Source organism: Oenanthe melanoleuca, chromosome 5 (genome assembly GCF_029582105.1).
Source record: "Oenanthe melanoleuca isolate GR-GAL-2019-014 chromosome 5, OMel1.0, whole genome shotgun sequence".
NCBI lineage: Eukaryota > Metazoa > Chordata > Aves > Passeriformes > Muscicapidae > Oenanthe > Oenanthe melanoleuca.
The window spans coordinates 58,230,174-58,369,119 of record NC_079339.1 but is presented as its reverse complement, the minus strand read 5'-3'; the positions used below and the strand labels follow the sequence as shown (position 1 = coordinate 58,369,119).

Genomic DNA, 138,946 nt, shown 5'->3' with positions numbered 1-138,946 from the left:
CCGCGCTGGCCCGCGGAGGGCACATCTGCCTCTACTTCGGCTTCGCCATGAGCTTCTTCGGCCTCGCCACCATGCTCATCCTCTTCACCATGGCTCTGGAGCGCTGCCTGGCCCTGGGGCGACCCTACTTCTACGAGCGCTTCCTGAGCCCCCGCACGGGGCTGGTGGCCCTGCCGGCCATCTACAGCTTCTCGGCCGCGCTGTGCTCGCTGCCGCTGCTGGGCTTCGGCCGCTTCGTGCAGTACTGCCCCGGCACCTGGTGCTTCATCCAGATGCACCACCAGGGCGGCGTGGACGTGGCGGGGCTGAACGTCGCCTTCTCGCTGCTCTACGCCACCCTGCTGCTCTTCCTCATCGTCGCCGTGCTGCTCTGCAACCTGAGCGTCATCGCCAACCTGGCCCGCATGCACCGGCGGGGACAGAGGACGCGCCGGGTCCCCGGCCCCGAGCAGCCCCGCGCCTCCGGCTGCGGCCGCCGCATCTTCTCCATGGCCGAGGAGATCGACCACCTGCTGCTGCTCTCCATCATGACCATCACCTTCGTCATCTGCTCCCTGCCCTTCACGGTGAGTGTCACTGTCCTCTGTCCTCTCCCCAGCACACGCGTTTCTCTCCTGGTTTGTATAGAGCTTCCCCCAGCTCTGCTGGACAAACCTCGAGGCTTGAGGTGGAAGCTCTGCTGTTCCCAAAGCTTGGGAGAGCCCAGCTCAGCCATGAGTTGGCAATTTGCACATCACCTGGGGAGTGGGGGGAATCACTCCCTGTATCCCCAGTGCCAGGAGGAGGAGGGGGTGGCAGGAGAATGGGGTGGCAGGAAAATGGGAAAATGGGAGAATGGAATGGCAGAAGAATGGGGTGGCAGGAGGATGGAGTGACAGGAGAATGGAATGGCAGAAGAATGGAATGGCAGAAGAATGGGGTGGCAGGAGGATGGAGTGGCAGGAGAATGTGGTGGCAGGAGAATGGAATGGCAGAAGAATGTGGTGGCAGGAGGATGGAGTGGCAGGAGAATGGAATGGCAGAAGAATGGGGTGGCAGGAGGATGGGGTGGCAGGAAAATGGGGTGTCAGGAGCAGAGATGCCCTCCCACCCCACAGGGGCTCCAAGGCCAGGCCATGTGGCTCAGGCAGGGACAGGCTGGGGGGATCAGCATCACTGATTCCCAGGACCCAGGAACTCATGGTGGAGGAGTGAGGGATGGCAAAACAACCAATTACACTTCTAGAGATGGGATGAAGGAGCTGCCCTGGGCTGGAGGCAGTGGATATCCATGCTGGGCAGGATGAGTTATCCCAGATTTCTGTGGCTGGAAAAGCACAGATTCCATCCCTGGAGATGCAGGGAGCTGCACCCTTGCTGTCAGACAGCAATTTCTGCTCCCCTGCAGCAGCACTGAGGCACAGCACAGAGCTGGGAGGTTTCTGGGAACAGAGATCTGGCACAGCAGCCACAGCACGTGTCATCCCCAGGGATCTGCCCACATCCCGTGCCCCATCCATGCACGAGGCTTCCAGCAGAAATCCAGGATCAAAACAACCAAGTGAGGAAGTACAGAGTGTGTGCCCTGGCTCTGTCTGGGCTCTCCCCTCCCAAGGGCCACTTTTCATCCATCCAAGTGCTTTTCCAGCAGGGGCATGGATGGCTCTGGAGCACCTCCAGCCTCTGGCCAGGTGTGGGAGCCCCCCAGGGCAGGAGGTCAGTTGGTCCCATTAGCAGTGACCCCATCAAGGCTGGGAGCACAGCCAGTGCTAATTTCATACTCTTGGTGTTAAATAGACTCTACCTGCCCTTCACACTCCCTTGCTTTTCCTTAGGGAAAAGGAAATAACCACAGGATGCAGCCGAGCCGGGGTTTTAGGACAAAGGAGTAGTGTCCAGATGAGCATCCCAGGAGCCTCAATGCCCTGAGAGACACCCCAGCTGCTGGCCATGAACCCACACATGATGGACAGCTCTTCCCGTGTCCCAAAAAAGCCCCAGTTTGGCTGCCTGTGGCCAGAGGGAAGCGGAACCCCCGGTGGGGCCACGTGGGCAGGGCCCTGTGGGTGTGCTGGGGCAGAGGGGCTGGGAAAGCAGGGCTGGCTGGGATCCCAAGGGCCCTGTGGTGGCAGATAGAGCCTTATCCAGAGCCAGCTGCCCTTTTCCCACCGCCCTGCTCCCATCTGGGGCTGCTCTTGGCAGCGGCTCAAACCCAGCTGCCTCCTTGGGGTGACACTTTCTCTCCTGTCCCCAGCTGCCCACAGCAGCCACCACTCCTCCCAGGACAGTCCAGGCACAGGAGGCCATGAGGGCACAAATTCCATCCCAAAAACCAGCAGAGTTTGGGAACACTGGGTGCAGCCAGTGTGGATGTGCCATGGGTGGTACCCAGCAGACCCCAGGCAGGGGAGGGATGCTCCTGCTGCCCATCCCCATCCAGGCATGTCCCCAGCCCCGAGTGAGGGGGTGGGAGTGACACAAGTGAGTAAGGAGTGCTGAGTCACCCTTCCAGGAAGCCCCAGGGCTGGGATGAGTCGGCAGTCACAGGAAGGAGCGGCAGGTCCAGCACCCCTCATCCTCATCCTCATCCTCATCCTCACCCTCATCCTCACCCTCATCCTCATCTTCATCCTCATCCTCACCCTCACCCTCATCCTCATCCTCATCCTCATCCTCATCCTCATCCTCATCCTCATCCTCACCCTCACCCTCATCCTCATCCTCATCCTCACCCTCACCCTCACCCTCACCCTCACCCTCACCCTCATCCTCATCCTCACCCTCACCCTCACCCTCATCCTCATCCTCACCCTCACCCTCACCCTCACCCTCATCCTCATCCTCATCCTCATCCTCACCCTCATCCTCACCCTCATCCTCATCTTCATCCTCATCCTCACCCTCACCCTCATCCTCATCCTCATCCTCATCCTCATCCTCATCCTCATCCTCACCCTCACCCTCATCCTCATCCTCATCCTCACCCTCACCCTCACCCTCACCCTCACCCTCACCCTCACCCTCATCCTCATCCTCACCCTCACCCTCACCCTCACCCTCATCCTCACCCTCACCCTCACCCTCATCCTCATCCTCATCCTCATCCTCATCCTCACCCTCACCCTCATCCTCACCCTCACCCTCACCCTCACCCTCATCCTCATCCTCATCCTCATCCTCATCCTCACCCTCACCCTCATCCTCACCCTCACCCTCACCCTCACCCTCATCCTCATCCTCATCCTCACCCTCTCCCTCACCCTCATCCTCACCCTCACCCTCACCCTCACCCCATCCTTACCCTCATCCTCACCCTCACCCTCATCCTCATCCTCACCCTCACCCTCACCCTCACCCTCATCCTCACCCTCATCCTCATCTTCATCCTCACCCTCATCTCGCTGCTCCCGTGTGGTCTCAAGGTGACAGACACCACTTCCTCCAGCAGCCACGGGTTTCATGTGGCTCTTAACCCTGGCTGGTTTTCATTTAAAGGTCATTTAAACCCACAGAGTCAGCAAATTTGCTGTGACAGCCCAAATCGCCCCAAAAGAGCTGCCTGGGGGCGGATTTTGGGGAGCCCAGGCTTGGAGTTATTTCTCCCTGTGAGCTGTCCCTGGTTGAGGGAGGTGATTGTGAGACCCCACTGCAGTGCTGTGCCCAGGACCTGGAACTGCTGGAGTGAGTCCAGAGAGGCACCAAGTGGATTAAAGGGATGGAGCAGCTGTGCTGTGAGGAGAGGCTGGGAGATTGGGATTGCTCACCCTGGAGAAGAGAAGGATTTGGGGTCACCTAATTATGACCTCCCAGAACTTGAAAGGAACTATAGGAAAGAGGAAGAGACACTCTTTACAAACACCTGGACTGACAGGACAAGGGAGAAATGGATTCAAACTGACAGAAAAGGGGTTTAACTGGGATACTGGGAAAAAAATTCTTTACTGTGAGGGTGATGAGGCTCTGATACAGGTTGTCCAGAGAAACTGGGGCTGGAGCCACAGGTAGAAGCTTGGATGGGGCTTGGATAAATTTGGGATAGGGGGGTAGGCAGAAGAATTGTATGGCAATTCCACAGAGATTCCTTTATTATCCAGCAGCTCTGTGAAGGGTTCAGGGACAACAGGGAAAACAGGTTCAGGGAGAAGTGGGGGAAAAACTGGAGTTTTTATGGGGGAAAGCAAGGCTGGTACCAAGGGCAAAAGGCTGGTACCAAGGGGGAAAGGCTGGTGCCAAGGGGGAAAGGCTGGTACCAAGGGGAAAGGCTGGTACCAAGGGGGAAAGGCTGGTGCCAAGGGGGAAAGGCTGGTACCAAGGGGGAAAGAGATGGGTTACAAAGGATTACCGTGGCTACTGAGGCATGGTGACATCACTGAAGCCTTTGGCGACAGCTCAGCATGATAAGGGAAGATGTGCCAAGCTAAGGAGCATCCTTCCAGGTGGGATGAGATAATAACACCCCACTCAAGGGCCATCCCACTCGAGGGCCATCCCTCCAGGGCACAGCCGTGCCGGGAGTGGTGGAACAATGATTTCTGAGCCCCTCCCCACCGCCCCCCACCCCTGACCCCGCAGATCCGAGCCTACGTGAACAAGTTCAGCCAGGAGGAGGCGGACCACGAGTGGGACCTGCTGGCGCTGCGTTTCCTGTCCATCAACTCCATCGTGGACCCGTGGGTGTTCGCCATCCTGCGCCCGCCCGTGCTGCGCCTCCTGCGCTCCGTGCTCTGCTGCCAGCTCGGCCCCACCGCCCCCGGCGGCCGCGCCGTGTCCCCTGCTGTCACCAAGCTGGCACGGCCACACCTCTGCGGCCAGTAGGTGTGGGATTCCGGGAGAATCCTGCCTCCTGGGAGCTGCCGAGGGAGCTCTGCCTCAGGGCAGGGAGACCGGGCGGGGCTGGCCCTGGTGTCACCTGGCGGGGGTGGCTCTGGTGTCACCGGGTGGCCTCTCACAGGGATGAGGTTGGAAGGGTTGGAGTCCCTTGGGTGCTGCTGTCCCACCTGGAGAGAGGCTCAGCCCTGAAGCTTGGGGGGTTTTGCTGTAACCCCAAGGCTGGGGGTGTTGGGAAGCAGAGATTCCTGCTGGGGTGTTTCCCAGCGAGGTTTTTTGGAGATGGCTGCAAACACCTGTCTGTGCCCCCAGATCCCTAAGGATTGGGAAGGAGAGGAAGGGACCAGTGTATCCTCAAAAATTTCCCCTTTTTTTGAGGCAGGTTGCCTAAAGAAATGCACTTTTTCAGGGGCAGGTCTGTGTGCTCATGTCTGTCTGTTTGTCTGTCCAACACCCCAGAGATTTTAGGCACTGATGGGTCCCTGAGGGGCACCAAGGTACTAAAAAAGCCAAATTTTGGCACTTCCCTGGCGCTGTGATGGAGCAGAGCAGCCCCTCCTCAGCACCCATTTGGAAATTCCCTTTGCCCCCTGATTTTTTGCAAGAGCCAACAAAGGGAATAAAGAGCCTGAATGGTCATAGCCATGAGCTTCACCCACATCCAGGGTGGTGCTGCTGGTGAGGTTTGGCTTTATCCTTGATTGGGACAAATATTTATTTAAAATTAAATTAAAAAAAAAAATAAATCAATAAAAGCAAAAAACCAACTGCAAAACCATCCAGGTCATCAATCCTGCCCCATTGGGCAGCATCCTTCAACACCACTATTTTATTTTCTGGGATTCCTCTTGCTCTTTGGGACTCCAGGATTGTTCCTACTGGGATGAGGAGCATCCAACTGCACACCCCAAGGCCACCACTGCCATTAGGAATTTTCTTGTGGCTCCCACTTGAGCAGCACCCAGCACACCCAGTGTGCAGTTCTGAGTGTGGAGTCTCATTTGGGAGCTGCAGCTCTGCTCAGGGAGCCCAAAGGTGCCGAGATTTGGGACTTTTCTGTGGTTTGTGAGTCGAGGTGATGTAAAAAAAAAAAAAAAAAAAAAAAAAAGAAATTGTTATTTAAATAATAAATGTCTCTCTCATAAGAGCCTGCTGAATCATGCATGGGTTTGTGCTCCTCAGGGTAGGTCTGGCTCCTGGAGGAAATGTCTTGGATGTGGGATGAAACCATGGGAATGGGGGGAGAGGGCAGCAGGAGAGGCTGGCTGGGGGAAGTGGGTGCCTCCAAATTCCTAAAAAGTGGCAATAAACTGTAGTTTCAGATGCAGAATGACATTTTTTTTACCAGAGCTACAGAAATCTCCCCCCTTCCCATCTCTGAGCTCTTCCCTAAAACCTGCCTGTCCCACAGTCAGGCAAAAAGCTCCCACCTGTTATCAAAACACAACCCCCAAAAATACCCACCCTAAAAAAAGGCAGAGTTGAGGTCACTTCTGTCAGGCAGCCAAAATCCACAGGAAGTTTCCTGGCCTCCCAAATGTGTGTGGGCAGAAGTCAGGCAGGGGCTGCTGTTGCTCAAGTGGGTTTTTGGCAGCACCCTGTGGCTGGGGGGGCTTTGGAGGGGGTGTGGAATTTTAGGGACAGGGTTTCCAGATGTGCCTGCCATGGGGGTGAAGCTGGGACCATGGAATGTCATTAATCCTGGTGCCAACCTGGGAACCCAAATTTGGAGAGCACAGTTTCCTTCCCAAATAATTCCCTCATCCATGCACACAGCAGCAGGAAAAGCACATTCTGGGCTCAGTTTTGGGGCTCCCATCGTGTCTCAGCTGAAAAACCAGCCAAAAACTTTGGGAAGAGCCTTGAGTCCTTGAGCTTTATTTATCTGGATGGTCATGACCTGGTTGCTCAGGCTGGAATTTCAGGACCAGTTGCCTAATTCTCCTCTAAGCTGGAGGGAATGGCTGCCTGGCGTGCAAAAGATAGAAAGAAAAATTTTTAAAAAATGGGAAAAATGTTGGAAATGGCAAAGAGGTCACATCCTGCAGGGACAGAATGTGACAGGGTGGGGAGAGAAGCCAGCAGGATCTGGGGCACAACCCAAAGGCAGGATTCTCCCAGAACCCAAGGATTCTCTCCTGCCAGCCCCCAGCTCCTCTGCTGACCACTAATTACCAGTTGCTTGGTTTTTTTGGGAGGTTTGTGGCTCCTGATCAGGAAATGCAGGGCTGGGAGAGAACCTCCCAGATCCATCCCCTGGGATCTGCTGTTTGCTGCAGGAGAGTCACTCTCCCAACCATCAGGACAGCAATCCTGGCAAGTGGGCTCAGGGAAATGATTTGGATCAATTTAATGCCAAAATAAAAGAGAAATTATGTGTGCAAGGAGAGGAACTCCTTAAACCTGAGTCTCTTTGCCAGGATGTATCCTGAGCTGCTGGGCAGGGATTACCCCCAAGCTCTGGAATAAAAAATCTTCAACTTTCCCTGCTTGGAAAGGAGAAAAGAGCCAGAGCTTTCCCCAGAGCTGTGTGAGGACAAGGACTGAATCTCTGCATGCTGAGCCATCAGCCTGCACAAAATGCTGCTTTTATTAACCTCACACAGGAGCCTTTGGAAAAAGCAAATTAATTTGCCTCTCATCAGCTCCCTCAGCTCAAATCCAAGATGACAAAGTTTCATTTCATTGTCTGTGCTGGCCCTTAATGACTTTTTTATTCCCACACCGGAAACCTGCTGGCACAGGGAAGCTGCAGGCAGGTCTTTAATCCTCAATTTCCATCTGGGAATCTGCTGCTGGAGGAGAGGGAGGCAGGGAAAAGCTGTTCCCAGGAGACAACAGAGGGCATCAGCTGCCCCTCAGACCTCTAAAAATGGTGAGACTTCCACAGAGGGATGTAGGGAGTGGGGATCTTCTCCAAAATCTGCCAGAGAATTGTGGAATGGTTTGGGCTGGAAGGGACCTTAAATCCCATCCAGTGCCACCCCTGCCATGGCAGGGACACCTTCCCCTGTCCCAGGCTGCTCCAAATCCCACCCAACCTGGCCTGGGACATTCCAGGGATCCAGGGGCAGCCACAGCTGCTCTGGGAATTCCATCCCAGCCAGGAATTCCTTCCCAATATCCCACCTAACCTCTGTCAATAGAAATCCCCTTATTCTGGCACTTAGCAATAATCCCTCTCCATCCCCAGTAATGGTGGTGCCACGCCATGGTTGTGGGAAATAGGGATTTTGGCAGAGTAGAGAAGAAAGGAAAAGCATTTCCCTGTTCCTCCCTCCTTTCCTGGCTTGCTTGGAACATCTCCTCCACATCTCTGTGCTGTCAGCAGGGAGGAAATTCTCATTTTTGGCTGTTTTGGCTGTGGTTTTACTGGGGCCACAAAATCCCCTCAACCCCATTCAGGGGGGTCAGGAAATGTGGGTAATGTTTGGGAACACCCTATAAAGGTGGGGTATGGATGGGATAATGGGATAGTGGGATGGGATGGGATGGGATGGGATAATGGGATAGGATTGGATAATGGGATGGGATAATGGGATGGGATGGGATAATAGGATGGGATCAATGGAATTGGATGGGATGGGATAATGGGATGGGATAATAGGATGGGATGGATAATGGGATGGGATAATAGGATGGGATGGATAATGGGATGGGATAATGGGATGGGACGGATCAGTGGTATGGGATGGGATGGGTGCAGTGGTGTGTCCAAGCCTGGCTTTCCTACAGAGCATTTCTGGAATTGCTGCTCCAGTTTGGGATGCTGGAAGCAAAGCAGAGCTGCCTTTCCAGGCACAGGAACCCTCCCTGGGCTCCAGAGGGTGTGATCCATGTAGAATTGGATTACATTAATCAGCCAAGGAAGTGACTTATGGGGACATGGCATGGCTAGGCTTCCCATCTGGCTCTGCTGTGCTTCCAGGGCTTCCCATGACACAGGAAAAAGTCACATTTGGCTTTACCACAGCTGCCTTCTGCTCCTGCAGCTGGTTTTGCACCTCTGCATCCCCTCAGAGTCATGTGAAACCTTTCCTCTGAGTCCTCTGGGGCACCCACAGCAGAATGATCCTATTCTGAAAGAGGAATCAGCCTTTTTTTTTTGGTGGTATTCATAGGCTTAAAATCAGAGCCTAGCACCCAACACTGAGACCTAAAAATCTTCACCATGTGAACACTCTCAGCTCTCCCAGCAGAGCCTTGAATTTTCAAGCTTTTTTTACAGTATAAATAATAATAACAATTTTCATTCTGGCTTTTGGGTTTGTCTTTGCAGGGGGCTGAAGCTCTCATATGACTTTTCCCCAGATTACCATAAACTATCCATTTCTCAAGTCTAACAGGTTGTTTTTTGGTTTTTTTTTTTAGCTGTGGGTGTGACCTCCTCACTTGGAAGGGCTGTGCCCAGACATTTTCTCATGTAATTCTGTTTTTCTCTTACTCTGACACAAAAACAACAATGTGAACATCCTGATTTAGTGCAAGGTGTCCCTGCCCATGGCAGGGGCTGGAATAAGATGGGATTTAATGTCTCTTCCAACCTAAATATTCCATAATTCCATGGAGCTGCAGCCCTCCTGCTGCTCATTTTTCCTCACAGATGGAGTTGGGTGTGCTGGGAGGGTGAGCTGGAGGATCCTGGGATGGGGCTGGATCCTGTATCCCTGCATCCCTCTATCCCTGAATCGCTGTATTCCTGTGTTCCTGTATCCTTGCATCCCTGTATTCCTGTATTCCTGTAGCCCTGTATCCCTGAATCTCTGTGTCCCTGTATCCCTGTATCCCTGTATTTTTGTATTCCTGTATTCCTGTATCCCTGTACTCCTGTATCCCTCTATGCCTGAATCCCTGTATCCCAGAATCCCTGTATTCCTGTATCCTCAAATCCCTGAATTCCTGTATTCCTGTATCCCTGCTATTCTCTGAATTCCTGTATCCTTGAATCCTTGAATCCTTGCATCCCTGTATCCCTGTATTCCTGAATCCCTGCTATTCCCTGTATCCCTGAATCCCTGTACTCCCTCTATTCATGCATCCCTGTATTCCTGTATTCCTTGTATCTCTGTATCCCTGTATCCCTGAATCCCTGCTATTCCCTTTATCCCTGTATCCTTGAATCCTTGCATCCCTGTATCCCTGTATTCCTGTATCCCTGCTATTCCCTGTATCCCTGAATCCCTGCTATTCCCTGATCCATCCTTTATCCAAAATGCACAGGCAGGCAAAGGATGGAACAGAGCCCCCAGAGTCACCCCCTCCATCTGGGAGACATCCAACCAGAAACCCAAACAGAAGGACTGGGAAAAATCCAGCCAGAGCTCCAAGATGATCCACAAGTGACTGAAAACAGAAAGAAGGGAAAGTTTTACAAGCCTGACTGCGACATGGAGCTAAAAATACAGTGGCTGTGACTCGGGGAGGGGCTGGGTGTCCGGGGCCACTGCTTGTTTGTGCCCAGCTCGCCCCCAGAGAAAGTCCTGGCCCTGCAGAGCATCCAAATGAGGTGGGAGGGAATTTATATCCTGACTCCCTGCTCTCCATGCATCCTGCAGGGAGGGTGGCATTGCACTTCTACAGAGCCCACGGGCTTTTCCAGAGGTTTGGGAGGGGCACCTCGTGTCCCAGTTTAACAGCCTGAGGCAGGCAGTGTGTTGGGGACACTCCTGGAAATCTCCAGGGTTTCCCTGCCTGGCTGATTTTGATTTTTATTTTTAACTGGCTTTCCCTAAAATGTGCAAAGATCCACGTCCATCAAATCCATGGGGAAATTCCACCCATCTGCCAGGGCTGGGGCTGTTCCCAAAGCCAGCTAAATCTTCCAAACCAAGAGACTAAACAGTGTCAAACTCACATCCAGCATCTGGGTTTTATAGGGGCCATAAAAGCTTCGAGGCATGGTGGAGCAGGGTGGGTCTCTCACCATCCTGCTCAGTGTGATGAACTGTGACCTCTCCCAAAAAAACCCACACTTATTAGGAAAAGGCAGGACCCCATCAGCAGCCTTGTGAGCTGAGCTCATGTGAGGAGGAGAGCAAAGCTCCTGGGGTTTCCAAGTAAGTCAGGCCATAAATCTTTGTAGGGTTTCACGTCCCAGCACTGTGCCTCTGGTTTCGTTGTGGTTCCCACTGGGCTGCTCCAGATGCAGAAGGTGTCAATTTGTGGCTGAATGGAAAACTCTCTGAAAAACCACCTGAAAATCTTGTTTTTCTGAGCAGTGGGTTGGGAGTGAGCTCCTGCCATAGCCAGAATTCCAGCCCTCAGGTCTGGCACGTCCCATCCCTGGGAGTGTCCAAGGCCAGGCTGGACAGGGATTGGAACAGCCTGGGATTGTGGAAGGTGTCCCTGCCCATGGCAGGGGTGGAATGGGATGGGATTTGATTTCTTCCAACCCAAACCTCCTCCCTCTGCAGCTGGAAGGTGCTGGATAAGCAGCACAGCAGTGCTTGGCAGAACTGGGATGGATAAATCCACTCTGGATGTCATTTATTGGGACCCCACTATCCCAAACACCACAGCAGGGACAAGGTTTTATCAATCTGCTGATGTGGGGGCAGGAGGAAATGGTGAGGGCCAGCACAGATGGGAAACATCAAAGCAGACAGAGTTTTGAACAGAGTTAAAAAGAAAATCTCTGTTTACAAGAAGCCATTCCAGGGCGGTTTGGAGCCTGTTTATCCCTGGACATTCGTGCTACCAGAGCTCTGGCCCTGCAGAGCAGGGGGTTTGTCATGGGGAGTGGATGTGTACACCAGACAACATTTATTTGTCATGAGCAGCTGCTGCTTCCTCTGCTCCAGACCTTTGCCATGCAACTGGGGCTGGGAATTGAGCTGTGAGGTCTCTCTGAGGGCCCTGCAGAGGCTGGATTGAGGCACAGATCCATCAGGATGAGTCCTTGGGATTCACTCCCAGCAAATCAATGCCTGGGGAAGGCAGGAGCAGCCTGTGCCCTGCTGAGGGGCTCTGCCAAGAGCTCCCTGGGGCTGCTGGAGGAAGCTGCTCATCATCTTGGAACGATGACAGCTTTGGAAAGCTGTGGAGTGCTCCTGCTTCCTCCTGCACCCCGGGTCATCACCACCCCAGCATGTTCCTGCAATCCCTCCTGTCTGCTGGGGGACAAGGGGAATAAGGAGGAGCACAGAGCCTCTGCAAAGCTCCTGCAGCTCTGCAAAGAGGGATGGGGACAGGAGAAAGGGGGCAGGAGAAAAGGGAAGGGGGATAAGGGATGGAGAGCAAGGGAAACGGGAAGGGGATGGGGGACAGAAGAGAAAAGGGAAAAGAAAAGATGGCAGGGACAAAGGATAGGGAAGGAGGGTGGGGAAATGGGAGGAGAAAAGGGAAAGAAAAAGGGGACAGGGACAAGGGAAAGGCAAAGAGAAATGGGGAAGAGGAAATGGAGCAAGAGAATGTGGAAAGGGGACAAGGGACAGGGAACAAAATAAAGGGGAAGGGGTTCAGGGGAATGAAAGAGAAAAGGGAAAGGGGCAAAAGAAAAGAGAAAGGAAAAGGGGGCAGGAGACAAGGGAAAGGGAATTGGGATGGGAGAAAGGGAAGAGAAAAGGGAAATGGGAAATGGGGCAAGAGAAGATGGAAAGGGGACAAGGGACAGAGAACAAAAGAAAGTGGAAGGAGGTCAGGGGAGTGAAAGAGAAAAGGGAAAGGGGTCAAGAGAAAAAAGAGAAAGGAAGAGAGGGAGAGGACAAGGGACAGGGGACAAGGAAAAGGAATAATGGGAATGGCAAGGGGCAAAGGGGAAGGGGGAAAGGGGAAAGGGGAAAGAGGACAAGGGAAAAGTTTCCAGGCTCTGTCCTGATGTCTGACCACTGGAATTGCTGTGCCCAGCTGGTTTCTCAGTGTGTGGCATTCTGCCATCATCCCTCCATTCATTACCTTTTGCATTCCCCAGTTTGGCAGCCAGGTCAGCCCTTGAAAACCTCAGCACTCCCTGTAAGATCCAGTGAGAATTGGAGTTTGGGAGCATCCTGGGACAGCAAAATGCAGAACCCCTGAGGTGCCTGAGAGGGTTCAGGGATCTAAACCAAACACCAGGACATCCAGGCAGGACATCTGCTGCTCCAAGCAGCTCTTTCCCCCTCAGAGAGGTCCTTCCCCAAGTGGTTTGCTCAACACTTTCCTCCTTGTTGGGTTTTTGGGTTTTTTGCTCAAGCCAGGCTAGTTCTGCCTCCCTGGGCATTTTCCTGCCAGAGCATCCCACTGCTGCCAGCTCCAACTGCAGCACGGGGAGACTGGGATCAGCTTTGAGTAGCCAGTGTTCCCACGGTGCCAAACACTTCTCCAGAGCTTCACAAGAGCTGTTCCCTTAATTATTCATGACTGGGATTAATGTGCAGCAGTTGTTGGAATAAATCAGGATTTGCAATGTTTATAACCAAAGTCTCCCTTTGAGAGGGGGCTGCAGGGCCCAGGGGTGGCACATCCCTTCTGTTTGGGAGCACTGGAGCAAATATTGAGCATCTGGCAACTTTTGGAGGGGGATCAGCTCTGCCTGGGCACTGCAGAGATGCTCTCAGGGATATCTGCTGCCAATACCCCACACCCCACCCTGCCCACCCTGGAGCACATTCCCCACCCCCTGCCAGCACAAGGATTGAGGTCCAGGCACCAAACACCATCACATTGTTGCTTTTCTCTATTTTTTTCCCTCTGGGGAGAGAAAATGTGTTTTCTCACATTTTTCTGAAGTCATTGTGTGTTTTTAGAAGGACGTGCTAAGCCAGAGAGGATTTCTTCTTGCAGGGTGTTTTCTCTCAGATTTTCCTTCACACAGCAGTGCCCAGTGCATTTGTAAAATTTATTTAATGGCCCTTTCATCCCTGCTTGGATTCACTGGCTCCTCCCTGGGAGGGGAAGGCTGCTGGCTGTCCACAGGGCCATAATGAACAGGGGACACTTTTGGGTCCCCATCCTTGCAGGGAAGATCCTGTCTGTGAGATCCTTGTCCTGGCATCAGGGTCCCTGTTCTTCTCTGGGTGATCCCTGTCCTTGTAGAGAATCATGGTGGGATTCTCATCCTCATAGAGGGTCTAAACCCCTTCTAGAGTGTCCTTGTCCTGCTGTGAGTAGGACATCCCTGCCCTCTTAGGGGATGGCAGCAGCTGAGAGGAGCTGGTGATTCCCACAGGGAGCCACATTCCAGGGGAGACAGCCAGGATGGAAGGGGACAAGGAGTTGGCTGAAAGTCCAGTCTGTGGGACATTCCCAACAGAGACCAACAGCTGCTGTGGTCTGGAAAATCCCACAGAGCCTCATGTTGGGGGTATTGGAGCAGGACAGGGCAGGCAGAGGTCACTGTGAGGGGGCAATGGCCAGGAGAGCAAAGAGCAAGAGCTGAGCTCTGCAGAGAATAAAGTGATCAATCTCAGCACTGCCAGCTGGGAATGAGGGCTGGGAGGGACAAAAAGTCATTTTTCTCCATCTGGGCAAAAAATGGAACTGCCTGTAAGTCAAATAAAAACTATCTCCTGTCACAGAATCATGGAATGGTTTGGGTTGAAAGGGATCTTAAAGTTCATCCCATCCCCTGCCATGGCAGGGACACTTCCACTGTCCCAGGCTGCTCCAAGCCCATCCAGCCTGGCCTTGGGCACTGCCAGGGATTTGGGGCAGCCACAGCTGCTCTGAGCACCCTGTGCCAGGGCCTCACCACCCTCACAGCCAAGAATTCCCAATTCCCACTATCCCATCCATCCCTGCCCTCTGGCAGTGTCCCATTCCCTGTGTCTGTCCCTCCATCCCTTATCCCCAGTCCCTCTCCAGCTCTCCTGGAGCCCCTTCAGGCCCTGGCAGGGGCTCTGAGCTCTCCCTGGATCCTTCTCCTCCCCAGGTGAGCACCCCCAGCTCTCCAGCCTGGCTCCATATCCCAGATATCAAGCAGCAGGGTGTTCCCAGCCCCACTGGAGCACTGAATTCCCTACACAGGAGGGTGCAGAGAGGGGTTTGCACTCTGGGGGATCAGGGGAGATCCATGCAGTGGGAGAGAGCAGAGCAGAGTTACACAGTCCTTGCACCCGGTGACTCAATCCCCAACCATCCCCCGGATCTCAGAGCGAGGTTGCTCAAGAAAAAAAAATCATGGAAAGCTGAGGAGGTCCAAAGGAAATGGACAACAGGAGGCTTGTGATTAAATGGCTTTAACTCATATCCTAAAGACATAGATCTGCTTGGGAACAGGAATGTGTAGGGCTGGTCTCTTTGTAGCTTGTCTCCACCAGCAGACATGAGCTGGGATTTAGGGAATGAGTCCAAGGACAAGGGAAGCCAGAACAACCTCAGCTGGTGCTGGACTGTGGCTCCCAAAAGCCAACCCAGCCCCTTTCTGAAGGGATCCCCACCCCCAAGGCACTTGGGGGGTATCCAGGGATTTGTCCATGGGTGGGGAACACACCTTGTGGGGGCAAGGGGTGTAGGGTGTCCTGGCAGGGGGAAAAGGCAGGAACTGCAGCCAGCTGGCCCCTCTGACACGGCAGGACATGGGGAATTGTTGGAGCTCTGCCATCAGGAGCTGTGCTGGGCTGTGTTGGGAAGCCTTTCCCATTCCCTGGGAACCAGACTGCAGAGTCAAGTCAGATAAAGTAAAATATGTGAGACCTGTCCCAGCTGGAGCAGACTCCTTAAAACAGCTCTGCTGGCTGCGAGAAAGGAAGAGAGAAATCCCTGCTGGGGAAAATTCCAGCTTTCCTCTTACTCAGCCCAGCAGCATTTTGGTGAGCTGTGTGTCATCCCTGGAATGTTCCTGCATCCCCCATGGCCAGGCTGCCCCAGTGGGGTGACACTGGCACTGGCAGTGTCCCATCACCCCTCTGCTGTGGGGTGGCACCGCTGGGTCACCGCGGTCCCAAAAAGCCACAGCACTTCCCAGGCTGTGAATCAAAGAGGGATTTCCTCCAGCCAGGGCAGCCCTGGGGTGACACAGCCTGAATCACATTCCCACCCTCCCATTTCACTCTCCATGGCTTTCTCCTCAGCTGCTTTGCTGCCAGGCAGAGACATCCCTGTTTGCCCACTCCCAGTGGGGACAGTCCCTGCTGGGCATCCCAGCCCTGAGAGAGATACTCAGAGAAGGATTTTCTGCCCCAAGTGCAGAAAGCTGCACACACCGATTCCAAACTGGGAGAAAGGACTGGCTGTCCCCCTGGATGGACAGGAAGGCTGGATGCCACCCTCACCCTGGGGGACTCTGCTGCAGGTGCCACCCAGGATGGCCACCCTGGTGTCTTTGGGGATGGTGGTGCCACACAGGAGGCAATGCTGGGACCTCCAAACCTTTTGGGACCCATTTCCCAACACCCAACAACCCAAGGCTGCAGCATCAGGTCCGAGCTGGAAGCCACAGACATTCCCAGCTCCTGCCTCCAGCACCACTGGAATCATGGAGTGAGGATAAACAGACAGGTTGGGGTTTGGTGGCTGTTTATTTCTGGATTTTGGGTTTTGCTGATGCCCCAGGGACGGGGATGAGTGGGAACATGGAGCACTGCCAGGTGGGACACAGGAATGTCACAGCCAGCCCTATAATTAAGCCAGCACTTAATTAAGCTCCAAAAGCACTTTGAGTGCATCCCTGGAAGGGAAGACTCTGGTGAGGAGCTCAGTGTGGCCTCAGAGAAGAGAAGGAATGAAACAGGATCCTGCCTGCACCTGGAGCCTGTGGAGCCTCAGTGCTGCCTCCTCCCCAGCCCCAGGGGAAGAGCAGGGGGCTGCAGGACAGGCAGAGCCCTGGAGCTGCTGGGATTTGTCCCTCGGGAGCCAGAGTCCCTGAGGATGGTGTGGCAGAGTCCCCAGCTCATCTTTTTCATGCTTTTCTTGAAAGGAGAAGGAAGGATGAGTGTCACCAGGGTGGGACCCAGGAGGGGACAGCGGCCAAGTGACTCAAAGCAGATGTTCCCACTCTGGTTGTGCTCTCAGCTCATCCCCAACACCTGGAGATGGGTTTTGTCACACACCATGTGTCCTTTTGGGGCTGTTCCCCTCCTGGGGAGCGTGTAGGGATTTGGGGAGAGACAGTGGGTTCAGCAGGAGGGAAATGCAGCAGCCCAGGGATGGTTCAGGAAGAGGCAGGATTTGACTCTGGACACATTTGCCTGGCAAGGAATCCCACCCAGATATTCCTGGTGCCTGGCCCTGCTGCCTGCTTGGATTTACACCCAGCTCTGAGGTTTCTGAGCTCTAAGCTGGGGGTCTGGAGTGGGGAATCTGCTCCACCCCTCTGTCACCTTGTGCCCTCCAAAGGCACACAGACCCTTTGAATCCAAAGGTGCTGATTTCTGGGAGCAAATGAGATTATCTGGATGCTGGTACCCACATTTCAGCATCCCTGTATTGACAAGGAGGATGATGCTATTTTCCCCCATTTAGTTTCCAGGTCCATGGGGTGGGATGTCTCCAAAAGCAGCCCCACAGATCTCCCCACTGCCATAGGAAGGGTAATTAATGAACAGATGTTGGTCATTCCCCTTTCCCATCTCTGCCCCCTGTGTCTGAGAGCTGCCCTGGGCTGGGGGACTCTGGCTGCTGCTCACAGACACTGTTCCAGCTTTGCTCCTGAAAGCTTTTCCAGCTATTTTTGGGCAGCAACTGCCTTTCCAAATATTTGCTTTGGTGTTGGTGCCTGCCCCTGCTCACAGCTGGGGCTCCCTGCCTGCTCCCTGCTGTGCTAAGCTGAACTCCCCCAGCTGCAGCATCTCTTGTACTTCCAAATCCAGGATCCCACCTCTCCCCATGGGTCCCTTCTCCCATCTGTGTCCCTACACCAGGATCCAGGGAGTCACCTCAGCCCTGCAAAGCTCCCACTCCCCAACCTGAGTCACTCACAAACCCAACTTAAGGAGACTCCAAGGCTTCAAACTCAGCAGGAGCCTGAGGAGATGCTCCATGCTCTGCACTGAGGCTCTGCTCTGCCCTCTCCTCCAGGCAGGAGTGCTCATGGAGCAAGGCTGGCTTAGGGACACCAGGGATTTCAACCCCAAGAGCCTGCTTCAGCCCTGGGGACAAGAAAAAACAGCCTCAGGCTGCTCCAGAAGAGGTTTAGATTTGCTATCAGGGGAAATTTATTCATGGAAAGGGTTGCCAAGCACTGGGAGAGCTGCCCATGGCAGTGGTGGGGCCACCATCCCTGGAGGGATTTAAAAGCTGTGTGGACACACTTGGGGACAGGATTTGGTGGGACTTTGCAGTGCTGGGGGAATGACTGGACTTGATGATCTTAGAGGACTTTTCCAACTTCAGTGGCTCCAGGATTCCATGATTCCATGGCTTTGCCCTCTCTGAGGCTCCTAGATTTTACTCTTTGTGGATTCTCTTTGCCCCAGCAGAGTGAGCTGGGGCAGTGGCCAATGCAGAGAACACCACTATTTAGCAATAGAACCACTTGTGTTGCCAGCAAGCCAAGAAATCCCATCTGATGGGCTCTTCCCCATCTCCCCTCTTTGTGCTCTCCTTGTTGGCCCTTCCAACTCAGGATATTCTGTTTCTCTGGTGTGTGCCCATCCTTAAGGAATATCACAAAGCCAGGCTGGCAGCAGTGCTCACTACAGGGCAGAGGGAATGTTAAAAGTGTCTGTTCTGTTTTCCATGTTTAAAAGCTTTTAGAAGGAGTGCTCTCAAAACCGTGGGACATTGGAAGCAATCACAGAATTTCTTCCAAGTTTTTCACCCTATGAGCAGAAGCAGAGTGGTTGTCTTGGAATGTTGATTTTCCTAACTGGCTGCGAATTTGCAAATTCCCAGCCCGTCCTGGAGCCCATCCTGGATTCCCATCTCCCCACTGGAGAGCCCAGCTTGCCCTGCAGGGCTGGGCAGAGCTGGGAGCTCTCCCACCACAGCTGGGGAACCGTCCCGTGCGTTACCACGGAGCTGAATCATGGGCTTGCAGCCACTCTTTCAACACACAGGAGGGATTTGGCAATTCCACGGGCTATTAATAGAGGCAGGCTGCTCTCCTGGGCCCCACGCCGTGCTGGAGGGGTGAGGGAGAGCAAAGCAAACTCTCAGGGAGGTGAAGGGCTGAGTTTACCTAAGGAGAGGTCGGGAAATAACCTGTCGGGAGCAGGAACCCAGCGCTGCCCTCTCCCCACTTATCGCTCCCAGCCAGCCAAGAGGGAACAATGGACAATGAGCAACAATGTCCCAAAGGGGACCTGCCACCTCTGCTCCTCCAGGGCCCCACAGAACCCTGGGGGCTCCTGGGAAAGGCACTGGGAAGGGATTATTGTGGGATGGTTCATGGTGGGTGCTTGGACTTCAGCCTGCACAGTGAGGACCCTGCCTGGACCTGGCTGGGGAATGGAACAGGAGAACAGAGCTGTGAGTTCAGTGCCAGGACAGGCTGGAGGTGGAGCACGTCTGTGGGGAGAGAAAATACAGACAGAAGGTGTTCTATGAGGAACTGGTTTGGATTGATCTTCCAGCTCCAAGAGGATGGAGCCAGTGGTGTCCTCCAGACCCAACATCCTGTCCATCCCCCAGAAGGGATGGAGACCCCATCCTGGCCACCCTGCAAGCAACAGCTTGGGGGCTGGGGCTACTTTCCTGGGCCATTTGTATTTTTAGCAATGGAAGTGCCAGATGGAAGAGCCACCATATGTTGTGAGGAGCCCCATCCTGCTCAGCCACCACCCCTGACCTCACCTCCCAGCTCCATCCAGCACTGCACCCCCCTTCCCCAGCACAGCTCTGCTATCATGGCATCAACCTCTTCCCATCCCACCCCTGCACCAACATCTGTCTGTCTGTCCCCAGTCTGTCCCTGTTTGTCAGGCAGCAGGGGCAGTGTGTGGGCTCGGGAGCTGGTTTGGGAGGGGTGGGACACACTGGGGTGGGGACACACTGGGGTGGGACACACTGGCAATGTGTGCACCAGGATGGATTGCATTGGTTGTCACTGTCCCCCAGCCCTGCCAGCCTCCCTGTCCCCACCCAGCCCAGGGACATGAGCCAGCTCACCAGGTCTTGTCCTGCTCCACATCCTGGCAGCGCTGCTGGAATCTGTCCAGGCAGATCTGTCCTTCACGGGGCTCTGCTCCTGCCTGGCAGCATCTCCCTGCTGGGGATCCTGTCCTGTCCTGCCTCTTCTGCCATCCTGCAGCTGTATCCCAGAGCAGAGCCTGGCCATGGAATGAGGAGAGACTGTGGCTACTCATCAGTGGTCCAGGATGGGCTGGGAATTTGGAAATTCACAGCCAATTAGGAAAACTCCAAGACAACCACTCTGCTTCTGCTCATAGGGTGAAAAACTTGGAAGAAATTCTGTGATTGCTTCCAATGTCCCACGGTTTTGAGAGCACTCCTTCTAAAAGCTTTTAAACACTTTTAACATTCCCTCTGCCCTGTAGTGAGCACTGCTGCCAGCCTGGCTTTGTGTCCTTCCTTAAGGGGACACACCAGAGAATCACAGAATATCCTGAGTTGGAAGGGGCCAACAAGGAGTGCACAGAGAATTTCCTGTTGTTTTGGACAATAAATTGTTTTGCTTTCAGGACAAGCACATAACCCTTTTTTGGGTGTGTGTGTGTATCTTTGTTTCATCTTCTGATAATTAAAACACCCCCTGAAAGGCTCCTGAAGCACATCCAAATGTCCACTGAAATGAAGTCCCACCAGGTTTGAAGCCACAGTTGATCCATATCAGCCAGGAAATCTTCAGCTGAGCCTCCACCCCGAGGGAGGCAGAGCTGTGGTTTTGGTTTATCCAGACAAACACGACTTTTATTGTTAAACGGTTGAAGAGGGAGCTGATAACATCATTGGGAGGTGATCTCACATCACTTGAGCAGCAGCATTGACACAGGGAGGTTGAAGATCTTCAGTGTGCAGGACAGGTCCTGCTCCTGCAGCCTCCTGGGTATCACTCTGTCTCTCAGAGCAGCCCCCAGAACACGAGCTCTGCCTCCTCTGCCTCTCTCCTCACCCCAGGCTGTAACTCCAGGCCATGCTGGATGGGAACTGGACTGGCCTTGTCCAGTGGAAGGTGTCCCTGCCCATGGCAGGGCTGGACTGGATGCCTTTAAAGGTCCCTTCCAACCCAAACCACTCCCTGACTGATTCCATAAACACCCCCAGTGTGTTTCTTTCCACCCTGCTCTGCCATCAGAGCTGAAATTGCTGGAAACAGCCAAGTGCTGGAGCATTTCCTCTGGTGGAAGAGGAAACTTTGGGATGCAGATCCCCATTAAACTGCCCTCAGTATCCCTAATATCCCTATATCCCTGTCCATACATAACCTGGCACATTTCTGCCTCCACAGATTTTGGGCTACACAGTGGAAAAGACATTTTGTATTGAAAAATAAACCTCCAATAAACCCAAATCACCTGATGTGGTGCAGGACCATGACCTGCATCCAGAGCAAACCCACAGATGGATTCTGGCAGTGATGAGACATAGAGAACCACATCCCTTCCCAAGTCTCTGCACTGGCACCAGCAAAGTGGACTCAGCCCAAAGCTCTGGGCATCCCAACTCAGCCTGGGAGGCTGGAGCTGATGGATCCCACTGGTGGTGATGGGGATGAAGCCAGCAGGATCCCAGTGGGAAGCTGTTCCTGACCTCCAGCACTCTGCTGGTGACGTTCCAGCCTCAGTCCAGCAGCACTGGGAGAGGCAGGGATTTGTGAAGGCACAACAGAGATGTGGCACTGACCCCTAGTGACAAACTCCTGCCCCAGTCCTGCACAGAAGGACTGTGCCTGGAAAAGGACACGTGGGTAAGAGAGGGGACAGGGGAATGCTGCTTGTCTTCCACAAACCCTGAGGAGGGGAAGGATCCTGCTGATGAGGGGCACCCACCACAGGCCCCCTGCTCCCACCACCCAAAAGAGATGCAGAGGAGTCTACTGGATGCAATGGAAAACCCAATTATTGCACTTCAAACTGCCAGAGGGAATGGGATAATTGGAAGACTTTTGGCTGTGAGGATGGTGAGGCCCTGGCACAGGGTGCCCAGAGAAGCTGTGGCTGCCCCTGGATCCCTGGGAGTGTCCAAGACTAGGCTGGATGGTGGGACAGTGGAAGGTGTCCCTGCCATGGCAGGGATGGGATGAGATGGGATGAGCTTTAAGGTCCCTTGCAAGCCAGCCCATTCTGGGATTTGATGCTGATGATCAGGGACAGGATGGGAAATGAGCAATGTAGAGTTTATGGAATTCAGCAATATAAGGACCTGATGGAGCAATGATGGGAACACATGAAGGATCTGCTCACACCCTTCCCCTGGGAGTAATGCCTTTGATCAGCAGGCTGCACTTTATTCCTTTAAATACATACATTCTGGCTCAAGGCCTTCAGTCCAAAAATGGTCTCTCTCAATTAAGGGCTTCCAGGAGAGCCCAGGAATAATGATCTATTTCTGGATATTTCAGAAGCCTCACAGCCATGTGTGCTGCTTGCAGAATGAGAAATAGAGAGTTTGCAATGCTCTCAGCTGTCCCTTACCACCATTTTTTCCTCTTCTCAGTAATTTCAGAGCCCTAAGGAGCAGGAGGAGGATCTGACACCCAGCAGTGCTGTGGAAGGAAGATGTTCATTGAAGATCATCCACTTTCAATCCCTGGCCATTTCTTGTGCCCAGATGTGCAGAGGTTGGAAATCCACTTCCCCAAGTTTTGCATCTCCCCAGTTAAGTTTTGGATGTGAAGCAGCTCCATCCCACCTGGGAAGGGTTCATCCTTGCCCTTCATCTCCCTCCCTTCTTCCACAGCACTCAGACCTTGCTCCCTGCACCATTCCCAGCTCAGGAGGCACCAACCTCACTGCTGTCACTGAGAGCAAAGACAAATGGAGGCTGCAAATAACCCCCTGGGCTTGTGCCCAAGAAAATGCCAGCAGTGAGGAAAGCCATCTCCCAACCTGCCCACCCTCGGGATTTGCTGGCAGAGTTTTGTCCCAGCTATTCAGGACTGTTGTGTGACCTGAGCTCTGGCCTCTGGAATAAATCTGCTTCCATCAGATCCTCCTCTTGCCCCTGAATTCGGGTCACAAGTCAGGTGTTAACACAACTGGGGGCTGGTTGGAGCAGCCCTGGGGTGGTGGAATGCTGGCTCCAGTGCAGATGGAATTGCAGGATTTTCTGTCACACATCAGCAGAGCTTCTCCTGCAACCAGGGAGGACAGAAATGGGCTTTTCATCTTGGAATCACTCACCCCTTCCTGCTCAGGGGTGCTGAAGTGACTCTTGGGGAATCTACAGAGCAGATCTGTCTTTCCCAGTGTAGCTTGTTGCTGGAGAACAAGCAGCCAGAGCACAGCATGAGGGATGTACAGACACGTTCCTGGCGTCAGAAGCCCCCAGCACTCTGCAGCAGGGAGTGGCCTTTCCCTTCAGCACTCCCTGACAGCTGAAACCACTTCTCTCCTTGCAGAAAAGGCTGGCAAAGTGGGAGGCTGTCCAGGGCAGCCACACATCTCTCAGAGCTCGCTGTGCCTCTTGCCCTGCTTGTCCCTGGCTGCCACCCTCGGGGCTGTCCCCCTCAGGCCCCTCCCAGGGGAGGAAACTTCCTCTGCCGTGCTCTCCTGGGCTGGCTCTTCCCGGCTGGCACTGTCCCCTCCGGGGCTTTTGAGTGGGTGCTGTGCCGGGGTGTCCCCGGGGTGGGGGGACAGCTGAGGCACAGAATGCTCCATCATCTGCAGGAAGTTGTAAGCAGGGAGTGGTGGCTTCCAATCTTCCTCAGACAAGGTACCTGAGCAGCAAAGACAGTCCCAGTTAGCAGGGAAAGAGTTATGCCCCACCTTCATGGATATTTCCCTTTCTGAGGAATTATGGCTTTTTTCCTTCCCATTCTAATGAATACAAAATTAAAAATCTTTTCTGAAAGATCACAGAAGCACAGAACAATCTGGGCTGGAAGGGACCTTAAAGATCATCTCATCCCAACCCCTGCCATGGGTAGGGACACCTTCCACTATCCCAGGGTGCTCCAAGCCCCAATGTCCAGCCTGGCCTGGGACACTTCCAGGGATCCAGGGGCAGCCACAGCTGCTCTGGCCACCCTGTGCCAGGGCATCACCACCCTCACAGTCAGGAATTTCATCCCATCCATCCCTGCCCTCTGGCAGTGTCCCATTCCCTGTGTCTTGTCCCTCCATCCCTTGTCCCCAGTCCCTCTCCAGCTCTCTTGAGGAAGGCAGATCCATGCTGGCTTCCTCCAAAGCCTCATCAGGCTCATCAATACACCAGGAATAAAGTGAAAAGCTCCACAGAACAAGCCAACCCTTTATGTCCTAAAGCCCCGAGTAAAACATCAGCTTCTTCATCCTTTCCAATCCAAAAAGAGATGCAGAAGGTGCCTAAAGAGGAGCTACTTTTTATACTGACAGCTGGGAGGGTTTTTATTAGCAAGCTGTGTTGAGAATGGGAAAACACAGCCAGATTTGGGGATTATCACAGGGAAAAGATGTCAATTCCAAACTATCCACGTTTGGCTCTGAGCATTAAACAGTCTCAAAGCAAACTTGTGAGTGTGGGCATTCTCTCCTGGCTGGACTATTTGTACTTCTGCAGCTCTAACAAGCAGAGCTGGTTTTTCCATCATTAAATTCCAGGGCAGACAATTTATTGCACGTAGTATCTTCTCATAAACAGGCTGGAGCTCACAGTGTGTGCCTGGGAACGTTATAAACCTGTGTCCACTTACTGCTGGGAATCTCCAGTCCTGCTTGGAGCTTCTCCAGCCATGACAAGATGTTCATCTCAGTGATGGACTGCTCTGATGGGAACTTGAATACCTGACCCCCAGCATGGAGGTTCACCCACAGGAGAACAGGCAAGGAAGGTGTGGTGGAAAAATAGGTCCTCAGGATCCCATATCCCACTGGAGTCTTCTTCCTGTTGGGAAGAGGAGATTCAGGTTTGGCAGCACACCAGGTCTGAGAGCCAAAAAACCACCAAAGCCCTTAGGTCACACCCAGCAAAGCACAATTTGGTTGGATTGCAGAAGTATCATCCCTGCAAGTGTTCAAAGCCAGGCTGGATGGAGCTTGGAGTGACCTGGAATTGTGGAAGGTGTCCCTGCCCATGGAAAAACAGGATGGGCTTTAAGGTTCCTTCAACCCAAAGCATTCCAGGATTCTCTAAGCTTGATGCTTAAGGAATCTGTTAGGATCCAATGGAGAGAGAGCAGACAACAGCCTGGATGTGTGAAGAAATCCTTGAGCAGGATAAACTCTGTAGGAAGGTGGGAGATGTTTTCCACCTTCAGCTTCTAGGAACAGGTGGGACAAGAGTGGGACAGGTCCTGCAGCCCCCCAGGGTCAGACCCTGCCTGCAGGGAGAGCTGCCAGCTCCTTCCAGCCAGGCTGCTGCCACTGCCCATGGTGACAGCAATTCCACAGGGATGGAAGGGCAAATTCCTCAAGTGACACAGACAGAGTGAAAACAGGACAGAAGGACAGAGGGACAGCAAGCCCACAAAGGTGCTGAGACATTCCAGCACTGTTTTAAGGCTCCAGGTCTGACCCTGGGAATGGCTTCCCACTGCCAGAGGACAGGGATGGATAGGATATTGGGAATTGGGAATTCCTGGCTGGGAGGGTGGTGAGGCCCTGGCACAGGGTGCCCAGAGAAGCTGTGGCTGCCCCTGGATCCCTGCAGTGTCCAAGGCCAGGCTGGATGGGATATCTGGGACAGTGGAAGGTGTCCCTGCCATGGCAGGGGTGGAAGGAGATGATCTTTAAGGTCCCTCCCACCCCAAACCACTCTGGCATTCTGCCCTGTTTTGTGGCAGTGCCATTTTGCTCTGGCACAGGAAGGCTTTTTGTGTCTCAGGAAGGCAGAGCAAAGGCAGATGTGTAGGTGGGGAAGTTCCAGGGCTCCTGTTCCTGGTGCATTACTGGCAGCCAGTCCCCTTCTCTCTGAGCACATGTGCATTTTCCCCCTCAGTAACTCCAGCCCACGCTGGACAGCCCTTCCCAGACTTCAAACACGTTATGATTAAACCACTGAAGTTTCTCTGGGCTTGGGCAAAACAAACAGAGGCCAAAAATTCAAAATGCAACTAAGAAGAGGAGGGTTTTTAAAAAATCCCCTTTCCCACAATCTGCTATCTTAGGTCTTGAATTAATTTTGCTGCTTGAATATTTTTTAAGTTTAACTTATGGGGCTTCTGGTTGAACCTTCATGTGAAAACTTTCTTTCCCCAGTCAATTCCCTCTAACTGCTGGTGGAAAATCACCATAGGACATTCCAGGAGGGCAAATTTCCATTTTTTTTTCTTCCCACATGCAACAAAAATACAGTAACACCAGACACAGGGTCAAGCTACTACAAGGACTAGAGGACATCTTCCTCTACTGAAGATGATTTCTGCAATCAATTAAATATTTACTGATTTTACTTTGTCAGGCAATTTTTGCAGTTGCCCAGAACACTGAGTGAACCATTGCTCAATAGTTTGACCTCCCAATTCCTGATGATTTCAGACCAAATAATCACATTACCAGCTCGTGTTCTCAGTAATTGCAGCCTCAGGGGTTTTGTTTTTTTTTGCAAGGCTCAGAGTGAGTTAATGGAGAGATTTTCAAACACTCACAGGTTCAACCAGCAAGCCACAAATTCCTGCTGGGGTCTTCCTTTTGCCAGCTTCAGCATTTCCTTGCTTTCCACCTGGCTGATGTCACCAGCACTGAACAGGATGAGGAAGGGCTTTCCAAGCTGCAGGTACTGAGGCAGATTTGGCACAGTGATTTCTGGCTGCAGGAAAAAATAAACAAGAAATTTGGGATATGAGGAGGAGAGAACAGGAGAAAATTCCACTTTCTGCTCTTACATGAGAGTGCAGGGGTTAAGCAAGGCTGCAGTGCCCCTGTGGAATGTGGGAAGCTGGGATTTTGTTGCACTTGGAGATGTGTTTGCCCAACCCAAAGAACAACCCAAGAACCCAAGTGTGGGAGCAGCTGTGAGCTTGGAGATGGGGATGTCAGCAGAGCAGGGAGAGACTCCAAAAAGCACATGGAAAAAGCCCTGGGAATAGGGAATAGACCTTGTGAGGGGCCAAGCCACTGCTGCAGTAGGTGAGTGACTCTCAGTCCCTCAACTCCAGGGTCTCCTGCTGCAAGACCACACAGCAAACAGCAGATTTCTGTCCCCACTCCCTGCTCAGTCATAAAATCGAAAAACAAACTCGGCACGATAAAAATAACGAGCGGCCACCGCCGTTCTGTGGAACTCCACGCTATAATCAGGGCTCTGCAAATGCCTGCAATGGAAAAAAAAAAAGGACATTTTGATTTTATTTTTACTCACAAAAATATCCAGCAGTTGATATCTGATCATCTGCAGCATGTCCTGCAGGCTGTGTTTGGACAGAGCGATGCCTTCCACGCTGTGGCCTCCGCTGCGGGCGAGGAGCAGGGCAGGGGGGGACACCGAGTATTTCTGGGATCTGAAAAGGAGGGATGGGCACAGGGGGGTTGCACACAGAGCTGGCACCCTCCTGGAGACATGTCCCATCTTTGGAAAGCTTCAAGGCCAGGTTGGAGCAAGCTGGGATAGTGGGAAGTGTCCCTGTCCATGGCAGGGGTGGAATGGGATGAGCTTTAAGGTCTCTTCCAACCCAAACCATTCTGGGATTTTATTCCTGCTTCTCCTTCATTTTCCCACCCAGGGCTTCACTCTGCCTCCCCAGCCAAGGCAAACAGAGGTCCCAGATTCCCTCCAAAGGACACAACCCACACAAAACAACCTCCAGGAGATCCAATTCATGTCTCAATGAAAAAGCCCAAAAATGTTGTGAAGTCCAAGCCTCACATCGGAGCAACACACACAGGCTGCACCCAGCCACTCTTGGTGGAGTTTATCCAGATTATCCTTCATTCCACAATGTCCTTCTGGTAAGAGGCTTCAAGGTATTCAAAGAAAAGCTGAGAAAGTGGAAAAAGCAAAAATAGGAGAAGTTTGGGCAATGAAAGGGCAGGGGGGACACCAAGCCAGAACAGCAATTTTCTGGAAGTTTGAGGAACTTCAGCCCTGGAAGCTCCAGATGGCACTGCCCAGAGGAAGGGTGTGACAGGGGAAACCAGCTGCCTCTGCAGTTTTGGGAGGCATGCTTGGTTTGTTTTTCAAAGGCTCCTGGCAATTTTTCAAAGGCTGTGACAACAAAGAATCTCAGAATGATTTGGGGAAGAAGGGACCTTAAAGCTCAGCCAGTTCCACCCCTGCCATGGCAGGGACACCTTCCACTGTCTCAGGCTGCTCCAAACTCTGTCCAGCCTGGTCTTGGACACTCCCAGGGATCCAGGGGCCTTCCCATTCTCACAGGGAAGAGTTTCTTTAGGTCATCAATGACATAGCAAGAAGGAACTGCAGATAATTCATTTCCAACTCTTATGGAGGCCTTTACCAACCTCTATCACAGCATTTATCTCTCTGGGAATAACACACCCACTGCAAACTTCACTGTGAGCTGATGTATTTACAGTTGATAAATCCTAAAAAAATATTTAATTCAGGGATTTGGAACTTATTAAACTTCTATGGGTTTTAAAGAGATTCTTTGGCTTGGTTATGGCTCAGAGGAGTGAGGACTCCTGTTCCCTGTTCTAAAATACATCACCTTGCTCAGCAGCCTTTGACCAGCATCTGTGAGGGTGGTGAGGCACTGGAACAGGATTCCAGAGCAGCTGCCCCTGGATCCCTGGAAGTGTCCAAGGCCAGGCTGGATGAGGCTTGGAGCAACCTGGGATAGTGGAAGGTGTCCCTGCCCATGGCAGGGGGTAGGAGTGGATGGGCTTTAAGATTTCTTCCAATCTAAACCATTCTGGGGTTCTACTCAATGATTCTATCAGGAAATATCTTCTATACTGCCAGAAAATCACCAAATTCCCCAGCTACACTCTATCCTGAAATCCCTTCTCCTCTTCCTGCTATTGAAGGCTGTGTTGTTGCTGACCACAGCTTTCTATTTATCCAGCAGGACCATTGAGTGGGTAACACAAGTCTTGCATTTCTATCAAAACCATCTGCAAACCAATACTTGGCAGGAACCTCTGACATCGATGTGGAAGCAAATAACAACCTCATGCAAAGCATTTCTTCCTCAATGCCCTTTTCCCCTTCATTAGTGACCAGCCCAGCAGGTGCCTGCTGAGCAAACAGCTTTGCTGACAGCAGCCTTTGTGTATCCTGTAGCTTTTGTTCTCTGGAAAAGGTCTACAGGATGCACAAAGGGGGAATCAGCTTGCTGTGACCTGGGAGCCACAAATATTTTCTCCTTGAGCACTGAGCTGAAGAATGGTTTCTCATTTTCTGAACAAGGGAAGTGAGCCTGGCTCTTGCATAAGGAATTCCTGTAAGTGTTTACTTTCTGTTTACAGTTGAGAAGGCCATCAGTAGCTTCACCCACAAATCACAGCCAAAATCCCAATGTGGCAGAAGGAACTATCAATATAAACTGCACTAAATATTCCTGCTAAACAGGAGCAGGCTGCAGAGTCCTGGAGCAGGAGCTGGGAGGTGGATTCTTCCATGTGTCAGCTCTGAGAGAACACAGGCTTCTTCTACTGGTACCTTGAGAGATCACCCTGTCCTTTGCTTTTTTTTTTTCCTTCTATCAGCTGGGCTGAAATCCTCAGGGAAGAAAAGTCTTAACTGAGCCTGGAGCAGTTTGGTTAATAGAGATGTATCCACAAGGTATTTGCATTTTTATTCTCTGTGCTCACCACAAAAATGTCCATGTCTCATCAGGAATGCATCACACCTCTGAGGAACTAATGAAAATAATTCCCTGCTGCACTGCAGCCTGTTAAACCCACACCTGGAAAACAGGTCAAGGACCTCCTGGGATTTTTAACTCTGCCTTGACAGCTAATTCCTGATGGAAATGAGATGCCAGGGCAAGCTGGAGATTCCCCCTGGATCCAGTGGCATTTGTAGGCACTGAAGCACCTCTCACACTCCAGCCTGGAGTCTTAATGACACAGGTAAGATCCCATTAACTCCCATTTGCCTTAAGTCAGGGATGCAATTCCACCAGGAATGCAGCTCCAAGGCAAGACAGCATTTATTTCCCAGCTCCCAAAGCCTTTTGCAGCATCCAGACTCGATGTCCATTCCACTCCTAGCCCAACTAGTCACAAGCAGCTTCTTTTTTTGGCAACTGGGGGCAACCACCAGAGCAAGGGAAGGCACTGCTGTGACTATCCATCATTTTTTTCTCTTGGAAAGAGAAAAACAAGAATTTTTCTCCCTCACACACTGATGGTATAATTTTTCCAGCCTGTCTGTTATTTTCATTATTTGCTCCTGTTTGTGTGAGGAACACAACAACCACATCCCTGGTGGCTGAAGAACTGAAAACACCCAGAGTGAACATGAACAGCAGGAAGGTGACATGGACAGGCTGAGAATCACTGGCACAGCCAAGGTGACAATTCCCTTTGGATGAGTCCTGACCCATCTCCCTGCAGGAAAAAGTCACTTGTAGCTGTCACTCAGCACAGGGACTTGTTCCAGGCACTGCCTTTCACTAAGTGCAGATCAGCTTCAATTCTTCCCAGAGAAAAATAGAAACCACTTACAAAGCCAAGGCATCATCTTCAAAATACATCCCCATCCTTACATGGCCACTTAGGATGTTTCCTGCCTCTTCAAAAGCTTCCCTGGCTGGAAAAAGACAAAGATACAAGAATAAACAACAGAAAGAGAGGTGTTGAGGCTTTTTCCTGGAAACCTGATCAATGCCTTTGCACACATAATATCTTGCCAGAGCAGATTTCAGGATCTAAACCAGGATTAGAGGCTCACAAGAAATTACTACAGCTCAGGGCTGCAGGCCATGGGAGGAGGAGCAGGCAGAGAGCAAGGATCAGGGGGAAATTCCCATTATTCAGCCACCAGCACTGAGCTGCAGGATGTGCAGGACAGAGGCACTGCTGGAAAATGAAATGTGCTTAAGGACTTACAGACTGTAAATGCTCTTGGAAACAGGAGACCAATTATAAGTCTAAACAGAAATCTTATAAATCCCAGTGACCTTTGAGAAATGATGGATGATGGTTTTACTGGAGTAGGGCTAAGAGCCTGGGGATAAACCAGCCTTTCCCTCAAGTGTTCTTGGTTTATCCAGCTCCTCCCAGCAGACTGGGGTTGTTGCAGGATAGGGAAAAAAACAGCCTGGGCTCTCTTGATCACAGCTGAGAGTGAGAGCACAGCTCCAAAACTGCAGAGCTGGGTTACTCCTTTATAAAAAACCTCCAATTTCACACAATTCCAGAATGATTTAGGTTGAAAAGGAGCTTAAGCTCATCTTGTTCCACCCCCTGCCATGGGTAGGGACACCTTCCACCAGACCAGGCTGCCCCAAGCCCTGTCCAGCCTGGCTGTGGTTCCAGGCAGTGGATCCATGGGACAGCCAAGCTTTGAGGGGAGCTTGTGAAATGGAGAGATCAGAGCTCCAAACAGCTGCTGCCAGAGGTGGGGTGAGAACAGGGAGGATTTCAACACCACCACCCCCCTCCTCCTCTGCATTGAGCTATTCAAAGCAACAAAAATGGCTCTTCTGTCCCAAGGAGAGGCAGAAATGTCACTTTTTGGAGAAGCCAGGTTTTTCCTGAGAACAAAGGGGGTGTCTCAGGTACAGCCACAATATAAACTGTTGTCACAGTGACTGCTCCTCAGACCATTCACTGTCACAGCACAGCTGGCCAGCCCAAGCTCCTGGGACCAGTGACTCAGAGCTCAATGGATGGAGCTGCCTCACAGCTGGTCACTCTTTGGTTCTCTGATTCCTGTTTTGCAGCTACACTCAAAGCTGTATTTTCCACTGTTTCCCATGTGGCCCATAAACTTTCATTTAAACTGCTTTCCTTTTTTAATGGAAGGGAAGGAGTGGCTCATTGAGGGCTCAGTCATTATCATAGAATCTCTGAATGGTCTGGGTTGGAAAGGATATTAAAAATCATCCAGTTCCACTCCCTGCCATGTGCAGGGACACTTCCACTGTCCCAGGCTGCTCCAACCCTGTCCAGCCTTGGATATTTCCAGGGATCCAGAGACAACCACAGCTTCTCTGGGCACCCTGTGCCAGGGTCTCACCACCCTCACAGCCAGGAATTCCCAATTCCCACTATCCCATCCATTCCTGCCCTCTGGCAGTGGAAAGTCATTCCCTGTGTCCTGTCCCTCCATCCCTTGTCCAAAGTCCCTCTCCAGCTGCTACAGAGAAACCATTCTTGGATGTTGCTCTCCAGCTCTTCTGAAAGAAAAATTCCCATCCCAAATTCCTCCACCAAGCTTTAAACCCTCACTTGAGGTATGAGCTTGTTTTGAAGTGCTGCCCTGGGTCAGCCCTGGCTGCAGGAATTCCCTCCTAAGTCAGGACAACCTCCAGCAATGCCAGGCTTATTCCTTGACCTGATGAGATCCTCCCTCCCCATCACATTTTCAAATTTTTCCCTATTTCTGCAGTACTAGACCCAGAGCCCCACACCAGCCCATATTTCTCCAGTGACAGGTTCTTTGCATCATACCCAAAACCCCCCAAATTCACACAGCTCTGCTGCAGACAGGAAGCACTTCAAAAAATATATTTAAATATTTCCTAGGAAATTAGTCCCCCCATGAAAGCACAATTTTAATTCCCTGAGGGGGCTGATCATGCTCTGCAGCACATTCCTGGAGCTGGGATCCCAGATGTCCTGAATTGCACAACTTCACTGATTTGGGAACAAGAAAGAATCAAGGGTCTAAAATCCCTGCAGAGTTTTGGGAAGCAGGATCTGAGCCCCACATTTTATCCCTCTGGCATCTTCTGATTGTGCTCTCCAGCACAGCAGCTCCTGCAGCATCTCTTGTGCCTTCCTCACTTGGCTTCCACTGATGCTGCCAAACCCTGTGAGGCACCAGGGGTCAGGGATATTTGAGGGTTTAGGACAGTTTTACTTCCTAAAGTCTCCCAGTTTCTGCATCTAAACCAAATTTCTGTCCTAAAAATTCTTCGGGTTTCCAGGAAAACGCTCGTTCATTGCCCTCATAATACATCCTAGTAAATTTTATTTAGGATTTTTTTCCACCAAGCTGCTTTTAGCTCAGACCCCCCAAATGGCTTCTGAACATAGTCCTGATGCTAAGGGTTGGAAAACATCCAGGATTTTTTTAGCAGGACATCTCATTGCTCTGTTTCAGTTCACTAGAAATGGCAATGACACAGTTCACTGCTGCTTGGGGTTAGAGCAGAAATTCTGCCATGAGAAAATGACTGGGAATTCTGGATAAATCTGCAGGTTAATAAAAGAACAAAGTGGTTCTCCTGACTCCAGCATGGTTTGATGTCAGAACAGCTGGAGGTTCCTGCTCCCTCAGGCTGTTCTGCACCACTCCAGCACCCTCAGGAAAGGGGTGGAGAAGAAATCCCAAATTTCCCAAATTTCATCTGCCTGTGGCTGAGGATGCCATTCTGGATTGCAGGTGAATGTGCTCTGAGGGAAGAGGAAATCCTACAGGATCCACAAAGAGCTGCCTGGAAACCTCCAAGACTCTTGTTTGCAGGGAAGGAAATGAAAACTTCTCTGTAGAATCCCAGAGTGGTTTGGTTTGGAAGGGACCCCAAAGCCCATCCAATTCCAAACCTCTGCCATGGGCAGGGACACCTTCCACTACCCCAGACTGTTCCAAGCCCCATCCAGCCTGGCCTTGGACACTTCCAGGCATCCAGGGGCAGCCACAGCTTCTCTGAGCTGGATTAAAGGTTTTTTGGGTCAGTAGGATTTCCTGCTGTATTTACCAGATTAAATCTCCAGAGGAAGGCAGAGAATTGACTGTGAGCTGGCTCAGGGAACACAGTCCAAGAGTTTTCTAGTTGGTTCCAGGCATCCTGTCTTGTTCTTACCTCTTCCCTCTGGACCCTCTCACATGAGAAAGTAGCTTGGTTTGCACTAAATCAAAGTTTAGAAGCACAAGGGAGCTTTAAAATGGAAAACAGTCTGAAAGTTTGATCTTAAGCAAGATCAGGAAGTTCTCCTATTTTAAAGGCAGCATTTCCCAGGGGAAGTTGGCAACTGAGATTCTGTGGGGTTGGAAGATCTCAGCTCTCAACTGTGAGACCCTGGCAGTGTCTAAGGGCAGGCTGGACATTGGGAGGTGTCCCTGCTATGGGCAGGGGGGGAATGGGATGGGCTTTAAGGTCCTTTCCTACCCAAACCATTCCAGGATTCTGTGATTTTCCTGATGTTCTCTCTCCCTCACCTCTCCTGATGTTCTTATTCCCTCACCTTTGGTAATTCATTGCATTTCTGTGTCCACCTATTCCAAAATCCACAAATACATATCATTGAGTCATTCACACTTCATTCCTCCTGATGCAGGAAACTTCTATTTGACATTATTGCTGCTCTGTTTTTAAAAAAATAAAGGTTTTGGATTTTTTTACAAGAATTGGGGCTACCACTTCTTCAGAAGCCAGCAAGATCCAAGAGTGGATCTTTTCCTTTTTTAAGGAAGAATATTCTGGGACATGTTGTACATGGATCTGGGCTAAACCAGAGGCTTAAAGGGAATTTAATGCCAGCTACAACTCCTTTGAAGGGACTCATAAAGAGGACAGAGCCAAACTTTTGGGGGAAGGGGCAGGAGATACAACAGGGACAACAGGCTTGGGAAGTTTCTACTCCCACAGTGGGTGTAGCAAACACACCTCTGAGCCAGGGTATGGCTCTGAAATCCCACTCCTGGCATCCTCTCACTGTGAAACTGAAAAAGGCAGTGCCAGGCAGGGTGCTGTGAACTTCCAACAGCTGGGAGCATCCCTGTCCCAGCAGGAATGGAGCTGGAGAGTGCTTAACCCACCAATCCCAACAAACCTGCACTGGTGGCTGTGCTAAAAACTCCCAGTAGTGAGGTGTGCTGCTGGGATGAGAGCTCAGATGGAAACTCCCCTCTTAAATATCCTTCTGCTTCATCCATGGTGGCCAACTTCAGTGGGCAGGAAACTTGGCTCCTGTGGAAAGGCAGAGAAACAACTTGGGCTGATGTCTTCTCTGCTTTTGGGATGGAGAGACAACAGGGCAACATCAATCACTATGGGACAAGTGTGAGACTCATTAGGGACAACAATTATCATCTGAGAAGTCTCAGAGAGGAGCTGGGGCTGGTTACAGAGAACTGAGAGCCTTGGGATCCCCACTAAAACAAAGAAGGAATTCCAGCCATCACACAGGGATGGTGACAGAAGATGTGGCACATGTCCCACTGGGGATTTGTCACTCACAGCAGGATGAAGCTGCTCAGCTCTTCAGCTCCCCACATGCCACCATATGTCACTGACTGCTGTCCCTCCTTGTAAATCCTCATGGTGGGGAACTGGGTGATATTTTCCTGGGAGCAAAGGCCAGGCCAGTCCCAGCAGTTCACCTGGGACAGCAAAACCCCTGGGGTTCCTAGAGTGGAAAAGAAATACTCATGAATGACACAAAAAATAAATAAAAAACAACAAATAATAAATACAATTATAAAATTGTTTATAATAAATAAATAACAACAATAAATTTGTTTGAAAATAGAGCTTTTTTCTTAGCTATTTTTTGTCTGTATTTGTATTAACATTGACAAAAATCTACCAAAATCCAGCCCCAAATACACAATCCCTTTGAGTACAGCCCATCTCCCTCTTGAAATCAGTTATTCCCAGAAATGCTCACATCTGACTGGTAACTCCAAGCAACATCACAAAATCCTGAGGCAAATGTCCAGGAGCTTAAAAGGCAGTAGGGAAAGGTGTTGGAAGTAGCTTAGGAATAAGGCCAAGAAAGAGAAATAATGCAGGCACTCACAGGAAAGAGGGAAGATAAAGCTTGGCATGATGGAGGAGGAGGATGCAGCCAAGATTTTTGCATTTATTAAGTTGTTCAATATTGAAAAAAATCTCTGTTCTACCTCAAGCATGAAGCCAAATGCACATGGACCAGTTAAATGGGATGGCAGAGAAATGTTGCCATCCACTGCCCTCAGGCACAGGGTGGGATTCTGTCCTGAGAGCCAGGAGTTGGCCTTGATGATCCTTGTGGGTTCCTTCCAACTCAGAATTTTCTGTGATCTCACCCAAGCCATCAGCAGACACCTGTAGGAGCTTAAGGGTCTCACAAGTAAGAAAGTGGGAAAGGAAGAGCACTTGGGAATTATAGAGCAGTCAGCCCAACTGTGGGTCCTGGGAAATGTCCTGAAAAGGTTTTTATGGGTCACAAGAAACTCAAAAGGTTGGTAAGAAATGAAGCAAATGAAAAGTTGGTTCTACAAGCCCAAGATTTGTGCAACTCCAGCATTTCCTTCACAAAGAATGAATCATGGAGTCACAGGATGGTTTGGGTTGGAAGGGACCTTAAAAATCATCTCACTCCACCCCCTGCCAGGGCAGGGACACCTTCCACTGTCCCAGGTTGTTCCAAGCCCTGTCCAGCCTGGCCTGGGACAATTCCAGGGACCTTCTCAGCCTTTCTTTCATCTCTGGGCTGGGTAAGTTGCTGCTGTTGGTCCATGGCTAAGCCTGGCCTAAATCCTGAGCAGCTTCACTCCCTCCCTTCCCTTGGCTTCCAGCCTCACCTGAGCTGCCCCAGGGCTTGACCAAGGGCAGTGTGCAGCTGTCCATGCCCACAGCAGGAATGCTCTATCTCAGAAATCTTCATCCCTTCCCTAAATTTCTTTGAACAGGACTCAAAAGCTGCATGGGAAAGATGGGATAAAACCTGAAGACAAGTACACACATGGAGGCAAAGAGTCCTCCAGAAACCAGAGCTGGGGCAGATGATAAGGATTTCTCAAGAGAAACCAGCCAAGCTTTCTTCTCTCCCTGTCCTGGGTCTGATTCTAATCACTATTTTCATGAGAGGCCTGGCTGATGGAATAAAACACATCCAATCTAGTTTTGATCTCAAGCCTAGAGGGGCAGAAAGCAATTTGAGGGACAAAGTGTAAGGACAGCAGCATTCCATGAGGAGAAGGATGCAAAGGTACCACCAGTGCTGCAGGACAGGGATGGGAGGACACTCAACAGCATCTGCAGCCCATGGGAAGAAAATTATTTTTCTTCTGTTCTGGAGAAACCTCTGTAGAGCCAGCCTGGGAAACGTGTTTTTGGAAAGATTTAAGCAAATGAGAATCTGGAGCAGTTTAGAAGACTTCCCTCCTGAGGAAAAAACTCAACCAAGTTTTGCTTGGAAATCACCAGTGAGAGAGAAACAATAAAATCTAAAACCACATCAAGGGTGCTGTGGAGGGGACAGTGACATCACTGGGCAGGGTCAAGGAGAAACCCATGCCAGGCTGGGAGGGCATGACCAAGCTTTAAACCAAGTTCCTGAGAACTGAGCACAGCTGAGTGTTGCACAAATCCTTGTCACCCAGAGGAGTTATGGGTGCCCCCAACCCCTGGGAGGGTTCCAGGCCAGGTTGGACAAGGCTTGGAGCAACATGGGATGGTGGAAGGGGATGGAGATGAGCTTTAAGGTCCCTTCCAAGCCAAACTTTCTGTGTGACTCCATGATTCTTTGCTCAAAGAAAATGCTGGAGTTAAACAGATCTTGGGTTTGCAGAGGAAATCTCATCTCTCTCTGCCCATGGAATGAGATGGAGCTTTAAGGTCCCTCCCAACCCAAACCCTTCATGAGATTCCATGAGGGTTTTTGTAGCTGGGGGTGAAGGTGAGGTGACCTCAGCATCACTTCCTACTCCTTATCCTTGGCCTCCCACAGGACCATTTTCTGCAGCCTTCATTTGAGGTTCTGCACTGCTGTTCACATGAAGAGTTTGCTGCTGTTCTGCCTTGTGTCAAACCCTTGTGCAGAAAAAGCAGGAAGCAGCATCAAGTGAAGGGCCTGCAAATCCACTCAGGCAGGCAGGAATTGTTAAAACACTCCACAAGAGCAGAAATGGTTTGTGTGACTGCCAGACTCTGTAAGAAGATGTCAAACTGAAAGCCTGACCTCAGATTTACTTCACACCTCTGATCCAGTATAGCTGGTTCTCATCATCTCTTACCACATCATCTTGTGTCTTGCCCAACTCTGGAAAACAATTCCATGGAAATGGGGCTTTGATGTCCTGTTAAAATCGAGTTGTGAGGCTGCTTCAAGCTCTTTCAAAGATGAGCTTTAATATTTGGATATTAGCTCAGGGAATTATCTACCATGTGCTCTGAAGGAGCCCCTTCTGGTCTGAAACACCTGGTTCAGGATGGTTCCTCTCCCATCCCAACCTGCACCATTTCATTCATGACTGAACCAGCAGAACTTTCAGGAACTGAGGAACTCAGCAGAGGACTGTCCAGCCCTGTGGTCACTGCTGAGTGGGAAGTGCTGAGTAATGTACAAAGTGCTGCACTTCAGGAGGAAGAATCCAATACAGAATGGGAACAACTACCTAGAAAACATCACACAGTGAACCCTGAAATCCTGACCTCAGTTACACTCCATGGATGTCCATTGCTAAATCATGCAGCTGATTTTCCTGCCTTTGAGCTACAACTTCACCCCTGTCTTTGCAAGTCCCTAGTCAAGAAGAGCCCATGAGCACAGAGGAGGGAGGCAGAACCATCATCACTATATATTGCTCTCCTTAGATACTGATTTCCTCTCTTCTTTGCTCAAAAGGCCAATGACCCACCCAAGAAATGCTCAGCACTGTCTCACCTTCACATCCTCTGCTCTTAACTCTGCTGCTTCCAAAAATTCCCATCTTGAAAAAGCAAACAGAGGTGCAGCAGTGAGCCCCAGTGGGACTGGGAAATTCCTTGCTCCAAGGGTAGGAAACGTGCTCAGTTCAGCAAGGTCTTCTGCTAAACTGGATCTCTCACCAAATGGAAAACAGTTGAGGGCTGGAAACTTCACTTGGTGAGGATCTGCTGAGCATCTGTTTTGGGATGACTCACGGGGTCATTGCAGTCTGGAGCCTCCCCCATTCCCGTGTGTTTGATCACACGTGGCCTGTTCTCCTATTCTCAGTGCCATTTTGCACAAAGAATTGGCATGGGGAGCAGGACCTGATTCTGCAACTCAAAATATGCCTCCAGCATGGGTGATTCACTCCTCAGACAGCTGCCTGTGGATTGCCAGCCCTTGGGAAGGAAGCTCCACCCCGAGCAGGCAGGAGTATCAGTGCTCCTGGGGAACTGGGAGTGCCCCAAGCCATAGTTAATGTTTTATTCTCAGTCCTGCACAGCTTGAGGTCTTCCTGATGCAGCATCTTCTGAGGTTGTCCAGCTCCTCTGGGTCTCCCAGCTCCCTGAGGCTCCTTTAGCAGCAGGGAAAAGGATCTCCAGACCCACCAATGCAGCTGCTCTGTGTCTGCTCCAAGGTCATGGCAGAGAAATCAGACTGGAATCATTCCATAGGGTCATGTCTAGCCTGGGAGTCTTTGGAGAGACCTCAGTGCTCACAGAGGAAAGGCCCTGACCCCTGAAGTTCATGATCTCTGCTGAGAGTCTGTCTGTGGCTGCTTCCCTGCCCTGAGATTGTTATCAAGTGATTCAGAACACACATGGTGAAGTCCTGGCCATGCAGAACCCACCAAGGGCTGGCGACTGGCTTGGGAAGAGGCTGGGTTTTACCCACAGACTCTCCTGTGCTTCTCCTTTAGCTGGTCTGGCTGCTGGGAAGTCCAAAAGAAACCCCAAAACCAACCCCAACATCTCTAACAACATCAACAACCACCTCTCCTGTCCCTTCCTGTTTATTCCTGGGATTTCAGTCCAGACCAAAGCTGCTGGTGACTTTCCCTTCATGCAAACCACCAATGCAGAGCTGCTTTCCTCCAGCCCCCATCTGTCTGCAGCATTCCCAGGAGAGCTTTCTTGCAGAAATCTGTAGGGTTCTCTGCACCCTCCATTCATGTCCCCACAGCTAAATCCTGCAGGACACAGTGCCCAGTCCCAGGGGGCTGCCAGCACCAGGAAAAATGAGCCTTGATGGAGAAAAAAACCCAGGAGAAGGCACCAGCCACCTCCAGGGGTGCTGGAATAGCTCTTGCCCAGATCCATGTGACTTCCCCACTCTGCCACACTAGGGTGGAGCCACCTCAGTGTCCCCTGCAGCCAAGGGGAGAAAAAAAGGCACCACTGGAAGAGATTCAGCCCATGCAAGAACACACCTCTCTCCACAAACCAGACTGGGATGGGGTTGAAGGCCTGAACGTGGGGTTTACACTGCACAGACCCTCCTGAAGGATCCCTCCCTCCTGCCTTTGCTCCCAGATTCTCTGGTGTGCTGGCTCTAAGTGCTGCTGGTTCTTCACCATCCCTGTGTTATTCATGGAGTTCTGTGGCCACCTGTGAGAATTCCCACATACCTGAGCCAGCCTGCAAGCCCTGGAGGCACCATCACTGTAAATTCTCCCTCTGACCTTGTCCTGTCCAGTGGATCTGGGCCTGCCCCCACCTGTCTGTCCCACTTTCCTCCAAAGCCAGGAATAATCACAGCTCCTTTTTTCATCAGAGCTGAGGTGCCACCCTCATTGATGTAAGGGCATCTCCAGGGCAGGACAGGGCCCTGAAGGGCACAAACAGGACCCTGCCTCCATGTTCCAGGCCACAGTTGCTGCTGTTTGCTGCTCTGTGTCCCCCACTGGCACTGGGGCTGTGCCCTGGCCCTCCCCAAATTCTCCCTCATGCACTCACTGTGCCCACCAAGCTCACAGAGATTGGATTGGAAGGGGCAGGGACATTTTCCATTATCCCAGGCTGCTTCAAGCCCATCCAACCTGGCCTTGAATGTTTCCAGGATAATAAAATCATGGAATTGTTTAGCTTGGAAAAGCCCTCCAAGATCATCAAGCCCAACTGTTTCCCCAGCACTGCCAAGGCCATCAGTGCCCCATGTCCCACATCCTCACAGCTTTTAAATCCCTCCAGGGATGGAGACTCCACCACTGTCCTGGGCAGCTGTGCCAGAGCTGGACAACCCTTTCCATGAAGAAGTTTTCCCTAATATCCAGCCTAAAGCCATTTCCTCCTGTCCTGTGTTTTTTTCCCTGAGAGCAGAGACTCTGCAAAGATCCCTAAATGAGACACAAAGGAGTGTTCCTAAAAACCTGGTGTGGATATGACTTTCCTGAGGAGTCTGAGGGGGAAAAATGAGTGTACTCCAGGGGAGGGAATGAGGTGCCATCAGTGATTTGGCTCCTAGTGCTGAGCCCTGGGGTTCCTTACCCTTCAGGTGAGCAGCCACCTCACAGTAAGAGCGCAGCACTGCCAGGGACACAGCTTCCCCTGAAACACAGAGAGGGGAAACACAGCCCTGAGGGACAGCCAGGGGACAGCCAGCCACACCCTGCTCCCTGACAATGTCACACTGTGGATTTCTGCATCCTGAGGTGCTTCAAGCTCTGTAAGATTTGAAATAAATAAGGAAATTGTAACTTTATGCTTCAGCAGACACCAGGCTGTCTAGGCCAGCCCATGAATCCATGCTACATAAATTTCCCCTCTTGTCCCAAATTTTTTCCTATAAAATAAAGGTTAAAAATCTCTAAATATGAGATTGATATCTATTATCAGCCAAAAAGAACTGATTAAATCTACTTATTATTAGTGCCCATGGCACAGGATGTGGCACAGATTAATGGTCAAAACTTGTCTCTAGGATCATGGGAAGCACAGAGAGCATCCCATAGTTAGAGAAGGGGCAGCCAGATCACATTTCATACTCACAGCTGGCATAAAACAGCACCACTGTCCTGGCAGCCTCTGAGAGGGAAGAGTGGAAGTTCTCCTCTGTCAGGACAAGGATCTGCTCCAGGGGCAGCTCTCTCTTCTTGTCCCTGGCAACTGCTTCCACCACCTGGTCATCCTGAATATCTGCAAGGAACACACAGGTGTGTCCAGGGCAGGGGGAACTGCAGCCCCCTGGGCCACCCCAGTGCTTGATTTTGTAATCCAGAACCTCTCAGCAGAGATGTGGGGTGAGTGAAATCTTGTATGGGGAGAGGAGGCACAGGCACCCAGACAAACCCCCCAAATGCCCTAATCCCATCTCACACCAGCTCTGCCCTTGATTGGGACAATATTCTTTAAGCTCCTCTAGGATCCTGTCCCTCCTTTTTAAAAGAAAACACCCTCAGTTTTGCACAGAGAACAAATGAATTTTCAATTATGCATTGCAGGGACCAGAAGTTTCTCCCTGGAGGAAACAAGTCTGGATCTGCTCTTACAAAAACGTGTCTCAAACCCTTCCAAAGGGATGGATCATTTTCAGATGCTTGTAGATGACACAGTGCTGGGTGCACTTTAACTCCCCCATGCCTCTGGAGCTGGTGCCTCACACAGCAGCTGCTCCTCTGATTTTCCTCCCTGGTGTTTCCACTAAAATTCAAACCTGTCTGTCACATTCCAGTCACCTCAGAGAATGAAAGAGCCACTTTGTGGCCACCATGGAGTGACTGTGATGGTTTGCAAGTGTTCTCTTGTGCTTTGCCATGTCTGATGCTGATTGCACCTTCTGTCTGATCACAATCAGCTTTTCACTGATTAACTGCACACCTTGATTGTTATTCTCTTTCTCATCCTCATCTTCTTCCTCCTCCTCCTGCTCATCCTCCTGGATTTGTTTGACCTTGTTCTTATTTTCCACCAGGGTTATAACTTCATCAGTGTCTTCCAAGACCAGGTATTGGATTGGCATTCCCTGAGGAAAACAATAAATCTGCTTATTTTATCTGCAGACCAAACTCAAGGCTGATGAGGAACAATGTCCCAACTCCTGATTTTTGGGATATGCCACAGATCCCTGAAGTTACCAAAGAGGGGAATGTCTGGGTTATGTTTCTTTGACCCAATTTCTCCTGTGCATGAGTTTTTCTCACTCCAGGCTGATGTTTCCTTGTGAGGAAGTAAATGTGGTTATGAGGGAGCCTGTGGTGAAAGTGAACACCAGCCCCATCTCCCAGATTCAGCACTGCAGGAAAAATCCCAGTGGCCAAGAAGGGAAGAAGAGCAGGGAAGTACAGGGGACACTTGGATGTCTCCTAATTAGAGGGTCAGGCTGGGTCCAAGGAGCCCATCACAGCCTGGGAAACCAGCACAAAAAATCCTTTATCTCATGGAGCTCAGCCAGGAGAAATGTTCCCAAGTGCACAGGGGCTGCCAACCCATGGAAAGAAGCAAAAAATCAACATGAATTTCTCAGAAATGAGACCTTGTCAGCTTAAAAACAGTGCTGGCAGCAGCTCAGACAAAGGCACTGGAGAGAAAATGGAAAGTTCATCAGGAGCTGAGAGAAATGACAAAGTGCTGGCACCTCCCACGGGCTCCCAGAGCCACCCAAGTGCACATCTCTCAGCAGGCCATGGGAAGCCCTCAGGGGATGCTCAGGTCTGATCCTGCACCTGAAATCACAAGTGTGACAGTTCAGGTAATCTGGGGCATGCTGTGTTCCCTGGCATCTGCCAGCACCCAATTCCAGCCTGCCTCACAAGCTGGGTCAGGTCCCTCCAGAGTTTAACTCATCTTGATCAACCTCATTTAACCCACACCCTGCCCTTTCCCCAGCTCCCTGCCAGAGGCACTGGGTTACATCAGCTCAGCACAGACCTTTGGTTGTTTGCTCTGTTCCATACTCACTCCCTCTCCCATCTTTTGACACCTTTCCTAAGTCCTTCAGAAATCCAAATCTTTGGGGAATTTGCACTTGGATGTAATTCACAACCTTGTGTTGCCTTAAGGTGTAGTGGAGATGTCACTCTATGTTTTGAACCCAAAATAAACTATTTTCTCTTTCCCAGCAGGCACAGTGGCTCTGCAGCACCCAAATCATAGAATCATGGAAGGACATTAAAGATCACCCAGTGCCACCCCCTGTCATGAGCAGGGACACCTTCCACTGTCCCAGGCTGCTCCAATCCCTGTCCAGCCTGGCCTGGAACACTTCCAGGGATGGGAAATCACAGATTCACGTGTGCAGCTTGGGAAAGACACTTCCCCTTGAGCTTCAGGGAATGCTGTCAAATCCATCCCATCCCACCACCCTCTCCAGAGCCAAGAGCTGTCCAATAAAGAAATCCAGCCTCCAACCTCATCTGGTGTCTTGAGGGCGACGTTTGATCGGTGCAGAACGTTCAGATGGACGAGATCCCTTCCAAAACAGAGTGAACATTAGATGGTGTGGCATGGGAGGTCAGCCCTCCTCCTTCTGCTCTAATTCCATCACTGCTTTCCTCTCTTAGGCTGAATCTCTCTAAATCTCTCTTAGGCTGAATATTTTTCCACCCCTAAACCAGCAACTTCCAAATTAATACAATTCTTTGTCACAGGATATAGCCTGGTTTTACTGCCTCTCATCCAGGTGTGATTGAGTCCACTCACAAAAAGCAAGGAGAACCCCAAACACCTGAAAGAAATACCTGGATAAAAGGGCAACTCCTGCTTTCCCCAGGAGCTGCCAGGCCACAAACTCTGCTGTCCTCCTGTCAGCCTCATAGGTCTCTTTCTGGCTCAGGATGAACACCAGGGGCAGCCCCAGCTGCAAGTGAACAGTGGAGATCTTCTCTGGGTCCTCAGCAATCTCTGTCTGGAGAACAGCCAGGGTTATGCTGCAGCACAGCTCCACACTTTAAAGATACCTCAGCTCTTCCCCAGCCATAGAAATTCTCAGGGAAAAGCTCCCAAGCCCAAATCTAAAACATCCATGGAAGCAGAACCCAAACAACTCCAGTTAAACTGTTCCAACATGTCACAACCTTCTCTGTTAAAAACCTGGGCTTTATTTTCTGTGGGGCTTTTTGTGGTTTAGCAATTCCAGATGTCAAATCTCCACTCATTTTTTTTTACCTGGGGCAGTTTGAAAATCCCAGCCACAACATGCACGAGCTGGAATCCTTCCCTTCCTGCCTTGGGCGTGCTGCTTCATGACAGCACAGAGGTGCTTGATGGAGTGCACTCCCTCCATGGGCCAAATCCAGGAAAATGGCTGAAGGAGCATTCCCAGCTCATCCTCTCCTTTTGGATGGGCAGGGATGACCACTGGGAACAGGAGGCTGCTGAAGTTCTCTGCCCCATGAAGGAGGAAGAAGGAGGGAACCCTCCTGTTCCTTGTGGTCACCAAAGCATGAAGGATTGATATCAAATTGCAGAAACTCCTGCAGGGAGCCTACAGGAGCAGCTGAGGACTTTGGGGTTGTCTGTTTTGGAGAAAAGGAGGCTGAGGGATGACCCCAGTGCTCTCCACAGCTTCCTGAGGGGATGTGGAGAGGGAAACACTGATATCTCCAGAGTATCCAGGGATAGAACATGTGGAAATGGTTCAAAGCTGCATCAGGGGAAGTTCAGACAGAACATAAGGGAGGTTTCTTTACCAAGAGCACTGAAACAAGCTTCATATTGAGTTAGGCAGTGCTTAAGAGTCATTTGGAAAATGTTCTCAATAATTTATTTATGTTTGGCCAGCCCTGGATTGGTGAGGCAGCTGCACCAAGAGATTCTCACTCAGCTTTTCTCTCTGCTCTCACCTCCCTCATCCTCACATCCCTCCCTGCCCTCCCACCCAGGGCCCAGCAGCTCCTCCTTCCCACTCCTACCACCAAGGGAGCCCCCATGAGCTTGAGGTGCCTGTGGATGTTGAGCAGGGTCAGGGGCTGTGCCAGGGCTGTCCTCCTGCAGGGCTGGCCTGGCTCTGTGGCTTGCTGGCAGTGGCAGAACAAGAGCCAGGCAGAAGAGACATCAGGGTCATCAAGGCTGTGAGAGAGGAAACAAACCCACCCTGAGCAGGGGATCAAAGTGCCCTGACAGAAGGACCAGGTCTGCTGAAGTGTTTCACAGATTATCCTCAAGCCCAGGGCTTGGCAGGGCTGTGGAACAGGCTGGGAGAGCTGGGGGGGCTCACCTGGAGAGGAGAAGGATCCAGGGAGAGCTCAGAGCCCCTTCCAGGGCCTGAAGGGGCTCCAGGAGAGCTGGAGAGGGACTGGGGACAAGGGATGGAGGGACAGGACATAGGGAATGGCTTTAAGCTGGAAAAGGATAGATTTAGATGGGATATTGGGAAGGATTTTTTGGCTGTGAGGGTGGTGAGGTCCTGGCACAGGACCTGGCACAGAGAAGCTGTGGCTGCCCCTGGATCCCTGGTTAGCTGTGACACCATCACTGCTCTTGACCTTTGGGAAGTCACCTTCCTTTTCCAATGCCCCCAGTCTCTACCCCTAAAACAGGGATCACCTTCTTTGGACAAGGATTTAAGAGCTCTCCGTGGAAGAGCAAAGTGCAGCACTAAGACCTCAAATCCTGCTGTCCCAGCTGGCTGGGAGCTGCTCCTGTTGAGAAGCTCCCACCATTCCAGCAGCCCGGGAGGGGGCAGTGCTGCTTTAAGGAGAATGAGGGCGATTCCTGTGCAATGACAACTGTGCCATCTAGTGGGAGCCACAGCACAATCCCCAAATCCTGCAAGGATGGAAGGCACCTCGGGGAAGGGCCACCATGGTGCCTGCCCTGCTGCCACCTGTGACAAAATCCCAGGTAAATCGTTATGGAGCTACTAATGTTGGAAAAACCCTCCAAGATCATCGGGTCCAACCCAGCACTGCCAAGGCCATCACTGAGCCATGTCCCCAAGTGCCACATCCACAGGGCTTTTAAATCCCTCCAGGGATGGGCACTCCACCATTGCCTTGGGCAGCCTGTTGTGACATGACAACCATTTCCAGGAAGAAATTTTCCCTAATATCCAATCTAAACCTCCTCTGGAACAACTTGAAGCCATTTCCCCTTGTCCTGTCCCTGTTCCCTGGGAGCAGATCCCAAATCTCCCTCAGCTGTCACCTCCTTTCAGGGAGTTGTGTAGAGCCACAAGGGCCCCCCTGAGCCTCCTTTTCTCCAGGCTGAACCCCTTGTCAGTTCCCTGAGGAATTCTCCAGCCCCTTTCCAGTTCCTTCAGCCTCTCCTGGTGCTCCAGACCCTTCCCTAGCTCCAGTCCCTTCCCTGTCATGAGTGGCCCAGCACTGACCCCAGGACCTGAGGTGTGGCCTCAGCACAGGGGACAATCCCTGCCCTGGGCCTGTAGCCACAGGCTGGTACAAACTTCTTGGCCAGCTGGGCACACTGTGGGCTGAGGAAGCAACACCCCATGTGATGTTCCCATCTCCTCCCTCACACTCCTGACTGCAGGAGGTCACATCAGCAGGGACATGGAAGATCTGCCACTCTACAGCAGCTCCTCCTGTGTGGGAAGTGAGGCCATGGGTTAGGAATTCCCAAATCCATGAGCAGTGCTACAGTTCTTGCTCTTGGATATCACAGCACAGGGTGGGAGTGCTTGAGGATTTCAGCAAGGCCAGGAACACAACCAGCAGCTTTTGGAAACAGATCAGACTGTCCACCCTTGGCACAACACCCTAATGCCATCCCAGAGTTGATTTGGGAATCTGAGACACCAGGGATGAGGCAAACAGTGCATGGAAGCAGCTCTCCATGGTGAGGGTGTGTCTGGGTGTACCTGGTGGCTTTCAGCAGTGCTGCCTCAGTTGTCAGGACAAACTGGTGGATGGTCCCATAGACAAAAGCTGCCTCCATCACAGCTCTGTGCTCTGGAAAGGGAAAGGCAAGGTGAACTCAGCTCTGCTCCCTCCACATCCCCTGTTTCATCCTTCCCAGGTGTAAATATCAATTTCCATGCTTTCAGAAACTCTTACAATGTCACAGAGTCTGCCTGAAAACACACTGTGAAGGGAAGTGAGAACTGGAGCTGGATCCCATTCCTGATCCCCAGCCAACAGGTGCTGTGTGAGAATCCATTCCACTGCAGAGCCAGGGATCTGCCCAGGGATTTATTATTTTTAAGACAGCAACTACGGGCTTACTTTCCCTCACCAAGCCCATCTCTCAGGGCTAATGCTCCCAGCAAAACTTTCCTGGTGCAACTCTGGAAACAAAGCAAGACATACAGAAGTAGAGATCTTGTGGCTGGGTGGCCCTTTCAGGTTTTCATTTGCAGAATTTTGGATCAGAAACTCAGCTCCTGGATATTCTACCAAAAAAAGGCTGGAGGAAGAGAGGAAGGATGGAAAGCTGAGTGTCCATACCTGCTGTCCCAGTAGCTGGCACGTAGGCAAAGACCATGTTGGACTTCCCTTTCAACACATTCTCAATGTTCTCAAGATCTGCCAGTGTTTCAACATATTTAACTTCATTAAAGAGCAGGGCACTGAGGGGGCAGAAAAAACCTCATTAGCAACTGGCTGAAGAGTAAATTTGCAGCCACACAACTGTGATGGGAAAAAGAGGGTAAAATTCCAGCTTCTTGCTGGCAGATTAAGGATTCACAAGTGGAGGTGCCCAGGTGTGAGCTGGTGAGCTGTCTCAAGGGAAAACAGGGTCAAACCATAATGGAGAGAAGCTTGAGAGCAGTCTCTGGAATACCTGGGGCTGGCATTTAGTGGGAATAGAAAGGAAGAGGATTTCAGGGAGTGGGATGTGGGCTGGACTTACAACAGAACGTTGGCCACGATGGAGTCCGGGTCGAACAGGGCGTCGGTGGGGAACTCCCGGATCAGCCGCTGTCCCCTGAGGGAAGAGACAATCACCAAAGGAACTGAAACACTGCATGGATCACAAGGGAACAGGCACAGGAGGATGAGGGAGAAATGGCAGAGCACACTTGAGATGTCTGATCTGAGTTGGGAATTGTTCAGGCCTGGCTGAGCAGGTCCCTGCAGCACTAAAGTCCTTATTTTAAAAAAATGTATTTGCATGTACAGTAATGAATATCATCTATTATTATAGATTAAATGAAATGTTGTTTTAAGAAAGATGTTAGGAATGTTAAGACTTATGACTAAGCACCTGGGGACATGGTGGCCTTGGCAGTGCTGGGGGAAGGGTTGGACTCAATGATTTTAGAGGTCTTTGGAATGGTTGGAATTGATGACCCTAAAGGTCTTTTCCAACCTTAATTATTCCATGATTATCAGTACAACAGTCAATGAGAACTGAGCTGACACATGGAAAAGCTTCCAAGTGACAACCCTTGGAGAGATCAGGAGCTGAACCTTCCCACCCAGGGCAGAAGCGTTAACCCCACCAACAAGGAGAGCACCAAAATGTGTTTCTTTCTTGGACTAAACCCAAAATCCTGTGGCCTGAGTATAGCTCTGGGGGTGGGAGGCAGAGGAACAGGAGAACACTGATGGAGGGTTTCTCCTGTGGTTTCATTCCACAGCTCATCCCTCTGCGGCTGCAAGGAACTTGGGGCAGAATGGGAGAATTCACTGAGGCAAAGCATCTCCTCTGCCTGTGTTGGAATTTTGGGGGAACCTTTAGCTAAACTATGCAGGTCACTGCTGTCCTCATGCTCCTCTCATTCCTCCACAGACACCTCTGATTGCTGGAAGTGTTTTCTTCAAACATTAGCACTTGAAAACAATCCCAGTGCAGTGGCCAGAGATGCCCCTCACCTGAACAGGAAGGCTTTCCTCAATGCATTTTCTTTCCCACAATATCTTGAGACATCCTCTTTGGGACAATTCACCTAAACAGCAAATGTGTGTAATTACAGATTCAGCCCCACAATGACCACACACACCCCCTACAGCTTTCTTCCATTCAAGAGTATAAATCCAGCCTTTCCAAACCTTCTGGGAGGGAAAATCCACCAAAATGGAGAATGGAGTTTGTACTTCACTTTTCTAGCTCAGCCTGCTGATTTGGGTCAGATGGATCAAAAGACCCCTTGATCTACCCAACATATTCAAAGTGACAGATCAGTGCTTCCTTACTGAACTTGGTTTGTAGCTGGAGGAATCGAAATAAATCCAAATATAAATATATAAGCACTTTTTAGAACTTCTTCTTAGCTAATTACACTTGCCTGAATTTGTAAGCCCCTCATGTGAAGCTGCATAAAATTTCAGCTAAAAACTCCTTTGTATGAAATATTTATTGCACTGAGCTGAAAAGAAGTTAACCAACCTCATCCATCATGGAACATGGACACTGCAACAGGCTGCCCAGAGAATTTGTGGATTTTCCATCCCTGGGAATGTTCCAGGCCAGGCTGGACAGGGCTTGGAGCAACTAAGGATAGTGGAAGGTGTCCCTGCCCATGGAAGGTGAGGTGGAAAGAGATGAGCTTTAAGGCTCCCTGAAAGCCAAAGCTGTTCTGAGAGTCCATAATTCCATGAAAAATCTGTGCTCATCCCTTCCCTGCTCATCTCCCACTCACTCCATCCCACCCAGCAGCTTCCCTGAGCCCCATTTACCTTCACCACAGAAATGCCATAGTCCTGGAGGGCCTCAGCTGAGCTCTCAATCTGCTCCAAGAAGGGCTGGGCACCAGGAGAAACTGAAACACACAAAAAACATCCTCAGGGTGAACAGCATCCTCCTTCCACACACTGAGATGTGGGAGATGTTCCTCAGTCCACTTTTGGGAAAGCACAGCCAGGGATCATGAAGAACAAAAGAAGGACAAGGATCTTCTCCTAATCCATGACAGCCTTTAGTTCTTCCTCATGAAAGGGATTCCCCTTTTTCTAGCAGGTATTATGGAAAATTCCTTAAAAAACTGAATTTCTCCTCCACAGTACCTCCAGAAAATAATCCAGAAAATGAATGGAGATGTTTGAAGGACTGTGCCTGAGGACACAGCCAGGAAAGAGCCCATCCCAAGAGGTCTCTGCCTGTCAGGAGCACTTGGAGCACAGTGCTCAGCCAGCTCTTCAAAACCCCTCTGGGTTTAAAATCTCAAGAACTGCTTCTTCATTGAAGGGGCCAAGAGCTGATTAGAGGGATGGAGCAGCTGTGCTAGAGGAAAGGCTGAGAGCTGGAAAACAGAAGGTTCTGGGGTGAATTAATTGCAGCTTTCCAGTGCCTGAAGGAGCCAGCAAGAAAGATGAAGAGAGATTCTTTACAGGACACAGGGAATGGCTTCCCAGTGCCAGAGGGCAGGGATGGGTGGGATACTGGGAAGGAATCCCTGGCAGTGAGGGTGCTGAGGGGCTGAGACAGAATCCCCAGAGCAGCTCTGGCTGCCCCTGGATCCCTGGCAGTGCCCAAGGCCAGGCTGGAGCAGCCTGGGACAGTGGAAGGTGTCCCTGCCATGGAAAGGGGGTGGGACTGGATGGCTTTAATGTCCCCCCAGCTCAAACCCTTCCATGATTGTGTGATTGTTCCTCTCTCACCCAAGCCTTGCTGAGCCCCCAGGCTGATGGAAACTCACATTAAACACCTACCACTGGGGGTGAAAAAAGCCAGGGATGCTTTCCCAGCTTCCAAACCACTGAAATAGTGCTGGGGGCTTGGCTCCTGCTGCAGGCTGGCACTTCCACTACTTGGGATGGAGCAGGCACAGAAGAGAAGGAAAACCAAGGAAGAAACCCATCTGTCCTTTTGGGCTGACATGGCTGTTCCCAGCTACAGGCACAGGAGAGCCACAACTGGAGGAAAAAATTTAAAAAAAAAATTATGATACATAAACACACACAAACACATACATGACTGTTTTTCTGTTTTAGTCTCTGTTACATGACTGTAATTTCCAACTGTGGAAATCACTATTAATATGACACATCTTGAGGATATTATGAATTAGTCACTCAATCCACAGGTGACTCAGACAACTCAGGACAGCAGAAGCCACTCTCTTGCCTCTGAGTGGCATCTTCAAGTGCAAAGATCCCCAGTGCTTTCAGCTCAGGGCTGGATTTCCTCCCTCCTCTTTATTTCTTTTGAGTTAAACAAAAAAAATTCCATGCACAAGCAGCAAAGCAGTGACAGCATCATCCACAAACCCCCACCCAAACTGTCTCAATTCCTGCTCAAAAGCTTCAAGGATGCCAATAGAATTTATGTGGCCCTGAAAGGTGTTTGCAAAGGGATGGGACATGCTGTGCTTGCCAAAAACCAAATGGCCATTTGAGATTCAAACAGGAGAGCTCCTGTTGCAGTGCAAAATAGAAATGTGCATCTTCTGGCACCTGTTTCTGGTCAGGGTGAGGAGGAATTTTGCAGGTATATTTATAAAGATTTTCTAGCTGAAGTCCTTAGCATGAGGATGTTCTGCTGGTGCTTCAGGAACACATGTTCTAAATTATTTTTTTATAGAATAACTGATTTCTCTCATATATTTATAAGGATTTATGTAACTTATATAGGTGCTATTTTTATATACACTGCTGGGTTTTTTCTTTACTCTGTGATCAGATATTCTACACAATTTAACCTTTAAAGGATTAATTTAAAAATCAGATTACCCTTGACCTAAAATATGCATAGCAATAAGTCAGACAAGAATTCTGTAAAATTTTTTCTGCTCCTGGCTACTGATTTTGCCACTTCTTTGCAGCCACCTTGACTTTCCCAGAGAATACATTTATTAAGTGTGAGTTTGATTTTGGTGGGAAGTGCCCCTGGGATGGAATAAGATGATCTTTAAGGTTCCTCCCAACCAAAACCAATCTGGGATTTTGGGATTTTGGGATTCTGCTCATTTCAGGCTGTGGCAGATGATGTGAGGAGGTTAAAGGATGAGAAGCCACTTTCTTCCCACTCCATTCCTTCCCAGCCAGCTCCTCAGGGGTTGCTCTGTGCTGCTGGAGTGTGGCTGCTCCCTGCTCAACAAAGGGACAAAGCTGGGACTGAATCCATGCAGAATTTGCATCATGAGCTGCAGCTGCTTCCCTCAACAAACACCCCTGTGTCCATGGGCTGTCACTCCCTCCAACACCCTGGCAGAGGCTTTGGGATCAGCCCAAGCTCAAACACTCCAAAAACAAGCAGAGAAAGATCCTCTGCCATGCTCCAGGAGTCAGGAGTTACTGACAGGCACACTCAGCCTTCACTCCTCCTCTCCAGGAGCTCAGGGGTTTGGATCAGGCCTGAAGGCACAACAGAGCTGGAAATAAATTAATTTTTTTTCTTTTCATCTCAAAATCTCTAGTTGTCTCCTTTCCAGCTTTGGGCAGTGTCAGGCATTTCTGGTCCTGTGCCCTCCCATCTGTTGCCCTGGCTGGCAGAGGGGACAGGGATCAGGCTGGGGGGGTGATGTTTATTAAATGACAAACTTGGCTACAGCAGGATGGAAAAATAAACACAACCCTGGCACATGGGAACAAGCCCAGGTCAAATGGAAGAGCTTACTGTCAAGGAAGGAAGAGGAGCAACCTCCAAGGACTCAAAGATGTCAAAGGATTACACCTGGAAGAGAAGATCAGCAGTTAAAAACATAATTCCAGCCCCAAAGAGAGCTCAGAGCCCCTTGCAGAGCCTAAAGGGGCTCCAGGAGAGCTGGAGAGGGATTTTGGACAAGGGATGTAGGGACAGGACACAGGGAATGGCTTCACTGCCAGAGGGCAGGGATGGATGGGATAGTGGGAATAATTGGAATTCCTGGCTGAGAGGATGGTGAGGTTCTGGAACAGAATTCCCAGAGAAGTTGTGGCTGCTCCTGGATCCCTGAAAGTGTCCTGGGCCAGGTTGCACAGGGCTTGGAGCATCCTGGGACAGTGGAAGGTATTTGAATGAGATGGGTTTTAAGGTCCCTTCCAACCCAAACCACTCTGGGGTCCAGTGAAAAATGTGTGCTCACCCCTTCCCTGCTCAAGTCCTCTCACCTCATCACTCCATCCTGCCCAGCAGCTTCCCTCTGCTCCCCACCAACCCAGAGCTGAATATTCAGCTTTTAGGCCATTTCCTCTGTCACCTCTTTCCAATCAATGGAAAATTAACAGCCAAGGGCTGGAAACAGCCAGAACCCTGCACCACTGACACTTGCAGGATTGTCAGAGATGTGTGAAAATACCATGGATGTGTGAAGCAGCTCTGTGTCACTGCTGGGAAACCTTAAGCCCATGGACAAGGGACAGCCCAGCCCAGCACTGACAGAATGCCAGGCCTGCTTCATGTTTCCACTGTCATAATTCCAAGGCAGAGCCAGGCAAGGTGCTTAAGGTCACTGTAGGTGACCTGAAGTGAAACCAAACCCACCAAAAATATCCAGCTCAAACTCTTGTGGGGACATAAATTGTGTCACATCAGTTTTGCTTGGGAATCCTGCAGTGGCATCCATGGGCTGGGATCACCTCTGATCCCAGCTGCTTTCCCTGACACATTCCCTCACATAGATCTCAGCTGCCAAAATTCACCACTGAGGAAGCTGAGCTTCCCCAAGGGAGGGTGTTGTGGGGTGGGATTTAAGAGCCACAAGACAAGGATGAGCTGCTGTCCTACTGGAATTCTGGACTGCCATCATCCATGGGCTTCCTTGGACTCAGGACAAACACCACCAGCCTGGACTTTAATGCCAGTGATGTAAAATCCACACTTTGTCTTGTCCAATATCATCACAGAATCTCAGAATGGTTTGGGTTAGAAGAGACCTTAAAAACCAAAATTCCAAACTTGCCATGGGCAGGGACACCTTCCACTGTCCCTGGCTGCTCCAAGCTCCACTCAACCTGGCCTTGGACACTTCCAGGGGTAACAACAGCTTCTCTGGGAATCTTGTGCCAGTATTTCCCCAGAAATACACTACCCTGCTGCTCCCTGGTCATTTTATCCCATTCCATCCTCTCCCAGCCTGCAGAGCCCTCAGCAGGTAAATTTTAACTCCCTAGGTAGATGTTCCTAAACCAGAAGCATTTAGGATGCTCCTAATGGAGTCACTTCAAGCTCTCCTGTGCTGATGGACCCAAATCAGGCCTCTCTTTGCAGCAGGACATTCACCCCACACTCTGCTGGCACAGATTTTTGGCAGGATTCTCACCTGCCTTCTATGCCCTTCTGGCAGCACTTAAACAGTGAGCTGCTCTCCCAAATTTCCTGGCAGGGAGGACACAAACCAGACCCCAAATCCATGTGGAGCTGACTCAATCCCTTAGCTACAGCAGGATGGACAGGCTGAAGGTCTCTCTGCAGCTCACCTGGATGTCCCAGAACAAATATCCCTTCTGCTGCTCCTCCAAAATGCAAGGCAGAGAGGAACACTGATGGCTCTTTCCCCATTTTTGTCCATGCAAACAAGTTTCCTTTAGGTGATCCAGAAAAATGACAGAATCCTAAAGGTTGGAAAAGCTCTCTAATATTATTGAGTCAAACCATTCCCCAAGGATCACTGCCAGAGGGCAGGGTTAGATGGGATATTGGGAAGGAATTGGCTGTGAGGGTGGTGAGGCTCTGGCACAGGGTGCCCAGAGAAGCTGTGGCTGCCCCTGGATCCCTGGAATTGTTCCAGGCCAGGCTGGACAGGATTTGGAGCAGCCTGGGACAGTGGAAGGTGTCCCTGACATGGCAGGAGTGGAACTGGATGAGTTTTAAGGTCCCTTCCAATCCAACCTATGACTCCTTGCCTGGAATTGTATTAACTTTTCATATATTTCACTACACACTTCCCTTCCCTGCTCCAGACTTTTCCTACACAGCCAACAAGTTAATCATCACAAATTTATTGTAATTACCACAAGTTCATTATCATTACCCAATTTGTTGGCACAGAGCTCAACCCAACTCCTTTCAGATTTTCCAAAGGCAAGTCCTTGGACACAAGTGATTTGAGTAGGATGGTAGAGCTACAATTCCCCAGGATCTGGAGCTGGAATAACCATGAAATGCTTCTCCAGAGCTTTGGGATTAGCCTGCAATTATGGGACTGAAATAACCACTGGCCCTTTGCATCTCTCCATCTCCCTACTGCCTACAGGGGCAGCTGTGGGAGCATCTTGAAACACAGGGAAGGATCCAAGTGCATCCCAGTTTCTGCTTTGCTGGATTTTTGCAGGATTTTTTGCCTGGATTTTTAATCCTGCCACTTCCAGTAGAGTTTCACTTCCATTTTCACTTCCAGGTCCAACTTCCCAGCAGCCAGGTCTCACTTGCTATCCAAGGCTGCAGGAGGGGCAGGCTGCAGCCTTTCCCTCTGCCCACACCAGCAGAGGAGGGCTTTAATTGTCATGCACAGCAGCCAGCCTGCAGCATGGAATCACACAGGTTGGAAAAAAACCCTAAGACCAACGAGTCCAACCATTCCCCCAGCACTGCCAAGCCCACCATGTCCCCAAGTGCCACATGCACACGGTTTGTGAACAGTTCCAAGGATGATAAATTCACCACTTCCCTGACAGCATCACACATGCTGGAATCACCCCCTGCTGAATTCCACCACTCAGCATCACCCACTGCTGCTGCTGCTGCCCCATTCAGCCTGTCCTTGGGAACAGCCCCCGAATTCCCTGGAGAGCACATCACTGACCAAGCTCAGGCTGTCACCTACCTGTGTCCGCAGCGTTCAGGCCGATGTCCCCCTCCCTCCTCTGTGCTGCTGGGACAGCATCCCGCTGGAAAAAGCCGGAATGCCCCAAGCAGCCACGGGAAGCGATCCCTGAGCCGAGCGAGGCCTCTCGGGATCCCTGAGCCGGAGCCGAGAGCTCGCAGGGCGGTGCGGGTCCCTGAGCTGCCCGTGCATGCACAGGCACGGCGACCTGCATGGAACACACGGTCCGTGAGCGACATTCGGGCATCCCACAGCCCCAGCGAGGCCGGGAATGACACCCGGACAGCCCCACAGCCCCAGCGGGACCGGGAGCGACATTCGGGCATCCCACAGCCCCAGCGAGGCCGGGAACGACACCTGGACAGCCCCACAGCCCCAGCGGGACCGGTAGCGACATTCGGGCATCCCACAGCCCCAGCGGGACCGGGAATGACACCCGGACATCACCACAGCCCCAGCGGGACCGGGAATGACACCCGGACAGCCCCACAGCCCCAGCGGGACCGGGAATGACACCCGGACATCCCACAGCCCCAGCGGGACCGGGAATGACACCCGGACATCGCCACAGTCCCAGACGGTCCGCGAGCGACACTCAGGCATCCTCACAGCCGTAAGGGTCCGGGAACGATACTCGGACATCGCCACATCCCCACAGCCGCAGCGGGGTCTGGCAGCGACACCCGGACACCCCCACAGCCCCAGCTTGCACCCACGGCCTTGGAGAAGCACCCGGACATCGCCACAGCGGCACATCCCCAGCCTGCACCCATGGCCTGGGAGAAGCACCCGGACATCGCCACAGCCCCAGCCTGCAGCGGGGATGTTCCCGCACCCCGACTCAGCCTGTGGGGATGCCCAGATCAACCCGGCTCCTCCTCCCTCAGCGCTCCCCTCTCTCATCCTTCCCATCCCTCTCTCTCACCCCTCGCCGCCTCTCAGGGAAGGATGGAAGGATGGAAGGATGGAAGGATGGAAGAAGGGATGGCGGGCGGGCGGCGTCGCCAACCCAAGAAGCAAAGCGGCGGCCCGGCGGGGGCGTCGCGCGGGTGATTGACAGGCAGCGCCGGCCAATGGGCGCGGCGGGTGGGCGCGGCGGGGGGCGTGGCCGGCGGGCGGCCAATGGGGAGCGCGCGCCGCCGCCCCTCAAATCAGCGGGCTCAGCCGGCTGTCCCCGGCACCGAGTTGTTTGGCGGCGGGCGGGCGGGCGGTGCAGCCGGGCGGGCGGGAGGCGGAGGAGAAGGAGAAGGGGAAAAGAAGGGGGGGCTCCCCTTTGTTGCATGGGGGTGTCCAGCCGGGGCTGAGGGAAGGCAGGGAGGGGGTCGCTGCCTCCCGCTGCCCCATGGCCCTCGCTGAGGGGGCGGCCGTGCCCTACGCCGTGGAGCTGGGGCTCACCGTGCTCCACACGGCGCTCTACGCCGCGCTCTTCCTCTTCGCCTACCTGCAGCTCTGGCTGCTGCTCTACTACCGCGAGCGGCGGCTGAGTTACCACACGCTCTGCCTCTTCCTCTGCCTGCTCTGGGCAGCCCTCAGGACCACCCTGTTCTCCTTCTACCTGCAGAATTCCCTGCAGGCCCTCCGCCTCCAGCAGCCCTTCGCCCACTGGCTCCTCTACTGCCTGCCCGGCTGCCTCCTCTTCTCCAGCCTCTGCCTCCTCAACCTCTATTTCGCTGAGGTAAGTTTTGCCCTTTTGGGCAAAACCCCTCCAAAATTCCCTTGCCCAGACCTCCACCCTGCGGGACAGCGGGGCTGGAAGCTCCTCTTCAGCCGCCTCTCCAAACTTGGAGCCTGGATGGGGATGTGAGGGTGCAGGTGAGGCAGGGAGGCGATGCCGGGGCTCTGCCCTCGGTGCAGGCTTTGGGACAGGGCTGTGCCCTGAATCCCGGCTGGAAGGAGGCACAGGGATTGTGCCCTGAATCCATTCCTCGCTACAGACTTTGGGATAGGCTGGGGGGATGCAGGGGTTGTGCCCTGAATCCTGGCTTGGGGAGAAACACGGGAATTGTGCTCTGAATCCAAGCTTGGGGAGAAACACGGGGATTGTGCCCTGAATCCAAGCTTGGGGAGAAACACAGGGATTGTGCTCTGAATCCAAGCTTGGGGGGTGGGGTGGGATTTTGGGGGGGATGGTGTGAGCTAAAAGTGTGCCCAAAATCCCAGCATCAGCGGTTTTTGGGGTGCAGGGCTGTACCCTGACTGCAGACCCTGGTATGGGGGTGGGTCACAGGCACATGCCCTGAATTTGGGATTTGGGGGATGCAGGCTGCTCCCAGGTGGGGTTTTCCTCTTTGCAACCCAGACCCACGGCGGGGTGTTCATGTGGGGGGGGGAGTCACTTGAGGGACTGTTTTGCATCTTTTTTTAATTGATTCCCCTTCTGCACAGAGGACCAGAAAGTGGCAGCAGCAGGGGCTGCTCTGGCCTGGAGTGATGCCAACCATTACGTCACCAGCCAGAGCCTCTTCTGCTATTGTTGCTGCGCTCCCTCCTTCCCTCCATCGCTCCGCTTCGAGCCGGGCTTGTTGTTCCGCAGCTTGTCAGACAAAAAAAACCCCGAGATCCCTCACAAAACAAGCCGGGGCAGCCCAGGGGGGGCCCCTTCCCATCACCAGCATCGCTGCTGGGACAGTGCAGAGCCGCTTGTTATTGTCACCGAGCTGTGTCCCTGCTTTTCTGGGTTTCCCATCACTCGTGCCGTGGTTTTTAGCCTCCTTTCTTTAGTCCTTCCACTTGCCTTTATCTCCTAAAGCCCTGGCTCTCCCCTCCCCATCCTCCTCCTGAATATTTTGTTTCTGCTCCAGTTTCTCGTGAGCAGCCCTCTGCTCGCCTGCCTCCCGGTTCACTGCCTATTTATGAACCAAGTCACCACTTTTTCCTTCCAGCTTTGTTGTTGTTGTTGGGATTCTTTGCTCTGCAGCTCTCAGCTGTTCCCCAGCCTCACAAAGGAATCGCTAGCACACAGCAAAATCACTCTGATGTGTCACCCACGGGAGTTATGATTTCATTTTCCCCAGGACATCGAGGCTCACATGATCCTTGGAGCAGTGGGGTTGTTCCTCTGTTTTGGTTCTTTTCCCCCAAAAAGACACCTGGAGGCTTTGGGGGTGAGCTGCCTGTTGCAAAAGCTGTTGGAGGGGTTGTTGATGGAATAACAAATGGTGCATAGAGAGCACAAATCCATCTTGTCTGCTCAAGGCAGCCTGACCTCCCAGTTGTTCCAGCCAGGAGGGGTTTGTGTCCCTTGAAAGGCAGGGATTCTGTGCTCTGCTCCACAGAGTGGCTGGATTTCTGTTCTCCTCTAGGTCACTGGATTTGACAGCAGATTTGCCTCTCTGCAGGCTTGTTTAAAGGTCCTATTAAAGTAAATCCAAATAGATTCCCAGGCTTCTCCTCCTCCCACGGTATCTGTTTGTCAGTGAACTCTGCATGTATCCCACTTCTTTCTCCTTGAAGACCTAGAGCCAAGGGAAATCCTGTCTGAGGAAATAAGAGCTCTGAATCTGGAGTGGGGAAGGATAAAGTGACTTATGAAAATGGGTCTGCTTGCTCAGCTCCAGGGAACACTTTCCTGGAACAACCAGGAGGGGTGTCCATCACTCCGTGGGGTTTTTGGGACATCTCAGTGGGGAAGCTCCAGAGGTTTGGAGAAAAAAATGGAAAACCTCTGGAGCTTTTCTGGCTCCCATGATCTAGAGGGGACTGGTGTGTTTACTGGTGTGACTCCAGCAGAATCCCAGTTTTTAAGGGCCACTTGGCAGCAGCCTGTGGAAGGACTCTGAGCTTCTGCTGCATCCTGCTCTGAGATGTCCAGGATGAGAGCAGGGGCTGCTGCTGTGCTGAGGGCCTGGCTCATTGTCCCTGTGCACAGAGCCTCCTTTGTGGAGATGCTGGAGAAATGGCATCTGGGGAAGAAAATGGCCTGTGCTGTTATTTGAGCTGATCTTGCTTGATTTACAGAGCTCCTCAGGCTGTGTAGATGCTGAGGATGGAATGGTGCTGAGGAAGAAGCTCCAGGAAACAGATCCCCGTGGGGAACTGGTGTTACTTAACACTCCAGGCTGTTTTGGGGCTGAAATTCAAATTTGCTACACTGCCTGGTGTTCCCCTGTCCTCTTCCTATCCCATCTTGGCCCCTGAGATTGCTGAGGGGATGCAGAGAGCTGACAAAATGAGTGTGGGATGAGCATTTCTTTTTCATAGAGTCCCAGAATGGTTTGGGTTGGAAGGGACCTTAAAGCTCATCCTATTCCACCCCCTGCCATGGGCAGGGACACCTTCTGCTGTCCCAGGATGCTCCAGCCTGGCCGTGGCCACTTCCAGGGATCCAGGGGCATCCACAGCTGCTCTGGGCACCCTGTGCCAGGGCCTCCCCACCCTCATAGCCAGGAATTCCCAATATCCCATCTAACCCTGCCCTCTGGCAGTGGGAAGCCATTCCCTGTGTCCTTTCATTCCTCTCCAGCTCTCTTGTAGGCTCCCTTGGGATACTTTTTCCACCTGAAACATCACTTTAGCTCTTTCTTTGGAGCTCTTCCTTTCTACTTCAGCTTGTACCAGAAGGAATCCTTTCCTGGGAGTCTGGAGCTCACAGTCCATCAGGTCAGAATTCCTCAGACCCACTCCCAGTCTTGCCTCAATAGCTCTGATATCCAACCTAGGATGCTCCTTTGCCTGTGGAATAGCTCCTGTGTTGCCAGCTGTTTGAATAATGCCACCTTTCCCAAGAGTCTGCCACTTCTGCTTTTCCCCAGGTTTTTGTCAGGAGCATGGTACATGGAAATGGAAATAGATGGAGGCAGCTCAGGATGTTTAGCCTGGAGAAAAGGAGGCTCAGGGGGGCCCTTGTGGCTCTGCACAACTCCCTGACAGGAGGGGCAGTGAGGGGGGGATCAGGCTGTGCTCCCAGGGAACAGGGACAGGAAGAAATGGCCTCAGGCTGTGCCAGGGGAGGTTTAATTTTGATATTGGGGGAAATTTCTCCATAGAAAGGATTGTCAGGCATTGGAAGCAGCTGCCCAGGGAGGTTTGGAGTCCCCATCCCTGGAGGTGTCCAAGGAACCCCTGCAGGTGGCACTCAGTGCTCTGGTCTGGGAACAAGGTGGGAATTGAGCTTGGACCTGAAGGCCTTGGAGATCTTCTCCATCCCAAATGATTCTGTGAAATGCAGCCACATCTTAAAGACCTTCCTGAGCCCTTGGCACCCCTGGTTGTCCTGGGGATCAGCAGCAGGACAGGGATGAGTAAGGAATGCTGGCCTGGTGGGGCTGATGGTGTGGCCAGAGCCTTTCACCTGCCTGGGTTTCTCTGAGTGCTCATCTGAGGAGATGACATCAGCCCTGCAATCCCTTCCTGCTCTGATTGCCCTGGAGACAGGCATGGAGAGAGCCTCCAGCCTGGGAGATGTTTGTCTTTGCAGTCCTGGATCTTCCTGCCTTCTCAGATGGAAAACTGGAAAAATCTCCATCCTTCCTTTCCCTCTTTCACCTTCCCTGTGTAGCAGACACCTGGCAGTGCCCTGTGCCTCAGAGGGACAGCTGGTGAGGGATCACTGAAACCCCAGCCTGCTCCATCCCATAGCTGATGATTCCCATGTTTCCCAGATGAACAGGTGGCCCTGCTGGGGACCAGCTATTCTAGGAAAGCAGGGAACATGCAAAACTGCAGCCTGTGCTCAGGGTGGTGTGGAATGATCTCCATGTTAATATGAGGATGGTGAGAGATCCTCAGGGGTGCTTCCAGCTTCTCCTCTGTGGGTTGAGGTGGGGTTTGCACACTTGGTACAAGGTGTGATCCCAAAATAGTCTGTGCTGTGCTCCCATTATCTCCTGTGGTGAGAGGAGGGATGTGTCTGATCTGAGGGGATGCTGTGTTGGGGCAGGGCATGGTTGTGCCCTGTACATGCAGAGGCCAAATTCATTTGTATTTATGAAGCAAAAAAGAATTTGATTCCAGTGGACAACAACAAGTTCCTGGATCTTTCAGATCTGCTGAGACCAGCTTGGTTTTGCTCCAGCCTAAGTGTCTCACTGTTAAGGTGAAAATCCTGCCTTGTGCAGGTACTGGGAGTGGTCCTTGGGTTCATCTGTGAGTCTGGGATGTGTCACTTACCTTCCCTTAGCAGCTGTGACACCTCCAGTGCACCTCCTAAGGGTGAGTGTGTCTCTGGAACACACCTTAGGGACTATCTAGGTGTGATGTGAAATCACTTTTATGGGATAAATCCACTCATCACAAGCCCAAAAGCTTCTGGTATCACAGAGGGCTTTGGGGTGTGGAGCTCATTTCAGCCTCACCTTCTGGCTGGTGTGGAGTGCTCAAGGGATCCATGGCTCTGGAAAGCACCTGAGTAATCCAGACTGCTGCAAAAGATTTGTTGTGGAGTAAATGCTGCCAGTCCTGCTGAGACCTCTGTTCCCTGTTTTCCTGCTTCTGGAGCTGGGCTCAGCTCAGCTTTGAAGGAACTGTTCAGTTTGCAAGGATTGCTGCTCCCAGCTTGGCCTAATGCACCTGCTGAAGCACAGGGGTCTATTTTCCCTGTTTTTCTGAAGAACAGGTTTGCTCCTGAGTTCTCTGTGCTGAATTTCTCCCAGCAGAACCCTCAGCCTGAGCTGTCCTTGGGCTCTGAGAGCAACAGAGCCCTGTGCAGAGGCTCAGAGCTCATCTCAAGGATAAGAACCCAGAGACACCCTGTGCACTCTGCTGGTGCCACCTCCTGACCCAGTCCCTGGGAAGGAAAAGCAACCTTCAGATAACTTATCAGCCTTAATAACCAAACCCACCAAAGCTGTGGTGTCTGTTCCCTTCCTGAAGTTATAGGAATAACTATCCAGGGGCTAATAAAAGTGTAAGGCTGGAGCTGTGGTCTCCCTTTGCTTTCCATGGCAGTGAGCCAAGCATGAGGCTCAAATTGCTGTTGCACTCTTAACCCTGACTCAGCTTTGTGTGCCTTAATCCCTGGGGCTGCAGGGGAGGGTTTGGGAAGAGTGAACTGCCCAAAATCTTCCTGTGAGCCAGGGGCACTTCCCTGCTCAGCTGAGGGGCTGTTCTCAGCTGGAAACACAACATTCCCAGCTGGAATACAGGCCAGGGATTCTGCAGGGCTGTTCAGAGGCTGAGGTTCCAGCAGGAGTGCAGATTCCTCAGTGGATTTCCCTGCTGCTGGAATGGGTGCTGAACCAGGAGTTTCCCAGCTGGATGTCACCAATGCCTGTTTTGAAAAGACAAGAGGAAACTGCCTCAAGTTGTGCCAGGGAATATTTAGATCTTAACAGCATGTTAGGAAAAAATTCTTCACTGAAAGGGTGGTGAGGAGTTGGAACAGGCTGCTCAGGGCATTGGTGGAGTCTTCATCCCTGGAAGTGTTCAAAAAACTCATGGATGTGGCACTTCAGGGCATGGCTTAGTGGTGAATGTGGTGGTGCTGGATTAATGGTTGGGCTTGCTGACCTTGGAGGGCTTTCCCAGCCTCAGTGATTCCATGACACTCCCAAAGTGCCTGAATGTCTCCCACAGGCAAACCAGGGAGAATTCAGGGATATTTCTCTTTTGGAGTCACCATGTGGCCTTTCCAAGACCCAGTTTCTTGTAACTGGGGTGAGTTTTAGGGCTCAGGGTGGATTGTGCCACACTGCTGCAGTTCTGTGGGCCAGAGAACATTCCTGAGGCTGGATACCTCCCTCTGCTGAGGAATCATATCTCATTCCCCACCAAGTTGAGCTCATCCTCCCTCAGCCTTGGGAAGAGGAGCCAGGCAGTGGAAGTGGCTCTTGGAAGAGAATCACTGAAGCTGTCCAATGTCCTTTGAAATGCTTGGAACCACTGCAGTGGCTCAGACAAGCCTCAGATCCTGGAATGTCTCTGGAAATCCCGTTGGCAGCATCCTGATTCCTGAAGCTCATGTGCCATTTCTGCCTCAGTGCTGCCTTGGAAGCAGGAGCCAAGGAATCCCACCAGGATAAAAGCTGCCTGAGGATGCCTGGGAGCAGATGAGTGATCCTTCAGTGCTCACAGGGAAGGCTCCTTGTGGGAGAGGAGAGACTGAACCTCCACACCTGGGCAGTGATCCCACAAGTGCAGGTGGGATCACTCTGGATGTGTCTGTGCCTCCCCCCAAATTCCTTCAAAGTCTCTAATCAGGACATGAGCTTTGCCTGTGGCTGAATGGGATCTCTGGGATCCTTCCTGGACACAACCCAGTTCCTGACCAATGTGAGCACTGGTTCCCTGTGCCTTTGCAGCAGGAATTCACATCTGAGCTGTGATTTGGGAGCATCTGCACCTTCCTAAACTGTCCTTACTCCTCTAACATGGAAATCAAGCATGGATGAGGTCCTAAAATAGCCCAAAATATTTGGAAAAGGAGATGTATTTTTGAAGGACTTTTAAGTGCTAAACTCCCTTCTTTTCTTGAAGTCTTTAAGGTGTGGTGTTAAAGTGCTTGTCACATATGGGGTGTTAAATATGTTTATGGTTGTTGGGAACCTGTATTTGGGCTGGGCTTGTGCAAGGAAAAAGCATCATTCTTTTGGGTCCAGAGCAAGACTTGGTGCTAATAAATAATTCAGAGTCCTTGAAGATGTCCAGCTGGATTCTGGTTTCCCTGTTTATCTCTTGACAAAGTTGAACGGAAACTGTAAGCCATGTAAAGTAACCCTGTGCAAATCTCTCCTCCAGGTCATATTCAAAGTGAAATGTGCAGCTGAATTCAACAAGTACAAGTAAGTGCTGCTGTCCTGATGTTCCCTTCAAAGCTGGTCCCAGGGGAGCTGGCTGGGAATGGGAGGGTCAGGCCCCAGCAGCTGAACAGAGCTCTGATTCCATACCTGTGCTCTGAGAAGTTGGACCTGGAGCAGGACTGGGAGCTTCAGGGGTGCCAGGGGAGCTGAAACATCCCAGTTCCCCTGGATGAACTCTTAGGGTCACTCTGAGCTGTCCCAGCCCAGGAAAGATCTGCAGAACAAGGCTGGGGCAGTGGGTGAGTCCCAGGTTTGTGCAGCCCAGGTGCTTCCCAGGGAAACCCAGGGTGCAAAATGCAAGCTCCAGTGGCTCTCAAGAAAGGAGTTGCAGTGGTTGTGATGACTCATGGCTTATTGACTGGAGTTAATGCAGAGCTGGAGCAACACTTCAAATCTGCAAGATAAGAACCTGACTGTCAGAAGATGAGTCTTGTAACTCATGACTGCTTACGCTGCTCATGTGTTCTGAGAGAGGCTCCAACAAATCCTCTGCAGCCTTGGGCTGCCAGTGCAACCCCTGAAACTTGCTGGAGTGCCTGAGCTTCCCAGTGCAACCCCTGAAATTGGCTGGAGTGCCTGAGCTTCCCAGTACAACTCCTGAAATTGGCTGGAGTGCCTGAGCTTCCCAGTACAACTCCTGAAATTGGCTAGAATGCCTGAGCTTCCCAGTGCAACCCCTGAAATTGGCTGGAGTGCCTGAGCTTCCCAGTAAATCCATGAAATTGCCTGGAATGCCTGATTTTCCCAGCAAGCAGAGCACTGGGAGGGTCTGCTGACACAGGAGGGAGGTGCAGGATTGTCTCACTGACCATCTCTCCCCTCACCCTCTCTGCAGGGTCCTGCTGTACCTGGGCTCCATCCTCACCAGCCTCCTGTTCCTGGTGGTGAATTTAACCTGTGCAATGCTGATCCATGGGGAGGTCCCAGAGAAGCAGCTGAGGTGGACAGTCCTGGCCCGGGCTCTGGTCAATGACAGCCTCTTCATCCTCTGTGCCATCTCCCTGGCCTGCTGCATGTGCAAACTGGGAAAGATGTCTTCAGCCAATGTCTACCTCGAGTCCAAGGTGGGGAGATGCCTTGGGAATTCCCACTGGGACTGCTCAGCTGGATCTGGGGGTGTTTACTCTGGTGGTACCTGAGCTGCTCTTGCCCAAATTCTCCTTCCAGTGGGGAGGTGGCAGCTCTTGGATTCCTCCCTTTCACAAAGTGCACACTGCTGCTGTGGGAGTGATGTTTCCTGCATGCTTTAGGGGAATACTTTGTCTGCAGCTTTGGCATAACAGATTTATGAGCTGCTGCTGCTTTTCAGGCCTAGAAAAATCCCAGATTTGCCTTTAAGAGAGGGTTCTTTAAGAGCAGCAGGTGCAGTTTGTGCTGTGTGTTTTACCTGTGGCAGATGCCATGATTCTCTGCAAAGGGGATCCCCCAGAAATCCAGCTTTAGCTGGACACTGCTTGGGTAGGATGAGATGTCCTGAATGAGATGAGCATTTTGGAATGGGACAAGAAGTTGCTGTAGGTCCTGTCCCAAAGCAGGACAGGTGAGGCTCTGATCATACACACCTCTTTTCCACCAGATAGAAAAGTGGAAAAGTCACCAGCAGTGTGTGGCAGGAGGCTGCAATCAGCATCCAGAGGGAAAACCAGAGCACCTGAGCATTGCCAGTTGAAGCTGAGGCTTTCTGTAGGAGATGTCTGGCTCCTTAAGCAGCAGAGGCATTGGTGACTTCCTGGAATCCAGGATGTGTGGGCTGGACCTGGTGTCCTGCCTGGCTGCTGTGACAGCTGTCCAGAGGCTGCAGGTTGCACCCAGGTCTGCAATGAGGCAGGAACAGAGAAGCTGCTCCCATCCCTGCTGGCCTGGGCCTGGTATCCAGCTCTGACTGGCTCTGGACACTCATTAACTCACCAGTTCTCCCAGTGCAGGAGCTTCCTCTCCTCACATGCCCCAGGCTGCCCCTGGGCTGTGTACAGCCTGCTCCAGGGAAGCCTCTGCTCTGTACTTGGATACTCACTCTGCTGCCTGCTAAAGCTCTCTGCCTCCCTCCCCTGCCCTGGGGGCACCCCCTGCTGCAGAAACAGGCTGGGGATGAGCAGAAATGTTACACACATGCCTCAGAACTGCCCCTGAACTCAAAGCCACGCAGCAGGGCTGGAGGCTGCTGCCTCCACACTGCAGGTGGGAATGTTGGAGCTGTGGGAAGGAGGCTGGACTGCAGCCAGCCCCTGTCCTTGTGAGCTGGAGATGTGCTTCAGCAGCCTTTGTACCTCATGGTGCTGGCCTGAGCCCCGCAGGCTCAGCTTCCAGTGGCAGCAGGATGTGTGCTGGGCTTCAGTGCTGTCACTTGTCTGTTGACACCTCTCTCCTGCTGACACTCTGAAGACACTGTCCTAAGCTCCAAATCTGGGAAAACACAGCTGGGATGTAGAGCAGGCCAGTGGGGTGAGCTTAAACACAAAGGCAGCTCAGGTGCTGAGGGGTGTTTGCCCCCTCACTGTGACTTTGGGTCATTAAAAGGATTCATGGATGGATTTAACAAAACCTGGCTTGTCCCACCATTCCTGAATGGTTTGAGTTGGAAGAGATCTTAAATCCTATCCAGTTCCAGCACCCTGCCATGAACTACCTTTATCCCAGGTTGTTCCAAGCCCCATCCAGCCTGGCCCTGGACACTTCCAGGGATCCAAGGGCAGCCACAGCTTCTCTGGGCACCCTGTGCCAGGGCCTCAGCTCCCTCACAGCCAGGAATTTACTCCCAATATCCCATCTAACCCTGCCCTCTATCTGTTTGAAGCCATTCCCTTGTCCTGTCTCTCCAGGCCATTGTAAATCCTCTCCAGCTTTCCTGTGAGCTCCCTTCAGGTACTGGGGTTCAAGCTCTGGGTCTCCCTGCCCACCCCAAATATTTGAACTGCTTTCCTAGACAGACACTGTGCATGAATGAGGTGCTGAGTGGCTGCAAGTGAAAGGGCTGGGTGAACACCTCTGCAGGGTCTGGGCTGTAAAGCAGAAGTTGATTTTTCTGCTGGTGGCTTGTTGGCCTTGTGGAGATTGCCAGAGGAAGGCAGGGGGTGGAACAGCATCTCTGGGCCCCCATTTGGAGCTGACTGACAAAGTCCTGCCAGGGACACTCCAGTGCCTCAGATCCTTCCCTGTTCCCTGGCAGCTCTGGCTGTGTGGCTCCTGCAATGAACTCATCACATGAGAAAGCTCTTACCCAGCTCTGAATATTTTAGCAACAACATACAAATGTTCTGGGTCATTCTTGCCTGCACAGCTGCTCATGCATTTAAGGGAATGGAGAAGAACATCACAGCTCTGTATTAAAACTCTTTTCATTTCTTCCTGTCCTAGGGAACATCTGTCTGCCAGGCTATTCTGGTGGGATCTGTAGTGGCCCTCCTGTATTCCTCAAGGGCTTGCTATAACCTGGTAGCTGTGGCCATATCTCCAGACAATGTTCCTGGTCCTTTTAACTATGGCTGGGACAACCTTTCAGACAAGGTGAGTGTGTGACCCCCAGCCCAGAGCCAGGGAGGTGAAATGCAGTCACTCCTCATGCTGTGAGGGTGAGAAAGGGGCTCTGGGGGTGTCTGGGTACCTGAACCCCCAAAGGAGCTGCTTGTTCTCTCCACCCAGCAAACCTGAGTCCTCTCTCCAGCCAACTTCTTCAGGAAGGATTCCCTGTTGTGCTCTTCCCTTTCAGCCTGCCAACTCTTCTTTTGAGGGAGAGGAGGGACAACTCAACTAGAGCAGAACAGCAATGCTTAATCAGGCATGGCTGTGTGTGAGGGAGAGTCCCTGGTGTGGGCAGTGAGCTCCCAGTGCCCTGGCAGCACACTGAGCAGAACCAGCTCACCCAAACCAGCAGCAGCAGCCAGGTGAAGGTCACTGTGCTGCTTTAGGGACTCCTGATTCTGGAAAGGTTTCTCTGCATTTTGGGAGCTCTGTGGGTGGCTGGCATGACAGAGCCCCTTGTGTCTTGTCCCACAGGTGCACGTGGAGGTGAGCAGTGAGGAGTACGTGGTGTTTGGAGTGGTCCTGTTCCTCTGGGAGCTGGTGCCAACCACCTTCGTGGTGCTGTTCTTCCGCGCTCAGAGACTCAGCCAGAACCTGGTAGGCCTGAGCAAGTCCCCCTGTGCTGGGAGGGTGCCTGGAGTGACTTGGGAATATTTTGCTTCTGGCCTAACTCCTTTCTCCTTGGCAGACTCCAGCAGGGATGGTCAACAGCCACAGCTACAGCTCCAGGGCCTATTTCTTTGACAATCCCCGGCGCTACGACAGCGACGATGACTTGTCACGGCTCGGGGCCAGGGAAGGAGGGTAAGGAAGGGTTCTGCTGCTGCTCTGCTGCCCTCTGGGGAAGCAACAGAGCTCCTGGCTTCTGCTCCTAGGAAAAACTTCAGTGGAAGAGGCAGCTTGGGCAAGGTAGATGCCTCTGACAGAGCTTTTGTTCCCTTGCGTATCTCACAAGGAGCTCAGAGAGGTGGATGTAGTTGGTGCTCACAAGTGGTGATTGCAGACAGGACACCTCATCCAGGAGGGCTGGGATCCATTTCAGAGGGCTCTGAAATGATCTCCAGAGGCGTTTCTCCACTGGGAAGTGGGAGCTGGGACAAAGCTCTGCAGGAAGTACTGGTGTGGGGGAGAATGTTCAGGTATCCCCAGCAAAACATGGGGCATCCTGGCAGCCCTGTCACCATGGAATGGTTTGGGCTGGAAGGGACCTTAAAGACCATCTTGTTCCACCCCCTGCCATGGGCAGGGACACCTTCCACTGCTCCAGGTTGCTCCAAGCCCTGTCCAGCCTGGCCTGGAACAATTTACTTCCTTTCCACTTCACTTCCAAGTCCTTCACTTGCTGCCCAGAGGTGTAGTGAGCAGTTCAGAGGCTCTGGCTGTGAGAGCTGGTGCTCTTCTCCTTGTCACTGTCTCATCCAACCAAGTTCATTGGAGATATTTTACCTTCAAACTTCAACACCCTGACCAGTGCTGGGAGCAGAAATCTGGACGAACCAAATCATCCCTAGAAAGTCCGTGTCTATTTTTTTTCTGTCTCCTGCAGCTTGACCACCCCTCAGTGTGTTTTCTCTGTGTCTCCTTCACCTTGGCCACCCCTCAGTGTGTTTTCTCTGTGTCTCCTGCAGCTTGGCCACCCCTCAGTGTGTTTTTTCTGTGTCTCCTGCAGCTTGGCCACCCCTCAGTGCTCGGGCTGCTACGGCTCCCTGGCTGGCACGGAGAGCGGCGGCGCTGCGGACAGCGCGCCCTTGCTCTGCGCCGCTGGCGGCTCGGAGATCAACCACCACCAGCACAGCTCCCACCCTGCCCCACACAACTGAGGAGGCTCCCTCTCTTCCCAGAGTGGCACTCATGTATAGGATTGTAACCTGGTTTTCCTCTTTTCCTCCTCCTCTCCCCCTGAAGCATCTAACTCATGACACAAACATTCCACTAGCTGCCGCAGCGGCGCGCGGGACTGAGCCCAGGGCTGCAGGCAGTTCAGTCAGAGAACTCTGACTTTAAGGTACCATGTAGCAAAGTGAAGCTGAACTCTCTGGAAGCTTTTTTTTTTTTCCTTGGTCTGGTCTTCAAGATGTTGGCAGCTAAATGCACCAGAGCTTCCTCACTAGAAAAGAAACATCAAATGCATATTTGCACTTTTATCTGCACACTTGGAAGGAACGAATCTTGCTCGGGCTGTGCTTGGCCTGAGACTGTTCTAGTTACTCTTTTAATTGCACATCCAGAGCTGGGAGAGGCACTGTCTTCCTGCAAAGACGTGTTCCCTGAAGGACTCTGCATCCTGCCTCCCTGGGAGTGGGGGGACTCTGTCTGGGCTGGATGCTCGAGTTTACTGTGCCATATTCCCACCTGGCAGGGCTGGGTGAGGCCTCGGGGCTTGGGGGGCTCTTGCTCTGCCTGCTGGTCCCACCTGGCTGCTGCCCTGTCCTAGCTGGGCCTGTGGCTCAGAGCTGAGTGAGGTCAGTGTTGCTGCTGGCCTTGTGACCACCCTGCTGGCCCGTGGCACAGGGACAGGGCTGGCTTTTCCCTGCAGGCTCAGCAGGAGTGTGTGTGCAGGAATGTGTGTGACTCCAGGGCTGCTGCACCCCCTGGGTGCTGGGAGTGGCCCTGCTCCCGTTCCCCCTTGCCCACAGTGGGGCTCCCCTCGTCCCCCTCAGTATTAAATTGCATTTAGCAGATAACCAAGAGTTTTAACCTGAAGTGAATGTGAACTGCTGGGTCCCCACTGAGGTGCAGGGGTGTGTGGCTGCCTGTGGAACGTTGCTGTTGCAGAGGGAAGGGGCAGAAATCACAGGGATCTGATCCTTGGGCTCCTTGCTGGGGCCTCCCAGAGCTGTGGGTGCACAGGGTGGGAGTGCTGGGTCAGGCTGGGACAGGTCCCTCTGTCCTTCCTTAACCAAAATAGCCAAGTTTGACCTGGCCTGGGCTCTTTGGAGATGAGGCTTGGTGTTATTCCTGGCTTGTCCCTGAGCCAGCTGTGGGGATGAGCAGAGCAGCTCTGGATAAAGGCACTGGTGCAGGGAGGAGCTGCTCTGACTGTGGGGCAAATCCACCCTGGGACTGCTTTGAGCCTGCCTTGAGCTGCTGCAGGCCTGCTGTGACACTGGGGCCAGGGGCTGCTGTGCTGGGCCAGCAGCTGAAGGAGCCTTCAGTGGTGAGAGCTGGGAGAGGAAAACCCACCCCTGGGGCTGTGCTGAGCTCGGTGTCACTTGTGCCACTGTCCCTGAGCGTGGCCTGGGCTCTCCCTGCTCATTCCTGCACTTGTGCTGGCCCAAAAAAAGCAGCAAGTCCTGCTTTTTTTTTTTTTTTCTTTCCTTTTTTTTGGAGAAGGCAAAGATGGCAACTCTCAGCACAGCCCTTGCTCGAGTCCCTGGCCCAGAGCTCCACCCTGGCTGCTCCCAGGTTGCTCCATCTCAGTCCCTGCCTGGCTCATGGTGAAGCTGCTGAAGGGCCAGGCACTGCCACCCTTCCTTCTGCTCCCAAAAGTCTCCAAAGACAGCAAGTGACACTCGTGGCCCCTGTTCTTGCTTAAATTCCAAAGCACTAGGAGCACTTTAAGTTTTACTTTGGAGGGAAAGGAGTGTAGTGCAAAAACAGATTAAAATAAAAAAGAATAATTAAAAAAACCTACAAAATCCAAGGGCTACGGGCTCATTGTTCCTCTTGCACTGAAGCACACACCCACACTATGATCTTCCTGGATGATTTGGGATGGCAGGCAGGGCAGTGAGCTGGTTGCTATGGACCCCTGAGTGTTTGGGTTTCCCTCCTCTGTCCCCTGGATCCAAACTGAGGCTCCTCCTGGGGCAATCCCCTCTTTTACTGAAGTAATTTATAGCTGACAAGTTACAAGGACTTTTTTAATGCATAGTTGCCTTTCATTAAACTTTCTTTTTTTTTTTTTTTTTTTTTTTTTTTTTTAGTTTTTTTTTTCCTTTTTTTAATTTTATTTTTGGGATGGTTTAACAGTGTTCTGGCTTTGCAGGGGGGCAGCAGCTGCTGCCCTGAGAGCTGTGGCCAATGAATGTACCTATTTGTTCTTCACTAAACTGTAACCAAGCACTACTCTGTTGAAATAAAATTTAAAAAAAAAAAAAAAAGTACTTTCTGTGCTGGGATGGCTCCCAGGGTGACCCAGCCAGCTCCAGGTGTGGCCCTGTGGTCCCCTGTGCACATCCCATTGCTCTGCAGCTGCTGTAGGGCTGGGAGCCCTGGGCTGGGGTGGCACAGGGGGTTTGTCCTCTGATGTTTCTCTGGTTACAGCCCTGAGGGAAGGGCTGAAGCTGAGCCAGGGGCATTTCAGTGACTGCCTTCAAACTGGACTTTTGCTGTTAAAAAAATGCTGGTGGACTTTTTAAGCCCTTCACATCAGGATGGGCTGGGACAGGGAGCTCTCAGGGATCTCCTTTTCACTCTGCTGACCAGGGACAGGACCCAGGGAACAGCTGGAGCTGTGCCAGGGGAATTTGGGCTGGATTTCAGGAAAGGTTTTTCCCCCAGAGGTGCTGGCACTGCCCAGGCTCCCAGGGAATGGTGACATTCCCCAGGCTGCCAGAGCTCCAGGAGAGTTTGGGATTGTTGGGGTGTCTGTGCAGTTGCCCTCCCTGGTCCCTCCCAGCTCAGGAGGCTGTGCCAGGATTCTGAGTCTCCACATTTGTACAATGTGCTCCAACCAGGCACTTCTGGCCAGGGGCTGCTTTCTCCTTTCCCAGGACTGGCTCCCCCCAGCTCTACCTCCAGTCCCTTGAATTGTTTTTTTCTGCAGCTGGAAGTTGGTGTAGGCACACTGAATGGTTGGAATGATGGAGCAGACAAGGAATTTCCCCCAAATTTATTCAATGGCACAGTTCTTGCCCTACCTCCTCCTTCCAAAGGCAAGGCCGTGGGTCTGATCCATCCAAATATTTCAAATAGTTATTCCAAATAATCTTCCAATATATAAAATAAAATTTACATATAGCCCCCACTTTTATTAAAAAAAATAGCTTTTTTTTTTCCCCTTGTAAAAAATATCTTCTCAGCAGGTTACAGACAATCATGGGCAGGAGGCCCAGCAAGTGGTTTCCATGGTTTAAGTCAGAGTGGTGGAATGAAGATTTGTCCTCAAGTCTCCCTTTCCTCCACTGAATTCACCTCATGTTTTGTAAGATATTCCTGAAGTTTTCCAGCTCTTTCACACTGGTTGAAACCCTGTGTGCAAGGAAAGCAAAAGGGAAAGATTCCAGCAGCGTTCATGTGGTGAATTATTTAAAATCTGGGAGAAAGGGGCTGGATCAAGCAAAGCTTCAAGCAGCTCTTGGGAAGAGAAGATTTGGAATTCCAGCTAAATTAGGTTGAGGTTACAACCAGGCCCTTCACTAATTCCCCTGTTTATTTTCAAGCAAACACTGGGAATCACAGTGGAATAGGATGTTAAGGAACTCATCCTTGGAAAAACCTGTTTGCCAGAAACTCCTGGTCTCTCAACATCACAAAGATGTTTTTATTTAAAAAAAATAGCTTTTTTTTTCTTTTTCTCATATATAACCAGAGTGTCCTGAATTCCCCTCCTAAAGGCCTCTTTATCCTCTTTTTCTGACAAAAACTCCTCATCCAGGGAGGCTGGACTGATGGATTCCTGTTAAATGCAATCATGATCTGGGAATGAACTGGTGCAAAGGCCAAATCAAAGCAGCCCTTGCCTGGGACAATGTGCTCCAAGGACAGAGTCACACAGTCCCTTAAAAATGATGGAATTCTTTGTATCTCAGCATAAATGCTTCCTTGAATTCCTCACAGAAATGCAGAGTGTAAAGAATACTTGAAATAATTCCAACTACTGTACTCCATACCAACACCTGGTATCAGACCATGACAAGAGCAAGAGTCCCCACCAAAACTGCTGAGGACTGACTGAAATTGGAGCTGGAACTGGATGCAACACAGCAGCTTATGCAGAAGGGAAAGTCTCAAACTCACCTTCCAAAGGCATTAAACAAGGCCACAATTTCTTGTCTGGTCAGCTGGAACCCATAGGAAGGGCCACTCTCAGGAATCTTTTCAATGAGCTTCTCTGAGAAGAGGATCTTCAGTGCTGTGCCCAAGCCCTGAGTCTGTGCAGGGATCAAAAAGGATCCTTGAACAGCAGAATTCAAACCTCCCTCCACCTGGGCAACACCACCTCAGCAGGGCAGGAGGATTTCACTTAGCCCAGCCTCCCCTCTCTCGGGTTATCCCAGTTTTTGGGCTGAGCAAGCTGGAATCAGCTGCTTCCAGCTGCCTGCACAGGTAAGGAATGAGCAGCCCTGAGCTGAGTCCAGGAGCTGATTGGTATCCAGAGCTCCCAGGCACTGCTGACAAATCTCACCTGCAGCTTCCCCCACAGCCGACACTTGAAGCAGCCAACACAGTCCATGATCTTGGAAATATTCTTAAAGTGCAGCCTGAATTCTTCCTGGGGGAAAAGACATTCATGTTGGTCATGGTTATGCCCTAATTAGGGCTCCTTGCAGGTATTAATCTGAATTAATCCTCCTGCAGTGGCAGAAATTACCTTTAGTTTAGCAGCTTCCTTTTTGTTCCCTGCAAAGAAGGAGTTTTCATCAAAATGCAGAGGGAAGGACCTGGAAGGGAAGGATCAGAGTTTGATTTCTGCCCTGGTTGGTTGTATGGCTGCAGTCAGGGGTGGGGACAAACAGGGCTGGGAGCCACTGCACATCTCCAGAGGTGTTTTAATCTGACATCCAATCCCAAGGAATGGATTGAGATGATTTAAAGTCCCTTTCAACCCAAACCAGCCTGGGATTTTATTCTCTCTTCCAATCTGAGCAGGCATTTCATCTTGGAGACATTTTCAGCAACTGCTTGATGGTTTTCAAGCAATTTCAGTGTTTTCTGACAGACAGAAACACAGGAGGGTGACAAGATAAATCCAACATGGATCACTTTAGGAGACACCCATTTCTGTCTGGTTCCAGTACCTCCCATTCCTTTTACTCCAAACTCCATCCAACAGCCCAAACCTCTGTTACCAAGATATTTAGGATGTTTTTCTAGTTGCAAACACGAAGCCAGGCCTGGTATCCCACAGATGAGTCACACAGGTAGCCAATTTTAGGGCTGACACGTAGGCAGTTATTAAATTCAATTCTGCTAAACCCAAAAGGCAGCTGAGGCTATTAAACCATGGGACTAATTAAACTGTGGGACTAATTACCCAAATTCTGCAATTTGCACACAGATATGAATGTGTTCCCAGCAAAACTTCACTACTGGTACCACATCCCTGCTCAAGGGGGCTGGACTAGATGACCTTTAAAAATATCTTTTTCCAACCCAAACCATTCCCTATTCCTCCAGGAAAGAACCAGAACCTGCCTTTCTAGGAGCTTTATGTGACAGGTTAAGCACACTCAGGATGGTGCCAGAGCCACTGTCCCCAGGTACTGAGTGCAATTACTTGGCCAGATGGAGGATTTCCAGCAGCAGGTGTTTCATTTCTGCATCCTGGCTCTTGTTCCCGGTGTACAGCTGGAAAGTCGGGCGCTCAAAGAAGGGCAGCACTTTGGAGAGAGCCCTCAGCTCAATCAGGTACAGAAAATAAAGGTTCTTGAGTCTTCTGGGCCCTTCCCCTCTGGTGAGGACTTCATCAAACCTCTGCTGGAACTCTGTGATGTTGGGGCCCCATTTCTTCTCTGACCACGTATCTGAGACAGGAAAAAACCCCAAAGACATGAGGGGGATGGGTTTAGTTCTGTTCGTCTCCTCCCTCCAGGGAATGTGGAATTGGATTCCAGCCAGGGAGATCCCAGCTTTTCCAAGTCACTGACCCAAAACCACACAATCATTAAGGCTGGAAAAGACCTCCAAGATCAACCTTTGACTGAGTCCAACCTTTCAGTGCCACATCCAGTCATTTCCTGCACCCCCAGGGAAGGTGATTCCCTGGAAAACCCCTTCCAATGCTTAACAACCCTTCCAGTGAAGGAACTGTGCCTGAAAGTTGTTCAAGGGAGGCATGACTTTAACTCAATTCAAACCCCAGCAAACACAAAACTCCTGCAGACTTTTTTCAGGTAATTCCTGAAACTTCCTAATGAACAGGGGCAAATTAGGAGAATTCCTGAAGATATGAAAAAACAAGAACAGAGGAAACTGGCCTCTATTTTAAATTTTCAATCCCACAAAGAATATTTCTGTTGCTCTCTTTACCATGTAAGATTATTCTATAAAATATACAGTGGAAGATATAAAAGTCATACCAAGCTGATGCTGCAGCCCCAACTCATCTCTTGCCTCTGATGTTTCTCACATTATCCCATCTCCCAACTCCAACCTGGACTCACACTGAGGTGACATCCAAGTGGGGTGGCAGAGACTTAAATACAATTATTTTGTTAAATCTAAAAGACTTGCCCAAATTCCAGCTGCTATCACCTTGATTTTCAAGCCAGGGTTGAAACTGGGATTCCTCAGTATTCCTTAGGTATTTATGGACCAAAGCATGGGAAGGAAATGGAAATGGAAGTGGAAATGGATCAATGGCCTTGGGAAAGCTCAGCCAAGCATTTCCCAGTCCAGGTGAGGTTACTGCTGAACTGACCACCATAAAACCAGGCTGGGAAGGAACAGCCTCGATCCACAGCTAGAAACCCACTCCAAAATAACCCTGCAGGAAGAACAGAGGGAATCTGTGCTGAAGTCCTGGTACAGAGCCTGGCCCAGCCCTGTCAGAGCTGGAGGCACGTGGGAACTGCATCCCCAACCCTGTTACACAAGAGCACAAACAGGCCTGAATCCTGCTGGAACAGGCTCCATGGAAGCCATGGAAGTGCCAGCCTTAGCTGGGGCAGGAGACAGGATTTACCTTGCAGGAGGTACCTGGCACTCAGGTGGATGTTGATGCTGGCATGGAGACCAGAGATGAGCCTGTAGAAAGCTCTTTTCTCCACACAGACCCCTGCAAAGCAAAAGGGAAGTTGAAGACACTGAAAGCACCCACTGGATTTTCAGTCCTCTTGGCTGTGAGGCAGGAATCTAATCCCACTGAGAGTGGCCACTGATCCCACAAACTCCCTGGCCAATCCCTGGCCATCCCATGCTCAGACCAAGGATTACCTTTGAGCCACTTGTAAAACGTGTGCCCTGGAAAGAAAGGAAAACACATCAGTGAGGCTGCAGCCCAAGCCTGATGCCCTGAATCCACCTCCCAGGCTGGCCCAGAGGAGCCTGTGCCCACTGCAGTTTGCAGGAATGGGGAAAGGAGCATTACAAGAGCAGGAGAAGATTTTCCTGCCCACCCTGGTGACTGATGCTTCTCTAACATGGCATGGCAGCAGCTCCAAGCAGCACGTGGGCTTTCCCCAGGGGGCTGGGGGGGAAACAGCCCAGTGCTGGGAAAAACAAGGATCAGGGATTGCTTTCCTCTTCTGGGCAGGGTAGGGAGAAGGATATTTTTATAAAACAAACAAACCAACCAAGCAAAAAACCACAGAGTGCAAGCAAGCGTGTAGAATCCAACAAGTCAGGGTTTCACCAGCCCTGCTCTGTGCATGGGAGTGATCTGGAGATCAGGATTTGGGATGGTTAGGATACAAAAAGGTGCTGTGGAGAATGGAGACCTCCAGGGAACAGCCCTTCCCAGGGCCTGAGGGAGTTGGGCACCAGCTCCTACAGCTCCAGAGGCTGATTGGGATTTTTTGATAAGCACTGAAAAAACCCAGGACAGTTCCTGTTCCCAGAGCTGCTCACATTTCAGTGACTGCCTTCAAACTGGACTTTTGCTGTTATAAAAATGCTGGTGGACCTTTTTAAGCCCTTCACATCAGGATGGGCTGGGATGGGGAGCCCATAGGGATCTCCTTTTCACTCTGCTGACCAGGGACAGGACACAGGGAACAGCTGGAGCTGTGCCAGGGGAATTTGGGTTGGATTTCAGGAAAGGTTTTTCCCCCAGAGGTGCTGGCTCATGGTGACATTCCCCAGGCTGCCAGAGCTCCAGGAGAGTTTGGACACTGCTCCCAGGGATGGATTGTTGGGGTGTCTGCAGAAATTGGACTCCATGATCTCTGTGATCCCACTCAGGATTTTCTATGATGCCATGACTCTAATTTCTGGTCTGCCTGATTAATAATTTTGCTAAGCAGGTGCATTATCTAATGGCACAGCCTGTGACAGCAGGATAAAGACACCCCATTTGTCTGTGTTATCAGCAAAAACAAACAGTGCCACTCACCTCCATCATCTCCTGGTGGAAAAAAGCACAAATGGTGGAGGCAGAGAGAGAAAAAGAGGATAAAAACATTACACATGACCAAAATTAAGCTCCAAAGCACAAGCACTGCTCTGTTCATCTCCTCTGCAGGGAGGTTTGGAAATGTTCTGAACACAGAAAACTCCAAGTGCAGCAGTGAGGACACAGGATGAGCAACAGTGCTGAGTAACCTGAGCAATGCAGGAGGGATCAATACTTGCAAAGGAAGTAAAACCTGATATTTCCAGGGACATTGTACATCTCCTTCACACCAGGGTCACAGGAGGGGGGAAACACCTCTGGAATGTAGGGGGAAATGAGGAGATCATGGCAGAGGGAGCTGATGGTGTTCTCATGTTTCCAAACCCCTTCCCTACTTTCATTCCCACTGCCTGGCCTTGGCTCTGGGGCAGAGCTGCTCCTCCTGGTGGTTCCCACACAGGATCCCAGCCAGGTTCTCATTTCAGTCTGTCACAGATGGTCTGGCACTGCCAAGGACAGACCCCAGGGACCCAGGGAGAGCTCAGGGGTCAGCTCTGCTCCCAGTCCCTCCAAAACTCATGTTTTTTCCAGGACTGGAAGATTTACATTCCTTTTCCACAATGGATGCTAAAAAAACAAAACACTTCCAGGTGTGCCATAAAATCTACACTTGGTCAAGAGCTACAAGGTATTTCTCATCCAGCAGGAGAAGGAACCCAGAGAACATTTACTGCTCCTGGAGCTGGGATCAGTTCACTACTAACCCACTGAGATAAATAAATGACTCACCTCTGCCAGATGCCAAAGGTCTTTTTACATTCTGAGGCCTAGGAGGGGGAAAAAATATAATTTAAATAAGAGATGTAAATAAGTTACTGTGTCTTGTGTGCACAGACAGAGCAGAGCAGAAGTAGCTACAGCCTGAGGGGATCTAAAACCCTTCCATGCTTCAGCTTTGCTCAGGGAGGGAAAGGATAGAGCAAAATGTGGGTTTCTGTGGGGTTTTGGTGGTGCTTTCTTCTTTTTTAGGAAAAAAAAGACAGCAAAACTCAAGTGTCTTCTTTTGGGACAGGCACATGACCTGTCCCTGGTGTATCCACCCTGCACAGGCACTGGAGCACTGACAGGAAGATGAGGATTCACTTCTGCACCTCTGCACAAACCAGCACCCCCAGGCTGGTGGAACTGGTCCCCCAAAAAACCTACTTGAAGCAGTTTTCTTCATAAATACTGTTCCAGATTTTCCAGGCATCTGGCCCCTTGTAGCCAGTGTAACGTTCTGGATTGAGGAGCAAATCCACATACTCAGCTTCAGGAGAATGGATATCTGTGGAGCAGAGTGCTGGGTCAGGGACAATCATTTCCTGAGGGAAAATGACATTTTCCAAGGCTGATCCAGCCACCTCTTCCCCACCTTGCTAAACACAGCAAGGCCCTGAGCAGCAATATTTGTGTATTATTTTCAAAACACTGAGGTCAGAGGGGTGGAAAGGAGCAGAAATGCTGTTTTGCTGAAATATTTCACTTTGGCCTGGAATTGGGGCTGCTCAGCCTGCAGGAGGTTGGGTTGAGACCTCAGTAACATTCCAGGATCTGAAGAGGCTCCATGAAGTGGGAGAGGAGCTCTGCCTCAGGAACTGTAGGGATAGGACACAGGGAATGGCTTTAAGCTGGAAAAGGTGACATTTAGATGGGATTTTGGGAAGGAATTCCTGATATGAAGGTGGGGATGCCCTGAGGGTGCCCAGGGAAGCTGTGGCTGCCCCTGGATCCAGTGCCCAAGGCCAGGCTGGACATGGCTTGGGACAACCTGGGGTAGTGAAATAGTGGGATGGGCTTTAAGGTTCCTCCCAACCCAAACTATTCCATGATTTCAAGTTCTCCAGAAGTGCTTAAATCCCACTGCCAGCTCTCCCATAATGTGTTGGGCTGATGTGACAGAAATGTGAATTCTGTCCCATCTGTTACCCCAGCTGGGGCAGTGACCCTGATCTCCTGGCACACATTATCTGCTCATGGGCCATCTTTAACCCAGCTGGGCAATCATCTTTATCTTCCCACAGCCCATCCTCCCTCCAGGAGATATCTCCTGTTCATGGCCACTGAGTCCCAGGGCATGACTGATAAAATTCCATCATCCCATGGGAGATGCTCCAGCCAGGGGAGGAGCCAAGCCTTTCCTACCCAGATAAAAACTGACATTTTGGACACCAAGGCACCTTCTTTCCACTGGATTCCAGAGGAAAGCCAGACCTTTGCACATCATCCCTGGAGCTTCAGAGGAAACTGCACCTTCTCCAGGAGCACTGCTCCAGCTGAACCACATCTGCCCCTGCAGGAGGATGCAGCCACCATTGAATGGGACTGTGCCAACACCCTGACTGACTGACGGGTGTCAGCTTGGATTCTGACTCTGGCAGGGCTGGGATTGTTCTGTGTAATACTGCATTTCTATTTTAATTTTCCTAGTAAAGAACTGTTATTCCTAATTCCCATATCTTTGCCTGAGAGCCCCTTAATTTCAAAATTATAATAATTTGGAGGGAGAGGGTTTACATTCTCCATTTCAAAGAGAAGCTCCTGCCTTTCCTGGCAGACACCTGTCCTTCACACCAGACACATACCATCAGCCTCACAGAAGCTGTCTGAGGAGTCATCATGCTGTGCCCACTGCAGCACTGCCTGCCTTGTCTCCTTGCTGCAAAAAAAATGGGGAAAAGCTCTCAGAGACACAGCTCTGATCCCAGCTCTCCTTCAAGACAAGCAAGGATTGTGGCAGAAGAAGTCAAACCTCAAAGAGTCATCAACAGCTCCCAGTCTCTTGGCTTCTTCACACTCCTCAGCGAGGTTATTGGCTTCCTCTGAATACTGGGATGGAAACAGAGAGGTGGGGAGGGATGAGGATTAAAAAGGAAAATTTTTGCTGTTTAATTTAGTCTTCAGTGCACTATCCAGGTTCAACCCTTTCCTGATTCACCCCAGGCAGTGTTTGCACAGGAAGCTGCAGATATGCCAAGGCTTGTGCAATGGACTCGGGGCAGCCTCAGGCACTGCTGCAGGAGCTTTGGGTGCCTGGTGACACCTCACAGGCTCTCTGGCATCCCAAGCACTTGAAGAGAGTAAAAATTTAGGCATAATGAACATCCTGACAAATATTGACCCATGCTCAAATAAATCCTGGGGGCAGTTTTGGGCCCCTCACAACAAAACAGACTTTGAGGAGATGGAGAGTGACCAGAGAAGGGAATGGAGCTGGGAAGGGTTTGAAACACCAGGAGAGGCTGAGGGAGCTGGGAAGGGGCTCAGCCTGGAGAAAAGGAGGCTCAGGGGCCCTTGTGGCTCTGCACAACTCCCTGACAGGAGGGGACAGCCAGGGGGGATTTGGGATCTGCTCCAGGAACAGGGACAGAAGAAGAGGGAACAGGCTGGGCCAGGGGAGGTTTAGGTTGGATATTAGGGAAAATTTCTTCACCAAAAGGGTTGCCAGGCATTAGAAGGAGCTGTCCAGGGCAGTGGTGGAGTCCCCATCCCTGGCAGTGATCAGAAGCCAGGTGGGTGTGGTACTTGAACACAGGGGTGCTGGGGTGACAGGTGGCTCCATGATCCTGCAGGTCCTTTCCAACCTCATCAGTTCTGGGGCACAAAACAAACCTCATCCTCCTGCACACCCACCTTGTAACCTGCAGATCTGATTCCATCAGGGACTTCATCCTGAAAGACAAAACAAAGGCTGTGCCACAGGTGGGGCTGGTGAGACCTCCCAGCCCTGTCTTTGGGAAAGGTCTGGGATGTCACCACAGCTGAGAGGTGACAAGGTGACCAAAACACATCCAGCTCCTCACTCCTCCACAGACCAAGGAGAAGCAGCATTCCTAGTGTTTTTTTTTTTTTTTTTTTTTTCAAGATTCCTCTTCTCCAAAGCTCTGCCTTGCACAGCTGCTACATCAGGTTCTGCTTTGCTTATCCAAGCAGGAATTTGGAGAAGCCAAAACAAACTGCAGAGGAGCTGGAGCTGCCTCTGGTCAGTCCTTCCTGGCAGGAGCCCAGGGCTTCCTCAGATACTGAACCTACCAACCCCTGATACAAGAAATTCCAAATTCCCTCTGACCATTCCATCATGGAATGTCAGCCCTGCCAGCCCCACACAGCCAGACCCAAAATTCTCCTCAACTTCCATTTCCTCCAGGAGTAGGAAGGCAATAGAATCACTTCTACAAGAGCAAATAGTGTGATGGCAAGGAGAAAAATTAAGCAATAAGAGTTATTTTTATTGATTTTCAAATCAAAATAATTAAGAGCAGCAGGGAGAATCAGTTCTTAAAATAAGAACAACTTTCAGCTAAAACTTAGGTAATTGTAACATAACTTCATCACATTAGTCATAATCACTACCAAAAATAGATTTTTTTTTAAGGAAGAAAAAGTATTTTAACAACATTTAAGGTTATTTTGGGGTGAAAAAAAAAAATCATCATTCCATTTTAGAATCCAAGAGTGAGGGAGTAAGACAGTCTGTGCTGGCTGTCAACACCAAAACATGAAATGTCCCCAGAGGGACCAGCAGCCACCAAGCTGTGATTCCCTCACCTTCTCACCCCCTTCTTTTCAGGATGGAGAGAACAAAACCCTTTTGTCCAGGACACAGGGACAAGAGTGCCCTTGGAATGCTGAAAGAGCCATTTCTCCTACAAGAAGAGGGCTGGAAAGCTAAAACTAAATCACAGTGCAGCTCATGGGCAACAGGGTAAAATTCTGTCAATTAACACAAAAACCAGAATGGATTTGCCCTAAAAACTACTTACTAATGGGAACAATTCAAAAAGGATCAGAATTTGGCTGTTTGCAGAGGGTCAGCTGTTAAAATCCCAGCCTGCCTTGAAACTTTCAGAATTTAGTATTTCTTATGGCCACCAGTGTTGCTGCACCCATGAAAGAACCAGAGCCCCAGTTTTGCTGTATTTTAACTAAAATAACAAGACTCAGCCACTTGTCTGCTGTTTCCTCTTGGTCTGCAAAGGTCAAATTAAAAACAAAAAAAGTAAAAGAATGGATTTGGTACTTACAGAGGGGCAGGGCTGTACAGCACAGTCTCTCATTCCACAGTGACTGTTGTCATCCCAAAAGGGACAAGGTTTCTGTAGGTTTACCTGCAAATAACACATCACCCTACTTAATAACACATCTCAAAGTGCAGCCAAGCCAACCTTCCACTCCCCAGTTTTCCAAGAGAAGTCCATGTTCTGCCCTTGCTTGTTCCCACAGCAGCAATGCTTGGTGACCCAGATTGATAACATCACTCAGAACCTGGTTATCAGTGCAGGTTATTCCTTTAATCCCTGCTTGCATCTTTCTGCTGATGCTGATGCTTTCCCACACAGACATTTCCATAATTCCAAAATGTTCTGAGAGCCAGAGCTCCCTCTGCTCTGGAGACAGGCTGGGAGAGGTGGGAATATTCACCTGGAGAAGGATCCAGGGGGAGCTCAGAGCCCCTTGCAGAGCCTAAAGGGGCTCCAGGAGAGCTGGAGAGGGACTGGGGACAAGGACACAGGACAGAGGGCAGGGATGGGTGGGAGATTGGGAATTGGGAATTCCCAGAGCAGCTGTGGCTGCCCCTGGATCCCCAAGGCCAGGCTGGACAGGTGGGACTGGATGAAACCATTCTGGAATTCCAGAATTCTGTGCTTCATTCAGACCAATCTCAGTATTTCTGTTACAAACCCCAACTCTGGAAAGGAGCTTCTTTAACAAATCCCAATTTTTCTCCTCTCTCTTGAGCTGGTATCAAGTATCATTCTTCCAAAATAATTAACATTTACCAAGATTTGGTGAGTTTGGAAGAGAGGGGGATAAAGGGAATCTGGCTGAATGGGAGCAGATCCAATCCATGGAATGTGTGGCAGGAACAGCCATTAATGAACCTGAGTGTCTGTAACTAATGCAGGTTTTCTGTGTCAGTGAGGAGTCATTGTGAATCCTCTCATTATGGATCACTGCTCATCAACATCTTTAAACATCATTTAAACATCAACATCTTTAAATCACAGCTCACCAAAGGAAGTCCTCTCATTAATGTGTTGCTTAAGAGGGGAAAATGGATAAGAAAATATCTTTGAAATCCTCTTAAAAGTACATTACATCTTATTAAGATTGTCCTCAAAGCAGAAGGGTCCAACTTACTGAGTGCACCCTTAAAAGATCAGGGTTAAAATGCAGGTGTCTGATTTTAAAACAATCAGCAGCAAGTACATGGGAGATAAAAAAAATTAAAAAAAAAAAGGCAGCAGCACACAAATAAATACAATTGTTGTAAAAGGGAATGACCTTGTAGTATCTAAAATAGTCACTTTCCAGGAGTTCATTCAGTCTAGGAAAAAGTTTGTAGTTGTTGAAGGCATCGATGGTTTCTACATCACAGGTGCAGTCATCTAAATAACCAGTAACCTGGGGGAGAAAAAAACAGTAAAATCAAAATCATCAAAGTTAATAAATCAAATATAAACAATAGGGCCAGGACTTTTTAACACTGCAGACAATAAAAGAATTCATCATTTTCTTTCCTTTTCCCTGAGTCAAGTTAAATTTAAGCAGAGTGGATTGGATCAGAACCACAACAACTGATGAGAGGGATGGAGCAGGGAGGAAGGGCTGGGGGAGGTGGGATTGTTCAGCCTGGAAAACACAAAGCTCCAGGCTGACCTAACTGCAGCCTCCTGAAGGAGCTGCCAGGGAAGATGGGGAGAGGGGATTTACAAGGGATGGAGGGACAGACACAGGGAATGGCTTCACTGCCAGAGGGCAGGGATGGATGGGATAGTGGGAACTGGGAATTCCTGGCTGGGAGGGTGGGGAGGCCCTGGCACAGCTGTGGCTGCCCCTGGATCCCTGAAGTGTCCCAGGCCAGGCTGGAAAGGACTCAGAGCAGCCTGGGACAGTGGGAGGTGTCCCTGCCCATATGGGATGAGCTTTAAGATCCCTTCTAACCCAGAGCATCCCATGATTCTGTGATTAACTGCAACAGTCCCTCTGCTTGCCTCAGAGAGGCTTTTGGCACAAAAACATCTGTTCTAAGTCTGATGGATCCTTCTTGCATCATCCTGAACAACTCAACAGGCTTTGTGCAAGTCCTGAAAAAAAAAAAAAAAAAAAAAAAAAAAACAAAGAAAGAAGTAGTACAAATTCAGCTGTGGTTTCCTGACACATCCATTACTGGCTGATGACAAAGTTGCTCAACACAGAAGGAGTTTTGCTTCCCCCACGCCCCCAGTGAGTCCTTGGGGAAATCACAGAATCCTGGAATGATCCAGGTTGGAAAAGATCCCTGAGTTCAACCATTCCCCCAGCACTGACCATGTCCCCAAGTGCCACATCCACAGGGCTTTTAAATCCCTCCAGGGATGGGGACTCCACCCCTGCCCTGGGCAGCTGTGCCAGGGCTGGACAAACCTTTCCAGGAAGGAATTTTCCATAATAATCCAATTTAAACCTCCTCTGTTACAGCTTGAGGCTGCTCCCTCTCCTCCTGTCTCTGTTCCCTGGAGCAGATCCCAAATCCCCCCTGGCTGTCCCCTCCTTGTGCAGAGCCATAGGGTTCCCCCTGAACCTCCTTTTCTCCAGGCTGAGCCCCTTCTCAGCTCCCTCAGCCTCTCCTCAAAATTCAGCAAGAGCTCCACAACAACTTAAATAAAACCATTATATTTACCACCACGGAAATGGAGCTGAGAGGAGGATGGCAGAAATGGAGCAGAGAGTCACATGAAATGGGGAGGTGGGGGAAAAAATAGCCAGAATTCCCTACCCCACTGGAACAACTCTGTTTTGTTGAGGCAGCATGATTTGGAGGCTCACTCATATTTTAAGTGTTTACACTGAAGCTCAGTGTGTCACCCTCACACATTTACTGAATTCTGTCCTGCATTTTGCATGGTAATGAAGATTAACAGTGATTTAAGATTTCCACTAACCTGAATCACCCTTATAAAAATAAACAGTAGCAATTTGCTAATCCAGTTACCCAATTTAAAGCTGTTTCAAAATTATATATACATTAAAAAAAAAAAAAAAACACATCAAAACAACAAACCACAGCAAGCCACCAACCAACCACATTTTTATTTCCTGGAATCTTGGCATCCTTCAAGGCAGGAAGCTTAAAGGTTGGGCCTAAAATGACCTACAAAAAGATTTGGGGATAATCTTCACACTCCAAAGGAATGACATCTCTGTAAATGGGAACACTGGAGCTCCCACCAATCCCCCACTGCAAGCATCACTTGGGCCAGGTCTGGTTTTGTTGTCTGGTGACCAATCCAAGCCAGAACCGACCTCATCCTGAATATAACCCAGACTGGAGCACTGCAGATGTTCTCAAAATCCTTAGTGCTGGATGGGGGCTGTGCTCTGGAGCTCTCCAAATACCAGTTTATTGGTGGGATCAGCCTCAGGCTCACCCTGAACACACCTGTGGGGGCAAGGGGCAAAGGGAAAGGTGCTGGGAAAACTCCACCTCTGCTCCATCCTTCCTCCTCCAAGGATTTCAGTCAGACTGGGCAGAAATGGGCAATTTCCCAGCCTGTGTGTGCCCAACCTAGCAAAGCTCACAGCCAAAGGAGCACAGAAGAGAAGCAGCACCAGGAACACCCAGAGCCCTGCTGAAAGCCCCAGTGATGCCCCAGCAAACAGCTTTAGGCTGAGCCACTTTAAGACTCAGGGAAGTGGCAGTGTCAGATCATTTGGCAGGACTTGCTCTTCATTCCAGAGGTTCCCTCTTGCTCCAGACCACCCCAGAACTCATTTTTCAGCCCTGGATGCAGCCAGACTCACTCAGTTTGGGACTTTACTTCCTGCTGCCAGAGCAGTTGAGCTCTGGCACGTGTCAAACGTGGGTGGTACCTTAAAACACTTCCTCCCACCCCACAAATAAAATATTTACCTACATCCCCAGCCTGTGCCCAGGAGAGCAGCAGTTTGAGATAAACCAGGGCTGGATCCAGCCCCCAGCACATGCCATGTGCCTGCTGAATCACTGAGCTGAGGGGTTTTGCTCCAGCTGCCCTGGGTGTGAGAAGCTGGCAGGAGCTGAGGGCAGGGCTGGGCTTTCCCAGATGCAAGGAGCCGCCGGGACAGGTCTGAGTAAGCTCCAGGGCGACGTGCTCACATCCCAGCTCCACCAGACCCACCTCGTGTGCTGGGAACACCAGCTCCAGGCTCTGTGCAATCCCTGGCCTTGGCTTCTCCTTCCTCTCCATCCCAGCCTCCTATCAGGCTGCTCTTTCCATCCCTTTCAGCTCCCCTGAGTGTCACAGAATATCCTCTGAGCTGTGGATTTCGGGATTTTTGGGATATGTCCCACGCCACAGCCAGGCAGGAAAGAAGGAAAACTTTTTCCTGCATCTCCCACCACAAGGGCACAGGGAAGGGAATGCCACAGAGGCTGAGGGGTTGGGTTTAGCCTGTACCAGCTTCCTGGCACTGCCTGCTCTTCTGGACAAGCTGATGGTGAGGGTTAGGGTTCCTTCCCTACTCCCTCAGCAGAAGTTTCCTGGCACAAAGGAGCTGGATTTCAGTGATCCTTGTGGGTCTCTTCCAACTCAGGATATTTATGACTCTACGGAATTATTTCCCTTTCATCCTTGCCAGTGCACTTGGAGCAAGTTGCTGGCAGCCAGCTGAGGCCAGTCATTCCTGCACCTGCCCTGGAAGCATTATCTGCCATTCTAGGTGCTTTATCCCTACCTTTCGCCCAGAAAACAAGGACTAGATTTTCCAGAACTCACACAGAAGCAAATCTCACATGGGAGCCTCAGGATGGGGTCAAACCACAGGGCCTGAAGGGCTGTCACAGCATCCCAGAATGGTTTGGGTTGGAAAGGAGCTTAAAGACCTTTTAGTTCACCATGGGCAGAGACACCTCCACCATCCCAGGGTGCTCCAAGCCCTGTCCAGCCTGGCCTGGAACACTCTCAGGGATCCAGGGGCAGCCACAGCTTCTTTGGGCAGCCTTTGCCAGGGCCTCCCCACCCTCACAGGGAAGAATTCCTTCCCAATATCCCATCCATCCCTGCCCTCTGGCAGTAGGAAGCCATTCCCTGTGTCCTGACACTCCATCCCTTGTAAACTGTCTCTCTCCATCTTTCCTGCCATCTCCCTTCAGGTACAGAAGGTCACAATTAGGCCACCCTGAAGTCTTGTCTTTTCCAGGCTGAACAATCCCAGCTCTCCCAAGCTTTTCCTCACAGGAGAGCTGCTCTGACCATCCTGGTGCCTCCTCTGGACTTGCTCCAACAGCTCCATGTCCCTCTGCTCTGGAAGGGCCACAGAGCAGGACACAGGATTCCTGGAGGGATATCACCAGAGAAGAGCCAGAAAGTACCTCAAAAAATCTGCTCCTCTCCACCTGGAAACTCCTCCTGAAGCTACCCCAGAGAAGCTGGGACCTGTGCTAGCAATGAATTCCTGCCCTGGAGCTGCCCAGTGAACACCAATTCAGCAGGAATGCAAGGACAGCTCTAAAACCTGCCCAGGTACCAGGGGGGAAACTCCATGGGCAGACTCAGCCCTAATGAGCATCCTGCCCACAGAAACATTCCCAAAGGGAACCTGCCCCCTGCCAGACCGGAAACCTCACAAAATCCCTGTGTGCCAAACACCTGCAGCACATCCCCAATGCAGCTGCATCAGCCTGGAAACAGCACATGAACACTAATTACCAGCAATATCCAGGAGACATCCATGGCTGACTAAAGCTGTGATGCAAACAGGAATATCTGGAGGGGGGGATGAGCTGCCTGTGAAGTTGGAGGGGATTTTGATACTGGAATGTTAATCAGAGCTTGCAAAGCAGAAAACAATACTTGAAGCACAAGTGCTTGTAGCAACAGATGGATGGTTCTAATAAAAGTTTCAGGTTGGTCTCTAAGGAAAGGAGATAAAATAACAGTGACAGAAAGCAGGTGAGGCATTGCCCTGGGTGCAGACAGACAGGAGTGCAACACCCATTCCAGAATCAGCCTGCTGAAGTCAGCACTTGGAATATTGCTGGAGCAGCACTCCCAAAAGTCCCTGTCCTTGTCAACTGCACCAGCACAGGCTGACAGACGAGTCACAGCTCTTCCAGTCACCCCACATCTTCACCTGAGAAGCTCATGAGACACCATGAGATGGTTCACAGGAGGAAACCAAGGGCTGTACCAGCCCTTCAAGGAGCTAAACAGAGGAGGGCAACCCAGATCATGTAAGGCTGGCCTTGTATTTTCTTTGGTGGCAAATAAAAACCACCAGACCAGTTCTGCACAAGAGGATCAGCAGATTACTTTTAACCAAAAGATGAGGCAGCCCTCAGGTGTGATTTAAAAGGTTTGGTGGTTAGAAAGGGTGAGAAATGCTGCCCTACATGACACCTTTGCCTAAAGGTAATAAAAAATCCTAACCTAAACATTTGCAGGGAAAACCAAGCTGCTCCAAGAATGAAGAGAGTGCTGCAACAACCCAACAGTGGACAAAGCACCAAGGCAGCTCCTCCAGCCCAAGGAAAAGAGCCTGGCAGTCACTGCCATGCCAGAATGCCAGTTCAGTTAGTGGTTATGGCTCCTTCTCCCATTCCACACTCCTGACTCAACTTCAGTCCTTAGGAGACAAACTCCTCTGCTTACAGGAAGCTGCAAGGAAAACCCCTGCAGAGATCCAGAATCTAAATGCATGTTTTTCAATTGGTTATCAGCAAAGCTTTTATTTACCATTTCCACAGGAAGCTGAAAGTGTCAGGAGTCACCCCAGAAGACAAAGCCAAGAATGTAATTCCATTTGTTTTCTTTCTCACTCTCAATTCCTGACCCACATTTAAGGACTAGAAATTTAATACAGCAAGAGTAGCCTTTATAAAAATTTCCTGTTTTTAAAAGCAACAAAATAAAGTACTAAAGGCATTGTGACATCTTCAGTCCTTGATCTTGTAAAAACAGGAATCATTCAGGTTGCAAGGGACCTCAAAAACCATCATATGTCAGCCCCTGCCATGGGCAAGGACACTTTCCACTATCTCAGGGTGCTCCAACCTGTCCTTGGACACTTCCAGGCATCCAGGGGCAGCCACTTTGCTTGGGCAAAGTGGTTTTAGAAGGAAATGCAGAGTGATCTCTTCCTTAAATGCAGATGCTTGGTCGACTGTACCCCGTTCTGTCATTACTGTACCTGCATAGAAGCTGCACTGAGTGCACAGTGACACATCTGGCACAGCAACAAAGGGAATTAACCCTGGAAGAGCTTTAAGGAGCAGAGCAGGGTGGCTCCTGGGCAGCAGAGCTGGGAGAACAGCAAGGCAGGAGAGGGGATGAAGCAGCAGCTCCCAGGGATAGGAATGATATCCCTGAAACATCCCAGGGGAGGCACCGGGGTAGCTGGGGAAGAAATGCTCAACAAGTTAGAGCAGTCCTCTCTTCTGATGAGAGCAGGGAGAGAATACAGTTAAGATGGCATGGAAAAGAATCACAGAATCCTGGAATGGTTTAGGTTAGAAGGGACTTTAAAGCTTATCCAGTCCCACCTGATGTAATGGCAGGGACACCTTTCACTATCCCGAGCTGCTCCCAATGTCCAGCCTGGCCTTGGACACTTCCAGGGATCCAGAGGCAGCCACAGCTTCTCTGGGAAACCTTCAACCCTCACAGGGAACAATTCCTTCCCAATATCCCTGTGGCAGTGGGAAGCCATTCCCTGTGTGATGTCTCAGTCCCTCTCCAGCTCTCTGGAGCCCCTCCAAACCCTGGAAGGGACTGTAAGGTCTCCCCGGAGCAGGCCGAACACAGCAAAGCTCCTGCAGCCCTCGGAGCCTCTCGGTGCCCCAGCAGAGAAGAGTCTGTCTCTCTCTTTTTGGGCAGCGAACCCCCCAAGCCCCCAGTGCGCACCTGGCAGAAGCAGCGCGGCTGTGCTCCGGGGGGCAGCAGCGCCAGCAGCGCCAGCGCCAGGCGCGGCACGACCATCCCCGCCGCCATCTCCGCCTGCAGCTGGGGCCCGGCAGCAGCGCTGGGGCCGTCCCATCATCGCACCGCCCCATCATCGCATCGCACCGCCCCATCATCGCATCGCACCGCCCCGTCATCGCCCCGCACCGCCCCATCATCGCCCCGCACCGCCCCATCATCGCCCCGCACCGCCCCATCATCGCATCGCACCGCCCCATCATCGCATCGCACCGCCCCGTCATCGCCCCGCACCGCCCCATCATCGCCCCGCACCGCCCCATCATCGCCCCGCACCGCCCCATCATCGCATCGCACCGCCCCATCATCGCATCGCACCGCCCCATCATCGCCCCGCACCGCCCCATCATCGCCCCGCACCGCCCCATCATCGCATCGCACCGCCCCATCATCGCATCGCACCGCCCCATCATCGCCCCGCACCGCCCCATCATCGCCCCGCACCGCCCCATCATCGCCCCGCACCGCCCCATCATCGCATCGCACCGCCCCATCATCGCCCCGCACCGCCCCATCATCGCCCCGCACCGCCCCATCATCGCATCGCACCGCCCCATCATCGCATCGCACCGCCCCATCATCGCATCGCACCGCCCCATCATCGCCCCGCACCGCCCCATCATCGCATCGCACCGCCCCATCATGGCATCGCACCGCCCCATCATCGCCCCGCACCGCCCCATCATCGCCCCGCCCGGAGCGCGGCCGCCGCCGGCTGCGAGCGGGCCCGCACGGAGCGGGGCACGGCGGGGACACGGGGCGGGCAGCACACACACCGGGCAGCACACACACACACACCGGGCAGCACACACACACACCGGACAGCACACACACACCGGGCAGCACACACACACACCGGACAGCACACACACACCGGGCAGCACACACACACCGGACAGCACACACACACACACCGGACAGGACACACACACCGGGCAGCACACACACACACACCGGGCAGCACACACACACACACCGGACAGGACACACACACCGGGCAGCACACACACACACACCGGACAGCACACACACACACACCGGACAGCACACACACACACCGGGCAGCACACACACACCGGACAGCACACACACACACCAGACAGCACACACACACACACACCGGGCAGCACACACACACCGGACAGCACACACACACACCGGACAGCACACACACACACACCGGGCAGCACACACACACACACCGGGCAGTACACACACCGGACAGCACACACACACACCGGACAGCACACACACACACACCGGACAGCACACACACACACCGGGCAGCACACACACACACACCGGGCAGCACACACACACCGGGCAGCACACACACACACCGGAGAGCACACACACACACCGGGCAGCACACACACACCGGACAGCACACACACACCGGGCAGCACACACACACCGGACAGCACACACACACACACCGGACAGGACACACACACCGGGCAGCACACACACACACACCGGGCAGCACACACACACACACCGGACAGGACACACACACCGGGCAGCACACACACACACACCGGACAGCACACACACACACACCGGGCAGCACACACACACACCGGACAGCACACACACACACCGGGCAGCACACACACACCGGACAGCACACACACACCAGACAGCACACACACACACACACCGGGCAGCACACACACACACACCGGACAGCACACACACACACACACACACACACACACACCGGGCAGCACACACACACCGGACAGCACACACACACACCGGACAGCACACACACACACACCGGGCAGCACACACACACACACCGGGCAGCACACACACACCGGACAGCACACACACACACCGGGCAGCACACACACACACCGGACAACACACACACACCGGGCAGCACACACACACACACCGGGCAGCACACACACACCGGGCAGCACAGACACACACCGCAGCACACACACACACACCGGGCAGCACACACACACACCGGACAGCACACACACACACCGGGCAGCACACACACGCACACCGGACAGCACACACACACACCGGGCAGCACACACACACCGGACAGCACACACACACACACCGGGCAGCACACACACACCGGACAGCACACACACACACCGGGCAGCACACACACACACCGGACAACACACACACACCGGGCAGCACACACACACACACGGCAGCACACACACACCGGGCAGCACAGACACACACCGGACAGGACACACACACACCGGGCAGCACACACACACACCGGACAGCACACACACACACACACCGGGCAGCACACACACACACCGGGCAGCACACACACGGGACAGCACACACACACACCGGGCAGCACACACACACCGGGCAGCACACACACACCGGACAGCACACACACACACACCGGGCAGCACACACACACCGGACAGCACACACACACACACCGGACAGCACACACACACACCGGACAGCACACACACACACCGGGCAGCACACACACACACCGGGCAGCACACACACACACACCGGGCAGCACACACACACACACCGGGCAGCACACACACACACCGGAGAGCACACACACACACCGGGCAGCACACACACACCGGGCAGCACACACACACACCGGACAGCACACACACACACCGGGCAGCACACACACACACACACCGGGCAGCACACACACACCGGGCAGCACAGACACACACCGGACAGCACACACACACACCGGACAGCACACACACACACCGGGCAGCACACACACACACCGGGCAGCACACACACACCGGGCAGCACACACACACCGGACAGCACACACACACACACCGGACAGCACACACACACACCGGACAGCACACACACACACACCGGGCAGCACACACACACCGGACAGCACACACACACCGGACAGCACACACACACACACCGGACAGCACACACACACACACCGGGCAGGACACACACACACCGGACAGCACACACACACACACCGGGCAGCACACACACACACCGGGCAGCACACACAGACACCGGACAGCACACACACACACACACCGGGCAGCACACACACACACCGGGCAGCACACACACACCGGACAGCACACACACACACCGGACAGCACACACACACACACCGGACAGCACACACACACACCGGGCAGCACACACACACACACCGGGCAGCACACACACACCGGACAGCACACACACACACCGGACAGCACACACACACCGGGCAGCACACACACACACCGGGCAGCACACACACCGGGCAGCACACCGTGACACTCGCCGGTGTGAGTCACGCCGCGGCACCGCATTGTGATAATTGCTAAAAGATTCATGTTAATTATAAAAGTATTAGGGTTTGTATAAACCAGAATACTTAAGTCTGAAATGAAGTATGACACTAAAGAAAAGAAAATATATGATTAAATCATTTTGGTTTAAATCCCCTGTTATGAATATTGCATTTTCTAAATAAGTTGTATCTACTGACAGCTTGCAAAATAAGGCTTTCACACAGCCTAACAGATTCTGCAAAATCAAATTTCCTGCCTTTGTGTAATCAATTGCAGCCTATCCCTAAGACCAGACTTCCCAACTTCTGCCATTCCTTATCTACCAAGAGGGGATGGTTATCTGTGGGACTTGACAAATTGTCTGGAGACTCACATTGTCCAGCGATCCACCGACCACCACTGCTTACCTGGCAGAATTATGACAACAAAACAATAACAATTATTGATGACTACAAGGAAATCATCCTATAAAAAGGAGCTGCAAACCAAAGTTGGGTGGAGCATGGAGTGGGCAGTGGCCCCCATGTATCTCCAGCGCTGCTTGCTCTGGCTGTATAAAATAAAGCAATCTAAATTTTGCTGAATATCGAGACTTTGTTTCTCATGTATAACAGCAGGGATGCGCGGCTGGCAGAACCATTGCTCCAAAACTCGGGGTGCAGCCCCCCCAAGCCTGCCCCCAGGGTCTGACAGATCAAGATCAGGTCAAAAATTATTTTTATTATTGAGAGAAATGACTTTACAATGACTTGAGAGGATTTACAAACAAGCTGTGGGTCTGTTTCTTTTAGTGTTGAGAGAGTAAAGAAACAGTGGGAAGGATTCCACTGACTGATGAATGGAAAAATATATTTGCCTTTACTAACAAGCTGTAGGTTTGCTGATTAATGAAATTGGATATTGGAAGATGAAATTGGATATTGAAAGGTGAAAGAAGCAATGGGGGAAAAAACATGAGTTCCATAATAATTAAAAATTAAAAGGGAGGGTGGTACATTAGAGGGGAATCTCAGGTATCAGGTGTTTCAGGAAGTCTGTGCCTCTCAAGTGCCTCAGCCAGTGGGGTTGGGAAATTGGGATAAAAAGGGAGGCTGAGTCCTCCCAAAATTCAACAGATCCCAGGGGAATACCCCATGGCCTCTCCCTTTATTCAAATAAAGTAAAAGGATTCCTCTGTCTCCTTTTTGGATATAAACCTCTGGTGTTTGTGGATTAATTTTCCTGACATTATCAAAAGTAATAAAACATGTGCAAGGTGCTGAGCATGTTGTGGGTTGTTTTGTGTCCATCAGGAAGTTGCACCACTGCCACCTACAAAGGGAAAGAGGAGCAGGTACCAATGTAAAACAGTGATGTGCACATTACAGAAGAAAAAAACACCCCACTAAGGTCCCAGAGGATGAAAAGCAATGCTAATATTCCACACCAAAGCAAATTTTAATGAATATTCACACATATTAATTACCTGACAGCAACAGCCAACCATTTGGTCCATTTGTATCATGGCTCATTTTTTTCCTGGAAAATGACTGGAGAGAGAAAATTAGAGAAAAAAAAATTTACTTCATTTACCCTCTGAGTTTTTGAGTTGTGGTTCAGAACTATCCAATGTGTCTTTCTGCCAACCATCTGATCACCAGTACTTTAATTCTTGGTTCCTCAAAGTCATTAAGCAGATTTAAATTCCACAAGTTTGTTATTTTGTGGGTGTCCCATCCTGGAAGTTTTCAAGGCCAGGTTTGGAGCAAGGTGGGATAATGGAAGGTGTTCCTGCCTATGGCAGGGGCTTGGAATGAGATGGGATCTCAAGTCCCTTCCAGCCCAAATCAGTCTGGGTTCTAGGACATCAAACCTTCCAGGTTTCTCCCAGAGCACATCCACTCTGAGGCAGAGCATGAGGAGAAGGTGTGTGATCCCTGCCTGGCAGTGCCAGCAGCCAAAAGCATTTCCCAGGGCACCGGCCTGCCCTGGCACTCTGGGCTGAGTCCTGGCTAAAGCAGGATTTGGGGGAGCAGCTGGAATTTGACTTAGGTCCTTTGCAGAGCCACAGAGACACGCCATGGGACAGGAGTGAAACCCCAATATTTTTTCTTGGCTTCCCACTGCCAGAGGGCAGGGATGGATGGGAGACTGGGGAGGAATTGTTCCCTGTGAGGGGGGGCAGGCCCTGGCACAGGGCCCAGAGAAGCTGTGGCTGCCCCTGGATCCCTGGCAGTGTCCAAGGTCATTGTCCATTGGGGTTTGGAGTACCCTGGGACAGTGGAAGGGATGGAATGGGATGGGATGGGATTAATGTCCCTTCCAGCCCAAACCATCCCACGATTCCTTGACCTCCATGATGTCTCCCCGCACCTCCTCACCCTTCCGCCTTTACCCACACTCCGCGGCCGCTATTTAACCCTCGCTGCGGCCTCTGCGCGCTGACACAGCCTGTGCCCATCGCAGCCGATGTTCGTGACCCTCGCAGCCCCTCGCGACCCCTCACGACAGCAGCAGCCTGTCGCGACAGCCGCGATCCTCCGCGCCGGCAGGGGGCGCCGCGCGGCGCTGCGGGCGGGGCGGGAGCGCCCCCCGCCGCCATGGCCCTTCCCGGCATTCCCTACGAGCGGCGGCTGCTCATCATGGCGGACCCCAGGGACAAGGCGCTGCAGGATTACCGCAAGAAGCTGCTGGAGCACAAGGAGATCGATGGCCGCCTCAAGGAGTGTGAGCGCGGGCACGGCGGGCCCTGAGGGGATGGGGGGTGGGCGCCGCTCAGCGCCCCGCGGAGCCCCGGCAGGGAGCGCGGCGCTGCCCGCGCTTCGTCATGGGCCTGGCCGGGCCCGGGAGCGGGAGCGGGGCTGGACGCGGGTGGACGGGGCTGGACGGGGCTGGGTGCCGCTCCCCTCGGGAGGGCTCCGGACGGGCACACAAACACGGAATCATTTCGGTTTGAAAAGAGCTCTGCGATCAGCGACACCAACCTGTGACTGTGAGCAGCTTGTCAATAGACCAGAGCACTGAGTGCAGCCTCCAGGAGTTCCTTGGACACCTCCAGGGATGGAGACTCCACTGTCTTCGTCTTCAGCCTTTTCCTAATGAGTGACCACCCTTTCCGTGAAGAAATTTTCCCTAATAACCAATTTAAACTTACCTTGGACCAATTTGTGGCCATTTCCTCTTGTCCTGTCCCTGTTCCCTGAGAGCAGATCCCAAATCCCCCCCGGCTGTCCCCTCCTGTCAGGGAGTTGTGCAGAGCCAGAAATTCCCCCTGAGCCTCCTTTTCTCCAGGCTGAGCCCCTTCCCAGCTCCCTCAGCCTCTCCTGGTGCTCCAGACCCTTCCCCAGCTCTGTTCCCTTCTCCACATCAGCTCAAGGCTCCTTACTGCTCTCCCAGTCTCACTCTACCTGCAGCTTTGCTCCCATGCTCTTGTGGTGTTAGAGATTACCAAAATCCTGTGTTTCTTTCCTCTTCTAGTAAGGGAACAGCTGAAAGAACTCACCAAGCAGTATGAGAAATCAGAAAATGATCTCAAGGCTTTGCAGAGTGTTGGGCAGGTATGTGAAGGGAACAGGTGTTGGCATCCTGTGCTGCCTTTTGACAGTGAATCTGCCTGGATGTAATCTTCACATCCATTTTTAGCATCAAGAAAGAGAAAGTGGGAACAGTCCAGGTAGAGCAAACAGGGGCTTTGACATCAGGAACTGATGGGTTAGGGGTGGGTTACAGTGTGTCTGGGTCCTGCAATGATAATTTTTCATGAGGTTAATGCTGTATTTACTTTTTTACAGATTGTTGGTGAGGTTCTTAAACAGCTGACAGAGGAGAAGTGTAAGTACACTGAGCTGTTACATTTTCTGAGATTATAAAAGCCATGGAATTGGGTTGAAAAAGACCTTAAAGACCATCTGATTCCACCCCCTGCCATGGGCAGGGACACCTTTCACTCTCCCAGGCTGCTCCAAGCCCTGTCCAGCCTGGCATGCAACAATTGCAGGGATGGAGCAGCCACAAAATAAAAAGTTTTTGCAGTTTAAATCTTGTTAGAGTTATGAAGAAGTAAAGAATTGAATTATTGGTGATCAGATTATTGGCAGAAAAACATTCTGGATAATTCAGAAACACAACTCAGATGGTGAATTGAGTGAATTTGGGTTTTTTCTCTAATTTTCTTTCTGCAGTCATTGTGAAGGCTACAAATGGACCAAGATACGTGGTTGGCTGTCGCCGTCAGGTAATTGATTTGTGTGAATATTCATTAAAATTGGCTTTGCTGTGGAATATTGGCATTGCAGTTCATCCACTGAGTCCTTAGTGGGGTGATTTTTTTCTCCTGTAATGTGCACATCACATATATACTGGTTTTTATACCAGTTTTTTATACTGGTTCTTGCTCCCCTCTCCCTTTGTTGTTTCCTGGTGGAGACAAAATAATCCACAGCATTCCCAAGACCTTGCAGGTGTTTTATTATTTTTGTTGAGTCAAACCTCTGTCCTTGTGCTTGATTTTGAACTCTCTGAAAATGAATTATTACGAAAATTGATAATTGTGTAATGTCACTGTTGCTGTGCTGTGATTGTTGCTGTCATACTGCTGAGTTTTAGATTTAATGTTATTTCATCGTGTATCTTAATTAGGGAATAGTTTGGGTTGGAAGGGACCTTAAAGTCCATCAATCCCACCTCCTGCCATGGCAGGGACACCTTCCACTATCCCAGGCTGCTCCAAGTCCCATCCAGCCTGGCCTTGGACACTCCCAGGGATCCAGGGGCAGCCACAGCTTCTCTGGGCACCCTGTGCCAGGGTCTCACCACCCTCACAGCCAGGAATTTCTTCTCAACATCCCATCTAAACTTACTCTATGTCTGTTTAAAGCCATTATCTTTATCTATATATATATATATATTTTTTTTTTTTTTTTCTTTTCTCCTTCTGGAAAGAAACTGATGTTCATTGCAGAATTTTGGGACAGAAGTAAAATTAATTTCACTCTGGGGCATGTGAGGTAATCTTGATGTTCTGTGTTAAAACAAAGGTGAATCCTAAGGAACAGGCTGTCCTTAGATGAACCAGCACTTTGGAGTTTATTCTTCACTAAAAACCCTCTTTTATCTTAAAAGATCCTTGATTTTCTCCCAGAGGCCAAAAAAAAAAACCAAACCCAAAAAACCCCTGATTGTTTTCAAAATGTCAAAATATCACAGACAAACAATTTCTCCTGGACTAGAAGGACAAGTTTTTGATCAAAGCCCTCGTGGCTGAGCTGCTGCTGCTGCTCAGGAGGGAGGAGAGCAAGGCTGTTCAAGTGGGAGCAAAATTACTTCCCTATCTCAAGTGCATTAGCTAAGAAGGTCAAGTGGTTTCTCTGTTTTTTACTCACTGAAAAATAACTTCACTCTGTTGGGTAGAGTTGAATCTGAGAGAATTCCAAGCTGTTACAAAGTTCTTTGGATAAGGAAGCTGGAAAGTGACCCTAGGGAGGGAGGGGGGACAGCTTGATCCTAAATCCTTCCAGAGGGTCAAGAGATCCTATAAATCCCCCAGGAGATACAATGGGAAACTTGCAACTCTCCTGGAAAAGGGTTGTCAAAATCCTCTTTTAATTCCAGCAAAATTTAGTAGGGTGTACTGCAGTGTGTTTAAAAATCCCATAAAAATGGAATAAGCAGATAAAAGCTGCTGAGGCAAGTGAGGAGACATCTGAGGTGAAAGAAGACTTCAAAGAGGGGAAGAAATTACACAAAAAAATGAATGTTCAACTTTTTGTGAGGGTTCTTTGGTTAGTCTGAAACAGCTGTCCCTGTGTGGAGCAGAGGGGAGGATTAGATCCCACTGGTGCAGTCAGATTGGCAGCAGCAAAATTAAAAATTAATGATGGACTAGAAAAGAGTCTTTGTTTTAAAAGTGATGGAGGTAAGTTAATGACTGATTTGTGTGTCACTCTGAAGCCTTGGTTTTTCTTGTGTGTGATGGAGCAAGGAGTGTAAACTCCAGGTTATCTTGGCTAAAATCAGGGATTGTGTTGGAGTGGGCTTCTAACAGAATTCCTTTTTTTGGGACTAGCTTGACAAGAGTAAGCTGAAGCCAGGGACAAGAGTTGCTCTGGACATGACCACTCTGACTATTATGAGGTAGGATTGTGCTCTTCTCATCATAAAATAGGGGAAAAAGCATTACACAAAGACTTGAATAATCACTTCTGCAATATTTTGTAAACTTTTTCTGCAAAGCAAATGCTTAAGGAAGGACAGTTACTTTGAGGGAAGATTTATGTGTCTGTTTTATATGGTTTAAAAAGAATTTAGTTGTTCTTTAGAAAAATAGTTATACTATTTTCAGCTGTGTTTTAAAACTTTAAGAAAGTTGCTATGTTCGGGGATTTTTCTGTTTTTTCAGCAGGTAAGGTGGGAAGAGAAGAAATAATGTTCATATTATTGTAAAATTTATGGGAATAACTTTATAAATGGGTCTGCACAATAAAAATATCTACTCTTAACTTCTGTTTTGCAGATACTTGCCCAGGGAAGTGGATCCACTGGTTTATAACATGTCTCATGAGGACCCAGGAGATGTTTCCTACTCCGAGATCGGAGGCTTGTCGGAACAAATCCGAGAGTTACGGGAGGTACCCAGTGCCTCACACCCCCCAGACACTGATCACTGCTCTCAGTGCAGCTTTTCAGGGCAAAACCACCTTTCTGATGTTTGATTGCTTGTTCAAGGGTCCTCTCAGATCAGATCAGTGCTTTCCATGATTCATTTAAAGTGCTTGGATTTGGATTAAAATGAAGATAATCCTTTAGAGAGGAGAGTTTAAAGGATCCAAGACCCTTTAGGCTGTGGAGTGCCTTGAAGTCAAGTGGGAGGGCCAGGAAGCAGACTGGAATTTTGCTCAAATACTGCCAGGATTGCTCTGGGGAATGGAATTAGGACAGCAGGGATGTGATTTGAGCAAAGAACATTGAGAGGAATCAGCAATTGCAGAGCCAGGGCAGGGGAGTGGATAGATCCATAGGATCTCTGCCATTTTCTTGTTAAACTGTTTCTCACACAGAAATGCTGCCAATAAATAAGAATGCAGATACATGAGAAACAGGCAGGTGCATCATTACCTGGTTTAAACCTCAGAGACTCAGTTTGTTCTCTGTCCCTTCACAGGTCATTGAACTGCCACTTACAAACCCAGAGTTATTCCAGCGTGTGGGAATTATCCCTCCCAAAGGCTGCCTGCTGTACGGCCCCCCTGGTGAGTCCCAGCAGAGGCCAAACTAGTGTTTGGTTGCAGCTTTCAGGCTGGCAAGAGCCTTCTTTGTTTCTCCTTCTTTCCCTTTTTTTTATTTTTTCCTTTCCTTTTTTCTTTTTCATTTTTCTATTTTCTTTCTTCTCTTTTTCATTTTTCCTTTCCTCCCTCTGTCCTCTCCCTCTCTCCTCCCTCCCTCCTCTCTCTCTCCTCTCTTCTCTTTTTCCTTTATCTCATCTTTGTTTTTTCCTTTCTCTTTTTTATTTCCCATTTTTCCTTTACTTTTCCTTTCCCTATTTTATTTTACTTTCTCCTTTTTCTCCCTCTTCCTTTCCCTTTCCCCTTTTATCTCCTCTCCTCCCTAAGTCACTGGCAGGCAGTGTTGAGTTAGTAATTAAACAGCTTCAATCTCTTGTCTGTCCAGGTACAGGAAAAACCCTTTTGGCCAGAGCAGTTGCCAGCCAGCTGGATTGCAACTTCCTCAAGGTGTGTAATGGCTCTGCCCCCACACACTGGGTGTGTTTGCTCTCCAGTCTCCTCATCCACACCCCCTGTCCCTCCCTAGGTGGTGTCCAGCTCCATAGTGGACAAATACATCGGTGAGAGCGCTCGGCTGATCCGAGAGATGTTCAACTACGCCCGGGATCACCAGCCCTGCATCATTTTCATGGATGAGATCGATGCTATTGGTGAGGCTCGTGGCCTGGGGGTGCCTGGGCTCTCCTTTTAAGGCTGGAGTCAGCTCTAAAGCCAATCCCCCCTGTTTAAAAGGCAAAAATCAAGTAGCAGAACTGATGGGTTTGTGTGCTGCAGGTGGGCGCCGCTTTTCCGAAGGCACATCAGCTGACAGAGAAATACAGAGGACTCTGATGGAGGTGAGTGTCCAATTCCTGCCTGGCCTGAACAGCCACATTAAATAATAATACAGCTGTCAATTGTTACCTGGGATCTGGCTTTGCAGAACCTTTTCTGGGTTAGTAATCTTAAACTAGAACTGAGTAAGTGCTGCTTTTACAAATGGCAGCTGCACATCCTGGTAACTCAGCCATGAGTTCAGTGGAGACTAATTGAATCTTCTAAATTGCTGAGATGATTTGGGATATTTTCCTTTGCTGACTGCTGGTCCCTGCATCTTTGAAAGTTTGGAGAACCCCCCCTTTCTGTCTCTTAGTCCCAAAGACACCCAGTCTATAACATCTTTGGGCTGTTGTAATTGGATTTTCAAAGCTAGGAGGAGCACTTGTATTTCTTTGTTTCTGTAGTAATTGCTTTGATAAACTGGGTTGTGTGAAGAGAATATTAAAACCACTGGTGACAATTAGGAATTCTGAAGCTAATGGGAGCCCTCCTTGGCTTGTGTTTGCAAACAGTTTGCCTGATTCAAAAGAATGTGTCTGCCTTCCATAGAGAATGAAATTACTGTGATCAAAGAGCAAGTACTTTGAGTGTTCACAATGAAATGCCTTCCTGTGTGTGGATTAGTATTCCAGAAGCTGTTCTTCAAGTCTAATTGGAATGTCCTGGCCTTGGTGCACTACAATCCAAATGTGTGAGGCAGCCATTGGCTCCTTTAGTCCTTGCAATATTTTCTTTGCCTCATTGTTTTAGTCAAGTGTTTCATGTTTGAGCTCAGCTTTGCTCATTGTCTTTTTCTCTGGGCAAAGCATTTTCAGTGTCTCTCTTCAGCCCTTCGTTGCTTGGGATGGAATATTCAGAGAGCTCAAGGACTTGTAGGTTTTAGTTTTTTTTTTTTACATGAGAGCTTTTCATCTTGCTGAAGAATACTTAGGCAGGAAAACAAATCAGACTGGGAATGTTTGGGGTTATTTCAAACCAAACTTCTGTTCCCTGTTAGCTGTTGAATCAGATGGATGGATTTGACACTCTGCACAGAGTTAAAATGATCATGGCTACCAACAGACCTGACACCCTGGATCCTGCCCTGCTGCGGCCTGGAAGGCTGGACAGAAAAATCCGTGAGTTTCTGCTTCCCTGAGGCTGGAAGGAGGATGGAATCCATGGGAGCTGTGGGTTTCTGCTTTGATTGAAGCTGTCATTCTTTCTAGATATCGATCTACCAAATGAACAAGCCAGATTAGATATTTTGAAGATTCATGCAGGTCCTATCACCAAACATGGTGAGATAGGTGAGTAGAAGTTGCCTGGATGTCATTCTTACTGCTGGTTGTAGAGAAGGGAAGAGGGTGAGTTGTTACAGTGATTCTGACTGCCCACACAACTTCCCCTCTTGGAATTCTACTTGTTTTATTTTTTAATGCATCCTGATTGAACTGTTATTAAGTCTTTGCAAAGGAAAACTGAATATAAACCCTTGGAGCCCTGCTGGAAACTGGAAAATCAGTGTGGTTCTCATCAGGCAGTTTCCTGTTTCTAATGCAATGGCTTAGTGCAAGTATAGAGTGTTTTCATTCATCCCTCAATGAAAGAAATATTGTTCATGAAGAAGTCTGAAAACAACAATCTTTAAAAGTCAGGGAGAAACCTTGGAGTTTGCAGATGGCATAAGCAAAATTGTGTGTGTGGTGGTGAGATTGTTCTCTCAGGCGTGTAAGAGAAGAATAGGATAAAACGAGGAGGGTTTATTTAAGGACTGTGTTACTCTGAGCTGCCCAGAGTCCTGCTTTCACAGTGACTCCTCCCAGCTTTCCTGGAGGAAACTGGGGCTGGGATTTGCCTTTTAAGCAGCACTGGCTGCCTGGGAGTGCAGCAGTGCCCCAGGGCCCCGTGCCACCCCCACCCCCTCCGTGCTGACAGCAGCGATTCCTGCATCCCCTGGAGCTGATCCCAGGCACCATCTGGCTGCATCAACAGCTGCAGCTCAGCTCAGGGACAGCAGGAGTCAGCTGGGGGAGGGCCAGGGGTGGGCATTGCTTTTCTTAGCAGCAGGGTTGGCTTAAACCTGCACGTGACTGCAGGCTGTGAGAGAGGAGGAGCTCCAGACAAATCATGAACCTGAGGTAGAGTTCTTTGAGAGAAACTTTCTACAAGGCATGGAATGACAGCACAAGGGGGAATGGCTTCCCACTGCCAGAGGACAGGGACATATGGGATATTGGGAAGAAACTCTTCTCTGTGAGGACAGTGAGGCCCTGGCTCAGTTTTCCCAGAGCAGCTGTGGCTGCCCCTGGATCCCTGGAAGTGTCCCAGGCCAGGTTGGATGAGGCTTGGAGCAAGTGGAAGGTGTTCCTGGCCAGGGCAGGGCTTAGAAGGAGATGAACTTTAAGGTCTCTTCCAACCCAAACCACTGTGGGATTCTGGAATTCTACTTCATCCTGTTCTCCTGTCTTTGGCACTGGAGTGGAGCAGGGTGGGATCATCCCTCTGCCATTCAGCAAGGTGAGAGGTCAGGTCCTTGTTAAATTCCTGCATGTGATGTGGAAAAACTGTGATGCTGAGCTTTGATACCCCAAAAGGAAGGCCTGAGCTTAGCAGCAGGGTGAGGTGGAAATTGGATTAAAATCCAAAGATAAGGATTTGCTCATGAGATTCTCCTGCTTCAATCCAGGTGTCTAAAAAAACCCTAAAATCTCAAACCTTGCACTGTTCAACCATGTTCATTCCCCTCACTTATGTTTTTTAACTTCCCAATTATGAAAAGAATTTTTTATATTACGTTGTACTATGTGGAATTAAAATACAGCTGAAGAACTTCTCATGTTTAGGAGCTTTTGGATTCTTGAGATGAAAACATTCAATTCAAATGTTTTGAATTTTATACAGATGGGAAAGTGAAAAGTTTTCCAAGGAGTTGATAATTTTAATAAACAGCCTTGCAAAAATCAGAACTTGCTGGAGGCTCAGCAGTGGTTTAGAAATTGATTTACTGAATTATAACCATGGCCACTCTTTTAGTAAATATATGTGCATAAAATATCAGGCTTAATATGTTAAGACACTAAGTGCCTTTATTAGATGGAGTGTTGGAAGTGGAAAGGGACTGAGTTATGACCACTTGGAGATAAGTTTTCTGGGTTTTTACAGCATTTAAATGATAAGAACATTGCTTTGATGGAGCTTTTGCACTTCACGTTGATTCTTGTAACCACAAGTTGGTAACTTTGGGATTTAATTATATAACATGAGCTTTTGGCTGCCACACACTTGTGTTTTAATGGAAGGGCTGATACAGCTGCTGATTCCAGCTAATTTATCAGCCCAGTGGGCAGCTCTCTGCTTGCACTGAAATCCAAGTTTGGGAGCTGGATCTGTACTTTATTGGCATCCCTAGCTGGAAGGGTGATTTATTGCAGTTTTATGAACATTGGTGTTTTATGAACAGATTATGAAGCAATTGTGAAGCTCTCAGATGGCTTCAACGGAGCAGACTTGAGAAACGTCTGTACTGAAGCAGGTAATTCCTTAACTCTTCCTTTGGATGTGCTAAATCTTGGATAATGCTGAATCTTGGAGCTGTTCCTCAGTGGATTAAACCCAGGAGCTCAAAAATGTTCTGCTGGAACATTTCAGTCGAGCTGATCTGAGCCAGCCACTTGCTGGCTGATCATGATGTGTCCCATTAGAAGCAGATCCATTGCAGAAACAGGGATTGTACCCATTTTTCTTTTTTGGAGAGAATTCAGGGCTCTTGGTACCTTTTTGCCTGCAGAGTTGATGCTGTTTTATGCTTTTTTCACACAAAAATTTGTGCACTCAGGGTTTGCCTGCATGGACAGGCTGAGTAACACAGCAAATGCACATTCAGAGTTTAAACAAGTTTTGGTTTTACTAATCCCCTAGTTCAGAAAGGTAAATTCCCTCTTGCCAACATCCAAGACATGGGAAAGTCATGTAGATAGTGTAAGCTAGATCAGTTTTCATTTGAATTTGAGTGAAATTTTGTGTTCTGTCTTTACACTGTTAAATCCTCCCTCCCAGGGATGTTTGCTATCCGTGCTGATCATGACTTCGTAGTTCAGGAAGATTTCATGAAAGCTGTCAGGAAAGTGGCTGATTCCAAGAAGCTGGAGTCCAAGCTTGACTACAAACCTGTGTAAATTAACCATAGAATTTGTGATTGATTGTACACATCCTACTGGGTTAATGCATAAAAAAAACAAAAAAGGAGAGAAATAATGTACCTCTTGATTATCATTGTAAGGTGTTTGTGTAGCATGTAGCTAGTAATTTTGGGAATGCTAGTTGCAAGTTGGCTACAGGAGTGTGTTTTCTGTACAATTCTGAAATGCAATGTTTATTACAGCCCAGGCTCAGTAAAAATGGGTGGAGATGTGTTGTTCTCTTAGCAATTATGGTGGGAATTTATAAACATGCCTGAAGGGATTCACAAACAGAAGAAAAGTCAGTTTATTTCTTGGCTTTTTGTATATCAGTAAATCTCCTTTCCCCAAACAGTTTATGAATAAAACCTGTTTAAATCTGTTTATCCTGGTGGACTTTGTGTGTAGCTCTCCCAGAGAGGTGAATTTTGTGAAGTCTTCTGATTTACCTTATTTCCAGAATTCAGCAGCAAATGACTGTGTCAAGAGGCCAAAGGCACCAGGCTTGTAGCAGCCACAGAGTGGCCACAGGAGCAGGGCACCTCCAGCCCTGGGGTCATCTCTGGGCCCTTCATGGAAAGATTTACCTGAGCTGGTGTTTATTTATTACAAGAAGTCAACAAGGTGGTGGTGGTTTTAAGGGCATCTGCTTCATTTTTATTTTCCAAGCAGTTCCACCCCAAGGGGTGCACACAGATCCACTGCACTGTGCAGCTCACCTGAATGTTGAACTGGAACAGCAATGCTCTAAATTGCACTTCTGGCTACTTCTAATTATCCTAATTGGATTACTCTGGGCCTGCTTAGCTGACAGGCAAGTACATTAGATTAGCTCTTGACTTCCCAGGAAACACACAGCATCTCCCTGGCAATTCTAACAGCTGCAGTTTTATTTCCTTTCCCATCACAGATAAAACAGATGGTATAAGGTGGAGAACAGTTCAAACAGGACAGGCAACAATATTTCCCTGTTTATATGGCTGTTACAGACCTTTCTCCCTGTTGAGGCTGTGTTAGAAATGTAAAGATGCAAATCTCAGGTTTAGTTTTAACACCCTTTTGAGTGCAGCTTGTAAAACCATGTGCCTGGAACAATGAGAACATGAAATAAAATCCATTTCTGAGCAGAACAGTGATGTAAACAGCGAGCTGAGCCTCTGGCTGAGGGAATGGTTTCTGGAGGTTGATTGGAGGTTTCTCAAAGTTTTATTTAGTAAAAATAGCAGAAAGGTGAAAAAATAAAAATTGAAATTCTAAAGTTCCAGGGCTAGTGTTTCCAAAAGGACACTTCCAATTTTATTTAAGCAACCAACCCATTTTGGTTGACTTTGCTGGCTTTGACTAAGCTTCCCTCAGAAATTCCAGTGACACCAGTGTAGAATTTTGGTTCACCAAAAAGCAGAGGAATGAAAAACTGCAGCTTAAAGTGGAACCTCATAGAATCTAAAATAGTTTGGGTTGGAAGGGAGCTTAAGGACCATCCCATTCCAACCTCCTGCCATGGCAGGGACACCTTCCACTGTCCCAGGCTGTTCCAAACCCCAAAATCCAGCTTGGCCTTGGACACTTCCAGGGATCTAGGGGCAGCCACAGCTTCTCTGGGAATTCTATTCCAGGGCCTCACCATCTTTAAAGCCAGGAATTCCAGTTATTCCCACTATCCCATTCAGTGAAGCCATTCCCTGTGTCCTGTCCCCCCATCCCTTGTCCTCAGGCCCTCTCCAGCTCTCCCGGACTTCTCAAAAAGCAGAAAAACAGGTTCTTGCCCCAACACTGAAGTGTTTGAGGGCATCACTCACACAAAGAGGAGCCGACTGCAGATCCCAGAGTCATTTAGGCTGGAAAAGACCTCTGGGATCATCGAGTCCAACCTGTGACTGATTCCCCGCCCAGAGCACCGAGCGGACTCCCGCACCTCCCTGGGCAGTGCAGACATGACCCGCTGGGCGTTTTCAGCTCCAAGGGGAGGCAGCAGCGCATTCCCATGGGCGGCAGAGCCAAGATGGAAGCGGCCGTGTGAGGAGAAGGAGCCCTCGGGAATGTCAAGGGACGGCGATAGGGAGCGTTAATGGCCGCGCCGTGGCGTGAGGGCTCCGAGCAGGCCCTGCTCACCGTTACCCGAAACTTCGGGCTGCAGCAGCTCCGCACTGCGAGCTGCGAGCGGCCGCATTAACCGAACCGCGGCCGCAGCCGGCCGTGAGGGGAGGGCACAGCGCTGAGGGCGGAGCGGGGCGGGGGCCGGGGGAGCGGGACCCGGGGGCGGGCGGGAGGCTGGGAGGAGGAGGAGGAAGAGGAGGGGGCGGAGGAAGAGGTGGGAAGAGGAGGAGGAGGAGGGAAGAAGAGGCGGCAGCAGCAGCAGCAGCATGGCGGCCGGGCGCGAGCGGCTGAGCGCGCCGCCGCCGCCTCCTCCTCCGCCGCCTCCATCTCCTGCCGCTCCCGAGCCGGAGCCCGCGGCCCCGCTGCCCAAATAGCCGCCCTGCCCCGGGTCCTGCCCCGCCCGGACAGCGCCCGGCCATGGAGCTCGCCAAGCCGGCCTTCCCCGCGCTGCCGCAGGCCAAAGAGGACTCTGAGGTGAGCGGCAGCTCCGGTCCCGGCCCCCGCACACGCGCGGCCCCGCCGGGCTTCCCCTCACAGCCCTGCTCGCCCTGCGGCGCCTCCCGCGGCATTCCCGCCGGGATCCATCGCAGGCCGCGGGTCCGTGTCCGGCCCTGCGACCTCCGACCGCATCCTTCCTCCCCTGGTCGCTGCCGGGCGCTTCCTCCATCCCCTCGCAGCCCCCCGGCCCTTCGGCATCTCCCTCTCCGCTGCCTGCGGCCTCAAGTCTCCCACTATCCCAGGCTGCTCGGAGCCCTGTCCAGCCCGGCCTTGGGCACTTGCAGGGATGGGGCAGCACAGCTTCTCTGGGCAATCTCGCCACCCTCACGTGCAGGGAACGGAGCGCCCTCGCTTCATCTCCTTTGCCTTTTGCCCACCCTCAGCGGCCCCCACGCTTTTCTGTGCCCTCTTTGCTGCGCTCCGTGTGTCTCAGCCGGTCTATCACCGCCCTGTGGTGTCCCTGTGGGAGCAGCCCCGGCCGGCAGCACAGTACCTGCGTGTCCCTTCCGAGCTCTGCTGAGTCCATCGGGGAGGAATTTCCACCGTGTTCCAGAGGCAGGGCTCGTGTGCGGCCGAGGACAGGTGGCACTGTGCGCTCAGCCGGCGGCACAGGCCGGGCCAGCGCGGTGTCTGATTTCTGAACTTGGCTGAACTCCCCGCCGCTGACCCTGGCCGCTGCTGATCTGGTTTTTGTGTGGCACAAACATCCCCGACTGTTTCCCCCCCCTCCCCCTTTGGTGGCCTCAGATATTTAATGCGAAATGTCACAGCCTGCGTGAGGGAAGCCGAGAGTGTCTGAGCCCTTCAGACGTCTGTAGATTGTCATGTATTTCCAAACATCAGCATTTATTTCTGTTTGAACAGCGTTGCTCAATGCTGTTATGGTGTTAAATTACCTGAAATATGGGAGTGACTCTTTTTGTTCTGTTTTTGTTGTCAGGAGTTAATACTCGCATCACTCCAGAGCTCTGGAGGTGTTACAAGTAATTTAGTTGTTCTCACAAAGTTGTAATTACTTTGTATCTCAACACAAATCATCTACCACCCTCTGAGCGTTATAATTTGTTTGTTTTAAAATATCTTTTCTTTCTGGAGAAACTAGTGGTGTTACCCACAGTTTTGTCTGAGGATGGTTAACTAAATTAGCTTGGGTGGCTTTTCATCTAAAATGGCTAAAGAGGAATGTGGGGTTAAAATAAAAATGAAACCAGAGCTCACTGCCAGTCTAACAACTCTTAACTGATGAAAACTGAGATTTTAATAGTGTCTTTCAGAGTAGCTTTTATTTTTTGCTTTTGTGGGCTATCTGTAAATAATATAATGTGTAGTGTGTTAGAAGTTCACATAGAGTGGATTTTCAAGAACTGATTCTAAAAACTGTAATAATTTCTTTTCAATATGCTACATTTGTGTCTGACTCAATCGAAATGCAACATCATAAAGAAATTCCAAGCTCTGAATACAAGATAATAAATAGTTGGAGTCTGTGGAGGAAACAGGAAAGTGTTCTTGTGGAGGTAACCTGTTAAAAGCAAAGTGAAAGAAATTTAAGCCCAGTTCTTAAGACAGTGCTTTGGGAAAGCAAACTGAGGAAACTAAAATCATTCTGCCCACAAAATGTAGATTTTCCTGGAAAGCAGAAGATCCTCTCATGCATTGCAGTTAGGAGGCTCTTTAATGAGGAGTAATCCCTAATATTTCAGGAAGTTGGTGGTGGATGGTTTAGTGCTGGCTTGGCAGATCTGTTTTCAAGATACTGGGAAGGGGAGGAGGGAGAACTTGGGGAATCCCTGGCTGACTTCCTGCTGCTCAAAAGTGCAGCTTTGGCACTTCTTTAACTCAATCCAAGTGCCACCCCCAGCTCCCTTCTCCATGTCACAGCTTCAATAATAATAACAATAATTAAAAATGAAGCCAAATCACAGCTTGGCTGCACAGCATCCCATTCCTTTCTGGCCCATGGAGAGAGAGCAGCCTGGACTGACTGGAGGCTGCAGGGATGTGCTCTGGATAAATAGGTCACTTTTCCAGCCTGGATGTTGTTTGTCCTGTCCCTAATCCATAGTGTGGTGTTTGAGATTGCTGGATTTTTAAACCTCTGGGCTGTTGGTGCTTTTGGGAGCTTGGGAAATGCTGGAAAACCCGGAGCTCATCATTCTGGCAAAGCTTTTCTGGTTTATACTGGGAATGTCTGTGAACTGTGTGTTCTTTACAGTCTGGTGATGGTGAATATCTCAGTTTTATGAGTAATAGTGATTATATGTGATGTGGAACCATTTCTAAGCTTTTTTTTTTTTTTCCTAAAATCAGCACATTTTCCAAGGTCAGGTCTCAAACTTTCTTAAATTTGAGAAGTTCTATGTTACTGGGAGGAAAAAAAATACAGCTAAAAATCCATTGAAAATAGTCAGATTAATAACAATTAGTACATGTTGGCTTATTAGTTCTGAAACATCTTAGTACTTCTGGAAAGAAGGTCAGTGAGGACTGGAATAATTGAAGGAATTTAATATAAATTATTTTCCCATTAAATTTTAAACAAAAAAAAAAAAATTATTAGGGTATGTATAATGAGAACACAGCAACAATTACCAGTTTATTTCTTTGTTAAAACATATTTGCTGGCACTCAGGATGAGCAAACCAAGTATTCATGATGTACTTAGAATTTTTTTAGGACTCTCCATGGGTTTTGTAATTAAATTAGCAGCCTATTGACTGAGCAGACATATTTGCCTTTTTATTATGCATAAAAGCAGAGTTCTTTTTAGCACATGGGGTTTTTCTAAAGAAGAAATTTACATTTTTGACAGCTATATTTAGTCTGAAATGCTAATGTATTTCTGATGCTTTTTTAATTATGAAGTGATGCAGCCCATCTAAAGGTGGAACAAATCTATTAAACTCTTTTTCCTCTGACTTTTGATAGGCAACACAAATAAACCCCTTAAAACACAGATTTTTCCCTCCTCTGCAGACTCTTTAAAATAAGTAGGAAGCCTGTATCATTAGAATTATTTTACCTGCCCACATAATAGAGCCCAAAAAAATGGAGAACAAATGCTGTGTTGTGCTGGGAAATGTAAATCAGGTGACAGATTTTGATCACAACTCTGTGGGATACTATCAGACTGCTTTGCATAAATCAGAAAAGTGCTCTGTGGCAGATGAAGTTGAGCAGTCTCTCAGTCCTGATTAATTTGTGCCTGGTGAGATCCACACAGGAGCAGTTTGTAGAATTTGGGAATTGAGGCATGTTTGGGGTTTTTTAGGTAAATGAGGATTGTCTCAGTACAGCCCAAACTCATGAATTAAAAAAAGGAGGGGCATGAAAAAGGCAATTCCTGCACCATTATAAACAATTCTGATAATCTGTGTGAGGATGGCTCTCCAGGCACTTGGCTTTGTGCTGCCTGTAAGCTGAAGGATTCTGCCTGCACTCCTTTATTTCCAATTTTACTGGGGAAAAAACAAATTATATGATGAAAGTTTTTCAGTGCTGCTGTTCCTGTGTGCTGGCGGTATTTAATGAGGTGTCTTTAGGACCAGTGTTAAGGAATGGGACAAATAGGAACTGTTTTGTTTCTACTTTCCATTTCTATTTAGAAATAGTTTCTATTAGTTCTGCCTTTGTGTTTCTCTTTGCTAAAATAACCTTTTTATCCCTGTTGTCCTTCATTCCTTCCTTCCTCTGTATGCTCTGTCATTCCCACCTGCCATTATTCCTCTTCTCCACCTTCCTGCTTTTGTATTCCTTTGTATTTTCGATAGCAAAAATGTCTCTGGTGGTGCCTTCCCATTGTCTGAGTGCTCTTGACAAACACACAAATTCCCTGTAAAACTGCTTTCATTCCTGCATCTTTTCCATGGGATGGGACAAGGGTGGCAGTGTCACCTCTCTCTGTCTCCTGCCCTCAGCCACTTTTGGGATAGCAGCTCTGTACAAACATTCCTTGAGTTCTGTTCATGGTAGTGCCATGCTCACACCTTCAGGGAATTAAAGGCTTTCGTTTAATTTTGTGTATTTTATAGACTTGCACCAGGATTTCTACCTGAGGAAAAAAATACATATTTGAGCCTGCACTGGTAGTTGCACTAAATGACTGTTGTACTTCCCTTCCAACTGAAATAATTCTATTTATATAATAACCCCATATTTTTAATCTAACTGTCCAAGAGCACAAAGCATGACTGAAACTGAAGACACAACCTTTCACTTCATTCCTGTTTGTAGCTCATTTTGAGGCTCTTAACTACCACCTTTCACGGTGATAGACGTGACAGGTTTTGGTGATACTCAAATATTTTCCTTGAATGTTCTTTCAGTGCCTCGTTTAGTTTGTCTGCTTTCTTATTAAAACATGGCAAGTGAGTGTGCTCTGCTAGTGCTTTTCTATTACAAGTTGTTCCATTATACAAATACAGATTTAGATTTTTGATGATAACATCCCTCTCTTCCACTTTGTTGGGTAAAATGTGTAAAATGCTTTCCAGCCCAAGGTGTGATCTCATTTCACCGTGTGAATGACACTTCGAGCTGCCTGGGAATTGCAGCCTTTGTGTGGAGGTCATTGTTGTGGGATCAGGAGCCAGCCCCAGTCCCAGCCGGGGGGATGCTGGTGCTGCTGGCAGCTGATGTAATCCTGCCCTCTGAGTGCTCTGGGCGCTGCCATTTGAATTTCCTGTGCGGTGGTTAAAGGCAGGAGCTGGAGCAGGTCAGAGCCCCTGGCTGGCGCTGGGTAACAGTTTCTGCTGCTCCAACTTGTGGGAGAACCTTGTAGCAGGTTTGGAGTGTTCCAGGCAAAGGATGCTGACAGCCCCGGAGTTTTGAGGAGCACAATCCATCATGCAGGAGTCCTGCTGGGAAGAGAAATGTGTGTGGAGAGGGAAGTGATGCTATAAATCACCAAGAAAACAGCTGTCTGGGAGTTGGGAAAGGGTTGGACACCTGGAGTGGTGAGGAAGGTTTTACTGGGAGCTGTGTGCAGCTTTTCCAGAGGGTTTGAGGGATGGTCTGAGAAGCAGGAGGATGGGTGGTGCTGAGCAGCTGAAAAGCAGCAGTGAAAATCTAGAAGAGACTTCCTGATGTCATCTCCTCTAACTACTGATTTGATTTCTTTTCCTGGGGGTTTTTGCAGCATCTCTGGGAGCTTCTCCCTTCACCTGGGCCAGCCTGTGGTTTGCAGGAGCTGAACCATCCTAACTGGGCTTGCTTTTCAGCCAGAGCTGAGCTTAGACAAAGACTGGGGCTGTACCTTTTGTGTGTGAAAATCAGATGGGTCTGCAGACTTCAGCTGTCAGTGAGGGACCAGTTAAGCTGTGTCACGTGCATCCATTTCACTGCATTCCTTCTGGAGAGGCATCTGCAGCTTGGCTGTTGTGTTTAAAAACCACACTCTGCTTTGGTACAGGCTCAATGTCAGGGCTGGTAAACTAATTTAAAAAAATCAAAATATACATTTTTTAGATTAAGTCCTAGCCAAGGTCACTCTTTGAAAAAGTCGCTTTTTGCCATTAAACTATTCTAAGGAAGAACAGCTATAGCTGTGGCAAAATATGGACAAAATAACCCAAACTGCTGGCAGAGCTGCTTGTGATGTAGTTTGGATATTGGATACCAAGAAGCTTTTTGTAGTGTGGACAAGTCTTAATTCATTAATTCATAGCTTGCATTTATTTCAGCTGGAGATTGGCTGTGGATGGGGAAGGGAGAGCTTTGGAATGTGCTTTATTCTCTTTCTCCTGCATGTTTGAGGAGATCTGTCAGAGGAGAGGAGCTTATCTTTAAAACTTTGGAGTTCTGGGGGTTCTTCTTGCCCTCCATCTCTTTGGTGTCTTGCAAATATTGATGTTGGAGTCTTCTCTGAGAGCCTCCCAAATCTCTGGCAGCAAGGAATGCTGTTCTTCCCTCCACCTCTGGCATCACCCTTTGTTTTCTTAGCAAAATTCTTGCATTTGATCTGATCAAAAGAGAAGTTTTCAGTTGTTATTTGTCTGCTGGGTGCTCCAGACTGTGGAAAACCTGGCTGATGGATGAATTCCTTAAAATGGAACCTGTGCTTGGCTTCAGTCTCCATTAATAGATTGGGTTTTTTACATAACTTTGCATAACATTTGAATAATCTGGCATTGTTGGTTTTGACAGCCTTGAAGGGCTGTCAACAGTCACCAAAATCACTCTTTCAGTAGTTGGTGTACTTGTCTCAGATTAAATGTTTTCCTTAAACACTGTCTTTCAGAGTTATTTTGCAAACTAAATCCCATTGGAAACTGTATTTTTTTTGCTTCTTGGAGGGCACTGAAGACCTGTGTCTGGGGCCTGGAGTGATATTTTTTTCTTGTTCAGAACATCTGTGCTGTCTTTTGGGATTTGCTTCCCTTTGGACTTGCATTGCTCAATTCTTATCTATTTATTTTGCACAGTTTACAGCTGTTGGAGCTAAAAAAATTCCTGCCTCTGGTGCAGTGGAAAGAAATATTTGCAATGTGTTATTAAGCCAAAATAGTGAATTAGTGTTTTCATTGTGCTCCAGATTAAGATTTCTAAATTTTACAAACAGAGTAGTAAACCCACTAAAGTGTTTTTATATTCCTGGAGTGCAGCTTAAGCTTTTCAGAGCTGATTGCTGTTAGGCTTGGTTTTAAACTTGGGCAAACCTGGGCTTTTCTGGCCTTTTGAGGGGTGAATGATGCTTTTGTGTGCAGAGTAATCCACCAGGGCTGTGCTGGACCCTCTGAGGGATACAGTTCTGTAAATATCATCTTTTTGTTCACAGCATTTCTCCTTTCTACTTCCAGGAATTTGTTATTCCAGCTGGAATATGCAGAAGTAATGTAGCTACTCCTGTGTCTTCAGCAAAGCCCATTTTCAGTGCATTTTATTTCCCTGGTTTTGCTGTCACTTTAGGTGCTATCCAAAGGATTGCCTGGAGTGGCTTAATGTTTGTTTGCTTTCTTTTCCAGAATAACTTTACTGATACTAAAATCCTTCTTAATTCCACTACCAAGAGCTGGAAAATCCTCCCTGTGCACTGTGGGGGTGTCTGAGGGAAGCACAGGATTTTTATTGTGCTGGTAAAAGGAGCTTTAATGTGAAATTAATGCTGCTGGGACAAGTGTAGGTGCTCAGGTGAACAGTGCTGCAATTTAAAGGATCCTTCCTGCTGTAATCCAGAGCTCCCATCCCAGCTGGAATATTTGGAGTTTAACTTCCTCATACTTTTGAGGACATCAGAACATAGGGCAAGTTTTTTCTTAGCTGTTGGTGTGTGTGTGAATCAAACAACAGAGTTATGTAAATAAGTGTATGCAGTCTATTTGATATATTTGTCTATCCTTTTTTTTTTTTTTTTACCTCCAGATGGTAACTGGGATCTCAGCTCCAACTCCTTCATGTGTGAGGGTCAAGGAATGAGTAAGAGCCTGTTAATAGAGGCCAGTGGGAGTTGGAGGGAAGGAAAGACAGGAATAGTCTCTGCCTGAGCAGTTTTCTGTTCAGCTGTGGCAGAGCTGCAGAATGGAGCAGAGCATGGAAATGCTGATTTCCAGACCCCCAGGACTGGAAATGCCCAACAGGACCATGGGCAGAGTGTTTTATTTGCTGTGTGAGGAGCCTTCCCAGTTTCCTGAGGAATGGGAATAGTGGAGATCATTAATGGCTGCTGTGGTCATGCAGAGCACACATTTCTGGAATTGTTCAGGCTGAATCCTGAATATTCAGTCAGAGTGGATTAGGTGAGGCAGTGTGGATTTTAAGGGAGGTACCTGCTCCACTTGTTGCCTTCTGTTCTTTCAGTGGCTGCAGGAATGCATCAGCCAGTACAGAATGTTCTCAAGCTTTTTCCCTTTCTTTTTCCCCTCCTCACTTCAGAGGGAAGTTTCTCAGCAGAAAGCTGAGGTGTGGATGTACAGCTGATAAGGATCTTTTCCAGCCTTAAAGATTCTTTGTAGAATACTTGAGATTTCTTCACATTAACTCTCCAAACAGTATTCCTTGCACTTGCTTGGTGCTGGCATCCATATGGAAAAGTAGCAGAGAGCTACAGAACTTGTGATTATTTTGTATAAAATGCATGTACACTTCTCTGCCTGAATGTTTTTTCTCTATTGTATTATTTGGGAAGTTATATATAATTTTTTTTTTTTTTTTTTTTTTTTAAGGATTGGACCTATCCCATGAGGAGAGAGATGCAGGTAGGACACTTTTATTTACTGTTTGAGGCAAAACCCATGGAACATTTAATGAGGAGAAAAAAGATCTGGTGTTAAAATCAGTCTTTACCTGTAAAGTTTCAGGCAGCACCATGGGAAACAGAATTAATTAGTTAATTAAGGTGAGGATTTGCCAGCTTGGAATACAGGTGTGTTTGCATCTCTGCTGTGCAGATACTAAAACAGAAATCCCCCAAATTTTACATTTTTATAATTTCTCAATGTTTTTAGATAATCACTAAAAGTGTATTGTCCTAGTTTGGACAGACATGTATCAGAGCTTTTCTTTCTACCTTAAAGTTTAAAATGTTCTGGGTGGACAAATAAAATTTTCCTACCATGGTGTCAGTCAAACCTTGCTCAAGATAAGAGCCACACACCTGCACATCTCCATTGGTAGGGAGATAAATGGTTCAAAACTGATATTTTCCCACTGCTAGGCCAAAGCTTGAAGAATTTCTGTGTGCATATATCTCTTTTCATGAGAGCAATTTGGAATTAATTACAAGACAGAATTCTAAACCAAGTTAAGAGTTCTTTCACTTGATCTGGGGCTGGGTGAGATGCAGGAATCAAACTGGAGCTCAGTCCACATCAAGGACTTTGTTGCTGGTCCAAAACAAGATTCCAGCACCAAGATCATGTTTCTTTTATCCTGCCAAACCATTTTTTTTTCTCCTTGTCCTGCTATAAATGACACTGATTACACATTTCAGGAATATGTAAATTATTTGTGTCCATGGCCATGTTCTGAGGTAAGTGAAATGTGTTCTTTCAAATCATTTGGAGTTGATATTAAATGTCTGCTCTTCTCCTGCCTCTAGGAAATCTTACCTGGGTTATTTTTAGGCCCATATTCTTCAGCTATGAAAAGCAAGGTATGATTTTCAGAATATTCTCTCACAGGGAAGCTTTGCTGTGGTGATTTGATTTGTTACTGTGGAGATCTGCTCAAGTGTATCTGTAGAGGTGTAAATTTGGTTGCAGTTCTGAACTGGAACATGAAAAGTGCCAGAGTGGAAGGAATATGTGGTGCATTTATGGGATGGTCTGAGCTGTTTGTATTAAAATTGAGTCTTAAATAAAATTTTTCTTAGAGAATTGAAACCATTTGAGACACTTTACCAATTCCTATTTCCTTTGCTAAAGTATTGCAAAAGTAATCAGAACTGGGAACTCAGACATGGACATTAAAAATTAAATTTACAGTAGAGTCAAGCACTGCTCAGGCACAGTTTGCCTCATGGTTTAAATGATCTTATTTTCATGATCTGATTCCAGCAAGAATCCAGTGCTGGCTGCAAATTCTTCCCTCATGTGGAGACTTGAAATTTCAGGCAAAGTGAAAAGTGGGGAGAGACAAACAAAAACAAGTTCATTGAATACCTTCCTTTTTTTGTAATTTTTTCCTTTTGGAAAAACAACATTTGCACACTCTGAATTCTGGAAAACCAGCTCAGATTTTCCTTGATATAACCCTATTTTGTATCTAAGTACAGCTTGTATAATAGATAAATCTGTAATTTAAAAAAAGATACTTTTTTTTTTCTCCACAGCTACCTATACTCCAGAAACATGGAATAACCCATGTAATATGCATACGGCAAAACATTGAAGCAAATTTTATTAAACCAAACTTCCAGCAGTTATTTAGGTGAGAAATGATCAAGATTCCTTTGTGTGTGTGTTCTTTCCAAATATTTTCACTTTGTCAGAATTATTTGAAAAATGTGCTGAGGTGCAGAAAGGCTTTAAATCCAAACCATGTTCATCCTGAACAAGTCTGCAAATTAGAATTATCCATAATTTGTAGGAAGTGTTTTCAGCTTTCTGAGAAGGGAAATCTCTCTCAGGGAGTGTGGAGGAGATTCCTCACAAAGTTGTGTACTCACCATTATGAAATAATGAAATAAATAATGAAAGTCAATTTTCCTTGCAGGTATTTAGTCTTGGATATTGCAGATAATCCAGTGGAGAATATAATCCGATTTTTCCCTATGGTGAGTAGATGGATTGGGAAGGGAATTGTCCAGGGGTTTTCTGAACTAACAAATTCCACTTTCACATTTGGGATATTCAGCCTGAGGCACCTGGAATGCTGCCAGCTCCTGACTTTGTTATTGACACTTTAATAAGTGTAATTAACTCCTTTTTACAAGCATGGAAACAGGTGGAGTTGTGAGAGCTGCTTCTTGTTATGGTATTAAAAAAAAAAAAAAAAAAAAAAAAAAAAATTAAAAAAGACTGGCCCCAGATGGGGGAATTCTGGGGGCCTTGACCTGAGGAAACTTCTCTTTGAGCCCAAGAGTATTTACATTTCTTATATCAAATTCCAAATATTTACAAAGTTTTACAGTGTCTTAAAACATGTTTGCTGCAGAGGAATTAAAAAGGAACTTGTAAATTAAACAATGCCCATTATTGGAACAAACCCCTGGTTTTGAGCTGTGGGTTTCTATGTTTTACTTTAGTTCAGTTTGCAACTGAACAAAAGGATTTTTTTCCTTCTTCCCCCAAAAAACCCAACAGTGCCTTCACTGGTTTTGCACTGACAATTTTAGGGATAGTTTAAGTACAAAAGAAATACAATGTCCAGTTGAAGTGAGGTTTAAGTCTGCATAAAGGTGCATTATTGTCACTGTAAATAAAGATATATAAAAACTGTACCAAATTTAGGTGTTGCTGCTACTTGCACTTGAAATAATCTGAAAGTTTATTAAGAAGAGTCTTGTATTTTCTTTTCAGACTAAAGAATTTATTGATGGAAGTTTACAAAGTGGAGGTAAAATGATACTAACTTTTCCCTTATTTATTAAGGTGTTGTTAAAGCTTTAATTTAGGGGTGTGTATTTTCTTAAATTTGGGGATTTATTATGCTTGGTTTGAACTGTTAGACAAATCAGAGCAAAGTGTTTTTCCTTTTGCCTCTATCTGGAAAACCAACCTCTGGGTTTTGGGGGTTTTTTTCACTTGAAACACAGCTGAGTTCTGTGCATGAAGTTTTCCTGTCCCCTCTAATGCAGGACCTGAAATCTGCATTGTGGCCACTCTGGCACTCAGAATCCTCCCAGGAGCAGGAATCCCAGTTCCTGTATCCCAGAGGACAGAGTGTAGTTAGAAATTCAGGGTGATGTGTCTTGATGCTGCCTGGTTCTCCATAACAAAACCACATTTTAAAGAATTTTATTCATTTTATACAAATATGTTTAATTTTGTTTTTTTCCCATCTCAGGAAAAGTTCTTGTCCATGGGAACGCAGGGATTTCTAGAAGGTAGGAAATGATCCATCCTGATATTCATATTTTTAAACAATTGAAATTCATTTTACTAATTTTTGTTTTTTTTTTTTGGTTTTTTTCCCAGTGCTGCCTTAGTTATTGCATATATAATGGAAACATTTGGGGTGAAGTACAGGTAAGAAGAGCTGTTCAGTTTTTAATTCAGGTGCTGTGAGTGAATAATGATTTTGGATGGAACAGAAGCTGTTGTGTTTTCACTCAGTCTCTCAGTGCCTTACCTAAGACTTTACCAGGGGCTGATTATTCCATTTTACTTCACTGCAGTTCTGTTTATACCTTTTTTTTTTGTTGTTTTTTTTAAGAATCAGGCTCCTGCTGCTCAGGGAATCAGGGCACCACTTCCATTTGTGGATAAAACCTTGGGAGATGCCACAGGGGCTGTTCCTGTGGGGAGAGTTTAGAGGTTCTGCAGTTCTGAAAAACTGATAGTGAAGACCCAAACTGACACAGAGACTTTTATATATTTTTCACTGAAGTGTTTTCTCCTCTTTTTAAGGGATGCATTTACTTATGTCCAAGAAAGAAGATTCTGTATTAATCCTAATGCTGGATTTGTCCATCAACTTCAGGTGACTTTTTAATTCCTGATCATAACTGAAAAGTCATTTAATGAATCATCTTCCTGCCAAACAGACATTTACACAAAAATGCTTCAAAGAAATGTCAGGAGCTGGAGTAAAGCTTGGGAGGAAGATGAGTGGGCACCTCAGTTCCTTAGAGTTAAGCTTTGGACAAAGCAAATCCAGGAATGGAGGAGAAATAACAATCCTGGTTTGTGCAGTGATTAAGAGGCTCTGAAATGTCTTGGTTGATGCTGAAGGAGCTGCAAAGGAAATGTTGTTTGTTTTTAAAGCCATTTCTTTAGTCACCCTTGAACTTCTCTGACTTCCTGATGGTTTTTGTCATTCATATCAAAGTAACACAGAATTCTCCTCCTTCCAAATCTGTGCCTGAATATGAGATACTCTGAATTAGCTTTACAAAGCTTTATGCCAGAGTAATTCCAATCAATGTTTTTGGACCTTTGCAGGAATATGAAGCCATCTATCTAGCAAAATTAACCATCCAGATGATGTCACCTCTGCAGCTGGAGAGATCCCTCTCAGTCCCACCTGGCAGCACAGGTGAGAAGCTGCTGCTGGGGGTGGGAGGTGATTTTTAAACAAACCTTTAGCAGCAGAATCCCAAACTCTTGGGAAGGGCTTTTTGTGTGCAAGCTGAGTTTAAACTTCAGTGTAAAGTGTTTAAATATCCTGGTCTGAAGTTGCCTCTTGCCTCCTGCAGGGAGTTTGAAGAGGATGCACGAGGAGGATGAAGATCTTGGCACCATGCAGGTGGCAGCAGCACAGAATGGGTGATGGCTGAGGACAAGCACTGGTTGTAGAGAGAATTCCTGCCAAGAAAGGTGAAGAAAACTAGGGGAAAAAAACAAAAAAGCAAAAGAATTAATGCAAAACAATGAACACACATAGCTTCTTTTCAATTACATGTTGCTTTCAGATGTAAATCTGCCTCTGCAACACACTAAGCATCATTTTTAAGATGTTGGACTTCTTGAATGAATAGATGGCACTGATTGTTTTACTCCTTTTTTACACTTTACAGTTTTAATCTAAACCAAGATTTTTGGACTTGCAAAGAGGTATTATTGCAATAATGCACTTTTCATACTTGAAATTTCTTTATTTGTATGATATAAAGTTATTACTTTAAACAAAATGCAAGCGGGGGGGATTTGTTTATAAAGTTATTTGTGTAATTTATAACAAGAGACTTTAGTAAAGAAAAAGTTTGCTAAAATTCACCTTGTTCTCAGTATGTGTTATGGTAGAAATGGAACATAAACATAGAGGTTAATTCAAGTTGAACTGTCTGGAACATCCTCAAACTGGTTTTCAAAGAGTAATGACATCATTAGAGGTAAAAATTGGATTTGTGTTTGAAAGCTGAGGCCCAGGGCACTGTCTATAACTGAATCAAGACTTAAAGGATTCACCTCAGCTCTTGTAAAACCTTACTCAGCTAAGGAAACACTTCTTGGGGCTTTAAGGTTTTCAGACTGGGGATTGTCAGGGTGGTTTGTAACTGTCTCAGCAGCACAAGGTTGTGCAAGCACAGCCCTGATTCTGCATCTGCTTTATTTCCCAATTCTGGTTGCCTAATAGCCAGAGCTGGAATGATTTGGGAGCACTGTGCTGACTGAGTTATGCTGTTAGAAAACCTTGTGTGTCTGGGATGTGTGAGCTTGTGTTTTAACAGGGAAAAAATGGGTTCAGGGTTTGGGGATCAGAGCATCCAGCATTCAGCAGCACGTTCCTGTTCCTGCTGGTACCCTCTGCCACCTACAGCACTGATGGAGCAGCAGAATTCCTTCAGGGGAAAAAAAAAAATCTGCAGTAAATGGTGTGATGCTTTAGTTGGGAACTTTGCAGCCAGAAAAAAGGAAGTGATTTATCTCCCGTGTGGTTTGCAGCTGCAGAGGGTTTGTTCTGCTCTGCACTGAGCCCTCCATGCAGGAATGCTCTGGGGCTGTTGGGAATGGCTCCCCCAGGGCAGCAGTGGGGCTGTGCCCTGCCAGGCACGTGCTGCTGCTGGAACTGGCTGGCAAGCAGCAAACCCCTCTATTGCAGGTCCCTGGGGAAGGGCAGGGATGAAACACAGATGGAAGGGAGGCACTGACTGATCTCTGCAGGCTCGTCTGGCTCTGGCTCTGTTCTCTCTGGGCTCCTGGGAACACTCCCTTGCTTCTCACAAGCTCCATGACTAAGGATTTTTCATCAATCCAGTTCTTTTTCCTGGCATTACCCCCTCCTGGTGCCTTTTACAGTCATTCTGGTCTGTCTGCCTGTCAGATCCTAAGGGATTCTGAGATTTAATTTTCCTCAGATCTATTACTAAGCTCTCTATTTAAAGCTTCCTGTGTCTGTCTGCTGTAGTTTCACTGCCAGGAGGTGTTTCAATATTTGGTTTTGGGGGTTGAACTAAAGGCAGGAATTGGTAGCAGAGTCCCTCACTGTGAACTGGAAAGAGAAGGGGAGGGTGAATTATTATTTTTTATTTCCCAGGTTCAAACACAAAACTGCAACACCCAAATCTTTGGGAATCCACAGCTCTTCACTGAGGTGCTGAAATTGCCTTTTCCAGCTTAGGGGAACAGAGTGAAGGAGCTGGAGAGTTCTTCCTCAGGGTGGGAAAGGTCTTGGCCAAAAATTAAAGCACAGGGAGGAGGTAACAAACTCTGGAGCAGCTATTAGGGCTGGTTCTGACAATAAAAAAAAAAAAAAAAAAAAAAAAAAAAAAAAAAGTGTTCCAGGCAAGGCTGGACAAGACTTGCAGCAAATTGGGATAGTGGAAGTTGCCCTGTCCATGGCAAGGGGTGGAATGAGATGGGCCTTGAGGTCACTTCCAACACAAACCAGTCTGGGATTCTCCAGGATTAATCAACTCCAAATACTGCTATTTTTATAAATACATTATTTGTATGTTCATATATATTTATATAAATATATATAAAGATATCTATATAGCTATATATAATTCTATATATCTAAACCAGAGGTACCCAGATGCCTCTGGGGTCCAGGGAAGAGCTTCTCAGGGGGAAACATTTGAAAGGTTTGGTGTTTGCCTCAAGGAGATCATGGTTGATTACATATATATAGTCTCTATATGTGTGTGTATGTATATATATAATAGGTATATAGTCTCTCTACATATGTGTATATATAAAAATATGTATATATATGTACATATATAAAATATGTATACATGATAAATGTAATATAGATTGTATATATACATAAATACATATCTATATATATTATATACACACATATATATATTTATATATACATATAAATCTATATTTTATAAAATATGATACTCATGTCTGTATTTTAGGTCTCTTTTATAGATATATAATCAAATTTTAGGGGCCCTTGCTGTTCCCTCTTCAGCCCATGGCACTGTGGATGTTTCAGGGCTGTTTCCCTGCCCCTGGGGCCGTTCAGAGCTGGCACCTGTGGCACTGTCCCTGTCCCTGTGGTGTCCCAGGGCACACCTGACCCCCCAGTGCCACTCCAAGCCCCCGGGCTGGGCACTTGCAGCTCTCCAGCTGCTGTTTTTCCAGAGGGGTGGGAATGGCACCTCTGGGAGAACAAAGAGCTCTTCAGCTGCTGCAGGGGGCTGTGCCTGCCCGGCCCATTGTGATGCAGCTTTCAGCCCCATTCACTGTCTGACAATGATCTGAGCAGGGCCACAGCACCTGCTCCTCACTCTGATCTTCTCTTTAACTCTTAATGAGGGCCTGGGGCTCTGCACGTGGTGTAGAGACCATGGAATTCAAATCATTCTGAATTAATTAAAACTGAAAAGGAAGAAACTCCACCTCAGTCATCTGGGCCAACAGAAAGCAGGAGCTGCTTTACAGAATGAGAGTCAGGGCTGGAGCCATGCAGATGCTGTCAGAGGAGCACATCTGCTGTCTCTTGGGAGAGAATTCCACATGGAATGGATTCCTAAAAAGTGTTCTTTTCAGCCTAGGGAAGGGGAACAGGTAATGCTCAACAAGCACATCCTCACTCCAAGAAAAACAGTCCAGATACAGGTGGCAATCATTTATTCAGCTTAAACAAAGATATTCTTTAAAAAAATAATCAATAAATAAAGCAGACATCACCAAGGAGACACTGGATGGAGTGGAGAACCCTCAGGAAGATCAAGCAGAGCCCCCAGCACTGTGGAGTTGCTCTCCAGAGCACAAAGCAGGACAGTGTGGAAGGCCTGGCTGCCCACAAACAGCCCTGGCTGGGTACAATGCCCTATTGATGGCTGTGGCATTTGTCACTCCCCACACAAAACACCACTCTTTGCAACAGGCCTTTGGACCTTATTTGTTTTTCACCCCTGGCAAAAGTGCTAAAATCATTGATCCACTCTTGCAGCACCAGGGAAGCTCCACAGGAACAGGAGCAGAAGGGGGAATTCTCTCCTGGTTTGTGTGCCACAGGTGGAAATCCCTCCTGGCACAACCTGAGCCCACCTGGCCCTCTGGAGTTCCAGTGGCTGGTCAGTGAATCCCAGGATGGTTTGGGTTGGAAGGGACCTTAAACTCATCTCATTTCAGCAGGGACACCTTCCACTGTCCCAGGCTGCTCCAGCCTGGCCTTGGGCACTGCCAGGGATCCAGGGGCAGCCACAGCTTCTCTGGGAATTCTATTCCAGGGCTTCCCCACCCTCCCAGCCAGGAATTCCTTCCCAATATCCCATCCATCCCTGCCCTCTGGCAGCGGGAGCCATTCCCTGTGTCCTGCCCATACAAAATTTCCTCTCCCTCCTTTTTAGGTACCAGAAGCAGCTCTAAGGCTTTTCTGGGCTGGACACCCCCAGCTCCCTCAGGTGAAGCTGAATCTGCCCATCCAATCCCTTCCCCATTGATTACTAGCCAGAACCCCACTCCATATGGGATACAGACATTCCAGTTTCCCAGTTACCCTCTGCCCTGCTGCAAACCACATTTGGGGTTTTTATCAGAAAAAAAGTAATTATCCTGAAAACCAAGTTATCAGCTAAAGTGCAGGAGCCCTGCAGTGAGAAGCACACATCCATTTTTAGACTGGGAATTCAGCACAGCCTTTAAGGATTCTCCCCAACCTGCACCAACAGTAATAAATCCAGTCTTGGAAAACAGTGCCTATAAAACTCTGATGCACCACTAGCACTTCCATGAGGTGTCATGGAAAAAACCAGAACTAAGGCCTGTTGTGTGTCACTAATTCTGCATAAGAGAAGCCTCATCCCTTCCCCAGCTACCTCATCCTTCCATCAGCACAGCCAGCAGGACAGTCCCAGGGGCTGTCCTTTGGCTACTGAGAAAAGAAGCACAAACCTTTAGAAAAATACAATGCAAGAAAAAATTTGAGATAAAAATATAGACCTTTGGTTAAAAACCATCCCTTGAACGAGTCCTTTGTAACTCAGCTAGAACAGAAAAGCTTCACCTTGACTCAATAGTAGTAAAAATTAGTTCCAAACTTATTTTCTAACCCAGAGGACCCTTTCTAAAACATCAGTAATTTTTTTTCCCAAGATTTACACATTTGATGTTCATTATTTATAGGGATTGTTATATCTGCAGCAATAAACTATAGAAATTTTCCACGGAGAGAATGTTTGTAGCACAAGTTCCTCCACCAACAGTCTTTTCCAAGAAAAAAAACAAAAGAACCCAGAACACCTAGAAGTTGTTAATTAAAGAACCGTTGAAACATGTAGTTTTCATCAGATACCAAGTAGCCAAACTTCTTGTAGAAATCCACATTTTTGGGCAGACACTCGAGTGTGATTTTGTAACAGTTCAGTCTCTTACTGAGCAAGGTGAGGGTGGACGTTAATCTGCAAAAGACAAGAAGTCAGCAGTTAAATGCTGGGTCAGTGACTATTTCATGAATTACACTATCACAGCCACAGCACTGAGGGCTGCCAGCACTCTCTGTGTTTCCTGCAGACCATTTCATGCCCAGCTGCTGATCCCTGCTGGCTGAGCTCTCCCAGGTGCCTGGCAGGAAGGTGTGAGTGTCAGGGCAAAGCTGGGCAATACTCACAGTTTTCCAAGCTGCTTCCCTCTGCACTCCCCGCTCACCACCACATCTTCTATCCTGCCTCTCTGAAAACACAGGCAAGTGTGTGTTAGCCTTGGAACTGCCTCCCAGCTCCCTGTGCTCACAGCTGCTGGGACTCCCAGCACAGACATCCTCAGCCATCTGCTCTGGCAGAGCCACTCTGACTCCTTCAGAGGCTCACTGGGACAAAGGGACACATCTCCAAGTGCTCCTTTTCCTTAGGAAAAGCCAAAGCTTCCTTTTACAATCAGCTCAGCACTCAAAGATGTGATATATTTTTTAAATCCACAAAATACTTGATCTTTTAAAAAAGATATTTTATAAATATTTACATTTTTAAGGTTGGAAAAGCCCTTCAAGACCACCAAACCCAGCACTGCCAAGGCCACCACTGACCCATGTCCCCAAGTGCCACATCCACAGAGTTTTTAAATCCAGGGATGGGCACTCCAGCACTGCTCTGAGCAACCTGTACAGGGCTGGACAAATCTTTTCCACAAGGAAATTTTTCCCAATATCCAACTTAAACCTCCCCTGATACAACCATAAAACCAACATGCCCAGAGTCAGGATCTTTCCCTCCCTCCCCAGCTGCAGGACTCACCTTGGCACAGGAGTGAGTGAATTTATGTTCTATAACCAGCGTTGCCGTAGCAACGATCTGCCCCAGGTTTGTGTCCTCCACCACGGTCACGTAGTAATCTCCAGATCTCTTCATGTGCTCAAAGGTTTCTGTGGGAGCAGCACAGTGTGGAACAGGCAATTCAGGCTCACAGAAAACTGCAGGGAAGTCTGGTATTTGCAGCAGCCTCTGACTGCAAGTCATTGTGGGATCACAGGGATGATGCACCCAAGACTCCAGGAAATGATAACCCCAGAGTCAGACTAACCAATGAAAAAGCAAAAACTACACAAATTCCCTTTTTTTTTTATCTGCCCAGAGAACCCTCCTCCAGCAGCTCTGCACATGGGTGCTACAACATCGAGTTATGGAATGCTCTGGGTTGGAAGGGACCTTAAAGCTCATCTCATCCCACCCCTGCCATGGCAGGGACACCTCCCACCATCCCAGGCTGCTCCAAACCCCAATGTCCAGCCTGGCCTTGGACACTCAGGGATCCAGGGGCAGCCACAGCTTCTCTGGGCACCTGTACCAGGGCCTGCCCACCCTCACAGGGAAGGTTTTCATGGAAAGGTTTGTCCAGCCCTGGCACAGCTGCCCAGGGCAGTGGTGGAATCCCCATCCCTGGAGTGATTTAAAAGCTGTGAATGAAACACGTGGGGACATGAACTAGTGGTGGGCTTGGCTCAGATCCTGTGATTCCCTGAATCCCTCAGCTGCCTCCCCACTGGCCTGGCTGGCCTGGGATCTAAAGGGGACCTAAAGTAGGTTCAAAGAGAGCTGGAGAGGGATCTTGGTCAAGAGGCTGGAGGGACAGCACCAGGGGAATGGCTTCCCACTGCCAGAGGGCAGGGATAGATGGGGTATTGGGAAGGAATTCTTCCCTCAGAGGGTGATGAGGGGCTGGCACAAGTTGTCCAGGGAAGCTGTGGCTGCCCCATCCTGGAGAATGTCCCAGTCCAGGTTGGAGGAGCTTGGAGCAACCCAAATAATCCATCCTACCAGCTATCTAAAGCTCAGTTTCACAATTTAGGCCTGTCCCAGTCAAGCAGCCCTTGGGGCTAGCTGCAACTGGATCCAAGGCTGAGTGCCAAGGGCTCCTCAGGGGAGCTGAGCTAATCCCTCCCCCTGGCATCAGGCACTCACACCTGAGCAGCTTTGCAGCATCCTTGGATTCCCTGCAGCCCCTCTGGAAATGCCAAGGAATAATGAGGTACTCACTGATGAACTGCTCCGGGCTCACCACTCCCGTTTCTGTCAGCTGACCCAGAACCTTAAAAAAGCCTGGCAGGAGAGGAGAGGAGAGGGGAAAACAATTCTCAGTGAGGGACAGACACACAACCAGCTCCAAACAGCAAGGAACAATCCACCACAGCTGCTTGGAGAGGGACCATCCCCATGGCACCATCCCATCACAATGGGATTGAACAGTGTTGAAGGATTGGCTAAAGCTCAAGGGAGCCTGGAATAATGAGTCCAACCAATGTTTTTATCCAAATTCCAGAACTGAAGGAGAATTCATGCACCAAGATGTTTGTTCATGTTGCTTCAGCATTAAAGGGTACAGTATAAACAACTGTGCTCCCTCTCCAAAACCATGGGAATGGGAACTTGTGGATTATTTGGAGGATTTTACTTGAATTTTAGGATTAAAACAGTAAACCAAATTTTCAGGGTCACCAAATCCATAATGCCAAAAGCTCAGAGTCAGGGATGTGCTCATAGCCCCAAGGCTACCAGAGCCCAAGGGATGTTAGAACAAGGCACAGGGTGGGATTGTTGGGGTATCCTGTGCAGGTTCAGGAGTTGGACTCAATGATCCCTGTGGGTCACCTGCAATTCAGATGTTCTAAAATTCCATCAAACTGTTTACTGATAAAAAAAACCCAAATCAAGGAAAATGAGCAATCCCAATCTACTGAGAGCCCCTGCAGAAACAGAAGTCACCAACTCTGCCCCCCAGTGTCATCTGTGGCAATGATAAACCAGGACTCTACCTCGATTTAAATCAGCTGTGCAAAGTGGTCTGAGGACCAGCCCATCCCCTGGATCCAGTGGAGAAATAGCAGGAGAAAAGGTGGTGGTGTTCTCACTCCAGTCCAGCTCCTGCAGGATCCTGGGGTCGAACATGGGCGTGTCATCGGGCAGCACGGTGGCCACGGGCATCATGGCTGCAGACACAGATCTGGAACAGAATTAAACAGCTTTAATCTCTAATTAGTTGTTCCCCCTGTAGCATGCCATGGGATTTTCCTCAGGGGTTTCAGGGAAGTGAATACACTGCTGTTCACTTTCTCTGCTCAGCCCTCACTGCTGGTGCACGTCACCCGGAGTCTGTGTGTTTATCCTGGGAAAAGCCAGCCTGATAAGGCCTGGAGGAGGGCATTTAACATCTACATTAACCTCTGCAAGGCAAGCATCACCCTCAAGAAACCTCCCAACAACCTGTCTAGCTGTCATTTGCTCTCCTGTTAATTTAAAACCTGCAGTGGTTATGAATAATGCACTTTTTTCCAGGCAGTCCCACCTCACAAATATTGAATCTCATCCCACAGCCCAGCCTGTCCTGTTTGCTCCATGTGTTTACAGAGCCCTGCTGCCAAGCACAGCCCCACAGTGTGCATGGACAGGGAAAGCAGCAGTGCCAAGGTGACAGTGAGACACCTGTTAATGATTAAAGACACTGGGTGACAAAGGATGTATTTTCCTTATTGCATTCAAGGCCAGGGTGGAGCAACAGGGATTGGAGCAACCTGGGACAGTGGAAGGTGTCCCTGCCCATGGGAATGAGATGGGCATTAAGGTCCCTTCCAACCTGGAATTCTATGATAAAGGAAAATAATTCTTACTTTATCTCCTGTGGAATACCTGGTCAGGGTTATGGTACGAGCAGAGCTCATGAACACTTTCAATTTCTTTATAAATCCTCAGACTGCCTTAGCTGCACCATGAACGACACAGCAGTCACACACTAGTGGCCAGGCCAAATAAATAGCAAAAGAAAAAAAGTGTTTGGGATTACCTTTTAAAATAAGACATCTCACAGCCTAGAGAAAGAACAGAATGTTTGCTGTAATGAGCCTCAAAAGTGAAAGTGGCTCCAGAAACCAAACTGAAGTTTCTTAACTAAAAAATCAACACGAAATCTTTTTTATGCCACCTGCTGGTACACACTGGCCTTTGAATCCCAGCTCTCATCCTAATTTTGCATATAAAAATAAAAAAAATATGCTGCTATAGCAATTAAAAAGCAACACAAACTCTCACTGTTTCCTTTCAAAATGAAACAGTGGGAAAGACAAACTGCAAAGAGAAACATTTCTACAGATTTCTCTATTCCTGCAGCTCAACTATCCCACTGTCCTTTTCTTCTGTCCCCCAGAATTCCCAGTGTCCATACCAACATTCAACAGTGTCTGTACAGAATAAAGCAAACCTCCAACTCCAGCACACCAATGCTTTTGCACATGGAGAAAATAAAAACTGTGATGCTCTATGAGCAATTAGTGACCAACTAAGAGTCATTTCCCCAACTACTTCCGGCACAGCTGGAGCAGGATGGAGTTGCAAGCTACTCTCATTTCCTGGAGGCAGGAATATGATTTAGGATAATGTTAATTATAAATTAAAAAAAAAAAAAAGGATTAAGATACAGGGAAGAAGAGCTCTGGCCTGTGGGTTGTCCTGGTGCACAGCTGAAGTTTCCCTGGAGCATCCCGGGATCCTCATGTGTGTTGGGAGCAGGGAATGGCCAGAGAGCCCCTGAGCTGAGCTGCCATCCCAGGGGACACCCCCAAACCTCCGGGGAGGCTTGGCCAGACCTCTGCCAGCCCCCCAGTTTTGGGGGACGGGGTGATAGAGCCCAGCTCTGTCCCTGGAGGGTCCCCACAGCTTTCCTCAGCTGGGGACAGAACCCCCTGCACCACCGAGCTCTCGAGGGGCTGCCCCCACCTCTGAGGGGATCCCCTCAGCCCCTCCATCACACACAGAACCTTGGAGGGGTCCTTACCTCACACAGAACCTTCGGGGCGGGGGCGGGGGGCGGCTCCCACACCTCACACAGAACCTCGGGGGGCTCCCACACCCCCTCACCCCACACACGGCCTCTCGGGGGATCCCCACAGCTCCCCTCAGGGCAGGACCCTTCCCCAAACCAACCCCTCACAGGGGACCCCTCACACACTGAGGGCACCCCCTCCGTGGCGGGGCGTCCTGCTGCCTCACACACAGACCTTCGGCGCGGTCACATCAACCCCCCACACCCGCGCAGCCCCTCGCTGATGTCCCCACAGCGCCCCTGAGCTGCAGCAGCCCCTCGGGAGGACGGGACCCCTCCCCAGACCGAGCCCTCCCAGCGCTCCCCCCCCGCAGCCCCTCAGGGCCCCCCGGCCGCACTCACCGCGCGCGCCGGCTCCGCCGCACGCGCCGCACGGACGTGGCAGGGTGGGCGGGGCCGCGCGCGCGCCCTCCCGCCCCCACGGACAGCCAATCACAGCCGAGTTTCGCCCACGCGCAGCCAATCACCGCCGAGCTCCGCCCCTCTGGCCGTGCCCCCCTCAGCATTTGCTGGCCTCGCGCGGGTTGGGCGGGAGCGCTGTGGACACGCCCCCTCCCTCACATAGGCCACGCCCCTTTCCCAGCACCGCCCTCAGGGCTCCGCCAAGATGGCGGCAGCTGCCGTGTGGTGATGGCGGGTCCGGCCCCGGTTCCCGCCGCCGGAAGGGTCTTTTCACCCTCACAGAAGCCGCAGTGGGCTCTGCGAAGGGAAGGGTGAGGGCAGCGAGGCACGACAGCTCACACACACACCCCCTCGCTCCACCTCAGGCTCGTCAAGGCGTTTGATGGGTTTGGAATTACAGAATCATGGAATCATGGGTTGAGTGGGAAAGGACCTTTAAAGATCATCTTGTTCCACCTCCTGCCATGGGTAGAGACACCTTCCACTATCCCAGGCTGCTCCAACTCCCATCCAACCTGGCCTTGGACACTTCAGGGGCAGCCACAGCTTCTCTGGGCACCCTGTGCCCCACCTCCCTCACAGGGAACAATTCCATCCCAATATCCCATCTAAACCTACCTTCTTCCAGTTCAAAGCTGTTGCCTCTTGTCCTGTCCTTCCAGGCTCTCACTTTGATAATTTTATCTCAGTGGGATTGCTTTTGGAGGCTCCATTGCTCTGCTTGGACAAGAGCTGTGCTGGGATGGGCTTGTTCAGCCTCCAAGGCTGACAGATTTCGTGAGTGAGGATTTCAGTTCCTTTTCAATAAAAACCTCCAGCTTTGGGATCATCTCAAGAGACAGTTTTATGAATAGCTGAGGTCAGGACACGCGTGTAGCCTGCAGCAGGAGAACTGGTGAACGCAATGATTACACAAAACGCTTCTGAGACATGATTTTCATTTTCCATGTGTCTCCCCTGTTGCTTTACCATCAGAATGAATCATTCTGTAACCGTGGAAACGATCAACATTCCTTATTTTTGACTTCTTCAGGCCCAGAGTGACCAGATGACACACACAGACCTCCCTCTGTCCAGGCACACCCAAAATCTGGGGGCGAAACTTTCAGATTGCAGCCAGATGAACCACTGCAATATTTAACCTTTGCTTGCAAGGGAAAGGCACAAACTGGCTGTGAGTTTCCCCTCCTAACCCTTCTCATTTATTTTGAGGGATTCAGAGGACTGGGAATGTCCCATGCATGTTAAAAATGAATATTAAATTGTGCTGCTTTGCTGGTTGAACTGGGAGTGTGGACACATTTCCATGGTGTTAAAAATGACAGGCAGAGGTTTAGATGAACTCCCTCAACAGTGCCTTTTCCTCCATGGAAAGACTTCATGGATTCGAGGTAGATATTATATTTTTGTCTAAGTGGAAAGTCAATGCTTTTTAAAACTCAAACTGTGCCATAACAAGGCCATGACCACATGGGGTCAGCCCAGCCTTCCCCACTGAGGCTCAGCAGAGGTTCTGGACCTGCAACAGGAGTGCAGCGACTTTTGGGCAATCCTTATCCAGGTGCATCCTCCCAGTTCCCAACAATCACTGTGGAGGCACATCCTGACCCAGAAGGTGCATCTGGCCTGTGGCATTTACCAGCTGAGCAGTGTCCTCTGTGTGTGGATCTCTGCTTCTGACCTCCAGCGTTCCTGTGCAGTGGAATGTTGAAAAATTAATGTTAAACAAAATAAAATTTTGTTTAACTCAGCAGAGCTGAGTTTGTCAGTCCAGTGCTGTCCTATTTCCCACCACAGGTGCTGACAAACCTTTTTGCACATGGATTTTGTAGCAGCAAGAGCCTAACCCAGAGCAGGGGAATGATCTGGATGGGAAAACCTTCCTTGTCATTCCAGGCCCTTGATAAATAGTCATTCTCCATGTTTTTTGTAGGCTTCCTTCAGGCACTGGATGCTGCAATTGGGTCACCCTGAAGTCTTTTCCAGGCTGAACAATCCCAGTTCTCCCAGCCCTTCTTTATAGAAGAGCTGCTCCATCCCTTTAATCATCTTGGTGACCTCCTCTGGACTTGCTCCAACAGCTCAATTACACTGATTGGTGTTCCCAGAATGGGAAAAACTGGATCAGGGATCAGCCACTTTGCTGAGTCCACACTTGAAACTGGCTTTGCTTCTCTGCTGAGCAGGGACAGGACCCAGGGCAGGGCTGGAGCTGTGCCAGGGGAGTCTAGTTGGATTTTAGGGAAGGATTCTTCATCCAGAGGGTGCTGGGCACTGCCAGAGCTCCAGGAGTGTTTGGACACCAGGGATGCCCAGGGTGGGATTTGGGGGTGTCTGTGCAGGGCCTGGAGTTGGACTCTGATCCTTGGGGGTCCCTTCCAGCTCAGGATATTCTGTAATTCTTTCCAAGGCCAGCAAGGATCCACAGCTCCCTGGTATCTCAGGATATGGCTGCTGAAAACCAAGGGGAAAGTTGAAATAACACCTTTCCACTCTTTCCTCATTTCCACATCTCCTCTCTGCTGGTTCCACTGTGGCATTTTCTGTTGCAGCAGGAAAAACCCCTAAACTCCAGCAAAGTGATCTCCTTGGGCTGCTCCAGATTTGCCAACAGGGAAATTGCAAATCCATGACCTCAGGACAGCCAGAAAATGGGAAGGGAGCCATGCACTTGTTTGATGTAAATGTCAGAGCCTGAACACACCCTGCTTTATGAGGAGAGAAAAAGTGCTCTTCTTTCCTTGCTGCATGACACGAGGCAGGCAGAAGGAGCAATCCTTGCCACAATAAAAGTGTTTACATTCTGTTTTGGAGACACTCTCAGGGCTTAGAATACCCAGGGATTGGCCTTTTTGGTTCTTTTAACACTGTGTATCCAGCCACAAACAAATCCTGAGGGGTGGAAATGTCTGAAGAGCTGCACAAACAAGCTCTGGGCACCTGGATTTTGCAGAGGATCCAGTACCTGTTTATCTCCTGGAGAGAAAGATGCTGCTGTGTCTCCCCAGTTATTTCCTGCAGACAGATAATGAGAAACTAAATACCTGCTCCAGCTTAATAAAATCAAGAGGAAACATGGCAAAGCTCTGCTGCCATCCAGATGGCCTCCTGGGCCTGGGAAAATGCATTTCCTTGGGGTTTGGGATAGTGTTAGTGCAGTTGTGGAAGGAGAAGTGCATCTGGACCGTGTCTGCCTTGCTGGAAATAATTATCCCATCTTTAACCAAGCAGCCAAATGTTATTTAACTGCCCAGAAAGTGTTTGGAGCTGCAGGGGTGTTGCAGCCCCAGCCTGCCATCCATGGAGGCTGCAAGTGTTTGGTGTCTTCAGGTTTTCCCATCTTTCCTGCCCATGTCCCAAACCCACTTCTTTTATTCATGGAGAAAATCCCTACCTAAAGCTGACATCATCTCCTCTTATTAATGCTCCAATATCCTGGTTCAGAGTCCAAGTCAAAGCTTAAAAAATACAACAAGAAAAGCTCCAACAAGAAACTTAATTATTGCTCTCAACCTCCTTGGAATGTGGCTGTTCTATGGGAAGTAAAACAGTATCAGCTCGTCCCAAAAAATTGGAGCTGGGATCAGATCCAGCACTAATCTGGCCTCAGGGTGAGAAATGGGGGATGGAGCCCAAATGCTGCTTCTGATCCCAGAGTGCTGCAGGTACAGGGTGTGCTCATTGGAGGTGACTTCAGAGATTTGAGGTACAGGGACATTTTCTCATAGTCAGAGGCAGAGCACTTGGGATGACAGATCTTCCCATACAATATGAGCACACTGGGATTCCATGAGCTGTGTTCCTGGATTAAATAAAGTGGGTAAACAGCAGCTTTTGCCTTTTCCCCTTGCACCAAGATGGCATTTGCCCAGTGACTGTCTCTGCAGATGTCCCATCAGTGCTGTGTTTCCCAAAGGCTGTGTTTCTGTGAGCTCCATTAAATTCCTGATTGAAGCTTCTCCAAAGGAAATGCAGCCCTGACCCCTTGCCCTCCTCTTCCATGGCTATTGGGGGATATATTTAAGGGACATATTTAAGTGTCCCAAGTGAAGGACTTGAAGAATCTTCTGTGTGAGACCAGTGAGGGGCAGCTGTTCCTGGGGGTGGGAAGGGACAGGTGGCTTTGGGATCTGAGCCAGCCATGGGATCACTGGGAACTGATGGTCTCAGATACACCCAAGGGACAGAGCATTTAAACTGAATGAGGGGAGGTTTAGATTAGAAATTAGGAAGAAACTTTTCCCTGTGAGAGTGGGCACAGGATGCCCAGAGAAGCTGTGGCTGCCCCTGAATCCCTGGGAGTGTCCAAGGCTGGACCTGGCTTGGAGCAGCCTGGGACAGTGGGAGGTGTCCCTGCCATGGCAGGGGATGGAACAAGATGATTTTTAATGTCCCTTCCAACCCAAACCATCCTGTGATGCCACAATTCTGTGATCATGGCACTGTTGTCCCATCCCTGTGTCCAGGCAGCGATCCCTGCTCTGTGCCAGGTCAGGAATGCTCAGCCCTGCTCTGCTCACCCGTGGCCCTTCTCTCCCAGTCCCTTTTCCCTCTAGGTGGAGTTATTTCACATCAGATTGCAGCTTCTTCCGTGTCTGGAGCCGCTCCTGCAGCCGTGCAGACAATGAGATCCCTGCCACTGCCTGGGTGCTTCCCTGGATTTAGTGACCTGAGTTAATGAAGCCCAGTGCACCTTGGAGAGTTTACTCCTGCTGCACTCATGGGATGGGGAAGGTGAGCTGTGCTTTGGGGGTGTGTGGGCCTGGGGAGGATGGGGGTCCCTCAAAAAGGGAGGAAAATCATTAACCAGGGATGCTCCATGGAGCACCTTCCCTTAATTCTGCTCTATGAGCTTTTCCTCCTTTCTCTTACCTTGTGGCACAGTTGTAGGGGGGAGGAGGAGGAGGCAGGAAATCCCACAGGGTTGTTTTTGAACTCTGCCTAATTAACATCATCCTTTGGATTGACTTGGTCACAGAGGGCTTGAAGGACAATCAGACACTTGGAGGTTCCAGGTGCTCTCATTTCCAGGTGCTGTGGAGATCTGGGACAATGTGGGTGTGGGGAGCAGCTGGGGCCAGGCTCTGCCCTGTGCTCCACGCTGTGCCAGGGGCACATCCAGCCTTGCTGTGGCATCCTGGCTCTTCATCTCCACATTCCCCCAGCAGCAACATTCCCTGTTCTCACCCCAGTTCTCTTCCATTATCTGTCACTTCAGTGCTCTGCAAGATTTACATCCCTCCCCATTGTCATTTCCCTGTCTCAGACACATTCCCACCCTCTCCTGCTGTTTATGGGAAGGGAAAAACATCCAGGAGATAAAGCAGCTGCCCATGGCTGTCAGCTGGACCCTGTGGCTCCTCCTCAGTTCCAGGGAGCCCCCAGCTGCAAGGCTGCATCCCTGGAAGTGTCTGACACGGGATTTCAGCTGGGAGATGATGTGAATCAGATGTGGTCCCTCCAGAGGGCCACCCAGGGTGGGACACAGCGTGGAGGTGGCCTCGGGGTAGCCCTGTCCCTCTGGAAGGATGGGCAGGCTTCTCCCCAGGTCTGCCATTCCCAAGAGCTCTCCTTGCCCTCACTGCCTCATCAGGGGAAAAGCAAAACTCCCAGAACTCTTTCCTCAGAGTCACAGCAGCTCTTTGCCCTCCTAAATCTGCTGAGAGCCATTAGGGATACCAGGAACCTGGTTTTTCCCAAGTGTCCCAGGTGAGGTGTAGCCATCCCTACATCCCTGGAATTAGATGGGCTCATTCCCCTGGGACCAGCATCCCACTGGTGGGGGAGAGCTCAAACCTGAGCTCAGTGGGCTGAAATGCTCTGAAACAAAAGAAGACATGGAAAAGAGGACAGGTTTAGATGGATATTGGGAAGGAATTCCTGGCTGTGAGGGTGGGGAGTCCCTGGCACAGGATGCCCAGAGCAGCTGTGGCTGCCCCTGGATCCCTGGAAGTTTTCAGTGCCAGGTGAGATGGGGCTTGGAGCAGCCTGGGACAGTGGAATGTGTCCTTGCCCATGGCAGGGAGTTGGAATAAGATGGGATTTAAGGCCATTTCTAGCTCAATTCTGGGATTCTGTGATGATGATTAAGAAATTGCACAGGGGGAACAACAGAGCCACTGTCATCCCATTCCCTGAGCCCAGTTTGGAGGGCACTGTGGTGCCTTTCCTTGGACAGCCTGGGGTCAGG

The 138,946-nt window shown here is 49.7% G+C and overlaps 7 protein-coding genes across 8 annotated transcripts in view; 4 read left to right on the top strand and 3 right to left on the bottom strand.

Moving 5' to 3' along the window:
* The window catches only part of PTGER2 (prostaglandin E receptor 2), a 6,230-nt gene extending 281 nt beyond the window's left edge, over positions 1-5,949 (top strand). The window contains exons 1-2 of the mRNA XM_056492668.1: positions 1-566; positions 4,552-5,949. The exon at positions 1-566 is cut by the window's left edge and continues 281 nt beyond it. Of these exons, the coding sequence (XP_056348643.1) occupies positions 1-566; positions 4,552-4,794 (809 nt within the window). The 3' untranslated portion in view covers positions 4,795-5,949. The remainder of the gene's footprint in view (positions 567-4,551) is intronic.
* Positions 5,950-21,937: 15,988 nt separating this feature from the next.
* TXNDC16 (thioredoxin domain containing 16) lies at positions 21,938-56,989 on the bottom strand. Its single transcript, XM_056493643.1, has 22 exons — positions 56,902-56,989; positions 55,977-56,184; positions 52,850-52,906; positions 50,944-51,147; positions 49,972-50,054; positions 49,168-49,241; positions 48,203-48,277; positions 47,797-47,918; positions 47,211-47,301; positions 45,304-45,460; positions 44,131-44,297; positions 43,802-43,862; positions 42,272-42,416; positions 41,444-41,590; positions 40,943-41,002; positions 35,018-35,186; positions 34,611-34,747; positions 30,333-30,417; positions 27,061-27,199; positions 26,348-26,508; positions 24,455-24,645; positions 21,938-23,500 (listed from the first exon to the last, which is right to left on the bottom strand). The coding sequence occupies exons 4-22, from the start codon at positions 51,110-51,112 to the stop codon at positions 23,229-23,231; spliced, it is 2,505 nt and encodes an 834-aa protein (XP_056349618.1). The 5' UTR covers positions 51,113-51,147; positions 52,850-52,906; positions 55,977-56,184; positions 56,902-56,989; the 3' UTR covers positions 21,938-23,228.
* A 169-nt stretch (positions 56,990-57,158) lies between these two features.
* Positions 57,159-72,369, top strand: GPR137C (G protein-coupled receptor 137C). The gene is made up of 7 exons (XM_056493645.1): positions 57,159-57,651; positions 64,650-64,693; positions 65,547-65,775; positions 68,066-68,215; positions 68,705-68,827; positions 68,919-69,034; positions 69,900-72,369. The coding sequence occupies exons 1-7, from the start codon at positions 57,319-57,321 to the stop codon at positions 70,048-70,050; spliced, it is 1,146 nt and encodes a 381-aa protein (XP_056349620.1). The 5' UTR covers positions 57,159-57,318; the 3' UTR covers positions 70,051-72,369.
* A 678-nt stretch (positions 72,370-73,047) lies between these two features.
* ERO1A (endoplasmic reticulum oxidoreductase 1 alpha) lies at positions 73,048-91,490 on the bottom strand. The gene is made up of 16 exons (XM_056493644.1): positions 91,349-91,490; positions 84,771-84,890; positions 83,510-83,593; positions 82,119-82,157; positions 81,238-81,314; positions 81,071-81,144; positions 79,653-79,773; positions 79,236-79,273; positions 78,447-78,458; positions 77,330-77,356; positions 77,079-77,171; positions 75,672-75,918; positions 74,766-74,835; positions 74,580-74,666; positions 74,192-74,325; positions 73,048-73,423 (listed from the first exon to the last, which is right to left on the bottom strand). The coding sequence occupies exons 1-16, from the start codon at positions 91,433-91,435 to the stop codon at positions 73,363-73,365; spliced, it is 1,371 nt and encodes a 456-aa protein (XP_056349619.1). The 5' UTR covers positions 91,436-91,490; the 3' UTR covers positions 73,048-73,362.
* Positions 91,491-97,274: 5,784 nt separating this feature from the next.
* PSMC6 (proteasome 26S subunit, ATPase 6) lies at positions 97,275-107,335 on the top strand. Its single transcript, XM_056493642.1, has 14 exons — positions 97,275-97,419; positions 98,170-98,249; positions 98,484-98,523; positions 98,874-98,926; positions 100,757-100,824; positions 101,204-101,318; positions 101,852-101,939; positions 102,358-102,419; positions 102,499-102,622; positions 102,747-102,808; positions 103,789-103,909; positions 104,000-104,080; positions 106,234-106,305; positions 106,830-107,335. The coding sequence occupies exons 1-14, from the start codon at positions 97,293-97,295 to the stop codon at positions 106,946-106,948; spliced, it is 1,212 nt and encodes a 403-aa protein (XP_056349617.1). The 5' UTR covers positions 97,275-97,292; the 3' UTR covers positions 106,949-107,335.
* Positions 107,336-109,219: 1,884 nt separating this feature from the next.
* STYX (serine/threonine/tyrosine interacting protein) lies at positions 109,220-122,859 on the top strand. Its single transcript, XM_056493641.1, has 11 exons — positions 109,220-109,522; positions 117,706-117,738; positions 118,581-118,634; positions 119,313-119,410; positions 119,696-119,756; positions 120,502-120,538; positions 120,989-121,028; positions 121,120-121,170; positions 121,552-121,624; positions 122,086-122,179; positions 122,340-122,859. The coding sequence occupies exons 1-11, from the start codon at positions 109,466-109,468 to the stop codon at positions 122,411-122,413; spliced, it is 672 nt and encodes a 223-aa protein (XP_056349616.1). The 5' UTR covers positions 109,220-109,465; the 3' UTR covers positions 122,414-122,859.
* Positions 122,860-125,656: 2,797 nt separating this feature from the next.
* On the bottom strand, positions 125,657-132,758 carry GNPNAT1 (glucosamine-phosphate N-acetyltransferase 1). 2 transcript variants are annotated; one of them, XM_056493640.1, is made up of 6 exons: positions 132,697-132,758; positions 130,295-130,482; positions 129,519-129,581; positions 128,280-128,407; positions 127,658-127,719; positions 125,657-127,448 (listed from the first exon to the last, which is right to left on the bottom strand). In XM_056493640.1, exons 2-6 carry the CDS (start codon positions 130,464-130,466, stop codon positions 127,301-127,303), a joined length of 573 nt encoding a protein of 190 aa, XP_056349615.1. In that variant the 5' UTR covers positions 130,467-130,482; positions 132,697-132,758; the 3' UTR covers positions 125,657-127,300. The 2 variants fall into 2 exon arrangements, with proteins under 2 accessions (XP_056349615.1, XP_056349614.1); XM_056493639.1 differs by lacking the exon at positions 132,697-132,758 and adding an exon at positions 131,320-131,501.
* Positions 132,759-138,946: the final 6,188 nt, after the last annotated feature.

Excerpts from the sequence above, each read along its gene's own strand:
- TXNDC16 (XM_056493643.1), bottom strand. The coding sequence starts at position 51,112 with ATGTCAGCCCAAAAGGACAGATGGGTTTCTTCCTTGGTTTTCCTTCTC. Across the intron at positions 42,417-43,801 it reads CCCTCAAGACACCAGATGAG|GGAATGCCAATCCAATACCT; the intron begins GTTGGAGGCTGG and ends TGTTTTCCTCAG. Across the intron at positions 41,003-41,443 it reads GGTGCTGTTTTATGCCAGCT|GGGAAGCTGTGTCCCTGGCA; the intron begins GTGAGTATGAAA and ends TCTGTGTTTCAG.
- GPR137C (XM_056493645.1), top strand. The coding sequence starts at position 57,319 with ATGGCCCTCGCTGAGGGGGCGGCCGTGCCCTACGCCGTGGAGCTGGGG. Across the intron at positions 65,776-68,065 it reads ATGTCTACCTCGAGTCCAAG|GGAACATCTGTCTGCCAGGC; the intron begins GTGGGGAGATGC and ends TTCCTGTCCTAG. Across the intron at positions 68,828-68,918 it reads AGAGACTCAGCCAGAACCTG|ACTCCAGCAGGGATGGTCAA; the intron begins GTAGGCCTGAGC and ends TCTCCTTGGCAG.
- ERO1A (XM_056493644.1), bottom strand. The coding sequence starts at position 91,435 with ATGGCGGCGGGGATGGTCGTGCCGCGCCTGGCGCTGGCGCTGCTGGCG. Across the intron at positions 74,326-74,579 it reads GGCTGTGGGGGAAGCTGCAG|ACTCAGGGCTTGGGCACAGC; the intron begins GTGAGATTTGTC and ends ATCCCTGCACAG. Across the intron at positions 73,424-74,191 it reads TTGTTTAATGCCTTTGGAAG|GGTTTCAACCAGTGTGAAAG; the intron begins GTGAGTTTGAGA and ends CCTTGCACACAG.
- PSMC6 (XM_056493642.1), top strand. The coding sequence starts at position 97,293 with ATGGCCCTTCCCGGCATTCCCTACGAGCGGCGGCTGCTCATCATGGCG. Across the intron at positions 100,825-101,203 it reads ACCACTCTGACTATTATGAG|ATACTTGCCCAGGGAAGTGG; the intron begins GTAGGATTGTGC and ends TCTGTTTTGCAG. Across the intron at positions 101,319-101,851 it reads AAATCCGAGAGTTACGGGAG|GTCATTGAACTGCCACTTAC; the intron begins GTACCCAGTGCC and ends GTCCCTTCACAG.
- STYX (XM_056493641.1), top strand. The coding sequence starts at position 109,466 with ATGGAGCTCGCCAAGCCGGCCTTCCCCGCGCTGCCGCAGGCCAAAGAG. Across the intron at positions 120,539-120,988 it reads TGGAAGTTTACAAAGTGGAG|GAAAAGTTCTTGTCCATGGG; the intron begins GTAAAATGATAC and ends TTCCCATCTCAG. Across the intron at positions 121,029-121,119 it reads AACGCAGGGATTTCTAGAAG|TGCTGCCTTAGTTATTGCAT; the intron begins GTAGGAAATGAT and ends TTTTTTTCCCAG.
- GNPNAT1 (XM_056493639.1), bottom strand. Across the intron at positions 128,408-129,518 it reads GAGCCCGGAGCAGTTCATCA|AAACCTTTGAGCACATGAAG; the intron begins GTGAGTACCTCA and ends CTGCTCCCACAG. Across the intron at positions 127,720-128,279 it reads TCACTCACTCCTGTGCCAAG|AGAGGCAGGATAGAAGATGT; the intron begins GTGAGTCCTGCA and ends CTGTGTTTTCAG.